This window comes from Molothrus aeneus, chromosome 28 (genome assembly GCF_037042795.1).
Source record: "Molothrus aeneus isolate 106 chromosome 28, BPBGC_Maene_1.0, whole genome shotgun sequence".
NCBI lineage: Eukaryota > Metazoa > Chordata > Aves > Passeriformes > Icteridae > Molothrus > Molothrus aeneus.
Window position 1 is genome coordinate 3112435 of NC_089673.1, and position 137044 is coordinate 3249478.

A 137044-nucleotide genomic window follows, 5' to 3' on the forward strand; every position below is an offset into this window, starting at 1 on the left:
ACCTCTTAAAATTGCCTCCCAAGCTCTTTTTTGTGTTTGTTTCTGAAGTGATTTGAGGTTTTTGAGCTTCTAAAACAGAACTGTGCTTTTTTTTTTTTTTTAATAGTAAAAATGAGGAAGGTGAAAGTCTTTTATACTGTTTGAATACTCTAATAGAAGTGCTCCACTCCAGCGTCACAGGACAAGGACTGTGCATCATTGATAAAGCTGAAGGCACAGCCCAAGGCTGCAGCCCAGGTACTCACCCCCGTCCATGGTGTGGTTCCAGCAGGATCCAGTCACAGAGGTAACGAGAGCATCACCCACTGCAGCACAGCCTCCCCTGCTCCTGCCAGGGACCCTCCTCGGGGAACTCTGCTTTTATACTTCCTGCACCCCTGTGAGGAGCTCACAGGCACCTGATGTCACTGGCATTCAGTGGGCCCTCCTCCTCCTCCTCCTCCTCCTCCTCCTCCTCCTCATGTGCTCAGAGCTGTGCTGAGCTCTGGGGTGCTCAGGTGCTGCCTCGGCGTGCTCTGCACGCCCAGAGCTGTCACTGACACTTGGGGAAATGAAGAGGGCTCTGCTTTTGGGCTGACACATGAGGAATGGTCTGTGGTGAAGGAAACAGGGGAACGAGGCTCTTTCTTACCTCCCCACTCCAGCAAATCCTGCTTCATCTGTGGAGCCCTCAGTGCTGGAGGAAACAGGGGATCCCATCCCATCCCATCCCACCCCATCCCATCCCATCCCATCCCATCCCATCCCATCCCATCCCATCCCATCCCATCCCATCCCATCCCATCCCATCCCACCCCACCCCACCTACCAGACCTGTTTTAGGCAGGCTGTTCAGGATGAAAATCTCTGTGCACAGGACTGCCCATGAGCAACAGCCCTTTGTCCTCCCTCCCTACACTGTCAGCAGCTCAGTGACTTCCCCCCTTTCTTTTTCTGGGTATTTTTGTCTTCCCCAAAAGGCTCTGCACTTTGTCAGTATCATGCCTTCCCCCAGAGCAAACCAGTGGCTTTTGTTTGGTGTTTGCTTTTTTTTGGATATACCTGTCCAACCCACTTTTGTTTGGTTGGGTATCAAAGAGGGCTCTGCTCTTGAACAGAGCCCCTCAGATAGAGGGGTTGTTTCTCAGACAGAAATGTCTCCAGCTCCTCACAAACTCACTCTTTTTCCCGAGCCAGGCTCCTCTAGAAGTGATGCCTTTGGCATCTTGTCCTTTCTGTCTTATGCCATGTCAGTGCTGTTACTGCAGCCAGGTGGAAAAACAGGGCACCACAGGATGGAATCCCAGCCTAAATTAAATATAGCTGAAGCTCAGGGTAGTTTGAGGGTTCTGTGGGTTGTTTTAGGTCTTTTTTGAAGACTCAGATCCAGTTTCAGACCCTCCCTCGATACGGTCCCAGCCCGACTCCAAACCCTTCCCAGTGCTGGTGTGGTTCTGAACCCATTCTGGGGTGCTGAGGGAACGGTCTGCTGGGCTACTCAGGGTGGGGATTTTGGGGTTTCTGGGGGCAGGAGAGCTGTGACAGTTTTCCTCTGCTCACACAAGGTGACCCTCCCTCGCCTCGGCGCTCTCTGAGTGCGCGGCACCGACTCCTCCGCGCCTCACCCCGCACTTATCTCAGGCAGCAGGTGCTGCTCTCATCTCTGCAGCTATTTATTGCTCTGTGTGCCTTTGCTCACCAGGTATGCAGGCAGGTACCCTGCCTCGAGAGCTTTATCTCATAACCACTTCCTCCAAGGAGGACCTGAGATGAAAGACTTCCCTTGGGTACCGGCAGAATACCCGGAATCCAGGGGTGTAACAGAGGCTTCACACGAGGTCACAGCTCTGCCTGGGATGTGCGGGGCCTCTCGGGGTGCTCTGTGCTCACCCTGCTCCAGGGAGAGGCAGCAGGCAGAGTTCTGGTGGACCCATCCCCACGTCCATGCTGGCTGAAGCCAAAGGTGAGAGAGGCAGGTGGTTTGCAGCTTGGTTTCTGCGCATGGTCCCAAGATTCAGCTTCAAAGTTTTGGTACGTGCCAAATTCTGTGGTGTTAGAGCCCATTCAAGCAAAATGTTTTTCTTAAAAAGAATGGGAATAATTAAAATGGGAATATTTAACATGGGAATATTTAAAATAAACAATTTGTCTGTGTATGACACCAAACTTCTTGTACAGTCACATTTTATACCCAGGGAGTTCTCAGAACATTTATTAAATCTCTGCTTAATTTGATTTGGTATATTTGCAGCCTGTTGCCTGAGTGATTCCATCTCTTGGACACATTGCCTGAACTTGGGTGCCCCATGAGCTGCTTTTCACAAAACTGGGATCCTGTGTGAGCAGACAGACCAAACTCAGACAGTGCCAGGCCTGAGCTGTGCCCATGAAAGCCATTGCACTGTGATACTAGAACCTATTTTTTATTCCAAAGTTAATTAACTGCATAAAAGGAATCAAATGACCAGGTATTCCAGTCTCTGGATGCCTCTGCTCCCCTCCAGCACCCAGGAGAGTGGAAGTCAGTGATTTAAACCTGCTTGCCCAGGCTGCAGCAGGAGCTGGGTGCCAGCTTTCATCCAGAAACTTCTCAAAGAAAATGCAGCCTCTGATAAATTCCACAATTGCTCAGAGAGATTTTGGTTCAGTTCTCATTGGTTCCACTTGAACTGAAATATTGAGTTGAACTGAATTGAACTGTGTAATCCTGAATTGTCCTCACGTTAAATTGCAACTCACTCAGCAATGGAACATCACAAGGAAGTTAGCTCTGGTTTCCCATCCCTGGTCTGTGTGTAAAACTGGAATTCCTGTGGCATGTCCAGGAATTCAACACAGTCTCACAGACATCCTGAGGTGGGAAATATCCCAGAGCTCCAGGAGAGTGTCCCCAGGTGCCACGTTGGGGGACATTGGAAATCAGAACTCAGGGCTTTGCCTAAGGAGATGCAATTCTGTCTGAGAGAAGCACAGCACAGGATGCTCTTACATCCTGGATTCAAAACTTTTTCATATTTTCCACCAGTTTTACTTTAGGTAATTTGAGATGGAAACACCAGCTCTGTCCCCCTGTTGCACCCTTTGGCTGACATGAGCCATGGGAGGGTTTGTCCCCGTGGCTGGAGGAAGCCAGGGGTGCCCAGACAGAAGCGTTGGTGAGTTCAGGGTGGCCCTTTCCCAGCTGTACTTCCCAGTGACATCCTTGCAGTGACATCAGGGGGGGACCCTGACATCTGTCCTGCTGCTCCCTCTGCCTGGCAATGCCAACCTGAGGTGCCTGGGATCTCCCAGCTCTGGCCTTGTCCCTGCCCAGGCCCCTCCTCTGACGTTCTGGGGACATCCAGGGGGGTTTGTGGTGGAAGTCAGCAGGGTCGTTCCGGGGGGGTGCTGACGTTGTTGTTCCTCAGGCAAATATAAAATTGCAGAAGTGAAATCATGAGTAAATTCCTGACCTTAAGAGTGGCACCAAGCTGGGATTCTTCACCCAGCAGAGCTCTTTGAGCAGGTGCAGAAACGTCTCATGATTGTGATCTCACCACCAGGTTATTAACAGATCCTTATCTCCCAGAGGGAGGAAGCAATCTGTGCAGCACCAGGCTCAGATTGGGATGCACAGCTGCCCATGGTGTCAGCCACAGCAGAGAAAGGCACACCCAATGTCACCAGGAATTCACCTGCTTTGTGCTCACATCATGTCCTAGGTGATGGCCTGGCTCTCCAGTTCTTCTTTCGAGGAAAAAGAAAAGATTTACCAAATTGGCATCTGCCCTGCACAAAACAGTTGGACTTTAGCAAGAATTTCTTCATGGGCAGGGTGGTCAGGCTTGGAAGGGGCTGCCCAGGGGGGTGCTGGAGTTCCCATCCCTGGAAGTGTTCAGGGAATGACTGGATGTGGCATTCAGTGCTCTGGTCTGGTTGGGAAGGTGGGGATGGGTCACAGGTTGGGCTTGGTGGCCTTGGAGGTCTTTTCCAACCTAAATGACTCTGTGATTCTCTTCCATGAGAGCAGCTCCCTCATCCTGGAGCCCAGAAATTGAGACGTGGGGAGGGAAACACACCTGGAGACACCACTGGGGAGGGGTCAGGCTGGCAGGGACAGTGACACTCCCCTTTCCAACCCCAGGGAGGGAGAATCAGCCACTGACCATGTGCACTGCTGGCCCCTGTGTCCCTCAGGGCAGGGCTGGGCAGTTTCCCATGGCATCTGCTCACAGTGCCTGAGCTGTATGCAGAGGGACTGTGATGAACAAACAGATCCTTTCTGGCCTGAATATGAAGGAGACAGTGGTCATCTCAAAAGGATGGGTGGGAAAGGAGAGGTGATTGAAAATGGGAAGAACAGCTCCTGGAATGTTACAGAAACTATGCCGGGGGGGCATATGAGCACCAGCTGTGTCTAGAGATGGTTTGTGCAAAGTGCTGGGCAAGGATATCAAACACTAGTGAGCAGTGAATCATTTAGAGACATAACAAGATATGGTTTAGGGAGATAAAGGGATATTGATTAAAGAGATAAAGCAGTATGACCCTTAAAAATAATTGAGAGTTGAAGTGTCCCTGAGCATCCAGCAAACATCACTCCTGTGAAGTGTGTTCCACTGTTCAAAAGGTGGAAGGTTTAACACCAATCTGCTGCTGCCTTTGGATGAAAACTGGATCTAGAAACTGGAAATAATCCCTTCAGTGTTTGCTCCAAGAAGAGCTCATCCAGCCTTCTCTGTTACAGACCTGGCATTTCTTATCCCTGGGGTTAAAAAGATTGTAATAACCCATGATAATGTGATTTTTTCACTTGGTTTCTGTTGTTGTTACTGTCATTCTTTCTGGTTTGGCTTTCCCCACCCTGAAACTGGTGCCAGAATTAAAATGGCTTTTTCTTGACTCTTTAACAGAATCGGGTGATAAAAGCAAATTCAAAGTGGTTGTTGACAGAAATTACTGACTTCTGGAGTGACAAGTGAAGCTTTACGTGATGACTTACAACAAAATAAGGCATCAGTGTGAAACGCGCGAAACCACTTCAAAAAACCCCTCGAAGATTGTGGAAAAAAATGTCAAAGTGAAAGAAGGGAACTGAGAGCACAAACAGCAAGGCTGATCTGAAGGAGGATCTGGGCTTTCAGATTCGACTGTCTGATCCCACTTGGTCATCAGGTCCTGCTGGGAGAAGTTTGCCAGTCACTGTCAGTAACACTCTGCATGCACGGGGGATTTCAAACCCAGGGATCCAAACCCTGGGTTCAAAGTCTTGAGCAGGTGCTGCAACTCCTTGGAGGCACAAACAGTCTTGGCTGTAACAGTCCAGGATGAAACTGAAACTTGCTGGGTGCCTGCCTGGGAGAACACGTGGAAATCCAGCCTCTCTGAGTACCTGGCATGATCAACCCCCTCTCCTGCAGTGCAGCACCTGCAGTTCATATCCAGGAGCCTGAAAGCTGCAGGTGAGTGACCTGCGAGCATCTCACCCTGGTTTGGCAAATTGCTACAAATGCCTCACACTGTGAGTTGGCACAACTGCATCTCACTCTGAGCTGGTACAACCAGCAGCTCTCAGGGTGGGGGGAGTTAAACCCTCTTATTTTGTTGTAAATCATCATGTAAAGCTTCACTTGGGACTCCAGAAGTCAGTAATTTCTGTCAAGCCCTGAGCATGAGCTGCCACTGCTGCTGCTGCTGGCTGGCACTGAGGATCCTGTACAAGAAAAGCACTGCTCACCTTCATGGCCAAGGCCAGGGCTGTGTGTCCTTCGGGCAGGTTGATGGGGACTCCTGGTGGCAGCGCCTGCTGCAGCTCACACACCTCTGCCAGCACTTAACCTGCCCCAATTCCATCTCCAGTTGGCCATGAGGGGTTTTCCCCCAGGATTCCAGCTCTTGGGACTGCTGGGAACACTTGTCAGTTAAGGGGATGAAGGGAGGTCACACAGGAGCAAGGAAACCACAGCAGTGTTTTGATGGTGTGGGGGTTTGGTTTGGTGGCTGAGTAGCTTTTGATAAATTGAGGAAAAAAATAAAAAATGGCTTTTAAAAAAAAATACTGAACAGCAAAGCCTGCCTGGCTTTAAGTTCAGGGCAAAACCTGGGGCAAGACAAGGAGAAATAAACCATCACTGGCTCCACGGACAGGGCAGGCACAGAGGCTGCACTTGGAGCTGGTGGGAAATGGAAAAACAACCTGGCATAGAGAAGGGACCTCAGCAAAGGCCTGAGCAGAGCAAGGGTCTGACCCTGCTCCCTGTGTGCTGCCCACCCACACCTCCTCTTCTCAGGACCTCCTCACCCTCAGATTGTCACCAAGCACACAGGTGTGGATGTGGGCTCCCCAGCAGGGGCTCTGGACCTGCTCCCCCCAAGCCTCCTGAGGTCAGGGTCAGGCTCTCTGCTCCTGCAGCACAAGGCTCTGAACAGGTTCTGCTTCCCTGACACACACGAGCTGCCCCTTTGTGCCAGGGCTTGGATTTGCTTTGATATTTTATTTCCGTAAAGCTCCTTTAATCTGTTTTATTTCTTTCTGTCACCAGCATAATCCTCTCTTGTGAGCAGTGTCTGCAGCTCGTTTGGCTCCAGGCAGAGCAACTTGGCAAGACTTGTCCAGGTTATACACAGGTGATTTCTTACAATTTTTAAAAAAAAACACCCAACCTTGTTTGTTTCTCTGTCAGTCTTTTTTTTCTTCTCTGAAAGTTCAGCTACTGCACAAACATGAGGCTTGTTTCTTTCTGGGAAGCCGAGCTCAGTCCTGTGTGTAGGTGAGGGGTTTGGAAGGGGTTTGGGTGCACGAAGATCTTGGAGGCCTGGGCTCTGGGTTCACTTTACCAGGTGAATCATTTCTGAACAACCTCACAAGGTGCCTGGTTCATATTTTAACATCTAAATCCCTTTCAAAACTTACCCTTTGGGCCTGCTTTTTGCTGTGTACCCGTCACTGTACCAGCTTTGTAGGTTAGAAGGTTTTTGGGGTGATAAAATCTAATAATTACATAAATGCAAAAAAAAAAACCCAACAAACCCCCAAACCAACAAAAAAACCTTTGAGATCAGTTCTTTTTTTAACCCAAGCTTCTTAATAACTTTTACTGAGTGTGTTTTTGTGGTGAGATAAAAGCATATTTTTGACAACAACCCAACACAGACGAGAACCTTTGCCTGCAGAGCAAACCAGAAGCAGCACCATGGTGATGTCAGAGGTCACAATGCCTGAGTCAGACTTGAAAACCCCTGGTTTTTTCTTGAAGAGAAAAACAGACCAAAGAAAACAACTCCCTTGCATGATGCAAGGCTTGGATTTGCCTTTTTGCTTCGGTCCCCTGGGGGTGTGAGGGACTCACCAGCTCTCAGCATCCCGTGGGGGATGGCTGAGACCCCCAGTCTGCACCCAGCTGCTGCCAGACAGGGCACCCAGGAAACAGAGCAGCTCCAGCAGCAAAGCAAGAGGGCTCTTCCTCATGGGAGGAAGGGTTCCTGGCCCTGCTGGGGACCTGCAGGTGGCCACAGGTTCCACCAAGAACATCCCACTGAGGACCTGTAGAACACAGGGCCCACCAGGAGCTCCAGGTCGCTCTGAGGAAGGGCTGCTGCAGGAGCCAGGTTTCTCCTGAGGCCTGTCCCTCTCCTTTGCTGGTCCCTGATGCTCCTGAACCTTGCAGGCACCTCTGCCAGGCCCCATGGGGCTGGTCAGTGCTCCAACGCTGCCCATGGGCATTCCTTCACGTTCTCATGTGCTTGGACAAGTTATTTCACTCGTGAAGACAACACCCACTCCTTCACGTACACACCCTGAGCTGCACACACCCGTCTTTGCCAATAATTAGTTATTTACATACACCTTGAGAATTTGGAGCAGATGAAAAGCATCCCCGGCCTACAGAAGCCAGGCCTGCCGCAGATAAAAGCTGTTGCACAACAAGGGTTTGCAGCAGCTCAGGTGTGGAACCCCACCTGGGCCCCACAGGGCTGGGGGAGGGAGGGGGGCTCCAGTCCAGCCAGCAGCTGTAAGAAATAAAAGCCTGTGTGCTTATTTTCCTCTGGCTTGAGATGGAGAAAGTTCTGAACCAAACACTGGCACTACCTTAAAAGACAAGGACAGACGACTGTGAGTTTAAAAAAAACCAAACATGTTGGATTTTATTATTTTTAGACCATTAAAAAAAAAGGGATTTAAAAAACACCATCTGATAGACCCACTGCTCTGCAAATACACATCAGTTCACTGAAACATTATGTGTTCCCTCAGTTGGTTAAGTCAAGAAGTGGCCCGTGGCTGTGGCCACAATTCAATGTATTTATTTGTGGGGTTTTGCTTCTATAGGGCAAATTATGGCCTTTTCAGTACATTTGTAGAGTCTCCAGAGGTTCTGAAAGCTCATGACAAGTAAAACTACTATTTTTTACCATTTGTGCCATATCAGTGACTGTCTGCTCAGAGAACATGTGCGTGTCTAAACGCCCTCCTGCTCTGTTCTGTGCCAGGTCTCTGGCTGAGGCCACACCAGGGTATCTTGGTAGCAAATAAAAGAAGTTAATTGGGAAAGCAAAGGCTTGTTGAAAAGAATTCTGCACCACAGAAAAAAAATCCCTCATGATGTGTCATTTCCTGCAAGACTACACTGAGCCCTTTGGAACTGGATCTCCTGACATGCCACACACAGACCATGAACAAGTTTCCACCACAGCAGAGCAGCTACTCTAGAAAAACAAGTTACACCAAAAACCCCCAAAATCCCAGACTTTCAGACTCACTCTGGAGCTGCTCCTGAGGACTGAGAGCTTTCTTTAAAAGCATGGACTGGGGAGGCTGCAGCAGAAATTGCCCTTGTTGACAGGCAGCGCAGTAGCTGTGGGACACAGGAGACTTTTGGAGTTGTTAGGGAAGGAGAGGCTCCAGGGGACACCCTGGGGAGACATAAAGTCTTTGCTCCATAGTAAGAAGAGGTCTGAATCCTTCAGCCACATTCCAGCCTCTCCAGAAAGCCAGTGCCCCTGCCAGGAGCAGGTCCCTCATGCAGTCAGGCCAGGACTGCAGCACAGGTTACACACCTGTGCCACAAAGGGGCAGGAAGGGCCTTTGGGGAAAAGTGCCAGAGTGTCCATGGCACCAGAAGAAAGGGAAAAGGCCTGATTTCTCATCTAGAAACCAAAACCAGTGGTTTCTAGTCTTTCTAGGGAAGAAATACAAGTGATATAAGCACCCCTCCAGACTGTAACAGCTGTGTTTAGACACATGAGGTTCCTTTTCTGCCTGCTGCAGGACACCCTGTACCTCTCCAGGCCCCTTCACCTTGCTACGCTGATAACCTGGCGTGTCACTAAGCCCTGGCATCCTCTGGAGACAAGTGACAGAGGCAGGGAAGGTACAACAGGCGCAGAGCACGCTCTGAAATCAAACAGTACTTCATTACAGAGACACAGGAACTGAGTCAGTGATTATTCTTTCTTCTCGCCCTCCTCAGCGATGGGGTCTGCGGGCGGCTCCTCCACGGTGGCGCTGTTGCTCTCTGAGCCGGTGTTGCTGTCGCTGGTTCCCTCCTCAGCTGTGCTGTCCACCCCTTCCTGCCCACTCTCCTTGTCCTCTGGGGTGGAGGTTCCTTCTTCACCGTTCTGCTGGTTGTCTGTGCTCTCTTCTGGGTGAGGCTCTTCTGGAAAAATGTATTTCTAAGTGTCATTTACATGTCAATATTTATTTAGATTGTGCAATTAGGACTTAGGAAGAAACAGAAGCTATAATAAATCCGAGTATTCCATAGCAGTCACCTAGAACATGCAGGGACAGGCACAACTCAGGGATCTTTCACTGCTGAGGACATATATGGTCCTGCCACAGCATCCTGACTTCAGAATTCCAGCCATAAGAAAGCCATGCTCCTTGTTAAAGCAGAAGCACTGGAATTCAAACTCCTTGGCCCCTCTTTCCTTATGCTCCTGCTGTTGCAGCAGTGACTCACTGATGCACTAGTCATTGGGACTCCTGAATCCAGCAGCATTTCTTATTGCCACTGTCCAGAGCATAAAGCAGCTGGAAAATTTGCCTGAGAGCTGCATAGGAAGCATTGCTGTTGCATCATCCTGGCTGGACACTGACACTGGGACAAGGAAACACTCCCAGCTGCTCCCAGTTAAGCAGTCTAACTTCAGGTTTACTATTTTTTCCCCTGGGTACATCACACACAAAGCATGACATGGGGCTCTGTGGGATCTTATCTTCTCCTCTTTTAAAAACGAGTAATTTAATGAGAAGCAAGTAAATGCCTGTGTTCACCAAGATGCAGTGAACTGCTCTCCTCAGAGACCCTCTAATGCTGATCCTTGGAGAATTCTGCAATGTTCAGATGCAGTTACCTGTCTCCATTGGAGTGCTCTCCTCTTCTTTCTTCTCCTCCCCCTTGCTGGCTGCCTGCTCCTCCTCAGCTGCCAGGCTGTTCTGACTGCGCTCAGCTTGCTCAGCTGCTTCCTTTTCCCTTTCCTCCTGTCTCTTGCGAGCCTGTTCCTCAGCTTGAGCAATTTCAGCTGCAATTTTTTCCATATCCACTTCCACCTTCAAACTGCATAACTAGCAATTAAAAACAAAGCAAAACAAAGGAAAACTTTAGCTCTTTTACTACTACAGTTACCCTGAGAAATAAATAATCAGTAAACCCCAGTGATGACTTCATTATTTCTACACACTGCACTTTGATTTTACAAAGTTTATACTGGAAGTAACTAGGGAGGGAGATACAGGCATATTGAGAAAAAAAAGGGGAGAGGGAATAAATAAACAACCTAAAACTTGTTATTTGAGTGCAGCCAAGGAGAGCAGTGTGCCCTCCACAGTGGCTTCAGTCCACCTTCCTCCAGCTGCTCTGAGTGAATTCACCCAGCCCAGCCTGGAGGCACTTCTAAACTGTACTGGCCCTAAAAGTCACTAAAGGAGCAGGAAATCATCCTGTGCTTCTTACCACCCACACCAGGGCACTGCCCCAGCAGCTGGGCAATTGCTCAGAACTGAACAGAGAACTGAAGCACTTGTGTCACTGTGGAACCAGCAGCTTCCTCAGAGTAAGTGAGAAAAATGAGCTGTACCCTTTTAAGCTCGTTGTTGAAAGAGTCTGTGCTTTCCAAAAACTTCCTCTTCTTTTCCTGGTGACGCTCCTCAATTTGCAGCAGCTCAGCTTCGAGCTTACGCTGGAAGGGAAACAAACAGCAAGAACCTCACTGTGCAGTCACCTAAAAACTGGGCAACAGTACAGCTAAGCATACAAATTTTCATATGGGTTTATTTTTAAATACTGGTCTAATATGTAAACATCCTTCTGCCTGCCTCTGATACCCACTAGCTCAGAAGTTCATACTGAAAAGCAGGAACAGTATGTGGGTCTGTGCAGCAGCTCAAGCATATTGTAAATGAAGCATTGTGTATCAGAGGTGAAGCTTCCAGCATCAAATTTGCACATTTTCTTTCCTATTCTGCACCCCCAGATCTGTGTATACACATCCCACAGGTCTGTATATACACAGCTCATAGGTATAGACACACTCTCCACATCAATTGCAGTCTCTAACACAGAAAGACCACAATTCATAGGAAAGATGGACAACCACCCCCTCCACCCTCTAAATCTTCTGTAATTAAAAAAACTCCAACAAATCCCTGCCTAATTCTGGTCTTGCTTCACCCCTACACACACTGACCATGCTGAAAGGGTTCTTCTGGTAACACGAGTGTTTGGAAAACACAGGCATGTGCTCAAAGCTGGGTCAAACATGCAGGTGTGACTTCACCATATATTTTGTATAAATTTAACTTTCAGTGAAAAATGTTAGAACAGGGGCAAATTACTTCAAAAAAAGAATCATTACAAACAAGATGAGTTGTCAGCTACCCAAAATCACAACACTACCAGTACTTATTAACCAGCAGACTTTAAAAACTGCATATAGGGGGTTGTGTGTAATAATGAAGAACTATGGAATTAACACTTAAGACAAAACACAAAGAACAAAACAGCACAGAAGGTGAAGTCTCATGTTCTGCAGCTCCCACGAAATGCCAGGGATTAGCACCTGGAGCACACAGAACATTGACACCCAGCAAGAACAGTCATGTAGGCGATCCAATGATCCAAAGAATTGGAGTCCAGCCCAACCCCACCACATTTTAGCTGCATCTGCATCCTTTCTTTTTACCTGATGAACCATCAAGGACTGAACCTGGCGTTTCAGGACTTGCATTCTGGCTGTGGTGACCACGGAGCGGACGTCGGGCACCACGCTCTCGCTCAGGATCTCGCTGATGAGCCGGTGGTTCCTCTGGAAGCGAGCCGTGGCCGTGTGCTTCATGGAGAACCCATCGTCGTAATCTGCAACAGCGGTTGGAGGGGTAACTGCTTGGATCCCACAAAATGAGAGCTGAGTCTGATGTACCCACATTATCCACTCTGTACCCACATTACCACTCACAAAAACCAAAATACGAGCCCTAACAGCAGTAGTTGTCATGTCACAAAGTTCACAGTAACACACACAGAGCACAAGGGAATTTCAAAATGAGACAAAGTGTGGCCAGGGCAGCATTCACCTGGCATAGCTCTAACAGCTGATTTCACATGCATTTCCCACAGCTGAAATTGGGACTGACCTAGTTATTCACTCTGTTGCTTTCCACACTTCCACAGTAGGAGGGACTATTAATACACCAAATAAAAGACCCATTCCTGATTAATCATGTTTCCAGAACAAAATGCCACCAGGATAGTGACTCCTCTATAAATAACCTTTGTAGCACAGATCAAAACCACTTATTTTTTAAAATACTGAGGACTGAAAGCATGAAGCAGTGAGACACATTTACTCATCACTTAAAATTCACAGTCATGTATTAAAAGAATTTGATTATTTATTAGTAAGTGCATTTCTCTAAAGAGAAACCAGTTAATCAACAAGTATGAATTATCTCCCAGAACAATGCCACGTAGAAAAGTCCAGAGCTCTAATTTTGTTTTACATTAAGTATTCCTACTGGAGATAACTATCCCAGCTATTCACAGAAATCTTAAGAAGCTGAAGACCATGCCAGGAGATACCACCAAAGAAGAGAACCAGTTAAATGAAAGTTTATTTCCAAGTGTATATTGTACCTCATTTAGGTATCTGATTAAACAAAGCAAAAAAAGAGGTAATGGCTGGTTCTGTCCAAGCCTACTTTGCACTGGTAGCACAGAACAGAATCTCAAGTCCCCAGGTTCCAGTTATTCCGACATGAAACATATTTACATAAATGTTGCAATTACCTCACACGGGGGAAAGTGCTGTTTGCTATGAGATTTATCTCAGGGGTGTGCTTTCACAAGGGGGAAGGAAAAAAAAGGGTGTAACTGAGCACATTTTTCACCCTCAGGTTCCAACAAGTATTTGGTGATGCATTTAAAAGCAGCCATGAGGTGTGTGAGGCTGACTTTTCCCACTGGGTGGGGTGCATTTCCTTGCAGTCAAATAAACGTTCAGAATTTTCTCATCAACTTGTCAGCAGCAAGGGCACCTCACTCGCCAAACAATCTCAAATGACAGTTGTTGAACACATTCAAAGTTCAGGTGCTCTTAATCACACCAGAACTCTGCCTGTCAGATTTATGTGCTTCTGGTAATAAAGCACAACATTCCATCCAAGCCGGATTAAATCAGGCATCTAAGCCTTTGCTAAAGCATGTGCTAAAGCCATTATGGAGCAGTAAGCAGACTGATCTGGTTTGAACTATTGAGCATTACTTCACACTTAATTAAGAAGGGTTGGAATAACTTTTGCCACGGGTGCCACCTTACTTTTGGGAACAAAGTCAGCTACACGGCATAAAAAGCGGTAATGAAAATTGGCATGAAAGCACCAAAGCAGAAACGAAGCCACGTGAAGCGCTGCAGAAAGTGCACCCAGGTGGTTTTCTGTATCTCCATGGCCTGTCCTGCCATGAGTGTCCCACTGGGCGTGCACACCAGCTCCTTACCATCGGGATCCTCCGCGGGCTGGATGCTCATGTAGGGCTCCCCCTTCTCCATGCGCGACTGCCGCTGCCGGCTCTCCTCTTCCAGTGCCGCCTCGGCGCGGCTCTTGGCGTTGATGTAGGCCAGGTAGGCAGGGGAGTTGTGGTAGGCCTTCATGGACTCGTTGTACTCGATCTGCAAGGTGACCAACACGGTTTGATTGCACCACTGGGTGATTCCCACCCGGCCACAACTGCGCTCTGTGTAACGCACAGCGCGGTTACACAGACAAAGCTGAAGCTGCATCGTCTGGCTGAGACACAATTGATCAGATTCTCTCAGTCTTTCTTTTTTACAAATTAGACCTTCTATAATCATTTGTGTTTTAAAAACACAGCTGGTTCTTAGGTCCTTTTAGTTTTATGATAGCTTTGTTTTCTGAGATTTCAAATTCAAACACCTCAGAACATTTAAGATGAAGTTCTGGTAAGATGAAATTAGCAAACACAAAATATTCTCAGTAATTCTCTGGAGTTCTAACTAAATCTGTGGTTCTGATTTCTTCTCTTTCCTTATGCCAGTATGTAATGAACCACTTTCCAAAATCATGTATCTGTCCTCTCTTTGACCCATCCCTGCTCTGGGATGGCACAGAAAGCTGCAGCCAGACTCCTGTCTCCTCCTGGCAGCAGGACAGCAGCACTATTTTCACTTTCTTTGAAATACCTTTTCTCTTTGAATTGCTTTCTTTAATCTCATTTTTAAGATTTTGTACAGTGATTTGAGATACTTCTAATCAAAAAATGGATATCATCTATGATATTGATAAAGGTACCTAAAACGCTTGTAAATGATCAGGACCAGGATCCTTCTGCCTTGGCACAACAGAAACCAGCTGGCCCCTGCCCCAAGGAGCTTACAATCTAAACATCATTACCAAGGTAAAAATAGAATTCCTGGATTATTTTTTTTCTCAGCTAAGAGCACTGAGTTTTGCAGTACTTCTCTATTGCCTTGGAATACAACCAGCTGAGATTTGACCAGGTAGCCAGAGCCTCAGGTGCCTGCCAGGTGTCAGCACAATTCATCAGCTGGACAATTCTCCCTTTGTACCTGAGAATCACAAGAACAGTCTTGTACAGGTGCTCAACACTTACCAACCTAGACACGAGGCAGCTGTCATCTCTTCTCATTAAGATCAATAAAACCAAAACAAAAGCACAAGAAAACCCTAGAAGTGGTAGCATTTTCTATTAAGAAACAAAACATTAATGCCACAGCGTGGAGTTCCATCAGGAAAACCAAACCCCACGTGACTGGAAGTCTCTTAGGAACATGTTCATGACAACAGCAGTAGTTGCAGAGCACCAGTTTTGAAAGAGGATTTTGGTGTTGAGACAATCTTTTCAATACTGATGTTGTACAATCAAATCCATTCATTACACAGTTAAAATCGACACTCAATTATAAATACTTCATTTTGAATTAGGTCTAAAAACTGACCAGTCACAGTTGATGCACAGTTATTTAAAAAAATCTAAGAGACGTGTCAGGACAAACTTCCATTTAAGTTACATACAGGGCTCTCGTGAATGCCTCAAACACCCCTGCATGGGGAAGATGAATTTTTCTTCTCAGACCAGTTCCTAGAAGAATCAGCTGTAATAAACATCCCAGATTTCTTCCATTTACCTTTTCAGCTTCATATTCATTCAAATACTCTTGCTTCTCTTCATCAGTGAGATCTCGCCACATTCCTCCAATAATCTTGCCAATTTCCCATAACTTCAAATCAGGATTGGACGCCTTCACTTGGTCCCAGACCTTAACAGAAACAGCTGGAGCTTTACTAATGATATCTAAATACTTCCAAATTAAACATTTTATATTGTCATCTCAGTGTTCTTTCTGGAATCACCATGAAAAACAGGATAAAGCTAGGAATGAGTCTGGCTAAGCTATCTGGATTATTTTCTGGGGCAGGAAGTCAGTAGGAAGCCAGCTACTGAACCAGGCAATTGCTGAGTGGCTTTGGTCTCATGGGAATATTGCCTTTAACCCTCTCAATTCTCTTCTTAAATGAACATCGCTGCATCTCGGGGAAAAAAATGCTACTGAGTAAACACATCCAGCAGTAGATTATGACAAAGAGACTGAGCTTTTCAGATCAGAATGTAACATTTCACAATATTTCAGTCTTGCTGATCAATCTGAGTTCCAACAAGTTCTGACTCCACCAAAAAGGTTCCTAACTTTATAGGGCAAAAAAAGGAGAGCTGCCAGTGTAATTTCTTGCTGCGCCACTTGACTTTTTTTTTTTTTTGTGTGTGTGTTGATGTTTTTTGGCCTAAGACAGATATGCTGGTAAAGATACTTTACCAGAAGTGGAAGAAATTCCTTCTGGCTCACCTGCTTCAGCCAGGCTGCCATGCCCTCCCCATGCCCCATCAGATTCCAGACTCCACAAGAGTCTCTCTCCTACTTTCTGTCAAACAGTTCACAGAATAGCGAAGCAAACGTTGCCACGGGCTAGGGTGGTGAAGGAGAACATGCAAAGTCCACTCATTGCTACTCTTCAGTCCAGCTACAGCACTGCACCAAGCCCAGAAAACGCAAGGAATACTTCCTTTATATAAAAAAGTTCTGTCAGTAAGTCACAGGAACTTCTGAATGTGGCGGGGTGGATCCTTGTCAGCAGACAGTGGTAGGAATTAGCATTTTAGCAATTTTCCCCCCAGAAATTGGCAACTGTGTGACCAGACTACTGCTGCCTTTGTTCTGCAGGGCAGACTCTGTACTTTACATCCCCTTAAGAGAGCGCAGGCTGTTAGGAGTCAACGTTTAGAAGCTGAAACTAAGATCATAGCAATTAATTGTTAGCACAAACGAACACTGACTTTATTACTGATGGACACTGTAATACCCACCTTCCGGCTGTACCTCATGTAGGGCATCAGGGGCTTGTCTGGGGGTTTGGGGGGCTTTGGAATGGTAATACCAGAGGAAGCCTATAAAAGAACCGGATAAATCCATTCGTTAATGGGATCGCTGAACAGTTTCTACACGCACTCGTTTTGGAAAACACTTGTGCATTCACACACCCCCACCAAGAGAAGCAAACATCACCAGAAAAATTACCCAGTCTGTAAGTGAACAAGCACTAGCTAGAGTTGATCCTCAGAGGAATAATTTCCAATGTAAGTTTGTCCTTTTCTCTGGAAGTTTACAGAGAAGTAACTAGATAAATCCTCAAAAGGGCTCCATGTTCTCAAAACTGAACTACATAGCTTAGGAACTGACAAGGAAACACTAATCCCATCAGGTTGTCTTTTCTCACTTCTGATGACTAATTTATTTTATCTGTTTTGACAAATTTAATGTGGCTATTGTACAGGTTTAAAAAGATATGAAGAAAGCTTAAAACCATTAATTTAGAGACATTATCAAATAATTTTAGTAATTATTTTTCTGTAAAATTTGTCAGTGGTAATGTGGAGCCAGTTAACAGACTCTTTATGAAAAGAAAACAATTCTATGCAGCTAAAAGGTAAATATGTGCTCTACTTGCAGCCAAGCTCTAATGAATTGTCCCAATTAGCCTGGAACATGCTCCTGTGCTCTGTCTTCCTTTGGCTTTATGCTGCCAGACACAGTGCTGGCACCACACAAAAGGCTACTGAGCTTTAATGCTGCTGCTGGAAAGCTGCTGGGTCTCCCTGCATCCTTTCAACCCACAGAACATCTGACAGGGCTTGCTCCTGAAGCAGTGCAATGACATCACAGCCCCTGTCAACTGCAGGGCCTGAAACCCTCCTTTCTTCCAGCACTTCCACATGCTAGGAGTTCTATTAAATGGGAGTATTTACATGAAAATATAAAGCAGGTTCAAGATCTTTCAGGGCTGTGGCCTGTAGATCAATACTTGGGTTTAGCCCAGAAGGCTCACGTTCAATACTGTTTTCCTCCTGATAGTTTCTTTTTTTTTTTTTTTTTCTTTGTTTGCTGAATTTATGGAGCTCTATGAACAATGCATACAGAACTGTGTATAAATAATGTGCATGAGGTATATGCATTACCAAAATGTATACATAGATACACATACAGATGGGTTGGAAAAACATTAACGGAAACTGTTTAATGCTTTTAAATTAAGAGGGGTTTAAAGACACCATCCATATACTGGGATATGCATGGCAGAGCAGGCTGTGTATGCTTGTGACATACAGAAACAATGGAAGTTCTCAGACAAAACCTGACTTAGTCTTGTATAAAGAAAGTATCCATTTGAACAGTCAATTCCAGCTTGTAGGGGAAGATCCTTGCTGTAAAGGGCTTTAACAAACTGGATGAACTTCATTTGAAAGAAGGTGTATATGAGAGGCATAAAAAAGACTACACTTTCAAAAAGCACCATGAATTTGGTCCTTGAGAAATCTTTGTATCACCTTCCAAACTGATCAGAAGTTTTGAGGTACAAAGTTCTACATGGAAAAACCTTAAAGTTGTAAGATATTTAAGAAAGTATCAGGGATTTACTCTGTTTCTGTTGTGTTAACAGTGTTATATTTCCACTGTCTATTTTTGTTTCCTAACTGCATACAATGCTAGGACTTGATTCATGTTTGAAAGAAGCTGTCACCTCCCTCATCACTTGTCTCCATCTCACTTTGTTTACTCCATGAAAAATGAATGTAACATCCATTTCCCACACACTGACACATATACGAGCTGAAGGGATTCTATTTTATTATCAACATCACACTTTTGTTGAAAAAATAATGACTGAACTTGGGACTGTGCAGTAATTACCAGACTAAGACTAGAAAGAAAAATAAAGGGCTGTACCTCTTGCATGGCTCAACAGGATGATGCAACGACTATCAACGATCTCCAGCTTGCAAAATGTTCTTCCTTATTTTTGTACCAATGAACCTTAGCAAAAAGAGCAGTTCCCTCCCTCCAAAAATTCATACCCAGCTACAGAAGCTTTTCCTATGCATGCAGTGGTCACTGAAGACCAAAGTCTGTCTTTTTGGATGTCTGCATCATATACCATTACCAGTTTTCCCTGTTGAGTAAAAACCCATTCTCCTGCAAAAGGTTTCAGAGTGAAGGGGAAGGGGGGGAAGGTGAGGAATAAGAATCAGAAGTTGGTTTTGGTTTTTTTATAAAGAAGTGGCAGCAGCCAAGACTCCGAAGAACCTAACCCTAAAGCCATTTCTGGTCAGCTCCTGGTGTCTGCTGGAGGATGTAATAGTTGATTCTCCTACCGTGACCCGGCTGTTGGTGCCCGGGTTCCCTCCCAGCCTGTAGTTGTTGTAGGCCAGATGGCTGTATGGATTGTATCCCACAAACCCTGGGGTGCTGGGCATTTGCTGATGGAAACAAATGAGACAAAAACACGAATGAGAAATGAGCTCAAACGAGGAGAACACAGAAATGAAAATGAACTGCAATATGGCATGCAAAAGCAACCAGAATTCAAACAAGCAATGAGGTGTAGCAGTTGGTGTCTTCCCAACACACACAACTTACTCCAGTATAAACCTAGTAAGGAAACAGGACTTTTAAGCAAATGTGTCACTACAAATTTCTGTCTGAAAATTGGTGATTTTATTTCTGTTAACTGTGTAACTCATTTAAACAAGTACTCTGTAAATTCAGGTCATGGCTAATAGAGTTTTCCAACATATGCCACCAAGGAATTCAGAAGACTCTTGTCTCCCAAGGGTGAAAGTTGGGCAACACAGCACCCAGCGATGGGGCAGAAATCCCCGGTACCCACATTTACTACACCAATGAAAATCCCTGCCTGCTTTTCTTCCCAGAATTCTGCCTTCCCAACAAATAGAGCAGGGGAGGAAATCTCTCAAAGCACCATTTGTGCTCCACTGCCAGTGGCTGAAGATAATTCCCAGAGACATCCCTCTATTATAAGGCAGGCTGTAGATTGCAGAGCTGAGGAACTCTACATCTGCAGTAAGACCTGTAAGTTAAAAACTTTAAACCAGTCTGAACAGATCACCAAATCCAAGATAATTCAGAAGTTAATCAATACATCTTCATTCATTCATGAAAGTGGACTGATTTGTTCTCACCTCAGTCACGCAGAAAAAAAAAAAATCTTGTTTCTTTGCATTCCCTTCTCACTTAGCAATGGACATTCAAGTTTCATCAGGTTACCTGTATTCCCCATCTCAAATAAATTTCTTTTTTCCATTATCCCCCCCTTTCCCAGTCAGATTTTGTTGGAAAAAAAGATCAACTACTTAATGGGAATTGTGATTAAGTCCTGACTGTGGTGGTTCTATGGTTCCATGAGAATTCACAAGAGCCTGGAGTGTTTCTGGACATTTAAATATCATTCCCACAGTGTCCCACTCTCCAGCAGCCCTAATAAACATTCCAAGAAGCCTTTCAGGGATTCACTGACTGGACTTGTTCCAGATTACAGTTATACAAATTTGACAAGTAGGTTCAGGACTCTAAGAACCAAAGTATGACACGTACAAACACTGAACAGAAGTGTTTTAGGAGCTGACTAAAGTAACTAGGAAAGTTTCAAGTCAATGCAGACACACTGCAGGAGTTTATTTCTAAATACACAAGTGCAGAGGAAAATTATCCATTAACAGTCAGTCTTCAGCAGAGATTTTATTGCCAAGCTTTTTAACTCAGTCCCAGCAGCTGATGTGCTCATCTGTATGCCTTGGCTCATGACATACACATTCACTACTTCATAAGGCACTGGTTTAGTACATTTTTTTGTATTACCATAACAACGGGCTTTGTATTTGCTGAACTACACCTCTTCAATAAAACCAGGTGACAATTGTAATCTCCGTCTGCTTAATTCTTTATTTCTGCAAGACAGGATTTAAATGTTACCAGGAACTACCTTGCATCACATGGAGAATTTTTATTTCGGATACAGTACTGCAGTTTTGAGAATTACTGGGATTTTGTTGACTGCAGCACCTGGAACTGGCTGTGGAAGAACAAGCAAGATTATTTGGCTACTTTGTGACTTGCATTAACAGAGCCCAGACCATCCCGTGAAGGACTGTATAAAATATAATACAAAATAAAAGATGCTTGTAAAACAGGCAATGCATGGCACTGGTTGCAGTCCTGGCATGTGCTTCATGTATCCTTCTGAAGGACTGTACCACATCAATATGAACCATTAAACATCTGTATCCATGCTATATCCCAAAGGAATCACATGTGTATGCACAGCTCTCGATGCAGGAATCCAGGGGTCAGAGTGGATCCATCATGTTCCTTCTAACAGATCTATTTTGCTGTGTGCAAAAGGAAAACTCTGAGCAAACTATGAAAATCAAGTTTTATTTATGTAAACTTATAAAAACATAGCTTGTATTTATGTATTATATATTTATCAAGCCTCTTCCTGTAAAGCACGGCACAAAAAATTGGAAGGATCACATTCCTTTTAACTCCCATACTGCAGAGATCAAGGACACACTACTGGGTAAGTCTTCCAATTCACTTTGGTAAAATGAATTCACTATAGCATCTTTGCTCAATCTTCTGTACGAAGGATTTGTCCTAAAACCCAAACTATCCATAAATGTGACCAAAGATGTGCATTTACTTTCAAACAGCTCCTGCCCACAGCACACTGGTACTGCAGCACCTTTGTTCATCCAGGAATGTCACTGGGCAGGATTCAAAGCTCCTGTTCATGTTTTCCTCAGTGTCAGGGCATGCCACTTTACTAGAAAGTAAAATATTTCCCAAGCCCTAGACTCCAAAATACCAGTGATTTCAAGGAATGCAAAACTGGCATCAGGAGCGTTTCATTATTCTGACCCAATATAACAGGAAGTTTCATAATCCTGCATTCCACTCAAATGCAAGAAAAAAGAGCAGCTCAGTGCAACTGTAACGTGGAAAAATGCACTGTCTGCCGTGATTTGGGCACAGGCTGAGCAGGACATTTAAAAATCAAATGTATCAGTTGATTCTTAACTATTCCAGTACTGCTGCAACCCACTGTGAGTCATTTGAGACAAGTGACTGCTCACACAAAATTCAGTGTCTGCGAGATCCAGCCTTAAAGGCAAAATAAGTTTATTCAGCTTTTCTTTCCCAAACTTCCCCAAAAAGAATTATATTAATTTTAACAATTCATATGACATTAATATTGTGTTTCCCATATAGGAAGGTGATGCAACTCCGTAATTATTGTTCTGGGAAGTTCTAAAGGCTCTGTGTTAATGAGAAAAATCACTATACTTACGGTTGCAGGAGCTGGGGTGGGAGGTGGGGCATAGGATGGCCTTTCTGTTAAGATAGAAATGTAAGCAAATTTTTTTTTTCTTGAAAATCTGAATGAATTCTTAAGGCATCTGCTATGGCCAATATTTTAAAATGATTTTACAAAAACAAGAGACCTCTACTCTGAAAGACTTTGCGTTTTGCCACTGAACAGCAAAAAGCAACACTAGAAAAAGAAAAGAAAGAAAAATTGAAATCCCCCCATTACTCTTGTCCCAGGCTTTTATTCAAGCACAAGACTGAAGAATATAAAATTCATTTATATGCACACAAACTACATGGAGGGAAAGCAAAAATGCAGTCCAACAGGATTCAGAAGCTGTGATATCTGAATTTCCTACAAAAACAATATGCCAGGAATCAGCCACAGCAGGATTTAAGGCCAAGAGTTTAGTCACTACACTTGCTAATTTCTTTTAATTCCAAGAATAATGGCATCATCTCACAAAAAACAGATTCTGTGGAACCAGATCTGTAAAACATCTAAGTTAAAGAAAGAAAAATCTTTAAAAAAAACTTACTTGACATTTTGATAGTCAAATTTTCAGCCACCTGACATTATATTTGTACTTCTGCAAGACAAAAGAAGATCGTGCTATTAAGTGTTGTGCCTTTCCCCCCACCAGATGTTGAAGCTTCGATTGTTAATGATACTAATGATTATCAAAGTTTGTAAATTCTGGAACACAGACAAAAGCATTTTCAGAAACCAAGGCGTTATCTCTTTGAAAAATTAATGGATTTTCCAAGGAATCTGGCCTTAAATAGCTGTGCAAGAGCACACAGGTTTAGGTCACGTTCATATGAAAGGGTCTAAATAAATATATTTTATCCTGTAAGGAATAAAAAGAACATATCCCATTATTTTACACGCATTGTTTCAGAAATCTGATACTAATACATAAATGACCAAATGATGTACTTCCCTTACAGGGTACATAAAACAACCACCGAGCCCCGCAGCTGCGGTCTGACAGGCAAGGCTTAACCTTTTAGCACCGAACCCGGCAGCGCGTCACACAGCGCTGTAACAAAGTGGTTTTTTTCGGCATTTTTCTTCAAATCACGCCACGGCAGCTGCAACCTCCTTCAGAATCCCCACTAACGCCGTGCTCCGGGCTCGCACACGGGGCTGGCCCGGGGAGATCGAGCGGAGCCTGAGCGGGCCCAAGGCGGCCACCGGGGGTTCCCTCGGCCCCACCGCTCCCTCCCCGGGACCGAGGGCCCTCCCGAGCCCCACAGCGCTGCCGGAGAGGGGCCGGGGCCGTCCCGAGCCCCCCGGTCAGCCCCACCAGGCCCCCCGCACTCACCCGCTCGGCACGGCCGCGCTCCCTTTGTTCCCACGGGCCGGGGCGGCGGCAACGGCGCCTGCGCACTCCGTTCCGCACTTTCGACACGCCGGCCCCGGCCCGCCGGTGACTACCTACTCACGATGGGGGGGTGTGTTCGGCTGCCCCGCGCCCCACCGAGGAGCCAGGGCGGTTCCTGCACTCTCCGGGACGGTGGGGATTCCAGGGGCCGTGGCGAATCTGCGGGATGCAACCCGAGCGCCGCGCGAAGGGCGGCCCCGCCCGCCATTAGCGGCACGGAGGCGCTGCCTCACGGGGTGTCCCAGGGGCTCCCGCGGCGCCCCAGACCCGCAGTGCCCAATACCCCGCTCGTCCTTTTCCCCCGCGCCGGGAACCCCGGTCACGGTGCCTCGAGTGCTGGCTGCCGGTGGCGAATCTGCGGCGTAGAACGGGCGCGCAGGGAGGGCCTGCGGATGCTTCGTGCCCGCTGCGCTTTAGCGCCTTTCCACCCTCACGGGCTGCGCGCGGCCCCTCAGGGGCGTTTGGCGCCTTTTTCCCCTCACGGGTAGTGGGCGGTCCCTGAAGCGCCCCGATCCCCGGGCTGCTGTGAGGCCACGGAAAACGCTGCGGGGTCGTGTCCGAGCCCGAATAATATCCCATAAAAAGCAGCGATGGAGTCAGGTGAACCGTCCGTCAGTGCTGCGGGGTCCTGTTCTGTGCAGAGTGTGGTGCCGAAAGGGCTCTTTGGGATGGCAGCGCTTCCAGAGGTGATTGAGTGGAGCAGGATGAGCTCTGAGGGCAGCGGGAAGGTGCCGGTGTGTGGGAGAATGTCAGAGGAAGGGGATGGCGTTAGAGACGGCTGTGAAGGCAGCGAGATGGACCCCGGGTAATAAATATGATAATATATGATAATTGTTAACTGAATCCGCCTGACCATCTCAAAACACTCTGCTGCTGAATCAGACAGGATTATAAATTACCCAGTAGTCTGGGAGCAGTGGAATTGTCCACAATTCCTTGCAGAAATCAGCAAAGTTATCACACATAGGTAAAACCCTCACAAATATCAAACAAGGTGAAGGGTGTGGCTCTGAGGGTGTGAGGAGGATGGAGAGTTCCAGACCTCAGTATTCAGCTTTAAGAGCCTTTTACACTGCAGATTATCAAGATGACTGAATTAAATATCAAAACTTTGTCAGTGAAACTTGAAATAGAAAGTTTCATGCTGAGTATTTTACGTTGAAATTGAATGTTTGGCATTGAAATGCTCTCCCGTGGCCAATAGGATGTATTTCTAGAAATTCATGAGGGAGAATATGAGTGGATCTGAAGGAAAGCCAAGGGGAATGGTACCTGCCTAATTCAAAAGGATGGTAGAAGGTGAAAAGAGGAAAAAGTAACTTAACATGGGTTGCTGCAAGTTGGGTCCATTTTTCTTAATGCCTGCAGTTCCACTGGCTCAGTTTGTTTTCATGCTTAAATACACTTGTTTTTATGAACAAATAAAGAGTCAAGAGCTCTGCCCTCATCTGCTTAGATTCTGCTGACTGTACCCACAATGGACATTTGTTGCCATGCAGCAGAATAATCTGTGACTTCAATTTGATATTAAAGCAAGAGTTGAAGAGATTCCTCAGCCAGCAAAATACATCACACTAGTTCACCAGCTTCACTGGGGCAGGAAAAGGTAAAGAAAAGGGGAGAAAATGCTTCTAAGAGGTGAAAAATAACCTGGTTTCCCCCCTGCTTTTGACTAGGCTCCTCTACTTTCATACATTCACTTCTAGTTTATTAATAACATGGTTTTGTTGATAGTGTAAATTGCATTTAATGTTAAATTAAAAATTGAAATTTTGAATTATTTATTAATTGTTTTTAAATTTAACTTTAATTTTAAAATTTGAATTATTTCAAAGGTTTTTTTTTTTTTAAACGGAATTGTTTATTGTGGTGTTCAAGTACATTTATGGAAACTCACATTCCATGCTAATAGTTCTAAATCATTATGTGTTTTCAAAGCCATCAGTGTATTTCCTGCTTTGTTTTATTCCCCTTTTTTGCTCTTTGCCTTAATTCCATCTTGTGATAGTGAAAGATTTCGCCAGCGTAGACTTTTTAATATCCTGTACAACATATGAGTAGTTTTACTGATTTAATGGAATTGTTTATACTGCACCATGCTCACCAGGGGGGATGTAAAAACTAATTCTTACCCAACTGTTTTAATTACCAGCAGTTTCATAAGCTTTGGAATGAGGACAGACATTCACTGGGAAGTAGATTGAGACAATAAAACTCGTTTTTACATCAGCCGTTTGCAGGTGCTGGTTGGCAGAGGCTCAGCTGGTCTGGATTTAATTAGAACCACAGAAATGAAGCATTCTCTGCCACAGTATTAAGCTTCAGTGTTAATTTTTTTTTTAAATTCAGCTTTAAAGTGACCTAAAAATGAGGGTGAGATGTTATTATTTTGATGCCCATGTGGAGTTCACGCTGACACTTGTGGAATTTCACTGCTACGTGAACAAAAGAGAGTTCTTTACATTTTGAGAGATGAAATTTGTGAATAATGCAAAAATAGATACTTCCTGAAAGAGGTGAAAATCTGAGTTAAAACCAGAATGCCCACTTGAACCAGGCCTAGAGTAGGAGAAGCTACTGAAGTCAGTCTCAGGAAGTCGCACGTGAAGAAAATAGCCAGGGTGACTGGATTTACCAGGACAAAAGAGTAAGTTTTATAGCAGAAAGACACTCACATGTTATGGTAAAGATTCTGAGGGAATTTGTGTCTTTCTAATTGCAGAGAGGATCTTAGAGAACACTTGTTACAGTGCTACAGATTTTCCTATCTGTAACTTTTTTGCATTTTTCTTTTACTCCTTTCCACTTAAGGAGAAGACATTGACACACACACAAAATATGCATGGACGAACTCCGTTTTAATACTTTTTTATTGTAGTACTATAATTTACTTTGGTAAATTCATATCCCTGTTTAAAGTGCCTTAAAGCAATTAAAACTTAGTTTAAATTCAAGTATTGTAAAATGTACAGAGTCTAAGCACAAAAAAAAAGCTGCATAGTGAAAATACTGGAGCAGGCTGATACATTCAGGATGCCAAGTACTCAAGTGGTAACAACAGCAGCTCATGATTCAGGTTAAGGATAATTAGCAAGTTTGATACAGTACAGACAGGACAGGGCAATATCAATGCATTGTTCTTACCATGAACAAAGGATGGAAGCATAAATTAACTCTGGAAGAATCTGCAGTACCAGTTTTGTACACATGCCATAAGTAATAAGGCAGATACTGACACTGAAATCAATCCTGTACATGCTGCTGTAATCCAGCAAACCCTGTGTGTGGATTCTCCAGACTCTGAGCCCCAGCAATCCTGGGTTCCAGTGGGACCTGTGGCATCCATCCTCTTCAGAATCCTCACAAACAATCATTGTCAGCTTCATACAGTCTTTTTTGAGTCTTTGTTTGAAATTTGTCCTGTAAGGTTTTAGAGAAGGATGGCTGTTCCTCTGTGTACCGGTGCAGGGTTTCTCTTGGGGTTTGTGTTTGCCCACAGCTACTTTGGGTAGGAGTGGGGGGTTCTTGAGGGGTCTGCTTGAATTGTACACTGAATTTGTAGCCCTTACATTGCCCAGTTAATTTGAAGTAGTAACAGTTGTACCCTGGTGTAACAGTGACTTGTCACATGGACTAGATCAACAGCATCACTTACCTGTAGTGTTTGTCAGAAGAGGAATTTGTTGAAGATATTTTAATGCACATTGTTATTATAAACAAAATGAATGGAATACCAGCATTCAAGTGGTTGTTTGGCTCCTCCCTTTTGAACAATTAGAGAGTAATTTCATTTGCCTCGGCTAAGAGACTTGTAGTACAAGGGTGAGTTTGGACACATAAGAAAATGGTTGATTTTTCAGGGGAAATTACTGCTTCAAAATCAGTTGAACAATATGGCTAAAATGTTACTGCATTGTAACAATGCTTTTAAAATGGATGTGTATGGATGTAAAGACATTTTTGCTCAGTTGTTGCCTGAAAAAAAGGAATTTAAAAATACTAGCCACTTTTGAAAGAAAACTTTGTTAATAGTTCATGTATTTTAAGAGTATTTTCATATGTAATTTTTGCTGTTAGAAAGAATTATTTTAAAATATATTGATGACAGCTGTGATATAAATTATTGCAAGGATTCACCAGTCATTATATGAATGGAATATTGAATAGTTAAGAGAAGCAAATAGGCATTTCTCATTTTTGGAAAGAGAAAAGAAGTTCTCTTTTACAAAGGTAGAATATGTCAAACTATAAAGTTCTAGTTTAATTTTTGTAATATTTGGTGAAATTCTACAAAACAACAACAATGAGAATATGAAAGGGCTGCACCCAGAGTATAAAACCAGTAGAAGTTGGGTTTCTTGGAATTGGAACCCCCTTTCTTTTAAAGGACTTAAATGGTTTTCTTGTATTGATCCAAGTGCTGGGTGAGATGTTGTGGTTGTAGCAGACAGCAGCCGTGGGAGTCCATCCCCTGCTCATTTCCAGAGCCCCTTGTGGATGCACTTTGAGGGAATTGCCTGAGGTTAAGGTTTGATGGATGGGATGCTGCAGGATCTCCTCATCACCAGCCTGACTTCGATGTCGGGGAGGCTTTTCTGTTTTGTGTGCAAACACCCTTCCTCTGTGGCTGCCAGGTGGAGATCGAAGCGCAAGGAAACGGACTTTTTCCTTAAGCGAGGGTTGTCCTTAAAGAAAGAACCTTCCCATTCCTTAATCACTTCATCCACTTTTTCTGTCCTGAAACAATAAAGAAAATGTATTTATGATTTTTTTAGGCTATACTGGTTACCTATCTTCAGAACTGCTTTTGAAACAGAGAGAGAAATGGCATCATCAAGAGTCGAGTTAATTTATATGGGACTGAGATAGCAGTGGTGTCTTTTTTTTCCAGGTTCATTCTCCAGAGAAGCTAAATAAAGGGTGAGGGTTCATTATGTTCTTGTTTTTGTACTTTTAGGTAGACATGGCTACAAAACCACTGCTCCAAATACTTTAGGCAGTTTGTTTCCAAGGAGAAAGTTTGGAATCCAAGCTCCAAAATTTTGCAAGAAACCTCAGTACTGTAGTGGGCAGGACAGAATTCCTGCATCTGAAAACCTTCAGACTAGGGAGGAGAAAATCTAGTTTAGACTCAAACCTCAGAATGTGGAGCTATATTACATTAAAGAGAAAAAAGGGCAAAAGTAAAATAGGGAGAATTGAAAAGCCAGCTGATCCAGGAATATTGAGGCACCCAAATCCTGTTGATTCAATTCTCTGTGTGTGTGTGTCAGAATTCAGATCTGAAAGTCAGGCTCTGGGGCCTCACCCAGCTGAGTACACTGCACCCAGCAGAGTAGCTCTGTGCAGATCTGAGTGTGTGATGAACAAAGCTCCTGCCCAAAAATAAACGTCACCTACGGAGTGTGTCTGCTGGACCTTATGATGACATTAATTTTTTTCAGCAGCTGATTATGGTTCAGTGCTAGGAATAGCCCACTAGAGTGTGTTTAAAGGTAACATTAAATTACTCTACAAAAAAAGCTTAAAGAGCAGGAGGGAAAAAAAAAAATTGAGGCAATCCAATACTATTAAAGTAATTTCAGTGAATAACACATCCTCACAAACTTTCACATGCCTGCTTGGGAGCCAGGCTCTCCCTCCCCTGTTTGGGGAAACGTAGGAGTTTCCAAGGAGCAAGTTGGAGCAGCTGAGCCTGAATTTATGTGCATAAATATGCCCCAGAGGGACTTCCCAAATGTGGTCTGGGCTCTTTGCTTTCAGCCTTAGCGAGATGAATTATTCATAGTTTCATTCTTAACAGAAATAGAAATTACAAATCAGAAGCACCAGCAGGGTATTGTTTGCTTATGAAGCTAATACTAATAAAAAGAACTTTTAAATGTAATGTATTGTTAAACCCTGCCATTCAGTGCACCTTCAGGAGCTCTCACTGTGCTTCTGAAGCTCCTGGGCTATGTGGGCACCTAACAGATACCAAATAACGGAAAATTCAAAGCTGCTGAGACGTAACCTCCACCCTTTCCTTCCAATTGTTATTTTGTGAAATTCCTGTTTATCTTACTGTACAGTGCCATGAGCTTCAGCACTTTCCTTCATGATGTTTCCATCTAGGATTGCTTGTTTTGTCATCAGTTCCACCTTCTTTGGTTTGTGCTTCTTTACATCCTCTGTAAAAGAATATGCAGGTGTACAGTGAGCAAGGGCAGTACACAGGACCTGGAGGTATTTCCCATGCATTGGAAAAGGTCCTTTTTTAATATTCAGGAATTTGTCAGTAGTTGTGAACACTTAAGGCCAGAATCCCTTAAGGAGAAGGTGCCTGAAACTCACCTGAAGGCAGCATAAAGGTGATCTTGCTAGTGCTGGGTTTTTTGTCATCCTTCTGGGCAGGTATTGAGCAACAGAACCTGCAAAAAAAAAAAAAAAGATTAGAGGCATCTAGTACTATTGAATTACTTTAATTCCTAACTTGTCATATGAACAGCTGTGAGAAATTTAAAAGTGTGAGAATCACAAGAAGTTCTGTTTGATCATGGTAACTATTTGTTGGGATTTCTTGTTCTGAGCCCAGAACTGGAGGAAGTGTCTGACAATATCTGTGCAGTTTCCTGCAGGGGTCTGTGCTGGTCTGAGACAGGGACTCCCTGGCCAGCACTTCATGTGTGTGGACTGGCCCCATGTGCTGTGACACCTGAGGGGACACAGGATCCCAGTGACCCTCACTGAGGGAGGCTGCAGTGCCTGAGCTGCTCTCTGCACTGTGTGTGAGACACTGAGCACCAGAAACTCTCCACTCAGTGAAGCTACCTTATAATGAAACCTTTTCTAAGACTTTATACTGTAATTTTTAATGTTTAGTTCATGTATTTTACAATTCTGATTATGTGAGACCTTCAGAAACGGAAGACAAATGTGAGATCTTTTTCTCTCAGCAGCGAGTACCTGCTCTCCTCTTGCTCCAGCAGACTGCGATATGTCGCTATCTCCTCCTCCAGCTTCATCCTCGTGTTCAGGAGAATTTCATGCTCTCGAAGCTGTTTCTCAATTCCTCTTCTCACTTCCAACAACTCTTTCTCCAAGCATTCAATCTCACCTTCCAAATTTTGTAGCTGCATGTGGTACTGCTGCTCCGTGGCCCGCAGTGAACGTTCCAAACCCTTTTCCTGTGAAATTTAAGTCATATTTTAAGATTTGGAAAGTTTGTGTGCAAAGATGTTACAGACACACATGGTTTCATTAACAAACTGTATTTTTACATAAGTTCTTGTAAGATTATTCTTTAAGAACAGGAGTCAAAGTATTTCAAGGTAATACTTTGGCTGAGAAGTTTTCTAGTAAAATCTGTGGTTATTTAAAATCAGATGAAAGTGTAGCCATGTCTTGCACAGCAACCCACTGCCTTGAGTTTACAGATCTCTGATTTTACAGTTAAACAATGTCCAGCTCAGTGCTGTATGAAGTGTCTGTGTGCTCTTGGAGCTTTTCTGTACTGCTGAATTGAGCAAAAAGCTGACATTTTATTACAAATGAATTGATAAATCTGGTCCACACATTAAAAAAAGGTCATAAACATGCTGTGAATTGGTAAGGCAGAATGACCAGGAGCTTGCTGAGGGATTATCATGCAAATATATGCTTGAGAGCTGTGAAAACAGAACACCACACGTGTCTGGAGAGGCAGATCCTGCTCCAGAACACGCGCTGGGTCAGTGTGTGTGAGCAAGGGCTCTGTGAGGAGCTGGAGCCCCCCAGATGAGGGATTTCTGCAGTATGGTGGCTGTGACTGTCACAGAAATCAACTGTGGGATAGTTTCCATCAAGGACAAGACTTCTGTTTTCCATGAGATTTCAAGTTTCATTTCTGACTCTTACCACAGCATGGAGAGACTCGATTTCCACCTGCATGTGGTGCCACTGCCGTCGGGCTTCACACAGTTCTGCTCTGGCTGCCTTTAGTGCTTCTGCATCTTTGTCCATTCTTTTACTTGTACCTTCTTCTAACTACAGGGGACATACAAAAGACAGCAATATCAAAAATATTCAAATAACAATAATAAATTGGCACGTAGTCTGGTTGGAATTTTTGTTAGAGTTGTATAAATGTGTGAAAGCTCACAGTGAGGAGTTAATATTTTCTGTACTGTGTAGAGGGAAAGTCCTTATCCCACTGTGTTCGATGGGAAGTGGTTGGCCACATCTCTATCCCTGGCACCTTTGTCCTAGAGGAATTCTCATACAAATTACCCAATTGTATTGAGACCTTACTCACTTCCTGGCTTAGAGGAAGTGCAGATGGTTCAAGCTTCCAATTTTGAATAAGGTGCTTTGATTTTAATGTGTGTTTGATTTCAGGGTTTTGGGTTTTTTTCCTTTTATCCTGTTAAAGGTAGCTTTTTAAAACCACTCCTGATCATGTGTGAGGTCATTTTAGATTGAGACTTCTCTTTATTTTCGATAGTATGTTCCTGCAGGTAACTTCCAGAATGATTGCTTGGCTTACAGAAGTTATTTTTCTTTTTTGATTCTGAGTTTCCCTGTAAGTGGTGAAGATGCCCTAAGCCTTTGAAACAGCACTTGCTCTTTTGCATATTTTACTGCTTTATGCAGGTTCTTATGATGACATTGACTTTAAGAAAATAATCTCTTTAATTCAAGTCTTATGAACTAAGGAAAATAAGGCTTTTGTTGCCCTGTACCTACTGGCCTATTGCAACTTTACCAGATGGTCATTTTGGTGAAAATCTAGGTTTGTCTCATCCACAAGTGAGCCCTCAATGTTCTTTGCTTCCCCTTTCATGCCTGGGTACTGCAGAATTTATGTGACACGACCAAACCAGTGTGCATTGGCTGCTTTGTGCCAACCCAAAGATAAACTTGGCTTCCCTGTGGGGTGTGCAGCTGCCGTGTGTCTGGCACTGTGCTGGATCAGCCAGGCTGCAGCAGCGCCTGGCCTGTCCTTAAAACAAACCTCTGGGATTCCTGCAATACCTGCTACAAGGTGACAGAATACCTGATTCCCCCCTGAATCTCTTGACATTTGGTGGCTCAAAATTGTTTTGCCATTTGATTTCAGCTGGGTTTAGAGCTGTTTGTATGTAAATCCCTAACAGCAGCATTGTGTGTTGGTAACATTTAATCGAGCTGTATGACAGAACGACTGATATTTGCTGAAAAGCAAAACATAGTTTTTACTGTGAGCAATAGAAAATAGTTCCTGCAAAGGAACAGTGTACTTTACTAGAGGGCTAAAAATGGCAAAGATTGCTGTATATAAAAGGATTCTCTTCAGGATTCTTTTTTCCTCTGAGATAAGTACATGGAGCTAGAGGTTACCCTGTTACAGCCTATGTCATCATCCCTTAAATCCCAGCAATAGCCCGGCTGCAGGGACAGAAAAGCATCCTGATGAATTACACAGCATTCGTTCAGTATGAATCCATACCCCTGACAAAATCTATTTCCGATTCTTCTAGTTCACATCTTACTGCGGTAAAATCCACGTCCCTTCCCCGAAAATCTGCTGCATTGAATGAATTACTGTACCTCATAGAGGCTGCGGGAGGAACTGTACGGCCAGGGAATGGCTCCGTACTCTGCAAGGTGTGTGGCTGTGAGGAGGCATTACCTGCGTCCTTGCTGAGCTGACGGTCTTTATCTGATTTCGGGTGATGAGCGATTCATACTTTGCCCTGATCTCTCGGCGGAGCCGAGCCGGCTCCATCCTCCTCCTCCTCCTCCTCCCATCCTCCCCGGCTCCCGGCTCCGCTGCCGGCGGCGCGGGGCTGCGGCCGCGGGGCCGTTAAAGCGGCAGCGGCCCAATTTGGGGAGCGCGGGCGGCTCAGAGCCTGGCAGCCCGTCCTGGCACAAAGGATAGCACTGAAATAACTATTCCTAAATCATACGCCGAAATTATTATATCAAAGTCTTAATGGTTTTTGTGACGCTGTAACTGTAGGGTTTTATAACTTCAGAAATGTGAGGGTAAGAGAGAGAAAGCGAAGCATAAAGGTGCAGCTGCCCAGCATGAGGTGCTCTGGCAAGAGGACATGGAAAGACAGAGCTTTCCAGCAGCATAGCTGGGTTGCTGGCAGTGTCACTGGCAGGTGTCTCCACCATTGTTAGGGATGTCACAGCATTTTCATCCCTGAAGACATTTGAGACTCAGTGAGATGAAGCCTCGAGTGTCTGACCTGACCCACTGCTGAGGAGTGCCCCATCTCAGAAATGAGCTGGGCTCCGGGGCATCCTCTTTTATGGGCAGAAACACAACAAGGAGGGAGAGCAACCAGCACTTCTGGTGGTGAGTAGTGCTGGTTCAACTTTTGGGAAGGCCTTTGGCTCCTCTTCTGCAGAGGACAAAGTTCTGGTGAATGTACACTTCAGACACATCACTGCTGTCAGGAGAAGGGTCTGGGTTGTCTCTGATGGTGTTTCAGAACCTGTGCCAGGTGTTGGTGTGCTCAATGCACACAACACACGAAGTATGTGGGGTTCTTCCCCCTTTCCTGACAGCTCCCAGGCAGGTCCAGCACAGGTTGTCTGGTGTGCTGTGCTTCTTCATTTCCTGCTCACTGGAGCACTGTGTGATCCCAATGATCTTGTCTGCTAAGAGTGGCTCCTACCTACTTCCTTTTACCTCTTGTTCATTTAATTTTTTTTTCAGTAGTGCACAATACCAGATATGCAGTAAAAAAATTTCCAATTTCAATAGAAATTTAAAATTTAGCAAAGAGAGAAATGTGTTTTTGGCTCTAAATGAGAATATACAATAAAACAGGCAGTAAACTTTCATAAGACACACATCTTTTTAGAAGTCAAAGTATTGTACCACTTAAAAGTCTCCTGCTGTAAAAAGGCTTCCCTGTTCTTGGCTGTGTCTGTTGGCACATGTGAAAGGATCCTGTGTTTGGATTTTCTTTTCCTTAGCTGACTGTCTTCCAGTTATTGTCCACTCTCTTTTCTAAAAGTGTCTTAATTATCCTTATTCTGTGTAGTTCTAAACCCAAAATATTGTCAGTGTTTGTCATTGATGGGATGAGAACAGTTACATAAGAAAACATTAGGAATCCATCAGACAAACACAAGGTATTGCACTTGGGATGGTATAATCTAATGCTTTCTATCTTTTTTTTCAGGTGTAAAGGGAACACCTGGCTATGAGATTCATGAAGGCTAAAGGTAGGCAGGTGTAAGCAATTGCATTTTTCCTAGGACTTATGGAACTTGGAATTCTAGCTGCTTTCAATGTTCATATTTTATTGCTGGCTCACCACACAGCTGCAGGGGGTCATGGAGAATAAAAGGACACTAATACATTAAAGCTTGTAGAGTACTTTTTATTTGGGATGAAAACTGAAAAATGAGATTAGAACAGCAAAATTATTTTATCTATTGGTTACTAAAGATTATAGAAAGGCAAATCTGATTAAATGTGTGCTTCATATTTCTGGTTATTGAACAGAGATTTGATGATATTTTTAAAGAACACCATGGAAATCATACAGGTAAGGCTGATAGAGTGAAGCAGGAAATGTATGTCTGCAAGGAATGAAAGTGCCAACTTTGTCTTATCTAAAAGATTCTGAGTACAAAGCCAAATGTTTTATCACTTCATACAAAAGAATAAAGTTATTTATCCATTTTGGCTTGGAGCAAGTGGATCCTTTGCCACATCAGATTGTGCCTCATATCTTCTCTTCAACTTCCTTAACGTGGGATGCAACAACTTTTCCATCTACCACTTCTTCGACAATTGTCTTGATCTTTCTAGTTTTGGTTGGATCTAAACATCATGAACAAAACAAAGAATATTTATCAATGTGTAAAAATGATAAACCAAAGCAGCACATGACCAGGTACCCCCTTTTCCTTCCCAACTGGCTTAATGAACTCTCTGATGTAGTTAAACAGGATAACATGTATTATTTGATTTGTAAGAATGACTTTAGAAACAAAATTTTATTCAATCAAGTTCTACCTACCTTGAGAAGAGTCCAGTGATTGTGTTTGAGATTTGGACCCTGTCAGGGATGAGCTTTCAAGTGTAACTGCCTGTCCAGTGCCCCTAAAAGGGAATCAGAGACATCACTATTGCAGGATGTGTGATAGGATCAGGATAAATTCCCTTTTCATGGTGACATTGATAGGTTATTTAAGTAGTGAGCAGAATGGCTCACTCTCCTCAGTCACAGTGATATTTCAGATCCCTGTATGTGCCTTTTTGTCACTTGGAGAATGTTCCACTTATTTCACCTCTTTTTTTCCTGGAAAGGATTTTGCTACAGAAAATAAACGCAAGGAGATATTTTGTGTCAACCAGTTCCTTACACAAACTCTCCATCCAGCAGGCGCCGGTAGGTTTCAATCTCCATTTCCAGACGAGTCTTGATGTCTAGGAGCTGCTGGTACTCCGCGTTCTGGCGCTCCATGTCAGCCCTGACCTGGAAAAGCTGGGACTCCAGGTTCCCAATCTGCATTTGGATTTGTGACAGCTGAGCGCAGTAACCACCTTCCGTTTCTGCTAAAGTGTCTTCCAGGGACTTTTTCTGTGTAAAGATATTAAATAATCTCTGGGTAAGGAAAAAAATCTCTTAACAAAACCAACTGAAGTAGTTTAAGGGAGTGAGCACAGCTGCATTACTCAGAGGGTTTTATTTTCTTTTTGAAAACAGTGGTTTGAAAACTTTCCCTTGTCACTTCCCTAAATGTGATGTAAAAACTCATCGGCTTTGTGACATGCTCTTTGCAATCCAGTTAGATATATTACTGCTATTTAGAAACTAAAAGAATATAGGATTTAATTGGAAAGAAATGCAAATCCTCAATTCTATGGAATAGGATTAGGTCTAAAAAGACTTTTGAAGTTGCCGAATTGGCTCTGAGCAGTCAGCAGCTTCCCAGAACATACCATGGCAAGCTGAGACTGCAGCTCTATTTCCAAGCTCTGGAGAGTCCTTTTCAAATCTGTGATCTCGCTCTTTCCTGACTGGAGCTGCTCAGTGTGAGTGGAGATTTCCCTTTTCAGCTCCCCGCTCTGAAATGACAAGGAAGAATGGGGTGTAATTTTACTGTTCCAAGTATTGAACTGATTTTCCCATGCATTTCGCTGAGTTTGCTCTCTCTGGTTGTTACTTTTTCATTGAACCACGCTTCGGCCTCTTTACGGTTTTGCTCGGCAATGACTTCGTATTGTCCTCTCATATCATTCAGAAGCTTGGTCAGATCAGTCCCTGGGGCAGCGTCCATCTCCACACTGACTTGGCCAAATTCACTGCTTTGGATGCCCTGAAGCTCCTGGAGACATTGAAAATAAAGAGACGGTTCTGTTAATAAAAGACAAAATAGTTATACCAAAATATATGTAAAGAAATAGATATGGTACAAATTCTGTTTCAACAAGGATCTGTAAATTGTTTGTCGTACTCTTTCAGCAAACTCAAAAATTAACAGCAAACAGAACCTATAATGAAACCCAGGAACTCCCCCTGGCTTAAATAAGGGAGTAATTTGATGTTTCACAATTTCATGTATCTTGTTTTGAATTCACAAAGGAAAAAAATTACCTCTTCATGATTCTTCTTGAGATAAGCCAGTTCTTCATTCAGGCTTTCAATCTGCATCTCCAGATCTGCCCTGGTCATGGTCAGCTCATCCAGGACTCTGCGCAGACCATTGATGTCAGCCTCCACACTCTGCCGAAGAGCCACTTCATTCTCATATCTATGCATAAAGGGATTAATTATTATTTTTCACATGGCCAGTGAGGTCAAATGCAGACTATTAATGTGGTTTATTTTAGCTTTAATTTGAAAACTTAATACACATAATTATTATAATACTGCTTAATAATTATACTACAAGTATTCTACAAGGAAAGAGATTTTTAGTACAAAAGAATTTTTTCCTTAAGGAGTTTTTATAACATTAAGATATCCTTACTTCAGTCTGAAGTCATCAGCAGCCAGTCTGGCATTATCGACCTGCAGAATGATCCTCGCGTTGTCGATGGTTGCATTGATGATCTAGAATACAAACAGTGTTCAGAGAATGATGTTACAGCCCAAAGGCTTCATGGCTTTGTAATGGCTTTAAACTTTGTGTTCTACAAGGGTTTGTAGAATTGCATTCCATCGCTGCCTTCTCCTTTATTCAGATTAGACAAATCACTGTGTGACACAGCTACAGAACTGCTTTAAGGTACAGGAAAAATTCACCACATGTCACCAGTGCAAGGTGACAGAGGTCACTGCAAATGTCAGTACCAAGGGATAAAATGTGCTCTTGGTTTCTGAAAGAAATTTGCTGCTTTCATTAATACTATTAAGTATTTAATTAATACTATCGAGTTACAACTATAAAGATACATTAAATACATTGCTTTGCTACCTTGTTTCGAAGATCTTCAATGAGAGGATAGAATTTACTGTAGTCATTCCCAGATCCAGGGGTGCCAGTGCCAGGGCCATTTTTCTCATACCATTCACGGATTTTGCGCTCCAGCTCGGTGTTGGCATCCTCCAGAGACCTCACTTTGTCCAGATATGCAGCCAGACGGTCGTTGAGGTTCTGCATAGTCTCTTTTTTAGAGCCAGAAAGAATGCCACCATCTCCGGCACCAGCAGGGCTAAACCCACCTCCAAAACCAGTCCCTAAGCCACCACCAAAGCCACTTCCAAAAGCAGCACCTGAACTGCTGCCAAAACCACTTCCCGAGCCTCCCCCAAACCCACTGCCTAAGCCACTTCCATAGCTACCACCCAAACCACCTCCAAAGCTTCCCCCAAAGCCACTGCTTAAGCTGCTCCCAAGTCCTGCACCTGAACTGCCCCCAAAGCCCCCACCAAAGCCAGAGCTTGAACCCAACAGAGAAGCTGCACCAAAGCCTCCACCAGACCCCCCACCAAAGCCAAGCCCACTGCCACCAAAGCCTCCTCCACCACTGGAACTGGACATCCTCAGAGATCCCCCTCCAATTCCGCTCCGAGAGGAGAACTGGCGGGGCCCGCCGCTCGTGCGCACGGAAAGGGCCATGGTGCTCGAGGTGCCTGGATCTGCCCCGTGGAGGATACAGCAGAGAGCAGGGCAGAGCAGGAGCAGGGTCAGCTTTATAGGGACAGCAGTGGGTGTTTCAGGAGGAGTCCCCACCTCCTGGGGAGAGCTTTCACTCTCTGTCTCCCTCCTCTTTCGGGGGGATGTCAGTTTAGTATGTTCTGACCAACCGAAATGATATGTGCCAACCAAAATTGCCAATGGGAGTGGAAATCTGGTGCCCTCCAGGGATTTGTATGAGGGGAAATGGGTGGAGTGGAGCTGAGACATCATGATTGTGTTCTGCCACGTGCAATGGAGCATAAAAAGTTCTTTTCGCATTTAAATCCCTCCTAAATAATTGTTTTGTCATTGCAGATGCAGCGCTTCCTGCATTTGGGGCTGTTCTTACAGGAGTTTGCTAAGTCAGCAGAGTGATCCCTTTGATCCCTGCTTCTCAGCCTGTGTGGCAGGAATGTCTTTCTTTTCATAATGCTCTTCAGCCAGGAGCCTTTGCTGGATTAGTGCTCCTGGATGCTTAAGAAGTAAGAAAAGTAACCATCAGGTGTCCAAGGGCACATGGATGTTCAGTGAGCTGCAGGGTGATCATTAATATGAAAAGATATAAATATAGCAAATAGGATTTGGAATTGGGTTTATGCCCTAACCCTTTCATCACTGAAGTACCTCAGAGTGATATGCTTATAGTCTATAGCATATAGAGTTTGTACTTTGGAGCTGGGAACTGACCATTCTCTCTGCTAAATAGTTTGTTGTTATCTCAAAATAAGAAATCTGATTTCTGTATTTGGTGCTTTCTGTAATACAAATCTGAAGATCAAATGTGGCGCTTCTGGGTGCAGGTTTGGGCATGGGAACCCTCCCAAGGCAGTATATTTTTCTTTTGAAGTCATTTTGATAAATGTAAAATCGTTTTTCCTTTGTCCTGGCTTAATTATATCATTGGATTTGTCAACTGAAATGTGTTAATTTTTGATTTATCTGCACTCAGGAGCATGGGCTGCTTTTGGGGCAGAAAAGAGCGGAAGATCAAAGGTGTAAGTGAAGCATTTGTGTGGAAATGAGCTGATAGCCTGGTCTCAGTGACTGGGGGCAGTGAAAGCAGAGGATTAGTTCTTTGGCAGCTGCTTATGTACAGTACATAGCTCTGAACAGGTGAGGTTTCATAGGGAAGAGCTTTGTGTGTTTATGTTCTCAAGAGGAAAATGTAAACTCCTGGGACTGAGAATCCAGGTGTGGCACAGGGGCCTCCCATGGGACACAGAACATTATTGGCACAGAAGGGTTTGAGAGAGAGGGAGATAATTTCAAATATATTTTTATCCATAAAATATCTTGGCTTGCCATAGTCCCTGGTGACATAATCATTCACAGAATGTGAAAAATATCAAACAGGCTTCTTCAATTTATTTTTTCATGTTAATATATTATGAAAAGCAAATTCACACTTCTTATGTATTTGAAAATGTATTTCTTGAAATACATTTTCAAATACATAAGTACATTGAAAATGTACTTCTTATGTATTGAAAATCAGGTTTTAATGAAGTGAAGTGCTTTGTGTTTGAGTGGGAGTTCACATTCAGAAGAGGTGTGCTGAACTGATGCCTTAATGCATTTTAAATACCTAATACTTCCATTTTTATCTGTGTTGGAAGCAATTATACATTCATACCAGGCTGATTTGATTTTTTTCCATCAAGGTACTTAGTCACTATAGAAGTAAACCTAAAGTCTTCTATGTTGTGACTTACAGATTTTTATTAATGCTCCCCCACAAAAACAACAACAACAACAACAACAGATTTGAGATTTTGGCATTTTTTAATCCTTCTGGGGTTTAGGGTGAATTATAGATCAGATTCTTTATAACCCTTTTCATTTTGGCATCAGCACCACGGAATTCAGAGGCATCTTTTCTGCTGGTGTCATTTACATCTTCTCTTCAACCTCTCTGACCTCAGAGGATACAATCTTGCCATCAACCACCTCCTCAACTATTGTCTTGATCTTCTTAAACTTACTTGATTCTGTTAAGGAAATTGAAAAGAGAAGTAATTTAATGCAATGTACACTGACAGAGTAATATTGCTGCTACATCAGGAAATATCAAAAAGCATCTTCAATCTCCAGGTCCTTGAGGTAAACTTTTTGCAGTGTATGAGGTGTGGCTTCTCTTTTGGATACTGAGTATGTTGTCCATAGACTGCAGTTACTCTCTAGCACTCTTGATAGTTTTGCTTCAGTTTAGGACAGACTTGTAGACCTAAAACCTTGGAGTAGACTTACAGCAAACTGGAAATTTTTGCTATGAAACTGGATATGTCACTTGGATGTCTCAGTCTCCCTGTGCAGCTGGCAGGGAGAAGCAGATGCTTCTGCCGTTCTCCAGAGGGGAATTCAGTAATTCTCTGTTGTTCTCTTGGGTCTCTGAGGACTCACAGAATGACAGAATGGGTAAAGTGAGTCTGTGATTTTATACTAGGCACCTGAATTTAATGTATAAACCCAGGTTTATCTGTCCTCACAGGGTAACCAAACAGTTGATTGCTTTCTTGATGTGAGATTCCACTGGCTGATTATTTGCTCTGAAGCTGTTATTTTACATCAGGCTACTTCATTCCATAACATTTCAACAGGCCACCATCAAAACAGAAAGAAGTTGGTGGGACATACCTTTTTCAGTCACCTCTACTGTTGGCATCTCTTCTAAATACCTGTTCAAATTGTAAATTAGAAAATGTAAATATATGGCAACTCATGTATTGAACATCCTTGTGCATTTTCTATGTGTTTGATCAGGACACCTAATCCCCTTTCATCAAGACATTGAATCAGAAGATAACTCAGTAAAACAAGTTCTCTCAGTTGCAGTGAAACTTGCTAAGCATAAGCTGTAGGTACAGTTAATCTGCAGACTGATCTCTGCAATGCCAGGACTTCAGGTCACACAGGTACACCCGATCTAGTTCCTGAGCCAGAACAGCTGAACAGGTAGAATCTGGGAGGAAGTTCCACTTTCTGCTTAACCCACACAGACAAGTTGATCAAAAACTGCATTACAGGTGTTCCTGGCATGTGAACATCTACCCAACTCCCCAGCTCACAGTGACAGTCTGTAGGCTGGGAGAGCCACCTCAGAATTCCTCAGCAGCTTCAGTAGCCCAGCCTGAATGGCAGCCTGCTCTCATTCTCTGGCCAAGAACTGGACAATGGGCTTCCCCACCCCAAAACAGTTGGAGAGAGGCAGATTTGACACAAAACACAAACCAACACACAAAGCCATGTGTGTGCTCACCCAGTCTCCTCTCCCTCCAGCAGCCTGCGGTACGTGGCGATCTCCATCTCCAAGCGAGTCTTGACATCCAGCAGGATGCTGTACTCAGTGTTCTGAGCCTCCATGTCAGCTCGGACCTGCCTCAGCTGAGCCTCCAGACTGGAAATTGCTCCCTGTATCTGGTCAAGCTGGTGACTGTACCGTGCTTCCGTTTCAGCCAGAGAGGCTTCCAGGGTCTGTTTCTATCGTGCGTGGCAAGAACAGTGACATATTATTCAGAGGATACATTTTTCAAAATAACATTTTGATTGTAAAGCCCCTCATTCCTCTATTTATCTTTTTATCCTCTATTTATTACACCTCTGTGTTACTCTCTGCTATTCACAGTCCTTATTTTGCTTTTTTGTTATTTACCATGGTCAGCAGGGACTGTAATTCCAGCTCCAGGTTCTGGCAGACCTGTCTCCGTTCTGTAATCTCTTTCCTTTGGACCTCCAGCCTCTCAACATTGAGGGCAACTTCCTGGTTCAGTTCTGCTGTCTGGAATGGAGAATGGAGGGACTGTGAACTGCAGCCAGGCACGACTGAGATTCTTGCTGGTGTTTAAGCAGTTGACTTTACCTGCTTTTCAAAATGTTCTTTGGCTTCTTGGCGGTTCTTTTCTGCCATTTCTTCGTATTGCTTTCTCATGTTTTCCATAATAGCTGCGAGGTCAATGCCGGGAGCAGCATCCACCGCCACGCTGACAGAGCCACTCGCCTCTTTGCGCAGCCTGTCACGGTCCTGCAGCAACGGGAGCTGGGTTAGCACCAGCTGCAGGGAGCTGCCGCTCCTGGTCATGGGACACAAACTCAACATCTACACACATAGCACTAATCCTCAATAGTACCTTGGGGCAAGACGACTTAATCACCTTGTAAATACTGTTTAGTGCACCTCATCTTAGAACAGTTCACCTACTTGATAGCAATAAATGTTATTTCATAGATAAATGTATCATAAAACGATTTCCTCAGAACCGGATCTGTGGAATGAGGGCAGAAGTCATGGCTCCTATTTGGGTACTTTTTGGGTTAGCAATTCCTGAACCATACGTTTTTCTTAGAGAAAACCTTTACTCCTTCATTCCTGGAATGGAGGAGTGTTCAGCCTTTGATCCCTGATAGCTTGAATGTCCCTTAGGGTCACACATGGTTATGCTGCTTCCAGGAAAGATAGAAATGCTTCCTAGTGAGGTTGTTTGCCACTCAAAACCCCTCTCCCTGGCAGTGGTCAGCTGTTCTCACCTCCTCATGGTTCTTCCTAAGGAAAACAAGTTCCTCAGTTATGTTCTCAATCTGGGACTCCAGGTCAGCTTGGGTCAGGGTCAGGTCGTCACGGACACGGAGCAGTCCAGTGATGTCGCTCTCCACACTCTGCCTGAGCAGGTGTTCATTCTCAAACCTGTACAATACAGTGCCTTTTGTCATCATTGGAATGCAACAGTTTGGAGTAAATGTTAGAATCAGTAACTACTGCAGTCATTGTGAAATTTTCATTAAAGTTGGAAAATGTTCACTTCTTGGCACCGATTCCAGTAAGTGGAAGCTTTCCTAAATAAGAGGAGCATGAAAGAGAATTGATATAAAATCGTGGGACTTACTTCAGCCTAAAGTCATCAGCAGCCAGCTTGGCATTGTCGATCTGCAGGACAAGTCTGGAGTTTTCCATCTGAGCAGCAGAAATCTAAAGGGAATGGCAGACAAGCAATGAAACTTTGCACAGAAATTCACACTTGATCCTTTCCTGGGAATGAATAGTATGAGTGGGCTTCATCCTCCTTCACTTCAGCTGTCTGTTGGTTGGCTGGCTTTAAGCTAAGTTCCATCTGAAGTGCATGAAGGGAATTAGGGATGTCCAAAAGACAAATTGTCCTGCCATAAAATAAGTGTATCAAATAGTTAGGATGAACTGTTCTCTGAAGGGATCTGCTTTTAAATGTTAGGAAGTAGAACTGATAAAAAATAAAAAAGAAAGGACTGAAGGAAGTTCTGGAAACATGATTTGACAAACCTGTCAGTTGATTGTTGGGAATATTTCATTGTTTCCAGTGGTAATTTACTATTTTAAGTAGTGGTCTTTAATTTTTTTCTGAGTGTTTGCCCTTCTTTTCTAATAAACCCCTTTGAAATAGACTGTTGCTAAACTATATTTAAATATGTAGATTACCATTTTTCACTAATTAAAGCCACCTATGGCAAATATAGAACTAGTTAGAGTCACAGATTTTTCAGGTATGAGATTACTCACAACTGCAGGCATATATCTGGTATTACAAATGATTGAAAATCTGTCACTAGTAGCTCATCAAAAATGAAGTTTTTCTTCCCAGCTAGGCCAATTACAATTTGGAAAAGTACATTTTCTACAACAGATTGTTCTCTATCTCACTGATAACTGCAATTCTTATGTTTATGGAGGGCTCTATGATCTCTTACCTTATTTCGGAGTTCATCAATTGTTTTGAAGTAGGAGCTGTAGTCCTGCCCTACACTTACGGTGTTCTTTTCATACCATTCCCTGATCTGCCTCTCAAGCAGGGAGTTTGACTTCTCCAGTGAGCGCACCCTCTCCAGGTAGGCAGCCAAGCGATCGTTCAGGTTCTGCATCGTGGATTTCTCGTTGCCAGCGAGCAGCACATCGCTCCCAGTGATGCTGAGCTGGAGGCCCCCTCCGAGGCCTTGGCCAGAGCTGGTGCTCGTTGATATGCGGGTGCCATAGCCCCCAGCCCCTCCATAGACACTGGGTGCCTGGATCTTCTGGATGGACATTTTCCTGGAGGTCAGACTGCTGACACTGGGTGCAGAGGACTGGACACGGCTGCTCGTACTCCACTGGGTGCTGCGGGTGGAGAATGCCATTTCTGCTCTTTGTCTTCTGGGCTGAAGCAGGGAAATCAGCACAGATAGAGACGCCAGTGAGGAGCTGAGTGTGCACTGTGCACCTTTATACCTTTGTACAGGTCCAGGAGGAAGCACAGTGGCTGGAAACCCCACCTATGTTGACGCAGAGTGTCGCTGGTGTCGGCACAAAGAGCACACAGGATATTGCCCCCCCTCCCCATAATTTGAAGGGGTTCTCGTCTGTTCGTCTGTGTTTGAGGAACACTCCCTGGGTAGTTTGCTTGCTTTGTTATTTTGTATAACAGATAAACAAAAAATGATCTGTTGAATCATTTATAACCATGTACCTGCAGTCAAACCTCTCTGTAGCCCTTTAGAACAAATGAGTAGGTTCTTAGCCCCCTCCCTGTGCAGCTCATGAATTTAAAATGAGAGTTGCCTATATGTGACAAGAGACTTAAAATATTTATATTTCTCTTGAGTAAGAATAACTTGGGCCTCAGGACAGTCTAGAACAGTGTATAAATAATTAGAAAGGAGGCAGCTGTACTACCATGTGAATTCATTTCATAGTAAGCACAAACCAACATCTGCACTGCCAGTGAAGAGGCTGTTGCCATCAGCTTGGATTGAATATGCATTCATCTGGTATTAGAAAATCCTTGCAAGTGGAATTTGAGCTTTCAGTACATCTGAGATTGAGTGGAAAGGGTATTTCTTTGTCTTTAAGTAAGAAAGGAGGAGTGAGAATATTGGAAACCTTCACAGCCCTCTGTGTTTCACATGTGAGATGCTGAGATCCATAGAGTGGCAGGAAGCGTTGAGTTCCAGCTTCCAGCAGAACGAGCCTCCAGCCCTCCAGTGTGGCTGAAGTTGAAGCAAAACAAGTTTCCCTCCTTGTGGCCTCATCAGAGACCACCAGCTAACAAGTGCCATACTGGGGAGGTCTGTCCCCAGCCCAATGGTCATTAACAGAAACCAGCTGCCTTTCCAAGGCATGAAGAGACTCAACCATCCTACTGCTGATCATGTGGAGAAGGCTCCTGGGCTGACTGTGCTGTACACTTGATACAGAAAGTGCACGGAGAATTTGTAAAGCGAAGGAAGAACCTGATTGCTGAGGGGCTGTCAGTGCTGCAGGAGAGTGGGTGGCAGGTGTGTGTTGGGACAGTGTGGAGGTGCAGCTCCTGGGGCATTGCACTGACACTGCTTCTGTGTGTTACTGGTGTTGTCAGGTAGAACAATGAGCAGTACATACTGCAGCTGCTGTATGTACTGATCTCCCAGCTTGGGGCAAGGAAATTGGTGAGGCATGGAGCTTTGGAGGCATTGAACTGTGTATTGGAGGCACCTTCAGCTTTCTGAGAGCACCCAACCCAGAATAGTTGGGTACTAGGGATTACCTAAGATATTAAGGGATCAGTACTGCCAAGTTTTTAAGTTACTGTGCTAGGGATTATTCTAACTGGTCTTGGCTCAAGGCAGAGAGTTAAACTCTTGTACTTGACTGTTCTGGAAACACAGCTTCCAAACCAAAGCCATCAGTGTGCAGGACAGGATTTTTCTTTCTAAGAGGATGCTGTGGAGTGTCTTTGGACCTTGAACTTCTTTGGGTGTAGCTTGTAATAAAAAAGCCTTTATGAGATGTAAAACCAAAGTACCCTGGCCATGACATTTGGTGTGTCATTACAGAGACTCAGGGTGGGTTGTCTTTTGTCCAATGAAATTATTCAGGCTGAGTAAGAATTGCTCATTTTAGGAGCAGAGTCTACACCTTTAGACTCTAAGAGGAGTACAGTCCTGCTGGTCTTACATCCCTTGGCTCTGTATCTCACTGCCTAGATCTCTGCAGAATTGTGTGGCAGTCTGTTTAAGAGCAAACATTCTGCTTTGTCTTCTCAGTATTAAAATTAGTTTTCATGTTAACCTGGGTGATATTTTTTCTAAACATCATTTGGGGGTTCTATTTTTTTTTTTTATTGAGTGAGCAAATGAAAAAAGAAGTCAGTGATTTGAATTAAGGTGAGCATCAGGCTTAGGTCAGACATTTGCCTTGTGTTATGGCTCTGCTGCTTTTGTTCAAGCTGAACCTCCAGCAATTATTTTCCTCTAGACTGCTCAGCAGAAGCATCCAAGATGTGTGCAAGAGGAAGCAAGGAGCAATGGCATCATGCAAACCTGATGTGAAAAGACACAAGGCTGAATTTTCTTAGTGTTCTTTTTATTCTCATCCCTCATTTGTTTGCTGACAATTTCTCTGGTCTTATCATTTTATATATGCTTCTGTTCTCCCCAAAAAGCTAGAAAATTTGCAAGAATACTTCCTAAGATCAGGATAGAGTCACATCAGAGGTGGGGTTTGCTCCTGGTTTTGGTTCAGTACACTTTTTTCCATGTGACATATCTTGACTGGTTGTATCAATCAGTGGAAACTGCCAGAAGGAGCCCTGAAGCTGCAGCCATGGCAGTGAGGGGAGGGTGAGCCGGGCTAGAGGGCAAGGGGCTCCTCAAGGCACCAGCTGGGAGTGGCCTCAGTGTCCTCCACCTCTTGACTAAGCCCAGGAATTATCTGCAAGAACATGGGCTGCCTCTTTTTTTTTTTAATTTTTTTTTTTATTGCTTGTAAGAGTAAGTTACCTAAATAGATGTTGGGCAACCTAAAAATCCATTGTCCAGTACTGCAGTTTTGGTCAGCATTGAAGAAGTGCCGTAACAGTTTGCTGGTGCTTAGCTCAGCAGAGCAGTTTCAGCTCCAGGCTCAGCTGTGGGAGCTGTAGAGGACAGTCTGGGGGTTCACAGGTAGCACTTCCCTTCAGTGACATGCTTGCTCAGAGTGGATTGCCTACAGACACAATAAAACATTTATAGCCACACTAATGATTTGTTTGATTTCATGAAGAAATGTCACCTGTGTGACAGAAGTTTAATGTGCATTAGAGGGCCATGGAGATAAGTTCTGCAGGGCTCTGATAATGTGGATGCCATTCCATCTGACTCACCTGTGCCAACCAGCCATGGGCAACCAGTCTGGAGAGTTCAAGGAAAAAAGACACACCCAGCTGTGGGTCTGAGTTTTTGCTGCCTTTAGGTGGAACAGATGCTTTTCTTTTGGCTGACATAGACACTGAAATAAGACAAAGTCTTCTAGTTCAATCTGTAGAGATGATCCATTCTAGGAGTGAAATCCAACACCCTTTTGTTGGTCCCTGTTGGTCCCTGTGTTTGGGTTTAGTATTATAAGAGTTTGATTCTGAAAGATCTGCACTACAGTCCTGAAAGGACATTGCTGTGCAAAGTGCATTTCAAGAGAGATGCATTCCATTTTCAGTGTTCCAGCCTTATTCCAGTATTCACTATTTCTGGGTCTGAGATATTCCCCTCCTTCTTTTCTTAATTACCTTTGCATCTCCTGTTAATGCCAATGCCTGTGAAGCCTGCTCTCTCCAAAGAGCAAAGCAAGGTATTTTGTGCTTTGCTGAATGGGATCAGCAGAGAGAAAGTTCTGGATGATGTCACCAACTCAGCTGGATTTACCTAAGCCCTGAGCATTTGCAGCTCAAGATCTTACACTGTCTGCCTCACGTATTTTTTCCCCTCATTTCCCTCTCCTTTTTATCTTTTGTCCAATGAAAATATCTCAATCATCAAACCACTGCATCTTATTTCTTTCTGCTTGGAGCTTTGACCAGAGGGGTAAGTTAAAACATTACATATTTATGGTACTTAGAGGGCTGTTCCAGCTCCTGGAGTGGTGCAGGAGGCAGCGTGCGGGTTCCATCCCTCCCCAGCCACAGGTGGAAAATGAAAGTCAGGAGCTGCCTTTCCTGTCTCAGCTGCTCTCCTCGAACAGAATGAGATCTCAGTGCCAACAAAAACAGCTCCAGGCCACACAAACGAACCTTCTCTTTTTTCTTCCCCAAAAGTGCCATTAAGATCAGCTCCAACACAGGACTGCTGGCAGATCTCTCTCCGTTGGAAAAACCCCGTGCAACTGAAGTGTCAAGGGAATGAGAAAACCAGTGAACTGGAGAGAATTTCAGCCTACTGACTCTCTCAGTTCCATAATGCTGGAGTAGTTCAGTACCCATGCAAAATGTTGCATATTTCTGTGATTCAGGATGCAAATACGATTTTCACGGCCCTGTGCAAATATAGGTGCACACGGATTGTACACTGCAAAATATACATACAAATACACTATACTGCATATCTGTGTAGACATTTTTGCTAACTTAAAATTCTTATGGTTCTGGGGATCTTACTTCTGTCACACCTGGAGCCCCCAAATCAGAAGGAAAACTCAATTTTTTCCCCAGGGTAAAATTGCACCCATAATGCCAGGGAGGTGCCTGGGCAGAGGCACAGCTGCAGCTTCTTGTTTGGGGACTGCTCTGGTATATCCTTTCAGTGCATCCCAGCAACACCACAGCATCCCCAATCCCGGGGTTTGTACAACCAGGAGCAAGCTATGGGGTGCTTGGAACACAAAATACCCTCCCAGCATCAAGATCTGTGTCAGGAAAGCAGATACCAAAAAACCAAAATAAATCAAACAGGCCGAAAATCCCTCTCCATACTCCCCTGGAGGAAGTCTGGCACTGTTCGTAACGTTCCTTGCACAAATACTGCAGCAGAAATTCCCAGGGAGTTGTTCCCCAGCCGCAGGAGCTCGGAGGAGCGGCAGGAGCAGGGACAGGCACCGGGCTCCGTGCGGATCTGCCTGGTTGTCACTAGAGGCCACCACCGGCCTTCGGAACGGAGCTGCCTCCAGCCCTCCCCGTGCTGAGCACCGCGGGAGAATCCGTGCGGAACTTGAACGAGAGAATAAAATTTACGGATTACATAAGGAGATTTCTCATATTATCCACTTTCCTGGCCCTATATCCACAGGAAATTTAGTGGCGGGCGTCGTTCTTGTGGCCAAACGTTTAGGGGAATATTTTTTTTCAGAGCCACCAGACATAATTATGGAGTTCAGTGCTGTGTGTGGAGTGGGTTTGGAAGCAGTGGCAAGAAGAATGGACTATCTTTCTAAATTCTGACATGGGAGTCTTTGAGGACAGGGAGTGTTCATTATCCTTTTGAGTTACACCCTTTTTTATGACTGATGCTTGAGTATCTCAATTTTTAAGCAGTGATAGGCCGTAGACATTAAAGAAAAGGTTTCTTTGGTTGTGTTTTTAAGGTTTTTGTTCTCTACAGTATCGCAGGATACATTCTCAGAATGTCTTGAAACTGTCTCTTGTGAGATTAACCTGGAAGCAGAGCCTGGGTGCTGGAATGGCTTTCAAAAATTACACATTTTTTACATTAATAGGACATAGGAATGTGTTCTCTTTCCTGCACAGGTAACTTTATGATTACAATTTCTGTCTGCTTGCAGCAACATTACAGATTTCCTGCTTTGAAATTGTTCTGGCAAGAGTCACTCCCAGTTTTTTGTTTGATGAATTTGATCTTTTATTTTCTCCTACGTTGTTTCGGAGGTGCAGAGCTGAGCCAAAGCTGGTACTTCTCTAAAGGCAGCACACGTTTAACATCTGTTCTAAGGAAGAGCTGTAGTTTGTAGCTACTTCAGCCTGTTTGTTTCTCCATTTCCCTGCCTGCTCCAGCTAATTATGCCTCTTAATTGAAACACATTTTTCCAAATTATATTCCTCATTTTTGTTGCTTTCTATAGACCCTAATTACAGCCCGTCACATTGACTCTTGGACTTGTCCTTAGGACATCGGAAAGCCAAAAAATTTACCCCCGAAGTCTATATAGTTATTGAAAGTGTCTTTACCACAGCTGGTGTTATGATTTTATGCCTTTAAGCTTCTGATGCATATTCAGACATTCAAAAAGCAAATTAACATGTCCAGAAGAAGCAGCCCTGCACCTGCCTCACCATTAGATCATGTCTCACACTGGGAGCTCCTGCCATAGGGACATTCCACATGTCCAACATTGGCACTTCTGTTTCATGGAATATTTTTGCAGACAATTGGTTTGTGGCAGTCCTAGGCCAGGGACTCAAGTAGGTCATTTCCATATAGCCACACAATTAGGGATATCATAAAAGTACAGCTTGAGAAGAATAAAAATTTTTACACAGAGAAGAAAGGTGAGGAAACAAGAGACAGTAAAACTTGGGATTTCACCAAGACAAACGTTCAGGTAGAGTCAATAATTAACATGCTTTTGTGGGTTAATGCAGGACATGGGGGGACAGGGGGTGCAGCCTCTCCAGCATTATTCTTTCCTTACTTCCCTGTTTATAGATTCGTCCTTTTTCTAAATGATTCATACACAGGAACAGGCATCTCCTAGCAAAACTTTAGAACCTTTATAGGTCAGGGTGTGGACATTGTGAAATGTTTTACCGGCTCTTCTACCTATTCTCTCTGCTTCAATAATCCATAGAACCCGTGAGTTTAGCAGTGCTACAAAGGCGAGATTTCTTTTCTTCTCTTTCTGAAATGACTTTGTTAATTTTGCATCTGTGTTAACCAGGAAGGCAGAAAGCAAAAATTTTCATTGTACAGATGTGGCTATTGATAAATAAGGCTGAACCCCAGCAGTGTGGGGCCAGCTCCCCAAAAGAATGTGTGATTAATAGCACAAACCATGACTGCATTACCTCATCGCACACTTCTTCCAGGGGATCAACACTTCACTTACCAAAGCTGCCTATTGTAATACACCTTAATAAGTTTTAACATTTCTACAAGTGAAATGAGCTGTGACTCATGCCCAGGCTGGAGTGCAGTCAAGGCTCTTGGAAATCATGCTGAGGATTATTCCGTGCAGGACTGCCTTAAATGGCAGGTGAAACTGCAAGGAGCCAGCTGTGAACGCTGATGGTTTCAGCCTCCTTTTATAGGCTGAGTTCCTGTATCTTGTTGGTTTGCAGAAGTATTGTTGCATCATTCACCTCGACTGAGAAATGCTGTTCTCTCCTGCTCATGTTTCTTTGCTATCCTTTTCCATTTATGGGAAATAGAATTTATTCACTTGGAGAGTGTTGTTTTTAATAATACTTCATATTTTTCAAATTGCACTTTCTTTGTGCCTGGGTCTGTCACTTTCTTGGTGTAGAAATGGCACTTCTTTGTGTATGGGATACTGAAGGAGAACAAATACAAGCTGGCAGAGTTCAATCAGTTTCAATACAATGAATTAACAAAGTCCTTTTTCAAGCCATACATCATCACAGTCCTGAATATTTCCTTCCCTTCAAGCCACTGCTCTGAAATCAGAAGCAGCACTACCTGTGCTCTTAAAGTCTCCCAAATACTACAAAGCTGCCAGAGCTGCCAGCACAGGGTTCTGTGCAGGACTCATTTCAGTCAGGCTGTTGGCACAGGTACATTGAAGAACATCATCAGAGTTTGTGCAGGGTCCTGACCAGCCATAAACACTTGGAATGAATGAAGGGATTATCTCTTCCGAGCCATCAGACACTGACAGGATTGCTGTGAGTGGGGAATGGCTCTTCAGGAAGTTGTATTATCTAATAGCTGGGCTAAGTAGAAGCTGTGAAGTGATGGATTCTAATTTAGTGGCTCTCAGTGACTTTCTTTGCAGCCTTGAGCAAGCTGTGTCATCTCTTTTTCCAATTTCTCAGGCAATAAAATGGGAATGATAATGCTGCCCCCATTCATTATCTCCCTGACTTCATCTCTCAGCGTGGTGTGAGAATGTGATGTTAACAGTGCATGCAAGTGGTAAATATTAGCATCATTATTTATTATTTAGGGTGCAGACCCACCCTAAATACATTTAGGAATGCATAGCTTATCTACCAGAGCACAAATTCAGAGGTAATGAGTAACCACCAGATGCAGGGCACACGTCTGGTGACACAGTGTCACAAGCTGTTCAACAGAAAGGAGATCTGCAGTTCTACAGAGCATTCTGAAGCTGTGGAAGATTCTCCAGAAATCAGCAATTTTTTCCAGAAACAAACAGAATGTGGTGTAATGCCTATTTGTATGATTAAAAACTAATGGGTTTACTCAACACTTAGTAAAGGACACTTGAATGGCTGTGTTGGAGCCATCAGTGCACGATGGTGTTAAAACCAGAGTGAGCTGTGAGGATGGTGCTGTGAGCTGTACTGCTCTGACCTGTACAGAGTGCAGCAGCACAGGTGTGAGAGAAGGTTAAAATCATCCGAGTGGTGGAGTGGTGTGGGAATTCTGCTGCCTCTCAGCAGAGGAGAACAGGAATTCTGCTGCCTCTTCTCCAACAACTCTCAGACCACAGCTGAGTGTGACACAGGGCATGGGGAGCACATCTCACCTTTGCATGAGGGGACACCAGGGCAGAGGAAAGCCAGAGCATTCCTAAGAAATGTGAAATAAAGACAGGCATGTTCCATAAGGCACTTCAATTATTTGCTTTTCCTTCTTCTTTCTTTCTTTCTTGTAGTTCAGCACAATAACCCAGCACAAAGCACATGCTTTCCTTTGATGTAGAACTAAGGGGCTACTTAGAAGTTTTTATAATTATTTGTGTCACAGCGATGTGGCCCTGCTATGTAAATCTGATAAATGAACATATCTTTAAATAACACAGACAATTGTTCAAGAAGACCTGGGCACATTTTGTCCAGATGCTGCAAACACCAGGTCTGGTTTGTTAGATCTGGTAAGCCATAAGGAAGGACACTCTTAATTAGGCAGGAGTTACTAATCCTGTATTACAAGTTTTACCCAGTTTAAAGAAACCATTAGGTAATCCATCCAATGCTTTGGGGATCTCTTTGTGCAACAAGGGTGGAGAGTTGGGGTGCGGGGGGCAAAGGGGGATCAGGATCTGGTTGGAACATGCCAGCAGAACATCGTACCACAGAAGTAGACTTTGTTCAGTTTAATCTGCTTTTCCTTTGAGATTTCCCCTTTCCTTTGTGAGCTCTGTTTCAAAGGAAGGCAGGTAACAGGAGCCCTTTTGTGAGAGTCCATGACGGGACATGATGACAATGTCGCTGATGAATGCGAGACTGCCCTGGACACGCAGACTTTGGAATGCAAATCCCTGACACACTCATTATGTTCCATTTGGTCTCTCTTCCTTCTGCCTTACACTCTTCCTCATTTAAACATCCTAATGATATTTCTCTTTTCCTTGCCCAGATTTTGTCTTTGTATAGCTCTGTTGCTGTCAGGGTCTGCTGCTGACCTGGGCATTGGGCTGAGCTGAGAAAGGGAGGAAGCCTGAGTTTGGCTAAGGCCAAGAGCTCTCCCTGATGGTAACATGCACTTTAAACACCAGTCTGGCCTGACTGCAGAACCCTTCCACAGAGACAGTGAACATTAATTTGAGACCAAATAACTGAAATGGTTTTTTGAATTACCTGGGTCATCAAGAGTGAGTGAGTGTCTGGAAAAGTACCTATAAGGCTCCGAGGGAAAGTGTGTAAAGGCAGTGCTAGAAAATTTCTCTCAAATTGAAGAATAAGGAAATGTTTCTGGGGGACTCTTTTTAGTAAAGTGACTTTGCAACACTCCTACTCATAATGCTGTTTCAAATGGTGACATCATAAGTTGTGTATAGGGAAGCTGAGTAGTTTTGCTCATGTAAATGTCACCTGTAACTTGTATCTCCTCTTTTCTTTTTTGTGTTCTTCCTGTATTGTCCCTCCTGAAACAATGAGGCTTTGGCTGTCCTGAGGCATGTCAGTGACACTGCCACAGTGGGCTGGACATGTGTAAGGGAAAACAAAATCAGATATTCCAAGGTTCAGAACAAATAATGCATAAAAATTTATTGGCTGCAGTGAGGTATATGATGAGAGGCATAAGACCAGGAAAAAAGTTGAGAGATTATTCCCCTTAAATTACAGCTAATTTGCAGAGCGATAACTGAATCCCAGATGGATATTCCTGCCCTGGGGAGATGTGCACAATACATCTGCCACTAGCTCAGCCAGTCACTTTAATTCAACAGCTTTTTTCCAGCATTTTGGTGACTAAAAGCTCCTTAAACTACCAAAGTCAGCTTTACCCAGTTCTGTGTGGCACTTTGCAGTGTTAGGCTGCAGATCATTTGAGAAGCATGTTCACTACAGGACCCCAGTTTGACACAGGGGACCAGCCCCACAGCACAGTGTTCCAGAGGGTCTGTGGGAGCTGGGAAAGCTGCTGGTGGGCAGAGCTTTCCTTCAGGCTTGTGGGGGGAGCTCGTTGATGGTGGAGGACACCACCTCCCCGTTCACGCTGTCGTGGACAATCGCTTTGAGCTTTCGGTTGCTCAGCCCAGAGTGTTCTGAAAGAAAGGAGAGTTGAATTAGCCAAGGAGCAATGCTGAGACAAGGTGATGCAGGGAAAGCCTTATTTACAGTCATTTGCCTGCTGCCTCCTCAACAAAGTTTTCTCTACATGTTTTCCTTAAAGTCAATATTTGTTACTGCTCTGTGTGAAATGTGCTGCCAGAAAGTCACCCTGGGTCTGGTCCAGGTCAGGGCAAATGAATAACACAGGGAGAGCCCAGCCAATGCAAATCCAGCAGATTATCCTGGATGTCTGCAGGTCATTGCCCATGCCAGCATACAAGTTTCCAGACATGCAGATTTTCGGTTTGCTCTCAAGCCCTAATGCTGTTTTAGTCACCCAGCGGAGTCTCCTTGCCATATCCCAGGAAAGCTTTAGTCTGGAGCCTGAGCTGTGGCCACTGTGTGACTGACAGGGCTGGGGCTCAGGCAGCCCATGGGCAAGCACAGCCCAGTGGGCTCTGCAGTGAGCCCTTCACAGCAGCCAGGAACTGCTGAAAGGCTTCTCAAAGGCCTGCTATGCACACCTTCCACACTTCACTCAGGTGTGGTTAAAATTGCTCTGAGTAAAATTTGATTGGAAATGACAGTAATTAAGAGTCACTACAGAGAACAAAGTAAGGAACTTTTACCTTTAGTTTCAGATTTTCTTGCTGTCCTGTGAAGATAATGAAATAGAAAATAATGTTACAGTAATTTCAAAAAGTTATTTGTCCCCTTCTCACTGTTTCTAAGGAGACCTAATCCCACTATAAGATAAAATTTTTTAAAAAGATGGAAAAAGAATTATGCTTCTATATCATGGGAGCTTTCCCTTTGGTAGATACTCTCACTGGAAACATCCCTGGGCACATTCACTACTGCTCCCAGGGACAAGTGCATTGGTTCTTGTGTTATTTGGAGTTGTTTAGGTTAATTCCAATTTGGTTTCTGACAAATACCCTCACACTTGGGGCCCCTCTGTCCTGCCTGTCTGAGAGTCGCAGTTCTAAAGTCTGCTGATCTGCCTTTTTTGACTTCATACAAATCAGATGAGAGAATAAAAACGAGGCCAGCATTCTCCTATGCTGAGATGGCCATGCTGTGGGAGTGGAGAATTTTATTCTTTCTTAAATAAAAAGTTATATTAATTTAGGTAATCCAAATTACATGGGTACCAGTGTCTCTGTACTCTAAGTAGCTCCGGCTTTTTATTACGATCCGTCACATTAAAATACCAACCCTTGATGTAGTATGGGACTCACAAGCTTTGATTAAGCATAAACAAACAAACAAATAAATAATCCAAATATGAGGACTCTTCATCTGTTCCAGTCGGGGCAGCTCTGCCTTACCCGTCAGCATTCCCTTCTAGCAGCAGGCGGTATGTGGAAATTTCCTTTTCCAGGCGTGTTTTGATCCCAAGAAGAACTTTATATTGGTTATTTTGCTGCTTCATGTCGTGACGAACCTGGCTCAGCTCCTCCTCACACCTGGAGATGATCTGCTGCATGTTTTGAAGTGCAGCAGCATAATAATTCCGAGTGTCAGCCAAGGTGTCTTCCAGCATGTGTTTCTGATGGGGCAGATAATACCAAGACCATGATTATTATTTATGTGGTAGATACAACACAGAAATACCAGCAAATTTGGTCTCTAGCTAGAAGATTGCAAAATTAAGGCTGTGGTAATTTAAACACTTATGCATTTGCATAACTATTCTTGTGAAGGTAGCAGAACCACAAAGCTGTGCCGTGTGTGCATGAAAGGCAAAACTGAGTCATTTATCCCTGCCATATCCGTTCTGCTCAAAGCTCTGCTCCTGACACTGCTGTCTGTCCTGTCCATTCTGCATGAACTGTCCAGAATTGCTCCAAATTCTCCAGGTCTCTGGGATGTGAGCTTTAACCTGTGTAAGGCTATGTAATATTTGTGAAAGCTCCCCACCAATATTTTTAACACTTTGTGTAATTCATGCCTGATAACAGGGTTTGTAAATATTAACTTTGCATTCTTTGTGTTACTGTCTGTCTTCTGGACACATTTTCTTTCTAGACCTGGAGTCAGCTATCCCTTCTTCTTCTCCTCATATTTTGTTGTAAGAAGAGACATACATTTTTCACTTCCTGATGAGGGTTGCTGAATCTATTTTGCATATTTTGGCAAAGCCGAGCATGATCTGAATTCCACTTTCCCTCATACTTTAACAACTGCAACATAGTTATGCTAGGCTGTGGATTTAAATGGAGAATAGGTCCATGACAACTTCTGAGAACACATGGAGTGAGTGAGCAGCCCAAGATGTCTGCAGCAGATACCTTACTAATCTGTGCCTGCAGCTCGATGTCCAGGGATTGCAGAGTTCTCCTTAGCTCCTTGATCTCATTCTCGTTGCGCTGGATCTGCTCGGGATTAGGGGTTGCTGCCAGGGACATTGCTGCACTCTGTGGAGCAGAAGCAAGAGAAAAGCTCAGACTCTGGTCAGGCAGGTGCAGCCACAGGGGGCTTGGAAATGAGCAGGGACTAGCTGTTACCTGTTCTTTGTACCAGTTGTCCAGGCTTTGACGATTCTTTTCAATTATGGCCTCATAATCTTCTCTTATTTCTGCCAGAATCTTGCCTAAGTCTGCAGGAGGGGCTGCGTTTACTTTTACATTGACTTTGAAGTCTTGTGAGGAGCGATTGGCTTCCATATCCTGTTCATGTGTCAGAGGGAACAAGCAAACTCGTTGATGGAAATAGAAAGTTTTCAGAGGGGCACAAATTCCCAGAGACGTTTAGGGGGTAATTGTTATATATACATTAAGTTAACATTATTTGAAAAACTTTTTTGAAAAATTTATATATTGATAATACTCTGATGTGACTTAAACCAGTGACATAGTTGCTTCTGTGGCAGAATTCAATAAAAAACATGCAAGAAGATCTTTTCTTAGAATGTTTCTGGAAGAAATGGACTCAATGAAGAAGCACTGGCATTTTTTATTTATTTATCCATTAGAAACCTAAAACCTTGATGAAAATCTAACAGTAATTTCATCTTTCTTACCCTTTATGTTAATATTTATGGAACTATAACTAAGTTTACAGGAGAGTAATGTAAAAGTTCTATGTAATTGTTAAAGGAATAATTGGATTAAAGCATATAATTACTGTGTAAACAACATAATTATAGGACCAGTTGGGCAGGTAGGGTAACATTCCTTTCAGTGTAGCACAACCTTCTGTGCTTGGTACCATTTTCAGAGCGCCCAGGCAAAGAAGCGTTTTGGGGTATGACATCATGGAATGCAGATCAGCTGGACACAGGGATGGCTCTGCTGGTCCCCTGTGTCCAAGAACTCTCCTGGGCTGAAAGGGGGTCAGCCAAAGGCAGCTGCACCCACCACTGTGCACCCCCTGTGTTTTAATCTCTGCTTTAAAACCCACAGACACTGAGCAAGATGTTTGGTCCGGTGTTGGGTAATAACTGCAAACAACACCAGATCAAGCGAAACCAGCGTGTTTCAAGCATGGAATTATAAATGTGGGAATAACAGAGAGCACTGAGTATAGCTTTGGAGAATTCAGAGTAGTGTGGCTTTTGAGAATTATCTAATTACTGTGTTTAGGATTATGCAAGAATGAGTAATTTTGCCTGACTTCACCAACCATTCTTTTTAATTTTGATCCTTCAAGAATTTGAGATCTGTTTTGCTCAGGTCAGCCTGTTCTAGGTGACCCTGCTTGAGTTTAGAGGGGTGGAAAGGGGCCCTAAAGAGATCCCTTCCAACCTTCAACCCCTCCATGCTTCTGTGAGTATGGGAAATGATATATTCAGAACTGAGGAAAAAGTCTGTGATGACTAAAACCTGACAGCACTCTGTGTATTTATATCTAAGTCTTTCTGAGAACATTTCTGTCCAATATGTCAGTTATTATTAGCTGTGTATGACAGATGGGTGGGAGAGACTCCAGCAATCTGTTCTTTCTGAAACCCCAGTGTAATTGGTAAAGCAGACACAGGCTTTTTGCTTCACCTGACTCTCATTGGTGCCTCAGAAACAGGATCAGGTCCTGAATCATCAATCCCACTTACAGATTGTGGGTCTTACTCAGTTAATTACACAGTAGTAAAGATTTGTGCAATAGGATTTTACCAAGTGGAACTTTTTCTACCTCCTCATGGTCTTTCCTCCTGAGGATGTGCTCTTCCCTCAAGCCTTCAATTTCCATTTCCAGATCTGTGGTAATAATGGTCATGCCGTCGAGCTCCTTCCGCAGGTTCTCCACATCCAGCTGCACCCCCTGCCTGCGACACTTCTCGGCTTCGTATCTTTGTGAGGAAAGAGAGGACACAACGTGCGTGTTGAGAACTGCCCAACTCTTGTATAGGGAGAAATAGACTTGCTCAGTCCATGTAGGGAACCAAAGAAACCAATTCTGTTTCTAACATATGTTATTTAAATATTTTTGGATATTATTAACAATAAATATTTATTAGTTTGGTATTCCACTTTCCTCTCTCTCTCGTAACTTCTCATCTATGGTAGGAAATAAAATTCTTTTCTTTTCACTTCCATTTTTGCATGTTAGCATTCACCCAGTTGTGGGAGCTTTGAGAATACAATTCTCTGAAAACACTATCAGCAAGCACTGATTGCTTTAGTTTTTCCAAAATGGTAACGTCTGAGTCCTTCAGAAAAACAAGAAAAATGTGATGGAAGCCAGTTACTAACATTCCTCTCTGACCTCTTGCAGTGTCTGTAGTGAGCCAAAGGAAGGGAGATGCTGCTGTGTCTTCCCTTGGGCATGGGAAGCAATTTCACACCTCAGCATCTCTCCCTTTACTCTGTGTTTTGTGGGCTCTGTTGGTGCTTCTCCATTCACCCAATGAACTCAGTCTGAGTCCCATCCCTCAAAGTAGTTCCACTGGTTCCTTTTGTGATACCACTGACTGATAATGAAAGGCTGGCAGTGCTCAGGGTATTTGAGTTTGTCACAATATTACCAAAAGCTGAGATATTTTTTATAGCTGATCACCAACTGCTAGAAATAAGAAAAATCTTCCTGATTCCTAAGAAGTCTTACTTACAGAAGTGTCAAATCCTTTCCAGTGGAAAGACCCGCCTGAAAGTGTTCTGTACAAACATTTTGTCTTTTTAGTTGATCTGAGAACTCTCTCTCAATGTACTGAAAATCAGACTGTGCTGGGAGCCAGTGATGCACCAGCTCAGTTACTCAACTCACGGGACTCCAAAGCAGAAGCCACACGAGGACAGGTGTTCCCTGCAGAGCTGGACAGAAGAGGTGATAAGTCCAGGAAATAGATTTGGGCTGGACTGGGAAGTGCAGTGCTTAGAGGGGATAATTTGTAATCCCAGATGACAGTTTTAAGTGCCTTTTGTCACAAGTATCAAGTGCCTGCTGTCAAACCTGCTCGTCAGGACCTGCACTAAGTATCATAAACAGGGTGACTCAAGGTTCTTCAGCAATCATTTGTGGGTTTTACATGCTTTTGGGTTTTTTCCCCCTGTTCTACATTGTTTCTATTCATCCAGTATCAACAGAAAACCTCAGTAAAATAGCTTCCCTATTGGATTAGCAAGAAGTAGTAATGTTTAGTTTAATCCTCTTTCAAATCTAATGAGGAAACCAAAGAAGAGCTTACTTGAGCCTGAAGTCTTCAGTTGCCATGTTAGCGTTATCAATTTGTAAAAGGATGCTGGCATTGGTGATCTTGCTATCCTCAATCTGGAAAACAGAGAATCCAACAGGAGGGTTGGGGTTGCCATGGGATGACAGTAAATAATCTGTGCTGGTTTAGCCTCTTTGCTGCTCAAAGGAAGCATCTAAATAGTGGAATTCCCATGCTAAGGAGACCATAGGAATAAAAGCATTTCAGTTTCCTTATTCACCTAGGTGTTTTGCAATTTTTCTCTGTAATCTTACTTTACTCTTTTTCTTACTTTTTTTGAGGGAATGAACCAGGAGGCATCATCTTATTCCTTCCCAGGTAGAGGATATGAATTTCATTGCACAAACTTCATGGTCTATTACAGAGTAACAGTCACTGCCTTCCTCTGGTTTTGAGACCGGATTCTGCTCCTGTTCAGCATTGCTGACAAAGCTGCCTTGGGCATCTTTAGGGCAAATTTCAGTAAGAACCATTAAGCTGTGTCTGAGTACAATCAAAATACTGGAGTTAATGTTATGCTGAAAAGTAGCTGGTGCATGAACACCCTGCTGAGCTGATAATGGTGGCAGCCACTCACTGGCAGGACCCACAACTCACCACAGGCTTCAGCCTGGAGTTGCATGCACAATACCACTGGCATCTGGTTGGTGTGCTCCATTAAGTTGTGCACCTATAGCTGCCCTGAATCGACCAGCAGCATGCAGTGATTGATTCAGGTGTCTGATTTTGCTTTGGGATTTGAAAATTGCCCTAAAAGGTGCAGGATGAAGCATGATCTCATTTCTTTGATGCACTCAGCACTCACTGGAAAGGCTCATGTGTCCCTGATAACATGGAATAGCTTTTAACTATAGATCCTAATGTGAAAAGTTCAGTATTCTGTGCCAAATCTTTGAAAGAACTCCAGCAGGAACTCACACATAATTATCAGGAAATCATAAATGCAGGGCATTGTGTCCTTTTCTAACAGAGAGGAAAGAGAAGTGTGGTTGCCATCGCACCAATTACCTTCCCTCAGCATCCACAGAGCAAACCAAGGGGCACTGTGGCCGTACAGAAGTCATTTACAGAGCTCTCAACACCTTGGAGTAAATTTCCCACACCTCAATGAATCACAAAGAAACGAGGAAATGACAAAATTCTCCTTAAGTGTCAAAGGTTCACCTCTCTCGTGAAGAAGAAGGTGCTGTGGAATGTTTAACTAATCTGCTCACAGACTGCATTGCTGCGCAATTATCGCACCTCGCGTACGGCCCTGGGACACCACCAGGGCCAGCTCAAGAACTATAACAATGCCCTGCATGCGTGGCTGCCTGGAATTTGGTGACAAAGAAGAGGCAGTTCTTGAATCCAGCCTTGAAAACAACATGAGTTCTTCAGCTTTGTGCTGTGTACAGAATTGCTGTGTGACTGTGCAATCTGAGCACTGGTCAGTGCTTTGCCCACTTCTGTGTGGCCCCAGTGCCTCTGCAGCCAGCAGGAGATCTCACATGTACCAATTATCTCTTAGCAGTCACATGGAATTCCTTACTGCATCCATCAGGAACATTTGCAGACTCTAGTACCAGTCTGCAAACTGTCAGCTTCATTAAGAACTCTCACATTATTATTGTATAGGAAATACACTCCAATTCCTTCTCAAAATGGATTTCCCAAGAAGGATTCCTGCACTGACTTTACCTCTCATGTCTCCTGTCCTTTGTCCCATCTCCTGAACTGCTCTGTAGATCACTTTGCTTGTTTAGCAGCACAAGGTGTTTGAATGAGACAGTTACTTGAAGAACAGGTGCTATTTCATTGTGTATCTGGGCTAGGATGGAGCCTGGCTGGAGCAAGGCTTTTCCCAAAACTTGTTGCTCCATCAGGCATTAATCCTGAATTCAGGTATCCAGGAGAGTGTGGTTAAAATTGTAGAACCCAAGTGATTATATGCCTCCAAGTTCAGACAGGCAGCATATCATAGACATTCTGGATTATTGGATATAGTACCCTAAATTTAGTCTAAATTTTATTTTAGGTGCTAAATTGGTTTCACCCTTTAAATTAACATTTAATTAATTTAATTATGGTTAATAATTAGATGCTATATTTTCACTCGTTTTACTGGCAGACTTGCTGCTAATTGCAATATTTTATAGAGAAAGTAAAAATTCTGGGTTCAATCTCTGAATTGTCACCTGTAAATGATCCTTTCCTGGCCTTTCATTCCACATCCAGGACAGCCACCAACCTCCAGGTGTCTGTGGCCAGGGACAGCTGTTTAAGGGGTGACTGTTAAAAATAAATGGTTTGGGTACAACCTACTCAAAAGTGAGGGCTTCACCCCAATCAACATCATGGTTTTACGCTTACTGTCTTCTTAAATCTTTCTGATTCACTAATTCCAAATCAACCTGAACACATATATGTTCTTGATGAACAAGTTTTTATTTCTCTTTCTGTTAAAAAGGAAAGTGCCCAAGTGCCAGCTCTGGGGATGGTGACTTTTCTTTATCCTTAAAACAGAAATGGGTGATGACAGTTCTGGCTCTCCATACACAGGCTGTGGTCCGAGCACCTCACCTACTGCCTGGAGGCAACACTTTTAGCTGTGAGCATGGAGTTTGATTAAGTCCTTGGCCCCAGTCAGCAAAGATGTGAATTAATACAATTTCCAAGCCTTTTTTAAAAGAATTTCTCAGGATCTTGAGAATGCCAAGTAATTGTGTTATAAAAAGTGGAGGGCAAACGACAACATTGCTTTTAGAAGAGCTTTGGGTTTTGCCCCATATGGGTATGTAAAGTTAATTACACTGATTAGTCACACAGATGGTTACAGTGCTAAGGATGTTCATTATGAATACAGATTAATATTATGCTTAAATTTGAAGACACGTGAGTTTGGGAGATTGAAAGAGTTACTGTTGAACATTAATATTAACTACTGGCAGGAACCAGAAATTCTCCTTTTAATTATAGTGAAAACATCCACAAGGAATTTGTCACTGCTATTTTCTTAATTACAATGAAGTATTTTTCCATCTGATTACATAAGCTCATTGGTCCCAAAACTCCTGTAGTTTCATTGTCTGCTACCGCAGGAATCAAAGAGTTGGAATGCCCCAGTCTGTCTGGAGACAGCAGCAGGAGAGGGGCAGGCTCTGCACTCCTGCTTTGTAATTTGCTCAAGACCTGTGCAGTCAAAAAGACCAAGTTCTGCCAGCAGCAGTTACTCAAACCCCAGTTTCAGTACAGAAAGGAACACTTGGCAGCACAGCCAGTCTCTGCAGAATCCCCCTCGACCCCTTCCAGCCTTTCTTGTGCCCATTTTCCTCCTTGTGAACACAAAGAATGTTTATGCCCAAGTCCTGGAACTGCCTTCCTGAGGATTTCTAACATTTCAAAGGTTTTATTTAACTTGGTTAAAGGAAAGCCATCAGCATAAAGGAGAACCCCGATTCCTTAGAAGAGCACAGAATGACACAGTCCCAGCTCTGACTTACCTGTCTTTGCATGTCAGTGACGTTTTGCTCGTACTGGTTGAAGTCATGCCTCTTTCCATGAGACTTTGTCCTGTGCCACTCTAGGATGCAGCTCTCCAGCTGAGCGTTGGCTGCTTCTAATGCACGGACCTTGTCCAGGTAGGCAGCCAAGCGCTCATTCAGGTTCTGCATTGTCTGTTTCTCATTCCCACCCAGGAAGATGCTTTCCCCATAGTGCTCGCCGAAGCCTCCCCAGGATGCCCCTCCTGCAGCCAGCCAGAAGGGTCTGGCAGAGGAGAAGGAGGGATGTGTGCTGCTGGCACCACCATCTGCACTTGATGCTCTGTAAGAAGTTCCTTGCTGGGCCAAACCACACCCTGTACTACCCCTCAGGGACCCAGAAAAAAACTGGAAAGGGCCTTGGCTGGTGCTCATGCTTAGCTCTGTGTGAATCGAACCCCAGGTTTGGCTGCCTAGCACTGAGCAGCCTCTTCGCCTTCCCTGAGCAGCTTTATGCCTTTTCCTGTGGGAGTTTCCCTTCGATGAATGACTACAGCAACAAGATTGTGTCATCACGAAACGTGCTTCCTCTTGGTCAATTCTGAAGCATTTATGAGCCTGCACGCTGTTGTTGTTTGGAATCAGCTACATACCGGGTTGCTTTCCTTTCGCTTGTTTGGGTTTTTTTTTCTTTTTCTTTTCATATGATAATAGTGAGGTGTGGCCAAAATCTGTAGGTGTGGAACAGGATCAGCTCTGCCTCAGACTTCTCTCTAACCCTGTAGTTAGTATGTTATGTTTTCCTGCTCATGAAGAGAACAAATGGGAAGCTGGGGCAGGGATGGGGCTATGTGGATACTTTCTGTGGTAATTCTCAGGCTGTAGAATTAGCAGCCCTTGGATCCTCAAGTGCAGTGTGTCCTATCAGCTGTCAAACAGCTTAGTGACCAAACAGCTTCAACCTGTGGGAGATGTGAGGCTTTCATGAAGTCATCCAGCTTCTAAACCGAAAAAACCTCCAGTCCAGAGTCAGTAATGCCCAGCTGTTCCCTTCAGCTGCCCATTTCCAGGGGAAATACATGAGAATTAGATACTTAATACTGATTTTCTCATGATTTGAGGTACAGTCCTGTTTCAGAGGTCTTGTCTCAATAGGCAGCAGTGCAAAGGTTTCTTGCTGTTCCCAGCATTAATATTATTAAGATATTTATCTTAGCTTTAGAACATATTTACACATGAGTTTATAACAGCACTCAAAAGATTCAAATGATTATTTAAAGCTACCAGCCCTAAAAACTGACCTGGCAATCATTCAGGAATAATCTTTCTCAAAAGTTTCAGTAACTTTTTGCTAAACTGTATCATCCAACAGGGAAAGGTGCAGTGTGGCTGTTGCAGATTGTCCTACTGCTCATGCTGGTCAGGGGCACAGATTGGGGAGTGGTCCTGTGGCAGCTGCTGGGTGTAGTGGGTTTGCCTTGTCTTGTTCTAGTCCGTGACTGAGGGATGAGATCGGGGAGGAAGATTTGGGAAGAGGCATGAAGCTGAGTGGGCACAGGCTCTCACAGAAATGCTGCAGCTATTTCCTTACCTAGGTGAAGGCTAAACCCCTTCCCCAGGGTCTGCCCTGCCCTGCTGCTCATCCTGACTGCTGAGGTCAGGGAGACCGCATGGAGCAGAGTTAAACTGTCCTGGGACAAACAGGAGGGGATGTATTTTTCCCTGCTTGTTTCACTTGGAAGGCTGCAGCAATAAGGAATTGTTGCACTCCAGCTTCCCAGGTACCTCCGGCCTCATTCCTGTCGGAGCAGGATTCGGGCTCCTCCTTGTGGCTCGGGCTTGGCTCTGCTCAGCACCTGCTCCTTTCCTTTTCCCCAACCCCCTGTACATTGAGCACACGCTCCTCTTCCTCAGACACTTCCTTCTGTAGAAATCCTGTCATTTCTAGCTATTCGGGGAAAGAATTCCCTGAAGATCTGGTTTTCCAGTGAGCACAAGGTTTGGCTCTCCCCAGATACTCTGGTTACAGCCACATAGCTGCAGTCTGGGATCAGCCTGGCTGCTTGGGAGGGGAATGAGCTTGAAGCATCAGACAAAAACTGAGGCCCTAACTTGAAATAAACCTCACATTTAAATAGCACTGACCACATCCTGCAGCTCTCACCCGAGATCAATTTCAGATTGAATTTTCAGTTTAGCAAGCTGATGTCTGTGACCTATCACACCGAAATGGAATTACACAGGGATGTACAGAATAGAATGTGAAATAAAATGAATCCTCTGTTTCACCAGAAATTACTCCATGGCATTCCCACCCTGCCTGGCAGTGAGGCTGTGGGAGACCACAGAGCCTCAGTCCTGAGAATATAATGGAATTAGCACATCATGAAAACCAGATTTGTATTTTCTCTTGCAATTAATCCAAAGTACAGGTGATCTGGGACTGGGAAGTGCTTCCCCTGAGGCTCAGCCTTTCCAAACTGGAAAAGATGCCACACAGTTTTGATCCACACATGCTGAGGATCGATGAAACAGACCAAACAACTTACTTCAAAATCTGACATGACTCTTTGTCAGGCTGCAGTGTTGAATTTGGGTTTAGTCACCTCTTTAATCCAGAACAGAGAATGGAAGTGACACCCGGAGTAAGGAAATAAACTTGTCAGCAGGTGGCACCCTTGGATGGGGACTGCTCTGCTCCCTGGGAGACGGTGCTGCTCTGCAGTCCTGGCTTGCTTCACCTGGGAATTGTGGGTGTTTTACTGAATTGGAGCATGGGAAGCAAACTGAGCTGAATTTCGAGGCTCCAGGTTAAATACAGGCAGAATATTTTGACAAGTATATTGTACAGGTCAATGTTCTGCAACAATCACTGATTGATTCAACTCCTCCATCTGGAATACAAATGGTTGGAGAGCTGCCTGAGGCTGTAGGAATTCCCTCTCTTGCTGTGTGAGTGATACAAGCAATAGTCACCTCGGTTTTGGATCAGGAAAAAACATCATTTATACCCTTTGGTTTTCCTCTCTAGTGGATTGTGATGTGACTTTGCTGCAGTTTGCCAGAATCTCTTCTGAACTCCTTCCAGTGGGAATGCCAGCAGGATGTGCATTTCTTACCAGCAGCACCCATGATCTCATGGCCTAACTGGTGATGCCAGCACTGTATATTTCTTTTTCTTAAATGTCAGAAAATAGAAGACACAAAAATAATGTCTCTAAGGAGCTTGGAAGGAAAATAAAATATGTAATTCTAGAAATTACATCATTTTTGCAGGTACTGTAATGTGGATTGAATGTCCAGTGATGGGGCTAAGGATGCCTTTTTCAAACATGTTTATGTGAGCAAAGTACAGCACTTAGGTAACTGCTTTGTGTGCTTCTGGGGTTCACCAGGCTCTTAAAGTTTTATCAGCATCTCTTCAGTTCCACTGGTGGGGGATTTGTAGCTGGGAGAAGGTGGTGTGGCTAAAACCACAGGCACAGCAGTGACATGGGTGGAGGATGTTCTTTCTGATGGATGAAAACCAAAACAGTTGCAGCAAACTCTGAGCAATTTGTTTCACCTGGACTGTGCCTGCTGCTTCCTTAGGAGCTGAGGGAATTTGCCTTGGTGCTGCAGGCAGTGCAGGAACACAAATGTATGCAGTTTTTTCAGAGATGCATTTTATTTGTGCATAAATTGTAGCCCTAATGTGCCCTTGGAATTGAGAACAAAGATCTTAAGGATTTTTTATGCTATCTTCTCTGTTTTTAACTGACACCAGCTCCAGATGGCTGGCAGAATCTAGTGACACTTTATCTGTCTGTTCATCACCATCTTTATTATTATTTTTAAGGTTATTATTGTTATTGCTGTTGTTATTCCCCGAGTATCCCCTGGCTGGCTTCCAGCAGCCCATGCTGGGAGGGCCTGTGGGCTGTGTGTGGCACAATGGCTTCAAAAAACACCATTAGACTGGATTCATTTGCAGAAGCAGAACAGAAACTTTATTGTTAGGACACAATAGGGCACCAGCAGAAAACAGGCTTTGGTATCTCTGACCCAGTGAGCCAATGCTCGTGTACAAAGGCAGAGCAAATCTAAGGAAAGACATTCTTGGATACATTCTTGTGCTTTGGGGAAGTGAAAGGTTCTTTATCTCAGCATTAGCCAGTGTGAGGCTGCACTGGGTCCACGTGGAGATTTGGTATTTCTTTATGGGTATCTCCTGTCACGGGTAGAAATGGGTTTTCCATCATCATCTGTGCCAGAGCGACGTCTTGCACCGCTCCCAAATGCTGTTGTAGGGGGAATAAAAAAATTAAATAGGGAACAAAAAAGCCACTAAGGCACTGCCAACACCCTGAGGAGCTGAACCATGAGGTTGTGTTTGTTTGTTTCCTCACAAGATCTTTCACATATCAAAGGCAGAACTGCCTTTACATCTTATTTACTTTCCCTCCTGGTCCTCATCCAGAAAACCTTAGGAGTGCATGTCAGATATGGATTTGGAAGCATCTTGAATGTTATGTGAATCAGCAGAGGAATGAATCTTTGGGAGATCTGAGTATTTTAGAATCCCATGAGCAGTTCATGGAATCATTTTGGAAATCTACTGGTTTCAAAAATGCACATAAAATAAAGTATTATATTTTTGTCTCTACATGATACAGAACATGCTCATTGTAGGGAGAATGGAATCTGTGGGTAGTAAGAAGAAATCCGAGGCTAAAAGGTTTATTTAATCCTATCTTGCCTGTTCATTTCAGCCCCTCATTAAATGAAAATGTTTCTTACCGTCCTTGGGGTTCAGTCCTGACAACCTGTAGAAAAGAAATATTTGATTAATGACCATTTCTGACCTTGTCCCCTGAAACCATTGAACCATTTAGGAATTGGTGTGGATAGCCAGGATTTCACAGAGCTGCTCTCAATGGCTGGTTCTGAGGTGTGTTGTTACTGGAGGTGGTGTTAAGGTGCTTTCAGCTTTGAAATCCACCCCTATGTACTTGAAAGGGAATGGGAACAGTGGTCAGACCAGTTCCTTGTCCTGAGGTGTCTCCTTATACTGCTCCTGTCCTCAAAATGCCTCTTCTAGAAACTATGTAAGGAGCCGATTCCTCCTCAGAAATCAAAAGTAATTCCATGTATAGATCAGATATGAGAAATGAACATGAAAATGCAGATTTTACTGAAGTAAGCTGGAGTCTGTTCCAGGCTCTTTTCTTGCTGGGGATACTGGTGTGTGAGGATGAGTATTTATTTTCACCTCTGTGCACAAATTGAGACAACCAAGAGCTAAAGAAATACTGGGAGCAGGTTTTTATAGGTTGTCTCAGCCTGAAGGCTCTAATTCCAGTGCAACCAGAGGATTAAGTGAGACATATCTATGGGGCCTGGTGCCTTCTGTAATTCATCATGATCAAAACGGTGGCATTTATATTTTCAAATCCTCCACACCACCGATGTGCAGACTGAGCTTGAGTTCTGGCAGTACCAGGGACTTTGCCAGGGCTCCAAAGGCTGCGTGTGCAGGGAGCGTGACCGAGCACTCCAGAGTCAGCCTGGCAGCCCCAGCTCCGGCTGCACAGCGCGTGTTGTTACCCTTATCTGCTCATCAGGACCGGGACAGAGTGACATACTGTGCGTCCTGGCCCTCCAGCAGATGGCGGTACGTGGCGATCTCCTGCTCCAGGCGACTCTTGATGTCCATGAGCATTTTGTACTCCTGGTTCTGGCGCTCCATGTCGCAGCGCAGCTCGCTCAGCTGCTCCTCCACGCTGGTGATGAGCGCCTGGATCTGAGCCAGCTGCGCGCAGTATCGGCCTTCCGTGTCCCGCAGGTTGGCCTCCAGCCCGGCTTTCTAAAGTGCAGCAATGGCAGAACAGGTTAGAAGGAAGTTTGTCCCACGGAGGGGCAGTCGAGGAGAGGGAGGAAGGGGACAGTGTGAGGCAGTGCCTCCTGGTGTCAGGGCAGCTCCGTACCATGCTGAGCTGCGACTGGAGCTCGATCTCCAGGCTCTGCAGGTTGCGGCGCAGTTCCGTGATCTCTGACTTGCTGGTCTGTATCTGCTGGGTGTGGGTGGCAACTTCACGGTTCAGCTCCTCAGTCTGAAAGGAAAAATAATGTAAAATCTCATATAAATGTATTAAAAAAATCAATCATTTTGAGAAAGGGAGGTAGGGACCTGCCAGGGCAGTAATGCTGAGGCAGTGCACTGCTGTGCTGTTTATTGGTGTGACCATACCTGAGTGAAGAACCAGGCCTCAGCGTCCTTGCGGTTCTTCTCAGCCAGAGCTTCATACTGCTCCCTCATCTCAGCAAGAACTCTGGTCAGGTCAATGCCAGGAGCTGCATCCATCTCCACATTGACTGTTCCACTCAGCTGGTTCGAGTACTCTTTCATTTCCTGCATGGGCAGCAGACAGAGGGCACAAAAAGATCAGGCTCTCTCCTCTCACACTGCTCCTGCCCCCAGCAATCCCTGCTGTGATAAACAGTACCTGTGCTATCAAGTACCACAGATGGAACACACATAAAACATTTATCACATTTTCTTTCTCATTGCAGCAGCTTCTCTGTCTCTGTGTACTCACACAGGACACACGTATCTACATGTAATTTACATGTATGTTTCATTTACAAGAGAAAAATTCCAAAGGGGAGTGATCTCCCTGCATTTCCAGGACTCTCACCTCTTCATGGTTCTTCTTCAGATAAGCCAGCTCCTCTTTCAGTGTCTCAATCTGCATCTCCAGGTCAGCTCTGGACAGGGTCAGCTCGTCCAGGACCCGGCGCAGGCCGTTGATGTCGGACTCCACGCTCTGGCGCAGGAACAGCTCGTTCTCATACCTGCAGTTCAGAAAAGAAACAAGCACTGGAACATGTCCGAGTTTGTATTCAGTAGAGCTATAAAATGATCACATATGGGAGGAACAGTGGACTGTAGATGAAAACAGATTTAGAAGTGTGAAAGCAATAAAGACATTTTTTCCCAATATCCAGCTATGGCATAAGGAAGCACAGACAATGCCGTATGATTTTGTTCCTGAGGAGGACATGACATTTCACCTTGCAGAACCTAATACTGATTATCAGCATCATTAGAAACATTGTCACATAGGACAGAGGTTTTGCAGTGTCCTCCCAGATTTGCGTAGGAAAGCACAGGTGGGGCAGGGCTGCCTGGGATACAGGAGAGAAAATAGAAACCTGCAGGTGCATTGCTGCAGGGAAGGCAGCTGCACATGGACCTTTACCATCTGATGTACTGCTGAGCCTGAGAGCTGGAAAAACCCCAGCTTACTCTAAATTTCACACTCCAGCAGAGAAATGTTGAAGCCCCACAGCAATCTTTTCCTGCCATTTTCCTTCTAAGTGAAAATCCCACCTATTCCTGCCTTCTTTCCCCTGTGATTCAGGCTACTAAGAATATTTGAGTATCACAAAAAAATGAAGACATGGGCTGTAACTGATCATGCAAACAGCTCAGTGATCTGAATGCTGTGTTCTGTCAGGCTTATACTCTGAATTGATCCTTCATCAATGGATTCTGCTTGCCAGGATGTTTTGTATCTGAAGTTACTAAAGAAAAAACTGCTTTGAGAGAGTGAAGACAAGTAGAGTGAAGACAAATGAGCTCCAGGTGAACTTACTTCAGTCTGAAGTCATCAGCAGCCAGTCTGGCATTGTCAATCTCCAAAATGACCCGGGAATTATCAATGGTAGCAGCAAGGATCTGCAATTAAGAAACATGGAGAAAAGTTGCTGTGAATAATGGTAAAATATCTGGTCCACATTCCATGAGCAAACCAGAGGGCTGTGATACTCTGTGCAACACAGATTAGAACCATAACAGGGAAATGTGTTTGTACAACACCTGATCTTATCTGTAGCCAGGTGAATTATCTTTCCAGCCTTTGAGGCCTACCTGTCACATTCTTTACTATTTGATTCCTGAAAAAATGTATTGATAATTCTAAACACATTTTGCTAACTTTTACTGTAATCATTTTAATTTCAACAAACATCACATTGTCAGGATAAGATATTTGGTGTTTAAATTGAGAAGAGGCTACTCTATTCTGCTAGAATGCTCAGGACCTCAATGTATCTACTTCTTTTGTAATTATTTTAAAGACATGGAACATGCAGTTCCATAATTCTCTTACCTTCTGATAACTCATCTACATATGAATGTCATACCTTGTCTCGGAGATCTTCAATTATCTTGTAATAGTTGCTGTAGTCACGGGCAGGGCTGGTGGGAGCTTGTTTCTGATACCAGTCTCGAATTTTCACTTCTAAATCAGAATTGGCCTCTTCCAGGGCTCGTACTTTGTCCAGGTACGAAGCCAGCCGGTCATTCAGGTTCTGCATGGTTATCTTCTCATTGCCAGACAGGAGGCCATCGCCGCCACCAAAGCCACCACCAAGGTCAAATCCTCCACCAAAGCCAGCGCCGCCTCCAAAGCCGGAGCCCCCTCCAAAACCACAGGCTGCCCCCCCTCCAAAGCCTCCTCCATAGCCTCCCCCAAAGCCGTAGCCTCCTCCTGAAGAGGAGACGTACCTGGCTGAGGAGATGGAGACGCCGCGGCCGCCGGAGCCGCCGTGGATGCTCGGGGCCCGGCAGGCGCCCCCAGCACGCACCGAGGACAGGCGGCAGCTGCTGCCCCCAGCACCACCAAAGCCACCCCCGTAGGTGGAGGAAGAGCTCATGTAGGAAGTGGCCATGGCTGAAGAAAGAGAAAGAGCAAAGGTCAGTTCTGCAGCCTTGCAAGAGAAGACAGCTTGTGCCTTCGCTGCCCTGGTGCCTCTTTTATATCCTCATGATTGGGTGTTGGGAGACAAACCCCACTGCAGCCCTCCCTCCAAAATTCCTCCTCCCTAGAGGTGAGGCCAACTGTGATGACATTCCTGACAAGCAGTGCTGGCAGCACATCGCAGGGGCTTGGGCTTGGGGTTTCTTTTTTTAATTAAACAAAAGGCATGAATCAGATGATGTTTTTTCTTCAGGCTATAGTTCTGAAACTTGGAGTTTACTTCTCTGACATTTAAGAATGGAAAAACAAAGTGAGTTCAGCCCCACCCACTTGCCTATTTACAATGCTCACCATGGCTACCTTCAGAAAATCAACTTTTTCTTAAAATGAGGCTTAAGCAAAATTCTCCTTTCATTGAAAAATGTACAATCGTCTCTTCATCTCACTGTTATTCCTTCTTTTCTATCTGCATCTTTTTCCCTTTAAAATTTCGGAATTGAATTAGAAATGTTCTTATTCTTGATTTTTTCTTGGAACTAATATTTGGATTTTGGAGTCTGAATTTTTATTACAAAAAGCATCTATTCAAGGCACTGTGTGAGGAACAATCATCATCCATCAGTGTGCAAGGGAGAGTGGAAACAGTAAATTTATTAATCACTTTGAAATAAACCAGAAAGGTAACACAGATTGAAACAACTCAGTTAAAAGAGTAAATGTGGGAGGACTAAGATCCTGTTACTTTGGAAAATGTAAAGAGAAAGGGTTTAAGATAACACAGTTCTGATAGCAATACCTGTGTTTAATGCCAGTGTGCACGAGGAAATGGAATAGCATTGAAAATAAGGCTTGAGAAACACTCAGAAGAGGCACTTTAACCCTTCATTTAAAGCAGGAGTCTGAAACAGAAATACATTACTGAGCTAATGAATTGCCAGTGAAATTCAGGAATTCAGTCCTGCAGCCCTGCAGGGAAGGCAGATTTGGGCAGAGTGTGAGGAAGCAGGAGCTGCCCCTGTGCCCTGCTGGGGTCAGGCTGTGGGCAGTGTGGAGTTTGCAGGGCACCCAGTTCTCTGCACAGCACAGAGACCTCAAATAAAGCTTAAAGAAGAAAATGTATACCTTTGCTAAAAACATCATAAGAAGAGCATTGTTTTTAGCAGGCAGTACAGAAACTGAGCTTAGAACTCAGGATGGGGATTTTGGATAAGCCAAGGCTCACAGGAGTTGTTGGAATAAACCAAGGGAGTTTCTGACATTTCCAGCTGAGATGTTAATGCAGGCACAGGGAATACACAGAATTTTCACTCGGAGATGCACACTTAGGAGGGAAGAAATGGCAGAGTCCACCTGTGATGTGCCCCCACAGGCTGGCTCAGGGCACGGCCACTCGTTCCAGGCTGAGCAGAGCACAGGGGTGGGTGTTCACCGCTCTGGAAACATGTTTCAAACGGAACCTGGCCCGTTGCCACAGCCCTTCAGTTTTGCTGCTGGGCAGATTAATGGTCTGTGTACCTTGCCAGATCCCTGTGTCTCCAAGGGTTGGTGGCTCATGAAACAAGTTCAGTCAAGCCCTCCCGAAGATAAAAAATTGTCCTTAAGACTCCTATAATCAATGCCCTGAAGTGTGTGCACTGCCAGGGGCTGTTCAACCGAGAGAGCCCACAATAAGCAAATCATATTCTATTAAAAAGACCCAAGCAACAAAACACTGCCAAATTTAGTAGGAAACTTTGGGGACTTTTCATTGAGTCTTCTTTCACTCAGGTGTGATAACTCCTTTGGAAGGTCAATGGTGAAACACACTTTGCTGCTTTCTAACATGCCCCAGGTGTCATGCTGGATCAGTATCAGATGAATGCTTACAAAAATCAGGTAGCAGATAAAAGCTGTTCCCTTCTGTTGAATATTTGCCATTGGGAAACAAAATAAATCAAGCAGTCAGTACAGATCATGCCCCATAACATAATTTAGGCAACAATTTCTACAGCATTTTCTCCTTACAGGCTGTACGGGGAAATAGAAGCCAATCACTTGCTGAAATTAAAAAAAAAGAATAAAAAAAAAGAAAGGCTCTTTCAAGCTTATGCCCTTATTCTGGTCTCACTACCTTTGCTCAGAGATTCCTTATCCAATGTCTTGACACATGGACTCATCCTTTGCACAGTCTCAGAATTGTACCTGTGGTACCTGAACTCCTTGGTTTGTCATCTTCCACAGGGATTTCCTGGAAGACATTCCCTGACATGTCTGTGCTGCACAAACTCTTTTGTTGCCTCTGCTGTGGGATTAATGGGGCTGACACACTCCAGCCCCTCCTCTCAGGACAGCAAGTTCCAGTCAAGCAGCAGCTTGTTTGTCATCTCAGTGATCACTCTATGAGTGATAAAACCATCACTCAGAGGAGACATGACATGCCTTCAGAAAACACTTTTTTTCCCTCAACTAGACGCTAAAATTATAGTGCCTGAGTGATTTATATCTAACATTTTACCAGAAATCCTTCACTGCCTTAGAGATAGAGGAAAAAAATTAATAGAATTATAAAATAAAATTAGAACTAAGCCATAGAAACAAGAATTTAGGATTTTTATAGCTTGCATTCTTGGAGCATGAGAATTTCTTGTCAGACTTGCACATTTGCAGCTGGACAATACCAGAAATCTGCAACAGTGAGCTCCCACCCTGACTGGTTTTGTCACAAGAAATTGCTCTCAGGGAATGGGACTTGTTAAGATTAAAAAACAAACCTGAAGCTGTTTGTTCTTTCATATAGGGAGGTTTCCAGGTCTCGGTGTTGTAGGGAATAAGTTTGGTACAAGCCATGTATTAATGTGTCTGCACTCAGCAACTGCCTGTACTGAATGCACGAGTTCTGCTTCTCCTGGCTCTTCCAGAAGTGAACCCCACAAAAATGGGTGAACTTCTGAAGGATCCCTGGACCCCATGTGCCTCTTGGGCCATTGTTCCCTTTGATTCTGCCCATCTTTCCCCCTCTTCTCCCCATCTTGTCCCTTTCTCTGTGTATTTTTGATTGTTCTTCTCTCCTGTCACCGTTTTCCTGTGTCAAAGTGAAGCCACTGCTAAATGCCACCATGCTTCATTCCAGAGGCTGAGCTGGGATTGTCGGTGTCAGTAGTGACAGATAATGTTGACAGGTCACCTGAGTCACTGCTCAACCAAACCCAAGCGCCAGCACCTTTGGATTGAGGAGGATTGCCCCACCTTGAGAGAGGAGGTCCAGAGCTTGGGTGCTCTGAGCCATGCGTACACTCCATTAATCTGCTGTGAACAAGGGATCATGGACGTTCCTCAGGACCAAGAAGAGAAGTGCTGAAAGATTTTATGATGTCTCCCTGAATTACAGACTGCAAACTGATCCACTCTGGGGGAGAGCAGTGTTGGGACACTTTCAGTCTGGGTATATCCCTGTTTTCAATCCCCCCAGCTGTGGAGCAAACTGTGCCTCTGGTAACAGCAGGAGCTGGGAAGGGGCTGGTTGGGCTGGAGCCGTGGTTTGCTTTTAGCACAATCCCTGAAGTTTCCTTGGCTGTCAGTTTGGTAGCAAATAAAATCAGTGATTTCTGGGTGTTGGAACTAATAGTGATTGCACTTGGAATTTCAGCTAGGATAATATCCTTTCAATGGCATGGGAAGTAAGTAGGCTGAAATTGGTGCTAATGCTTTGTAAGCCCTGTGTGAACAGAGAATGTAAGTGAAGAATTCTCCCAACTGCAGCTCACCCCATGTGCTCCTGCAGGAATTATCTACGAGCCAATATTTTACTTTGTATTTTACTCTATGAAACATCTCCCAGCTCCTGTTGCTCTCCAGAACCACTTCCCATACCACTGCCCCTGCTCTGCAGAGTGCACAGCATCACAGTGAGAAACCCAGGTCACTCTTGTGTCCCCCTCCAAGGGCTGGGGATGCCACTGCCTCTGTATTCCAAGCTTCTGCCAGCAAGAGGAGCCAGCAGAATCAGGATGGAGCCCGAGCTCCCCGCACTGTGAGCACTCTCAGGGAGGCTGGCTGGCTAATTCCTGCCTGAGTAAAGCCAAACTCCAGTGAAATATCACAATAACTCCAAAGAAGCAAAGATTGCAAGAATATCATCTTTATTTGAGTAGATGCAGCAATTCAATACATGCAAAACCTAGAAATAATTGCAAAGCTGACCCAATATGCATCTTAATCATCGCTAAGTGAATGAATCTGCCTAAACTTTGTGTGGCCAAGAACCTTCTGTGCTTCAAGAGTCATTTCCAGCAGTTCAGAGTAATTTCTCCATCTCAATCCACATGTGTTGTCTGCTTTTTCTCAGTTTGCAGATGACCTTTGAAAGACCTTCAGTGCTTGTCTCTTTTGTCTGCAGTAACATGGAGAGAAAGAACAGCAATAATTTAAGCCCAGCTCACACAGACCACTCTGTGGTGGGCGCTGAGCTTGGCTGGGGCCTCATCTGTCATTCCCTTCTCTCAGAATTTTCCTCTCCATCACCTGGATTTGACTCATCCCTTTTATGACACTGCTGACCTCTAACAGCTCAAGGCAGGTTTTACTGGCATGTTCCTGCAATTCCCCCGAGCTGGCCAAGCTTCAATTCCCGTGTCCTTTTATCTGGGGAAATGATTAAGTGTTTTGTGCTTTGCTTCAGCAGAGTCTGAGATGTTTTTCTGATGTCTGACATATTTTAATTGCTGAAATTTGTTCCAATCTAACCAGAGACATAATTTTTTTTTCTGACAAATTATGTAGACCCCAGTCTCTAGAACAGACACAACTACCAGTTATGTGGCTTTAGAAAATAAAACTTCTTCTGAAAGAAAGGAATTCTTACCAGCAGTTCCCGAAAGGGAGCCAAACATCCTGTGGAACAAAGAGAACAATTGGAAGGAGAGTTAATACATCAAATTCTGCATGAGATGAGAATTGATGAAAGCAAATTATCTATCAGGTACATTTTGTGCAGTCAGGAAAGAGATGCTCATCTCCCTGCCCTCCTTCTCAGCAAAGGACAGGGAATTGTGGTAGGAAATACATTTTTAAACTGCACTGGGAAAAGACATTATGGAAAAGAAGTAACAGAGCAAACCAAAACCTTTCAACCCCTGCCTCATTTTTTTCCTCCTTGAGGCTGTGTGAGATGAGATTGAGCTGTGGTGCCGTGTGGGAGTCACTCAGTGACTGCCTTCACTTCTCTTCCCAGTATTTCCTCCCACACTGATTCCTATTGGGTAAGAGTTCTCTACCTGGTAATAGGGAGTTTATGGGAATTTGGTATTAATTTTTATATTTTGTAAAACATTATTAACTGCACTTTTCCTGACTGTGATGCAGCTGATCACTTCAACTGTTAGTTGCAATAATCTACTGTGCTGCTTGTCAGTTCCCCTTCCTGTTTAGAAACTATTTGGGGTCTCACTTCATGTAAATGAAAACTGTAACATTTCTAGCTCCAGAAAAATTAGTTTGTTAAAAAGTGTAGAACCCCAGGAGTACTGTGGCAAATGAGCACCATGACATGACATGGTCAGACTGAGCAAAAGGTTCTTACTGGGACTCCTGGCCTTCCAGGAGCTGTCGGTACGTAGCGATCTCTTGCTCCAGCCGAGTCTTGATATCCATGAGGATCTTGTACTCGGTGTTCTGGCGCTCCATGTCAGCTCTGAGCTCAGCCAGCTGTGCCTCGATGCTGCCAACCAGCCCCTGGATCTGTGCCAGCTGTGCCCCATAACGCGCTTCTGTGTCGGCCAAGGTGCCCTCCAGCGCCGCTTTCTGTCAGGGCAAACCACAGGCAGGAGAGGTTGCTGCCAGTGCAGGACTTGGTGTGGGGAGGGAAATATGGGCCCTTTTCAGTGGGGGGTTGTCAGGCAGTGCCAGTTCTGACGTACCATGCTGAGCTGGGACTGCAGCTCGATCTCCAGCCCCTGCAGGGTGCGTCTCAGGTCAGTGACCTCAGACTTGCTGCTCTGTAGTTGTTCGGTGTTAACGGCGACCTCACGGTTCAGCTCTTCAGTCTGAGACAGGGAAAACACTAGGTGAGAAATGTGGGGGGCATAAAGCTGTCACAGCATTTTTCTGTGTGTTTTAACAGTTGTTTCTTTCATGGATTTTTTTGGTTGGTGTTTGTACAATATGGAGGGGTTTTACCTTGCTGTGGAACCAGGCCTCAGCATCCTTCCTGTTCTTCTCAGCCATCTGTTCATACTGGTCCCTCATATCTGCCAGGATCTTGGACAGGTCAATGCCTGGAGCAGAGTCCAGCTCAACGCTGACTTGACCGGCTACTTGTCCTCTCAGGGCACTGAGCTCCTGTGGGGAATGGCAGAGGAGACAAAAGAGGGCACAATTGTAAACTGAAAACATTATGAACCTTCTGTCGTTTCTTCAAGGGCTAAGGCTTGAGATACTGGCGGGAGGGATCCCAGTCTACACAGGAATCTTTCCCTCACTGAGCCCAAGGCAATCCTGAGGGACTCCACATCTCCACAGGCTGTTTTTCTAGTGCCACTTTCAAACGTGTTTCTTGGGGTTTACCTCCTCGTGGTTTTTCTTTAGGTAGGCCAGTTCCTCCTTTAATCCCTCAATCTGCAGCTCCAGGTCGGCTCTGGACAGGGTCAGCTCATCCAGGACCCGGCGCAGGCCGTTGATGTCGGCCTCCACGCCCATGCGCAGACCTTGCTCAGTCTCAAACCTTAAAAAAGCAAAGCAAACCCATCCAGGTTCACTGATCACCCAGCCCACAAGAAACACAGTATGAATGTATCTGGGTTTGTAGGATTTATGGTGTAGCAAATGTCATCAAGCATTAAACCTTTCTCCACATATTCCACATTATGCAAAATTTTTAGTTGTGCTTTTAGCAAAGACATGAAGGTTGAACTGCATGCACAGGATCAAACCAATATTCATATAGGGGTTTTAGGGGCATTCCATTCCAGTTTCACTGCCCTTTGGCTCAACAAGGATTTTTGCCTACTCATGAAATCTTTTCCCTCTCAGAAATTACTCACTTAGTTTTGAAGTCATCAGCAGCCAGCCTGGCATTGTCAATCTGCAGCACAATCCTGGCGTTATCAATGGTGGCATCAAGGATCTGCAAACAATGAGAGCTCATTACTGAGGCTGAAACAACTGTTATCAGCTTCCCTGCTGTGCAGATAAGAGTGAAGAGTCTATTTCACCTGTAGCTACAGCAAATAGAGATGTAGGGAAGGATCCATGATCTACAGCAAACATGTCACACAGATTTATCACATACTTCTGCTAGGATTCTGTTTTGGACACATCCTCATGTCCAGTGTATGAAGTGAAAGCCAATTTAGGTAGAAGTTCCACAGTGAGACAAAAATACATGGTGGCTGAGGGGGAGAGGACTTTGAGAGACCATCTTTGATCACATTTTTATTTCCTAGAATACCAGGATGGTGTTTATTGATTATTTTAATGCATCATGAAAGCCTCTGAAGGAAATTTTATTGAAAGGAATCTCTGTTCAGTTTTACCTGGAAAGCATGTATTCTATGCCTGCTGCTTCAAAACCTCAAAAGTTCATCCACAAGCCAGCTGTATGGTTTCCCACCCCTAACTATGGAGAGCAAAACAAAGGAGGAAGACTATACTAACAGGAGGAAATCCCATTGCCAGTTCTGCCATCAGCAGAGCTCAGATTTTAAATCAGGAGTGAATGTGGATGGGTTGAAGCAAGGAGAAGCAACCTGCATGGGAGCGGTCATGAACTCCAGGCTGAACTCAGAAAACTAAACCTCAAGTTTTCTTTCTTTTATTTACATAGTTAATCAGCTACTCCCTGTGTTATGCAGGGTGTGTATCACCTCAGCAATCTGTTATCAGGTACCCATAGGCTCTTGGGGCAAATCCTGCATTTATATATGGGATTGATTACTTCATGTCTGCAGTTTCCTTTTTTCCTATGCCAGATCTTTCAGCTCACTTAATTCCAAGGTTGAGTATGGGAAATGTGAAAAGTAAATTACTCTGAAGCCGTTTTTATTTTCATTGTTAAAGCAGTGTGTCTGGGCCTCTGAGGGTTTTCAAGCTCTATGGCAGGTGAGAGGTTGCAGAGACAGGCAGGTAGCTATCACAGCTTGGCTCTCATTATATATCAGTTTCTATATGGTCATACATACATTAACTGGTTATATGTGTGTGCATGACCAGCATGTGTATAAACATATGCTTTGTTAAAAGCCAACATTATCAGACTTCAGTACTTGGGCATACCCCACTGACTGGTTTGTACCTCCTCTTGGCTAGCATTTCAAAAAGTAGATAATTCCATATTGACATTGATTTTAACCCCCCCACCCAGTCCTTGCATTTACATCTCACCTCCCTCTCCCTCCCCTGCAATGCTTTCTAGGGGTTCCCTAAGGGTATTTTTGGCTTTTCATGCTTCCTTTGTAAGTGGAAATCTAAGATGACTTTTGATAAATATTAACACCTACCTTGTCTCGGAGGTCCTCAATAGTCTTGAAATAAGGACTGTAGTCCCGAGCTGGGCTTGGTCCTTGTTTTTGGTACCAGTTTCGGATTTTGGTTTCGAGGTCAGAGTTTGCCTCCTCGAGCGCTCGCACTTTCTCCAGGTAGGAGGCCAGGCGATCGTTCAGGCTTTGCATGGTCGCCTTTTCATTTCCCGACAGGAGCCCATCACCCCCATAGCTAAAGCTGCTGCTGAAGCTCCCTCCGCCATAGCCACCCCCCAGGCTGCTTCCCAGGCCAGAGGAGACAAACCTGGCCGAGGACACGGACACACCTCTGCCACCAGATCCCCCGTGGATGCTGGGGGCCCTGAAGCTGCCACCGAAGCGGAGGGAGGAGGCGCCGGGTCCCCCCACCACGGAGGAGCTGGTTTGCCTGAAGCTGTAACTGGCCATGGCGAGGAAGAGCAAGGACCCGACCTAAGCTGCACCTCAGCGATTCGCGATCCCGAAGCAGGAGAGTGCCCCGCTCCCCCACCGCACCGCTTTTATGCCGGTGACAATGGGAGTTGTCTGCAGAATGTGTTATCTGAGACCCATGGAATTTATCAGCCCTAAGCCTTCTGCCAACACGGCGGTTCCCCTTATTGGTCAGTGGCTGTGGAGTGGGCTGTTTCCTCCCCCAGTACCTCCACACGCGGGAGGGATCCCCTCCCCCGGACCTCTGCAGCTTGAAGCTAAAGGTGGGATTTGGAGGAGGCGTCTCCCTCCCGAGGGGAGCGTTCCTAAACCTGGTTAGAGTTTACCTACGAGGGAACAAAGGGCTTAGGAGCGCACCCACTGCGGCCAACGCCGCGGTCAGAGCGGAGTCACACAAAGCCTTGTTTTAACAAAGTGATTCAGCCTGATAACAGAGCTTGTAAGGAGCCCAAATGGTGAACAATGCGTGTGGACCTTCACGTTCCCACCCCTCTGTTTCCCTCATTCCCCTTGAGACAATTTCTTCTTTCAGAAAGGAAGTTTTCGCTCTTTCTGTCTTTACTCTTGGTTCCGTTTGGGCTAACAGAGGATGTGCTGTGTCTGAGAGTGGTTTTCTGCAGACACAAGTATCCTCCTGAAGCAGCCATGGCTGTACTTGTAGCAGAGAAAAGCAGTGACATCCCCGAGTACCTGGGGAGTGAGCAGAAACAAGTGTCTGATTACACACTGAGTCCTTTGATTGCTACTGAAAGAGAGAAGCAAAGAGAAGAAACAGAATCACTCAGTCTTCTGGTCTTTGAGAGTTATGAAAATGTTATTTCTAAAATTTTCAGGTCCTCTATTATCCAAAATGGATTTTCAAAAACTTTTGTTACTTCCTTCCTCCAAAACACTTCTGAGGAGTTCCACAGAATTTGGAGGGAATGAGAAAGAAAGAGAATGGAAGGAAAGCTCTGGCCTGGCAGCACTTGCAGCTCTTGGGAGCAGCCAGGCCTTTCTATACCCATGAAAAATGCTCCTCCAGGTGTTCCAGGCTACGCAATGAGCTGCACTCCCTGTGTACAGAGGTGTCAAACTGCAGGGCAAATTCAGGGAGGGAAAGAGCAAACAGCAAATGGGAGGCCAGCCAAGGCACCTGTATCACCAGGTAATGAGGAGGCCGTATCAGGAGGAATTCTGCAGTGACTCAGGTGTGGAATATATCACTGGATACACACAGGATGTGTACCACACTTCAGCCCCAGGACACCACAGCAGAGCTCTTTGCTCTCTGTGCAGATTTTGCCTCCCACAGCTCTCCATCCTGCACTGCAATGCTGTGCAGCCTTTCCTCAGAGGCCCAGCGATGCTCCTGCTGCCAGAGACACACCAGTTCCTTCTGGAGACCTGAATGTCCTGTTCAGCCCTGGGTGGGACAAACCTGCCCAGCCAGTAACTGCTCCAAGGGCTGGGAGCAGATGAAATATTGGTGTCAGGAGGTGACTGAGAGAAAACAACTGGGAAACAGTTATTTTTTTGTTAAATATTAAAGTCCATAATTAGAGTGTAAAGAGCACCCAGTGCATGTGCTTTTCTTCACTGAACAGAAAAGCAAGAAGCTGAAAGGACAATAAGTGTTCTTTTTGAGATCTATGACCTGGAGCAAGGAGAGATGAACATTTGTCCCTCCAGGTATTCCTTCAGCATTCCCTGGACTCCCATATCAGGACCTCAATGCAGTGTATTTTTGGGTTTTGCAAAATGAAAAGCTCATCTGTGATGCTGCCTAATATTTTATGATCCAGCTCATGAAAATTGCCATCTGGATGGCTTCTGGATGCCCTCTGCAATATCTTGAGTAAAAGCAGCAATCCCCATATATTGCACTGGCAGAATATTGATCAGGTACTGCAGGCAGGTTGGGTTTGCAGCAGCTCACAGGGAAGAATCTCCCAAAGAATGAGCTGCAATTCTTAGTGGCAATTTGGAAGTAGAGGTGAAGTGTCAGTAAGAAGAAAGGATTGGGACACACAGTCAAATGGATTCATCTGATTTATAACACCAAATACAGCATAAGCCTCTAGTACTAAATCAGTCCCTCACACAGCATTTTTGCTAAAACTTAATTCTAAATCTTTTGACTTTCAATTTCTGTTTCACCTTAACGGGTGCAGTGTTTGTTTTGGTAAGAGCTCCCTTAGGGTGAGAATGTGTATTTAAATGCTTGGAAAAGCCTTCAGTACAGCAAGCTGAAGAAGGTGCTGTTAGCATTCAGTGTAAGTATCTTTTTCTGCCAGTACTATAAACCTAATTTATGGTATGGTCAGCTTTTTTCCCAATAAGGAATGGTCAGCACAGGGAATTTCCCTTATCTGCACCTTATCAGAGGGGAAGGGAGACACATTTTTTCAAGCAGAGTCATCCAGACACACCCAAGCTCCTGGCTAAGACCTGGTTCTGCCTTACCTTTTATCTTCTCTGCCTTGCCAGTAACTGCTGCTTTATAAAAGCATTCCTGTTGTTTCAGGGTAGCTTTATTAATTGTCCTGTAAACCCTTTTTTCTTGCCCTTGAGGACACTGGTATATTCTTCTCTCTTTTCACATTCTGCTGAATTTGCTTCCAGGGATAGATAATGAATTACACTTTAATGAACTTACTGAACATTTTAACCAACTTTGTTGGTGCCTGCAGTTCCATGGATACATCTATGAATGAATGAGCAAAGCCAATTTATTATTCTGGATTTATCTTTTCAATTTTTAACTGTTTGTCCCTTCTGGTAATTTTTCATTTCTGCCTTTGCTTCCATCAATGAAAATATGCTGCTTTTTCACATGCACATTTTGAGTCTCCATCTCTTCTCTTGCTCACATGAACTTTTTCCACCCTCCCCACTGATCATGTCACAGGCCCTCTTAAGATCACAGCTTGGGATGTTTTTCTCCCCTTTTAAAGATCAGAGGAATGAAGTATTTGCAGCTTTTTAATTCAAGCACAAAATTTTCTATTTTTTCTTTTAAACTTCCTTGTAGGAAGAACCAGGGACAACAAGCTCTGATCTGCAGCTGGTACCAAGGTAACTGCAGTTGGTTTACCCAAGATACAATTCTTGGCTGTCTGACTTTTACAGCCCATCATAAATCTTTTTTTTTTTTTTTTAATGCTCAAAACCTGGCATTGCTATGTATTCTGTGAATGTGCCAATAGATTGTGAGACAAGAATGCTGCTGTGCTGAAGGGGCAGGTCCCAGCACATGCACACACAGCTGTGAGTGGCTTGAGAAGAGGATTGGGAAGAGCAGAGCAACACTGGGAATTTGCTGAAAATGATTATTTTTGTGAAGTAGAGGGATTGTAGTGAAGGGAATGCATAATTTCTGCACTGAAAGAGGTGAGAAACAAGGTTGTGTAAGGGTTCTGTGTTAACAGAAATTGGGAGAGTAAGGCACAGGACATTTCTGTCAGGGCTCTGGTTTGTTCATGGCAGGACAGAAATGATGGATCAATGATTTGAGCTGACCTGGAATGATTCCTGCCCAAGCTGCTGCAGTGCTATTGGGGCACAGAATTTTATGTCTCAATGACTGCCATTTATAGAACATTTAAACAGATTGGTATGAGGAAAATAAATAGAAGATTCTCCTGAAGAGCTCAAGCTCTTTAACTGGGAGCAGTGTAAATATTTCACAAATCCTTGAAACTGGCTGTGGTGTGGAAATGCTTCATTATTGTCCCTGTTTCCCTAGAAACATAACTAACTTTAAACTCCTGACTCCTCCATCATTCCAGAACTCTAATGATAAAGCAAATCATGGAGTGAAGTACCTGAGACAGGAAAATAAACCAAATTTTCTTATCGTGTGATTAAAGATTGTGTGGGAAGGAAGGCTCAGTTGGGGCACCAAGCCCTGGGGAGTGCAAGTCAGCTCACTGATGTGCTTTCACACTTCCTTTAACCTGTTATCTGGCTGGTAAATCTCAGCAAGGTATGATTGGGCTGGAAACTATTATTTGAGAGTCAAACACCCAACTGACAGGAGGATGTGTTCCAAAAGTCAGGTTTCTGCAGGCAGCAGCAAAGGCTGCGCAGGGGCCTCTGCCAGAGCCCAAGGGACTGAAGCTGTCCCAGGCTGGGGAGCTGAGGCTGTTGGACTCCTGCCATGGCCTCTGGTGCTGCACTCAGGGAGGAGCCCTGGGGCCATCCACAGGGATCTTCCCATACACCACATGGAAAATTCCTGCTCAAAAATAAATCCTAGACCTGGGAGGGACACAGAGTAGGATGGGGCTCATAGCCCAGAGCTGAGCTGTTTTATTCTGTTCCCATCAGTAAAGCATTTGTGTGTCTATTATTTATATCTCTGTGCTCATATATTTACATGCATATACTTGTATTTATAGACTTATATATTATTATTTCTCTTGTTAATTTTGTAAGAATATATTCTGATCACAGGAGTAAGCCATAGCTTCCAGTAAAGGCAGAGATTTGACTGTGCAAGCCTTAAACATTAGTTTAAACATTAGTTCTGGGTCTAATTAGAAAACAAGGAGCTCTCTTAGTACCCTCCTGGTGGATCCTTGGTTTAATTAGAAAACAAGGAGCTCTCTTAGTACCCTCCTGGTGGATCCTTGGTTTAATTAGAAAACAAGGAGCTCTCTTAGTACCCTCCTGGTGGATCCTTGGTTTAATTAGAAAACAAGGAACTCTCTTAGTACCCTTCTGGTGGATCCTTGTATTTGGGCTTTCCTGATCCTACTGGTGGTTTCATGCTCAGTTTTTCTTGACAGGAATTCTCAGAGCCTGAAGATCTCTGGCTGGGCTCAGTGAGAAAATCCAACTGTAGCTCTCTCTATGAGGACAAGTCCTGCAGCCTCTGCTTTGTGGAGCTGCTGCCAGGGAGGTGCTTTTAACACTTGGTCCTCATGGCAGCTCTCAGCCCATGGAAACCCCTTTGGAGCCCTGCTCCTGCCTGCCCTGGCTGGTCACACAGCTTTATGGGAACAAAAGGGGATTTCTCAGTACTTTTGACAGTTTATGCTTCTTTATAAAGGACTGTGTTACTCATGTTTGTGTGTACCAGGAAAGTCCCTTCCTGGGCAGTCCTGGCTGCCACCTTAACTAAGAGCCCTGGTTTTCCACCAGACTCTGACACCCATATTCAGCTTTAAGTCTTCCTTTAATTAAAAACTGGGGTTTGTGGCAACTGCCTTTTGTTTTGGGCATCCCACCGCCAGCAAAGCAAGTGACCAAAGTGCTTTCTGAGTGCTTTTTCATGCTTTCCTAATGGATTCAGCTTATTTAATAACTGAGAAAAATCTGGTGACATGATTTCTAACAGCATTTCTGACAGAAAGGAGTTGTTGGAATTTATTTAAAATCTTTCTGTGTGTGTGAGTGCTGTGAACTTTTGGGTACAGCTGTGATTTTCAATAGTCTGACATCAGGCTGTGGGAAAGCACTGGACTAAGATTGGGAATGTTGTCAGAAAATGCTGATTGCTGAGGCTGTGGTAGCTTTGATGCCAGCCCTGCATGGGTTGGGAATGCAGGTGTGTGCAGGGAAAGGTGTTCCCTGGAGCCAGGCTTGGCAGAGCCACGGGAGCGTGGGCTCCCAGCTGCTCCATTAGGAGTAATTGCAGCGTGCAGAAACCTCTCTTTAGGCACTGCTAAAACAGCTCTGAGAGTCAGCTCCACTGGCATTTTTGGGGTTCCCCGTGGCAGGAAGGAAATGATGACTCTGACTCCATGTTTTAAAAGGCTAATTTATTATTTTATGATATTTTATTATATAAAAGAATACTATACTAAAGAATAGAGAAAGGGTACTTGCAGAAGGCTTAACAAGAATGATAATGAACACTTGTGACTCCTTCCAGAGTCCAGCCTGACCATGATTGGTCATTAAGTCAAAACAATTCACATGTTGGATAAACAATCTCCAACTCCAACACAGGAGAAGCAAATCAGATAATTATTTTATTTTTTCTCTGAGGCTTCTCAGCTTCCTAGGAGAAGAATCTTGGGCAAAGAGGATTTTTTCAGAAAATATGATAGTGACAAGCTGTGCTGTGCCTGAGACTACGTGTTTGCTGTCACTTGTCCTTTATCATGGAATCATGGAATGCTTTGGGTGGGAAGGGACCTCAGAGCTCATCCAGTCCCACCCTCTGCCACAGGCAGGGACACCTTCCACTAGAACAGGTTGATGCAGGCCATGAACACCTCCAGGGATACAGCAGCCACAATGTGGAAACACTTAAAGAAATTCCAAGGTTTGTTTGGATTAGCACTCCAAAGTGTTATATGTGATGTGCAACCTAACAGAAATTGTTAAGAAAGGATTTTCCTGCATGAATTCTCATACTTATTTAACTTGGCTGCTGCTATTTTTCATGGTTATGGTGAGCTGGTAAATGTTAGAAATATCACAGGAGCAGCTTCCTTTGCTCCTGCTGTTTGTTACAGGCACAGTGAGTCAGAGTTTCTTTTCTCATTCCTTGAGTCGGTGGTGGGCCGAGAGGGAACTCTGCCTTGTCACCTCTGTGGTTCCATTTCCTTGTAGCCAGGAGTGCCAGAGCCTGGCAGGACTGTGCACAAAGGCACCAGGAGTAGCAGTGGGCAGCTGTACCTGTCCATACCTGACAGCTGCCCCAGCAAATGGAAGCATTGCTGTGGGTCTCAATTCTGTGTGTCAGAATCCTGATCCGGAATGAAGCCCCTTGGAGAACCCAGTCCACTCAGTTCTGGTTCTTTTCTTGAATTTCTGCCCATACAGCCATTTCACCCTTTGATCTTCACGAAACCTCCTGAAAATGTTGGATTTTCCACCTGGAGATGATTCATTCCCAGAATTGAGTCACCAACCCTGGGATTTGGGGCCTGGGAAGCGGCAGCGGCACAGAGCGCCCCCTGCAGGCCTGGCTGTTAAGCACAGCTACCGAATCCAAGGGGTGAAATCAAAATAAAACCGTGCCGATTTTCCTCTTAATGAATCTGTGCTTTCCTTGTACGAACCGTGTCCCAGGCCTGAGGCTTTAATTTAATTTTGGGAGTGTTTTCGAGCAGTTTGTGTCACAAAACCTACTTGTTGTTTCCTTAACTGCCGTCAGAGGATGCCAGGGAGCCGACCCAAATGGACGGACACTCTGTCACCCACAGATAAATCCTGTCCCTGGTACGGGGCTGTGGGACACGCCACTGGAGCAGGATAAGGCTCAATAACAGCATTCCCTCATGCTGCCACTGCAAACGTGTCCCACCTCAAAGAGAGCAGAAGGGAAGCAGGAGACTCAGGAATGTTCCCAACAGGCAGCCTAGAGCACAAATGGCTCCTTTCTGGGATTACAGAAATTCTTCCTAGTTAAACTGTGCCTAAAAACGTATTTGATCCCAAAGTCCATTATAGCTGGCTAGTGCTGGGGGAGTTTGGGATAGTCAGCATTGGTTGATAAGAGAGAGGAGTAAAAGGGATCATAAGGCAGAAGAATCTCTGTTACTTGTGCAGAGCAGAAGAGTCCTGTTGTGACTCCAAGGAGTGGCAGATCTGCTTTGACATTACAAACCTTTGTTTCCCATGGAAATATTTTCTCTGACTCATCCCTTTCCTGCTGAGCTGAGAATCCAGCCCGGATTGTAACATGGAACAGTTTGATATATTTTAAAATAATACCTTGTTGTCCAAAATGATGATGTTTTACCTGTCCTGACTCTTTGCAAACCAAAGTGTAAGTGTAAAGCTGCGTGACAGGATAAGAAATGTCGATGATTTAGGAGGTGTTCAGGGAACAATGGAGCCTCTGAGACCCACCCAGGGTCTGGGGCAGGGCGGCAGTGGAGTCACTCCCTGCTATGTGGCTGACCCTGTTCAGCAGCTTCCTTAGCCCTGCAAATCAAACACTGAAATGCAGATTTCTCTGTTTGAAATGACTGAGATATTTCACCCGTTTTATTCCTCTGTTGAGCCCAAATAAGCTGAGTGTGGAACACGAAGTGGGGCAGGTTTAGTGACAAAGCTTGAACCTTGCCTGCACCGTTGCCGTTCTCCACCCAGAGTTCCACCCAGCACAGATCTGGGAATGACCCTATGGGATATAGGAACACACTCCTCCATCTGGAACTTCCAGATAAAAGACTTGAGCTCAGATTTTCCAACATGTCAGGAGGAATAATCCCAACAACTAAATGTTGGGTTAGTAGAACTTTTATACTCCTCACTCATTTCCTGATCTAACCCTTTGCTTAATTGATAAAGATTAGACAGAGCTCTCACCCAGAAGCTGGGAAAGGGCTGCCTAAATAGGACTTCTTGTTCTTGTTCAGTGACTAAGGAAAAGTGGTTTTGATTTGACAAAATTTTCATGAAATTTTGAGGTTAATTAGTCCTGATTTTTCACTTCAGCTGCTGAATTGGCAAATCAACTACTTGCACACCCCTTGCAACATATTCTATGAAGAAGGGGTTCCCTCACCCCTTTCTGTTCCCCATAGGTGTCACCCTTGAGTTTAATGTGGATGTGTTTCTTCATCTCCAGGATTTTATCCAGTCATCATATGATTTAGAATTCACATATTTCTTTGGAGCCACATTACACAATTCACGCAACCTTAATTTCTTTGTGTGCCTGACTTGTTACACCTAAGTGTAAATAGAATATTAATATACCAAATAGACTGCTGGACACAGAGTTTTCTTTGCATTGCAGAAAGATAAAGCTTTATTCAAGGAATTGTTGTTCAGTAGAGAACCAAGTGCACTGCAGAAACCTGTGTGTGAGCACACTGATCACAATGCTGGACAGGATCTAAAGGGAGGGGTAGATAGTTTTAGGAAAAGCCTAGTAATTATGAAATTTGATTTAATGAATAGCATTTGGAGAGCAGTCTGTGCATGGCGTAGGTCACACCACGCTGAGGGCCGGCTGCTCCCACGGCACCGACTGGATCAAGGAAGCCCAACAGGTCACTGGTATCTTAACACACTCTTGACTGTCCTGTGGAAAGAAAGAAGAAACCATTGCTCTGATAGGGAAACCAAGAGTCTCTCTGCAGCACTGACATTTCAGATCCATCCACCATTTACATATTTGTTAGCAAAAGCATGGGAAAGGAGCTTAGCCTGTCTCTGGAATTGGAGCCAAACCACTTTGAAATGAAGAGCTTTGATTGTGAATGGTTTAATCCCTGCTGCAATTGCAGATGTGGAAACCATAGCACAAGGTTGGTATTAACAGGAAAAGGGATGAAACACAAAATGTGGAAGCCATAAGTTTGGATGCTCTTTGAAAGATGTTTCGTACCTGCCTTGTCACTAGATTGACCATGACAGTAAGAACTAGAAGAGTGGGAGGACATACCTCCTCCTTGGAGAGCTCCTTGACATGATCTGTAAAAGGAAAGGAGTTTTAATTAAGGGAGCAATAAATACATACTGACATCATGTGCAGTGAATGTAACAACTCAGCTTTTCCTGGATCTTGCAAATGTATTTTTATATATATATTTTCATTTCATTCAATTCAGCTGTATTTTCCTAGAAAATTGTAAAAGCAGAGACAGCAAGAGACTGCTGCAGTAAAATTCTTGTACTCTCACAGTCCAACTGTGCTTATTTGTCTGCTGAAAGAAGGAACTTCATTACAATTTGGTTTGGCACAGTGATTCCTCTCATTGAATTCACTCTGTGCAAACAGGTCAAGAGGAACTGATTAACTCAAAACCTGGCAGTAACAATCTGCTCTGTGTTTCCCTTGATGTTTGATCTGATGATGAGGTTTTTGATAGACGCATTTCAATGCCGATGCTGTGAATAAAAGTTGCTGAACTTAGATTTCAGCTAGAGACAAGTAAAATATTCTACTCTATCTTCTGTAAGTGCCAAGAGAGAAAAGCTTGTGATAAAATTGGTGCCCTTATTTGCGAACAGAGAACATACACAAGATCCTGCTGCCCCTCCTGCAGCAGCGACCGGTACTGCTGGATCTCCTGCTCCAGGCGCATCTTGATGCCCAGGAGCATCTTGTACTCCTGGCTCTGACCCTCGATCTCACAGCGGATGCTGCCCAGCTCCTCCTCCACGGAGCAGACCTGCGCCTGGATTTGTTGGAGCATGCGGCCGTAGCGAGACTCGGTTTCTGCCAGGGAGTTTTCCAGAGAGCTTTTCTGGAAAGGCAAACACAGGAGGTGAGGAGCAGAGTTCTACAGCTGCCTGCCCGTGCCAGGGAGGGAAGGGCCTGCAGATGCTGCCTGTGTACCGTGCTGAGCTGTGCCTGCAGTTCGATCTCCAGGTTCTGCATCTCGCGCCTCAGCTCGCTCAGCTGGTGGCTGCTGGTCTGGATGTCCTGACTGCTGGAAGTGACCTGCTGATTGACTTCTTGGATCTGCAGAGTCAAACCCCAGAGACACTTGCTGAGCCACAAGGGAGCAGATTTGCTGAATGAGAGCTCACACCTGCAGGGAGCCTCTCCCTTTCAGTCATTCCCGGTACCAGGGTGTCTGGGCTGTGCCACCAAAGGAGACTCCACTCTGGACATTGCTACATACCTTGACTTCATACCACTGCTCCACTTCCTTGCGGTTCCTTGCAATGATCTGCTCATATTCATCTCTCAGGTCGTTCAGGATCTTTGTCAAGTCTTGTCCAGGGGCAGCATTGACCTCCACGCTCACGTCGCCACCAGTTTGGGACTGGAGCTGCCTCATTTCCTGCAGGGAGTGCAGAGAGAGAGACAAGAGCACACACAGGTCAATTGTTCTGCTAGGGCAAAGCACTACAAAGGGACAAAGGAACAACAATCTCATGGCATAAGGTGAAAATCACTTGATATGTGATGGTGGGGGCCATGAAGAATCAATGGATTGTGTCTTTGGCTGTGCTGTTTATCATTGGATCGTACCTCCTCATGGTTTCTCTTGAGAGCAGTCAGCTCATCCTTCAAGGACTCCAGCTCACATTCCAGGGAAGACCGAGTGCTAGTGAGACCATCCAGGATGTTTCTCAGGCCATTGATGTCAGCCTCCACGGTCTGACGGATGACCAGCTCATTCTCATACCTGTACCAAAGGAAAGCAAAGTATTGCACACTCATTTCATTTCGATGTGTAGGCTTGGTCACACCACTTTAGACAGGGCTTCATCCACCTGCATTCATGAGTCTCATAAAATTTGTGACACAAAAGAGGCAAGGTTCACGGGGAGGTACTCACTTCATTCTGAAGTCATCAGCAGTCATCTTGCTGTTGTCAATGTCCAGAATCATCCTGTTGTTGTCCACAGTGGCAGAAATAATCTGCAAAAGGGGAAGGTGGACAGTTGTCTTTCTGTGTTCTAGATTTCCAGAATCTAGAACAGGTAGAACACTCTACCAAAGAACACTTTGATAAAAACTAAGTGAAAAGCAGAAAAAGACACAAAGCTCTGGTAGAGCGTTAATGATTGTTTTATAGAGTAGTGCAGGGGCCTCAGAAAGTTCCTCAGTTGCCATGCCATACAGACTGGTGTGTGCAAGGTTTTGGCTTCCCAAAGATTTTGATGAAAGAGTATATTGATGGGGGGAAAGAACAGAAGAACATTTATTTTGGGAGATGGCCAAGCCCCCATGGGGTTCTGCACTCTGGGTGTAGGAGGCAGCGTGGGCTTTGCCCGATGCTGTAAGTGATCTCATTGTGAAAACAGTTGATTGTAAGGGAAGAACTCAGTTCTTCACCTATCTGCAGGAGGGTGAAGGGACAAAGGGAGCTCAGATCCTTCCATCCAGGTGCTTTGGCTTTGCACTCCATCCAGCTAATGTGGCTGGGAGCAGAGGGAAGCACTGCAAACCACACATGGCTGGTTTGGAGGCACCTGCACAACGTGGGATGTTCATGGCATGAGCCAGCGTGTCTGTGGCTGCTGGAGCTGCTGGTGCCTCGGGCTGTGCCCTGCTGCCTTTGGGCTGCTCTGAGGGTTTGCTCAGCCAGGGGATGGATGGGAGGTGCAGCTCAACAGGTTTGTGCCTGAGGTACCACCAGCACGGCCATCCTACAGGTGGTAGAGCCCAGTGCTGGGGATGGAGGGAGGAGGAAGAAGCAAAGAGGAAGGAGGAAGGCCTTAGAGGAGAGAGGAGCATGTGGGAGATGCACCCACGTGCATTGGGATGATCTCACCTGATTCTGGAGTTGTTCGATGGTCTGGTAGTAGGAGCTGTAGTCCTTGGAAACGCTGGGAGCTTGTTTCCTGTACCACTCGCGGATGTGGTGCTCAAGCTGAGCGTTCTCTTCCTCCAGCATGCGCACCTTGTCCAGGTAAGAGGCCAGGCGGTCGTTGAGGTTCTGCATGGTGACCTTCTCATTGCCGCCGAGCAGCAGGTCCCCCCCGGGGCCGCAGCTCCCCGCAAAGCCCCCGCCGAAGCCCCCGCCGAAGCCCCCGGCCATGCTGCCCATGCTGAGGCCGCCGCCGTAGCTGCCCCCGCCGATGACGGAGGAGGCGTAGCGCCGGCAGGACACGGAGGAGCTGCGGCCGCTGCTGCCCCCGCAGGCACCGCCACCTCCTCCTCCGCTCCTGTACGAGGTGCTGGACGTTCTCTTGATGCTGCAGCTCATGGTGAAAGGAGCAGATGTTCAGCTCCAGGTGCGAAGCTGTGCACAGCGAGATTCAGGAAATCAAAGTGCAGCGGGCTGTCCTTGCTGGTGGCTCTTTATACCTGCCCAGGTGGGTGTCACCTGCCAGGCAGTCCAGCTTCCCATGAGGTTTGCCAGCCATAGTGCTCATGCAGAAAGTGATGTGCTAAGGGGAATTTCTTTTGGGGCTTGGGACAGCCCTCCCCCCAGGTACTGGGTTTGCATGCTGATTCACCCCAAGCCTGCACTGCAATTTCGGGTGGGTGGCTGTGAGTTAGATTTTGTTGGAGATAGCTCGTTGCTGGCTACTTAGTGAGTGAGACTCATTTTAATAGTTGTTCTTTGTTCTTTGGAGTAATTTTCTTTTGTCCTCAAAACAGGTGGTGAAAGCACCACCTAATCACTCTGCTTTAATTTCAGATTTGGAGAAGTATGAACTCAAACACCCTTCGTGTGAGGCTGGTTCAAATTCACCTCAGAACTGCCACTTCTGGAAAGAGAATCTCTTAAGAAGTTCTGTTTTAGGTCAGGATCTAGAGTTCAGGTTTTTTTTCCCTAGAAAAGAAAGCTCACAGAGGGCACTGTCTCTCAGAGTACTTAGTGGTAAATCACAGTAGAATGAGCTTAACAGCAGCTGTGTTATTTCTGTTCTCACCAAACTCTGGTGGTATCAGTTACAGGAAATTCTCCTGTCTCATGCTCTGGTATGCATGCAGTACTGCCATTTTAAAGTTGTGAGTTTTTAAACATTTTTGTGCATATTTCCAATCACTCAGAGGTTATCTTAAACTGAAATATGTACATGAAGTCTCTATGGCTGCATTGTCTGTATCCTTGGAAAGAAGAGGACTTGGCTTGGCCAGTTAGAGGCTGAGATTGTTATCAGCTGGTTCTTGAGGAAGGAGGAACCAGGGCTCTTTGAAATACAGAACAACCTATTGTCCATGTAGGAAAGGGCACAGTCTGGATTTGAGTGTGTTTGGGCTAGAAACTAAGGGGAAATTTTTAACTTTGAGAGGCGGAAGGGTCTTGAAGAGTTTCCATTGCAGGAGCTGTGGATGGAAGAGAGAGTTTCAAATCTGATCTAGTCAATTGATGTTGGGGGTTTTATCCTTGTATAACAGAGTCAGCTGTGATGACCTTCTAGATCCCCCTTACCTTCAGTCTTTTGTCCCTTTGTGCTGCACCACTGCACCATGTTGGTAAGGGGGCAGATTGTGGTAAGCCCTTCTTTGGAAAGGAAATTTTGCCTTTAAATAACTTTTGGAAAATGTAAATTTTAAGCCTGAATGACAAGGGGTCTCATTATGTGAGGGTTGAACTTTGATGGAAATCCATCTCTACTTGGAAGTTATAATTTACTCATTTTTTTGTTGTCGGTTTCTCCATTTATGCTGTTACTTACACACACCCTGCAGTTGTGGCTCAAGCAGGATTTTTTTTTTCTTAGCCACAGTGATTATTAGATCCATAAAGTTACTAATGTGTTATGGCTGACTGAAGGATCATGGAAAACCATTCACCCTCTTTCTTGACACACCACCACCCCCATATCACAGAGCCTTTGATCTACATAATTATGATTGTTGTTTTATTGGTAGCTCTCTAATTATCCACACGTCAGAACCAGGTGCTTTGCATATGTTATTGAGACTGAGTCATCTTTATTAAAAAATAAAAATTATTTTCTCACAGGGTGTGATTCCTTAGTCATATTTTCCTCATTAGATTGTTGAAATGCACTTTTATTCTCCCCTATGAGAAGTTTATTGCTGATTGGTGTTAGTGCCAGAGGTGTTGATTTTATATCTCCTTCTCAGCATTGTTGCATCACAAAACCCGGCCCAACAATTTCTGACATTTCCCAATGCTGTAATTTCATACTGTCACCAGGTGCCTTTTCTCTGTCTTTCTGTTCCTCTCCTCTTTTTTGAATAGGTGCTCTAACCATCCTTACTGCCATAACTGCATCCCAAACATTTAATCTCTAGACTGTTCTGTAATTTGGGGGTATTTCCTTGTCTCCATGTGCATTTCTGGCCACTGTCCTGTGGCTCTTGGCCTGAGTTGGCTGTTGTGAGTGAGTTTGGACCTGCTGATTTACCTCACAAGCCAGGAGAGCCAATACTGTTCAGGAGCCAAAAGAGCCAAGACTGTTCAGGAGCCATTACTTTTCACGATGGACAAGCAGGTCAGACATGTTCTACTGTAGATGTTGAGGCTCCTCAGCCATTCAAAGGCACTGTAAGAGCTTTGAAATCACATTTTCCTCTGGCAGACCTTTTGCTCATAGTATGCCCCATGGACCTCTGCACGTCAGAAGTTTGTTTGAAGTAGGAGTGCTGTGAATCCTTTCCCAGTGCTGTTTACTCACTGGTGAAGTTGGATGTTCCAAATTGGCAGAGGAACCAAAAGCAGCCTGTGGTTTCCACAGAGACTGTGATGCCATTACTGGATGTATGTCTTCAGTCAAACTACAGGGAGAGAACAATCCTAGATACAATTACTGGTAATTAATTGTTTTACAGTAAATGAGTCAAACGTGGTCTTGGTAAGAAGAGTGCAACTCCCAAGAGTTTCATCAGGAACTCTGTTTGTGCATTCCTCATCCATTGTCCTGCAGCATCACTCAACCTGAGCATTTGCTCAGTTCATTCAGAGCTATAGGATTTCATTTCACTCAACCTGAGCATTTGCTCAGTTCATCCAGAGCTATAGGATTTCATTTCACTCAACCTGAGCATTTGCTCAGTTCATCCAGAGCTATAGGATTTCCACAACCCGTCATTCTGGGCTCATCTTCCTCTTATGTCACTCCATGCAGTGGGCTCATAAACTTGTGTATGTATAGACCTACAGAAAATCCTATTAAGTGTGAGCTATTTTAATTCCACGGCTGATCTAAATCATTATTCATAGTCCTTCCTACCACTGAAAAAGGACAAATTTAGAGATGCTTCCCAAGGGAAATTAAGCTGTTCCAGCAGAAGGATCCTTTCCTGTTCCAATTTCTCTCTTCCTGCTTCCATGCGCTCCTGTTTATTGATGATGGCAACTAATTGAATTCTAAATTCCTCAGTTATAGACATTTTCTGTAGTTTAAGGTTCAATAATCTGGCTTTAAAAGATGTCTCCTTCAGCTGCTTTGGGTACAGTAAACACAGCTGAGACCTGAGTGAGCTCTGGCAGCCTCTAGAGACAAAAGTCATGTTTGCATTTGCTTTACATCACTTTCTATACAGTTAAAATCTGAAATGAGCTTTTTATTAATTGTAGACAGGCTTTTATTCACACAAATTCCTGATGCTGGACTGATAAAAGTCATTTTTTCAACAGAAGTAGAAAATGTATACTTTTTGGGCACACTGCAGGCTGCAGTCAGGGTGCTGTGCTGGCAGAGGCATGTGGTTACTGAGAGAACACCTAAACAAAATCAAACTCTTCTATGTTGGTTGTGATGAGAAAATGTTTCATTGCATTACCCTAACAGATCTATCCTTTGGTGTGAAATGAAATGGGAAATACCAGAAACCAGGTTTAATCAGTGGGAAGGGACAAACAGGCACCTGTAAGTGATACATGGTTGATTTCATGTATCTGGAGCACAACAGTCAGGGACTGAAAGGGGCTTCACTGTGATCTTGAGAAAGCAAAATACATCTAAAGGAGCTGCCCTAATTTAGTATTGCTGTCTCATCTCTAATTTTGTTGCATATTTTATGTTCTTAAGCAGTAAAATATAGAAAATACCTTCAGTGAAAGGAATGTGTCTCATTTCTCTTAAGGCAGAATATCAGCCAGCTCTGTGTACTAACAGAAATTGGGTTCTTGGTATTAGATCAGTATTTAAATAGAAATTTCTATCATAAACACTGGAATGTTTTTGGTGCATGACACTGAAGGGAACAGATCCATTGTCTTGCTGTGTGTTTCTCCCAACAGAAGTCAGCAATACGTCATTCTCTGTGCAACAGAAGGTGTAGAAATACTTGTGAGGAAGCCCCTTCATACTGGAAGAACCTCTCCTGAGTCACACCTTCCTTCCCACAGTACTCTGGCTGTGATGAGATCAATGGACTCAGATAACTCACAGTAGTACCATTGGGCACAGTTTAGTAAATTAACAGTTAATCTCCTGATAGTTACCCATCATTTGTATTTTCTTTCTCCTTTCACTCACATAATTCATTCTCTTTAGTACAAGTGGCAAGGCAAGGGGCCAGAAAGCAACCCCTTAGTGACCATTAAGAAACAAAATTGTAAATGTTTTTTAACATCTCAGGAAGGAGAAAAATTGTGGCAAGAACTGACAACTAGATTTCTCTTTGCAGCCTTATACCTCTTGCTTGTGAAGAGAGAGTTCTGCCAGCCTCACCCAGCAGTTCCCCTCAGCAGAGGCTGGCTGTTGTCTCACCCCATGCAGCCATGGTCACAATTCCTGATATTTCCTTTCACTCAGTGGTTCTATCCCAGCACTGTGTCCATTTTCCTAGTGCAGAATGGACTGTTGTGAGATCATGTACCCAGTACAACTCCACAGCCTGTATTTACTGGATGATCTGGATAAGTACCCCCACGAGGTTGGTTACATTTATTTTCTCAGACATGTTGTGATTTGAATTGCAGACATAAAGATTTATTAAAGCAGAGTTACCAGCAGAGTGTGAACCCTTTAACAAAGAATGAGTTGCCAAAGACAAGTTGAGTAAGCCAAGCATTGCAGGGAGAAGGAGGGGGTGCTGGGGCAGGTGACCAGGCTCTTCCAAACCCTTCCCTCGGCCGAGCTGCAGAAACTCTCGGGTGTCTCTCGCCGCCCATGGTCGGAGCATTGCAGCCGGGCGGTGCCAGGGTCTCTCCTGCTGCTCTAGCACACTCTTGACTGCCCTGTGTGAGCACAGAGCAAATCACTGCCTTCAGGGGAAGTCTGAGCATTCCTGCTGAGTGGAATTCTTACGCCTGACAGTGTTAGCAGCAGAGGTGCAGAGGCTCCATGCCCAGCAGCACCCTGGGTGCTTTGTCAGAACTGTATTTTTTTATTATTCCAGTAAGTATTTCCCATCCCATAAAGTTTATAAACTGTATTTTATATTTAGGCAGAGGGAAGAGCAGCACTTGCTGTATTTCAACCCCTGATTCTGCTGCAGCAGAGTAATGAGGTTTCTCACTCCCAGGCTAATGGACCTCGGAATCTTTCCCACCCAAACTACAAACCTTTTTCTGACCAAATACATTGTAGCTATTGGGGCAGATGTAACCCACTAATAATGACCTGCTTACAAAGTATTGACTTACCTGACATTTCTCCACACTGGGAATGAGAGAAGGAAGCAGAATATGACTGGGAGGATTTTCCACCTCCTTGGAAAGCTCCTTGGGAAGTACTGTTAAAAAAAAAAAAAGCCAACAGAGAATTCATCAAAACCTACTAACATTGGATATTCAATTGAAAGATACGTTGATGTAGCTTCAAAGACAAAAAGTCTCTATTGGCAAATAAGTACATGAGGATTTCTTTTGACTCCCTTGCTATAACATGAAATACATACACAAGATCCTGCTGCCCCTCATTCAGCAGTGCCCGGTACTGCTGGATCTCCTGCTCCAGGCGGGTTTTTATCCCCAGGAGCATCTTGTACTCCTGGCTCTGAGCCTCCATCTCACAGCGGATGCTGGCCAGCTCCTCCTCCACGGAGTTGACCTGCACCTGGATTTGTTGCATCAAGAATCCGTAGCGAGACTCGGTTTCTGCCAGGGAGTTTTCCAGAGAGCTTTTCTGGAAAGGCAAACACAGGAGGTGAGGAGCAGAGTTCTACAGCTGCCTGCCCGTGCCAGGGAGGGAAGGGCCTGCAGATGCTGCCTGTGTACCGTGCTGAGCTGTGCCTGCAGTTCGATCTCCAGGTTCTGCATCTCGCGCCTCAGCTCGCTCAGCTGGTGGCTGCTGGTCTGGATGTCCTGGCTGCTGGAAGTGACCTGCTGATTGACTTCTTGGATCTGCAGAGTCAAACCCCAGAGACACTTGCTGAGCCACAAGGGAGCAGATTTGCTGAATGAGAGCTCACACCTGCAGGGAGTCTCTCCCTTTCAATCATTCCCGGTACCAGGGTGTCTGGGCTGTGCCACCAAAGGAGACTCCACTCTGGACATTGCTACATACCTTGACTTCATACCACTGCTCCACCTCCCTGCGGTTCTTCTCAATGATCTGCTCATATTCATCTCTCAGGTCATTCAGGATCTTTGTCAAGTCTTGTCCAGGGGCAGCATTGACCTCCACGCTCACGTCGCCACCAGTTTGGGACTGGAGCTGCCTCATTTCCTGCAGGGAGTGCAAAGAGAGAGACAAGAGCACACACAGGTCAATTGTTCTGCTAGGGCAAAGCACTAACAAGATACAAAGGATTGACAATCCCCTGACATAAGGCAAAATGGACTTGATATGTGATGGTGGGGGCCATGAAGAATCAATGGATTGTGTCTTTGGCTGTGCTATTTATCATTGGATCGTACCTCCTCATGGTTTCTCTTGAGAGCAATCAGCTCATCCTTCAAGGACTCCAGCTCAGATTCCAGGGAAGATCTAACCAGAGTCAGGTCATCCATGAGATTTCTCAGGCCATTGATGTCAGCCTCCACGGTCTGACGGATGACCAGCTCATTCTCATACCTGTGTCACACACAGAGACAGAGGAATGGGGAAATGAAATACTGACAGTCAATAGCACATATCTTTCTAAGATCAGTATTCCAGTAAAACAGGATGACTCAGTAATACCACCCAGGGCAGTCCTCCCTTGTCTTCCTAGATGATGATAAGAGGGATTTGACAGACAGGCAAGGTTCACAGGGAGCTACTCACTTCATTCTGAAGTCTTCAGCAGTCATCTTGCTGTTATCAATGTCCAGAAGCATTCTGTTATTGTCCACAGTGGCAGAAATAATCTGCAAAAGGGGAAGGTGGAGAGGAGTCTTTCTGTGTTCTCTGTTTCCAGGACAAGCAGAAAGAAGGCTCTAAGTTTTGGTAGGGTATTAATGAGTGTCTTAAAATTATTTCTTGCAGTAGTGCAGGGGGCATATGGAAGGGTAACGATCCAGATTTACTTTTCAGTGAAGCTTGTGCTACCACAGACCATCCTGCCAAATCCATGCTCTTCCTTTTCTCATGAATCCCAAAGAGTTTGCAGCGCTTTCTATATACAGTGCTTCTTCACAGTATCTGTTTAATCTGTTTTTTTGGTACTGTGTGATGGAGGAACTCAGTCCTGTCTGCAGGAGGGTGAAGGGACAAAGAGAGCTCAGACCCTACTTTGGCTTTGCACTCCATCCAGCTGATGTGGCTGGGAGCAGAGGGAAGCACTGCAAACCACACATGGCTGGTTTGGAGGCACCTGCACAACGTGGGATGTTCATGGCATGAGCCAGCGTGTCTGTGGCTGCTGGAGCTGCTGGTGCCTCGGGCTGTGCCCTGCTGCCTGTGGGCTGCTCTGAGGGTTTGCTCAGCCAGGGGATGGATGGGAGGTGAAGATCAGCAGGTTTGTGCCTGAGGTACCACCAGCACGGCCATCCTACAGGTGGTAGAGCCAGTGTTGAGGACAGAGAGAGGAGGAAGAAGCAAAGAGGAAGGAGGAAGGCCTTAGAGGAGAGAGGAGCATGTGGGAGATGGAGCCAGGATGATCCTACCTGATTCTGGAGTTGTTCGATGGTCTGGTAGTAGGAGCTGTAGTCCTTGGAAACGCTGGGAGCTTGTTTCCTGTACCACTCGCGGATGTGGTGCTCAAGCTGAGCGTTCTCTTCCTCCAGCATGCGCACCTTGTCCAGGTAAGAGGCCAGGCGGTCGTTGAGGTTCTGCATGGTGACCTTCTCATTGCCGCCGAGCAGCAGGTCCCCCCCGGGGCCGCAGCTCCCCGCAAAGCCCCCGCCGAAGCCCCCGCCGAAGCCCCCGGCCATGCTGCCCATGCTGAGGCCGCCGCCGTAGCTGCCCCCGCCGATGACGGAGGAGGCGTAGCGCCGGCAGGACACGGAGGAGCTGCGGCCGCTGCTGCCCCCGCAGGCACCGCCACCTCCTCCTCCGCTCCTGTACGAGGTGCTGGACGTTCTCTTGATGCTGCAGCTCATGGTGAAAGGAGCAGATGTTCAGCTCCAGGTGCGAAGCTGTGCACAGCGAGATTCAGGAAATCAAAGTGCAGCGGGCTGTCCTTGCTGGTGGCTCTTTATACCTGCCCAGGTGGGTGTCACCTGCCAGGCAGTCCAGCTTCCCATGGGGCTTGCCAGCCATAGTGCTCATGCCAAAAATGATGTGCTAAGAGGAATTTTGTCTGAGGTAAGTAAAAGGCATTACCATTCAGTGCAAATATGTCTTAGTTGATTCACATCGAGCTGCACTATAATTTAATGTGGGTGGCTCCTTGTTGGATACTTTGTTGAACAATGTCGTATGTCTGAGTTTCTGTTAATCTGGCAATATCGCGCTGGTAACGGCAGCTAATGAAGCTTCTGCTTCATTGTCTGTGGTCATTACTTTTTATGCTTTGAAACTCAGTAGCTCAGTTTTAGTCTTCCACCTGAGATCACAGACATGATTCATAACACCAGCAGCCTCCAAGGGACTCTTCATTCATTGATTTATTTCAAATTTCATCAGCTTTATAGGGATCTACTTTAATGCACCAAAATTAGAATTTTGAAGACTGCATTCCCATGTCTGTTACAGAAGAAGACTTCAAATTTTTCACTCTGTGTTGAATAAGATCCTGCTGGCATTCAGCTTTCTTTGAACATACAGCATGTGGATCACAGTCTTTTTTCTTCTTGAAGAAAACTCTGTGTAACAGCCACGAAAGTAACATTGTGCAAGGAAAAAGATATTAAATCTTTTCCTCTCAAAGAGCTCCTAATTTTATTGTAATGGTTTTAAATGGACTCAGAGGAAATTGAGAGAAGAAATATTGTACTTAGCATATTTTCACACTGTATTTAAATAGTAATTTCTCAGAATACGTCCTTGAATTATATAATACAATGAAAAAATAAGTTTGATTAAAACAGCCAAAGATTAGATCTGAGAAAATATCATCATTACCTGAGCTCATTACAGTGAAGGGTGTTTTGCAACCACGACAGAATACCTTGCACCACCCAACAGAGAGTCAGAAATCCTTGTGTACTTTTTTCCACTGCCCATGCAATAGGGAATGGCAGTGAGCTGCTTTTTCCATCTTTACTAATCAGGCTTCTGTGAAACTGAAAAAAACCTTGAAGAGAAACAAATTTTCAGATTTCCAGCTGTGCATTAAATATCAGCATTGCAGTTCTACAGAAGAGTCACTGGGCTGTTCAAAGGAAGCACAAGGAGCTGGTGGGACCTGCTGTGAATTGCCACATCAAAATCAGCTTATCCACAGAGAAGGAGGATGGATTCAACCTAGAGGTGTTTCAGGAAGAGGTTCCATATTACAGAAGAAGAAATAAGCCCACTCCTCTCTCTGGCTGCAGCTGTGCAGGTTTGTTCACCCTTGGTAGCTCTGTTACCCCGAGGTGCTGCCACCGTCACTGAGGGGCCCTGCCCTGGCTGGCACCGGGGCTGTCCTGGGCTGGCACTGCCTCCATTGAGCATGGGGGGAGCTTCTGGCAGCTTCTCACCAGATTTCTTCTCAGAAATCCCCCTGTATCCCCTGCTACCCAAACCTTGCCACACAAACCCAAAACTGTGCCTTATGGATGTAAAATGATCTTGGAAATCCTTCCCTCCGCCGGGGTCTCTCAGTAGCTATTGTTTGCATTCTGTTTTAACCCCTTCTGGACTTCACTGGATGGTGTGTAGCACTTAGTGCCTGTGGGGCAGCAAAGTAATGAGGAGTTAGGGAAATAAATACTCTTCCAAGGTTAGTTTAGAGCGTGGACTGGCATCAGTGGAGGTCCCTGTCCCTCTCCCTGCACCTGTAGGAGGTGACAATGCAATTCCCTCCCTTAGAGGGCTCTGGAATACCCACAATTCTTAATCCTCAGACCATCTATCATGAACACCATGGCTCTTTATGGCTGGTGTGTGTAGTCCAAGTTTCTAAACCAAAGAAAGAGAAAAAAGCATTACTAGAATCTCACTGTTCCTGTTGTGTGTCCTTGGCAGCATTTATGCAGCACAAACTCTGTTAACAAGCCTGCAAAGGCTCGTTCCTGCCAGCACAATGCCAGCACACTTTGGCTTGGTGTAAGTCAAGAGTTTCTGTTTCCCTGAATGGTTTCCAAGTGCTGAGATGGCAGTGTGACGTGTATTTCTGGAAATCAGTTTTGTGTCTGTTCTCTCAATCCATACTTACATGCATCTGTTGTGTTACTCAGCAGTGCTGCTCCTCTTCTGTGGAACTCACATTTTGTTTCACTCTCAGCTCAACCCCAGAGGCCTCTCCTTTGTGTGCAGCCCTGCACCTGCAGCTCAGCCTGCAAGGTTGTGTGCAGGTGAGATGCACCCTCCCCTTGGGCAGCCTCACTGGAATTTTGGCCCCTCAGTTGCTGGGATACACTGATAGCTGTATACAGAGGTGAATATTCCAGGCCCTTTTACATGTACTAAATTTCTCAGAGGTCAAAGGCAATTGCTGTCAATATTAACATTTTATGGAAATGAACTTTGTGAAGTTCCTGTAAATTATATTTCCCTTTCACTTCCTATCATTTCAAAACAAGATCCCTTATCTGTGCATTTCCAGGTTAAACCAAGGAGCACCCATCAAGGTTTTGTGAATTGAAACATTGGTTTCATTTTACAACCACATCTCTGTAATCATTCGTGTTCCTTTGTGGACACTCATGTGCTACCAGCACCATTAGACTCATTGAGCACTGAGGTTCTGCAGCCCCTTTCAGGTTGATATTCATCTGCTGTGTCTCAGAACTCAGCTCCCAGGAGTATCTGACACGTTATTAGAAAACAAAGGCGCAACCCAAGAAGATTCTGATCTGCCCCTACTGCTCAGAAATTGTGTTTTAACTCTAAATTTTGTTATCAACTACTGGAGTGTATAATCAGCCTCTCTATCTGGAGGTGTGTCTTGGCATGACTTTGTGTTTTCTAAGTGTTTACACCTGCAGAAGGAAAGAAAAACCCCATACAGGATTCTGGTTGCATAGACAGAAATTAAATTTTATTAGAGACATTTCCCTGATTCAGAGCAACCTGAGTACCAAACAGGTTGGATCTGTAAAGCAGCAGTTTGAGTGCCAAGGACCAAAGCTGCAGAGCTTTGTGGGCAGAAGCAGCACAGAGCATGCAGGGCAGGGGGAGAGGTGGCATCTGCACCTCCCAGGAACTGTTCAGAGCATCATCTTTCCTTGGGAGCGTGGGGAATGCAGCGGATTTGGGTCAGTTTCTTTTTGAAAGGTCTTGTGCTGGAGGATCCTTGATGTAAATTCTTAGTCAAAAGATTTTCTTCCATATCCTGTTTAGAGACAAAACAAGTATGAACTTCATCAGTCCTGGCACTGAATGTCCAAGATACCAGCATCCCCCAGACATTAGGATTATGTGGGAGTGGCCATAAGCATTCCAAAAGCAAAAAGGAAAACTCCAGCATGGCACAAAGGCTGCAGGATTTATGAGATTCTGCAAAGAATGAGACAGATGGGAAAAAACAGCTGAGGTTAAACTACAAGATCAGCTGATATCACCTACAAAGTGCAATAGAAATGGACTGTGTGCTCTGGAAGTGGAGTTTTGCACACAAAGAGGAAAGAATTGTTAGTAACAATAAATCTAATACTTCTCAGAAATTTTAGTTTACCCTCAGTACTGTTTGCCTCTGGAAGAGTATGTTGGTATAAATTAGTGCATAAATTAGTCAGGATGTGACTGAGAGAACACTATGCCCATACCAGAGTCCTCACCTTGGCTTTCGCCGCCACTCCTGCAGGACTGGGACTGGGAAGATGAAGAGTAGGAGTGGGAACTGCTGATGCCTCCTGAGGTTCTTCCTCCTCCTCCTCCTCCAATGCATCCACCGCTGCTTCCACCTCCCATTCCTCCACTTCCTCCTCCCATTCCTCCACTTCCTCCTCCCATTCCTCCTCCACCACTTCCTCCTCCCATTCCTCCTCCACAACTTCCTCCTCCTATTCCTCCTCCCATTCCGCTGCCACCACCTCCATATCCACCACTCATGGCACCACCTCCTCCTCTTCCTCCTCCAGAATAGCCACCTCCAATTCTACCACCTCCCATGCCTCCTCCCATGCCTCCTCCCATGCCTCCTGCTGGGATTCTGCAAAGAGAGAAAAAGAAGGGGAAAAAAAAATTAATCAACAGCACTTTGCCATCCAAAAGCCATTGAATACATCTGCTGCCCAGGAGCCAGCACCTCTCTGGGCCATGCTACTGGTTAGAGCCCAGCACTGCACAGCAAAACAACTGAAGCAGTGCCAAAAATTATCCCCTCTGTCAACTTCAACTTGAAAAGCAAGAGCTTTTGCTTTTCCCACATTCTGCCTAGGGATTCCTTGCAATATTTAGCACATATATCAATGTATGGCTCAAAATCAGAATGAAGAGACTGAAACTTCTGCTGCTGTTTCAGGCACCATTTCCAAGAATAAGCTGGAACACTGCATAAGTGAGGCTGAAGTAGCTTGAACTTCCAGAAATTTTTATAAAGGTTTGGAAAACTTTGGTTGGTTTGGGTTAGGTTTTGTTTTGCTTACAGTCTTTTCCTGCCTTTTCAGTTCATGGCTTTTCTGGAACCATGTAGGAAAGACATTTTTGTGCTGTTCTTGTGAGCCAGTGAAGGCTTCCTGAAGATAAGGAAAGCCCCATATGTCTCTCAAGGAAGGTACCAAAGCCATCACCATGACAATATGAAGAAAGAGAAAAAGTTACAAGATATGGACTTTAGTTGGCTCACAGAGTGATGTGGCTTCTTTTCACCTATTGAGAGTTTTGTTTCTTTTTCATTACCAATGGGCAGGGTATGTGTTTGTTAGGCAAATGTAAATATTCTGTAAAACTATAAAGGCAACATGTTGCCTTATTTACATTTGCTTAACAAACAGAACCAGGCTCTCTTACATGAGTTTCCTTGTCCAGCCCCAAACTGATAGTTCAGAATTAATGTCATGGACATATTTTAAGAAAAATTCTTTTGCTAGGATCTTTTTCTCCTGAGAAGCTGAGAGGCCTCAAAAATGAAATGTAAACAATGATTATCTGCTGCTATGGAATGCAACAGGTGCATCTTTGATTGGTCTCATGTGGTTGTTTTTAATTAATGGCCAATCACAGTCCAGCTGTCTTGGACTCTCTTGTCAGTCACAAGATTTTATTGTCATTCCATTCCTTTCCTTGCTAGCCTTCTGATGAAATCCTTTCTTCTATTCTTTTAGTATAGTCTTAGTATATAATTTTCTTTTAATATAATATATATCATAAAATAATAAATCAGCCTTCTGAAACATGGAGTCAAGATTCTCATCTCTTCCCTTGTTGGGGTTGCCTGCAATTTCTGCATTAATTTTTCTTCAGTTGAGTTAAATTCTGAACAGAATGAACTATCTCACACCTGGGAGGCCATTGGCCAAGACAGCTGCATCAGCCTCATTTCAGTACAAAATCTGCTTTGCAGATGCCCCCTGTTACATTTCCTGACCAGCAGTTGGGTGTTCTATCAGTACGTACACAAGATCTTGCTGTCCCTCCTCCAGCAGTGCCCTGTACTGCTGGATCTCCTGCTCCAGGCGGGTCTTGATGCCCAGGAGCATCTTGTACTCCTCGTTCTGGCTCTCCATCTCACAGCGGATGCTGGCCAGCTCCTCCTCCAGGGGCCCGATCATGCCCTGGATCTGCTGCAGCTGCATGTTGTAACGACGTTCTGTGTCATCCAGGTTGGACTGCAGAGAGTCTATCTGCAAAGGGAAAACAAAATGCAGGGGTTATGGGAATGGGGTGGTTTTAATTTATTTATGTGGGTAAACAGATCTTCACAAATCCTCAGAAAAAAGGGTATCATTGAAGGTAAGTAATCCAATATCCCATTCTCCTTGGGTGGATTACTTGCTGGCTGTAGCTCTTCTCACATACAGACTGTGTCACAGGTAAAGCAAATGCCTTTCCTTACCATGCTGATCTGTGACTGCAGCTCAATTTCCAGACTCTGATATTCACGCCTCAGCTCAGAGATCTGCTGGTTGCTTGATTGTATCTCCTGGCCACTGGAGTGGACTTGCTGATTAACTTCTTCCATCTGAAAAATTGACATCCAAAATTGAGGCCTTTTTTATAATTAGAAAACATTGTGGGGTTATCATAAAAACATCAGGAAATCAATTAATAATAATAAAGATTCCATGCAGACTGTTTATTTCCCACAAGCCACTCTGCCAATACCCTGGTAATTCACTGGCTGCTGGAACACAGAGGCTCCACTTGTTTTACCACATAACTGATGTTCCAGGACTGACCTGTTGTAAGAAACTGCCTAAAGTAATTGAAAGTTATTGTCCCTTAAATAACACATGATAAGTTGCCTTTTACCAGCTGTAAATAGGTCCAGTACTTTGTGAAGGATTTAATTACCAAAGCCTGCCTGTGCTTTACCTTGGTTTCATACCAGCTTTCCACCTCCTTCCTGTTGTTCTCAATGAGCCTCTCGTACTCGCAGCGCATTTCATTCAATTTTTCCATTAAGTTAATGCCAGGAGTAGCATTGACCTCCACATTGACATCTCCACCAGTCTGGCCTTGCAGTCCTCTCATTTCCTGGAAAAAAATCACAAAAACCCCATGAGGTTCTCAAAGGGTGAAGGTAAGGAGGGATGGCATCAGTTCAAATAAAGGGAAGGAAAAGGACATGGATCCTCGCACAGCTCCTGAATCCAGCAAAAGGGCTTTGCCTGCCCTTGCCATGGAACAATTCTTACATTCCCAAGGCTCTGGTGCTCACAGCCAGGCACTGCATGCATGGTAACCGTGGCACTGCCTCCACAGGGTTGTAAGGAATTCTATGCAGTGTACACTTTGTGGGAATCTTTTCTTCTCAGTGGGAAATCTCATTGAAGAGAGTAAAATGCTTTCTTTTGACTCCTCCATATAGTCTATCCAATTTTCCTTCCATGAGTTCAGCAAGCAAACTGTAGTTTGTACTGAAAGCCATTCATGCCCCTGGTTTCATGTGTTGACCTGGTCTCTCATGACACCAGCTGTGGGCAGCTATGCTCTCTGCACACTCCTCAACATCAAAGCTGGCTTGTGTCAAGTTGGGTGATCAAAACCAGTGGCCAAAACCTGGTTGTTGCTGGTGGAAAAAGCAAGGGGAAATTCATTGAGTTGCCTTTAATTATTGAAGTGTGAAGAAACTTACCTCTTCATGGTTCTTCTTCAGGAAGATCAGTTCCTCCTTCAGGGACTCAAACTGTGTCTCCAAGTCAGATCTGGACAGAGTCAGTTGATCCAAAAGTGGGCGTAATCCATTGATATCACTTGCCACACTCTGGTGGAGGGTGTATTCAGTCTCATACCTGAATGACAGACAAGAAAGAGAGTAAAAGCGCTGCCAGACCTCTTTGTTTGGTATCTCAGTTATGGACAGTTCCCATCTTACATCTCTGGTCAATTCCTAGAAGAAAGGACCCCATTCCCTTTCTATCTCCAGTAGCTGTGTTTGATTTCAGTCCAGTTTCTCTCTGTGAGATTTATACCATGAGGATTGTGCTTATAAATCTGCATACAAGGATGGAGAAACTTAGAATGGAGTCCCTTAAATGTGTCTCTTCAAGAACTTGTCTGGAGAAGAATAATAAGGAAAACCCAAAGCAATCCTTCTCAGAATGCTTTTCCCAACAATTCTCTATCCTGTGATTGTAGCCAAAAGTCTCCAGCTTCTACAAAGATTAATTGACAATGCAAACTCATGGAGATAAAGGGAGGCAAAGTGGATGGAACCAGAAAGGGAGTGACTCACTTCAGTCTGAAGTCATCCACAGTCATTCTGGTGTTGTCCATGTCAAGAAGCATCCTGTTAAGGTCCACATTGGCACCAACAATCTGAAATGGAGAGGGCAGGTGTTATTCAGTCGGTTGTCTTTTCAGTCTGATGTCAGAGACAAGAAACACCTGTACACAAACACCTTGCAGAAGGGATTTATGGCAATGTCAAGCCTTCAAGCCTGACTAGAGCTGCAGGAGCTATTGAGAGAGATGAGTTTGTTGCTTCCAGATTAAAAAAAGTGCCCTTACTGTTAAATATCCATTAAAAATACCTTGTTGGAAAGAATAACTAAATTAACTCCTCATATTCAATAAAGCAAAAACAAACAAAAAACCCCAACCCAACCAACAAAAAACAGCGAGACAGCAGAATTTCCATTACTTTTGAGAACAGCCATGTTCACACAAGAGATACATGACTGTTAAATGGCTGAGTGCTGGAATGAGACTAACTGCATATGCTGGCTCTCCTGTATATTCATAAAAACATCCAATTAATATGGCAATAATAGCACGACACAAGCAAGGCTGAAGTCTGCTGTTAAGAGTGAAGAACGAGCGAGCAGCAGCCCAGCACTGAAGGGAGCATGGCACGGGAGATGTGATGGGGCACTGGTGCTGATCTGCCACTGCACCCAGCAATGCTCCCTGCACCAAATACACGTGTGGTAGAACACACAGACTGGTGTGTTCTACCACACGTGTATTTGGTGGTCCCCACACCACTCTGCTTCCTGACTAAAGCCCAGGAAGGGGAATATCACCCCCAACGGGGGCCTTGTGCTGCATGAGGAAAGCGCTGTTCCAATAAGAACCTGTTCTAAGTTAATCAAAGTACATCATACCTGGTTTTGCAGCTCTTCAATTGTCCTGTAATATTGGCTGTAATCCTTGCTCTGAGAGGGAGCTTGGCTTTTGTACCACTCCCTGATCAGCTGCTCAAGTTGGGAGTTTTCCTCCTCCAAGCGTCGCACTTTATCCATGTAGGACGCCAGGCGATCGTTGAGGTTCTGCATGGTCAGCTTCTCATTTGTGGAGAGCAAGCCAGAATCCTCCCCAAAGCCCATGCCACCAAAACTGCCTCCTCCATAGCTGCCACCACCACCAAAGCCACCACTACCCCCAAAGCCACTAAATCCACCTCCACTGTATCCACCACCTCCATAACCACCTCCCATTCCCCCAAAACCACCCCCTCCTGATCCAAGTCCTCCTCCCATGCTTCCACAGCTCATTCCTCCTCCATAACTACCACCACTCATCCTTCCCCCATAGCTACTGCGGCTGATCCTGCCACAGCTGCCACTGCTAAAGCCCCCCCCATAGCTGCTCCTGGAGCCTCCTCCACCAAAGCTTCTCCCAGAAAAGCCCCCGCTGCCTCCAGAAGAGGTGTATTTTCTTGAGGACATCGAGGAGTATCCACCAGACCTACCCCCTCCACCACCTCCACCACTGCATCTTCCACCACCACCACCACCTCCTCCTCCTCCACTGCTAATTCTGATGGTACTGCTCGAAGATTTGGTGCCACAGCTCATGGTGACAGCAGGCAAGAGTAAAACCGCAACCCCAAATTTAGCCGCAGAACCTGATAAGCTTCAGGACTGCAAATGTTCATCCCCAGCTCTCTGTATTTATACATTTGACACTGGGTGTCACCATCAGGGTGTTTCCTTCTCCCAGGGCATTTACCAAACTTCTTGTTTGTGCCAAGAATAATTTGCTGAACAGTATTTTTGTGCAGCTATCTCAGGCGATCCAGCCCACAGCTGGGCTTCTGAGGCTTGGTTAAGGTTGAACATCTCACTTCTTTTGGGTGACATTCTTTTCATTTAATGGTTTCTGGAATAGGTACTTCCTCTGCTAAGGTTCTGTAGCTGCTATTGCTAAAGATTGTTGTTTGTTCTCTTTTGTTCTTTCCAACTTTGTGCATTTCAGATTTTCTACACAGCTGATGTTCCATTTCTCACCATACGTGGTAGTGCAAGAGTTTTATTAATAGGATTGTGTGACTTGTCTGTGAAGATTGTACTCGTGTATCCCTGCCAGCACTTAGAGAACATCTTATTTAATATGAACAGGCTATTTCAAACAATGCACAGGGATTCTTGTTTAAAAATCAAAATCCCTCCTTTGTGAAGAAAGCGCTAGGGCAGCTCACAACCAGCCAAGTCCTGGAATTCAAAAAGAAAAATAATACTGAACTCTTTTCATCAAAGCACTGTTGATCTAAAATGAATGAAGATCAAGGAGGTGTTAATTGTATTATAAAGTCAATTGTATCTCAATTAGAAGCTGTTTTATTTCAGACAATGATTTAAAAACTAGTGTGTGGGAAGACTTTTTATCATTTAATATAAAGCAGCTCACTCTATTGTTAATGTGTCATATATTGTAGGTGATAAAGTAATTATATCTACTGTTCTTAAAGCAAAGATCCTTGAGATTAAAATAGCATCCTGAGAGAAAAGCTGAAAGACTTTTTACACAAACCAGTAGAAATCAGACTGTTGAGACCACAAAAGAAACAACCCCACACTTCATTGTTGCCCAGAAGCTCACCCTGTATGGAAGGATTTCCATCCTCACTAGGTAGGTTGGATGCCAAAGCTGAGTGTCTGCAGGCAGATGTGCAAATAACAGCACAACACCAGCATTTGTGTCTTGCCACAGATGGACCCAAACTGTCCCCAGTTTGCCCGGGAGAACGTGCACAGTTTCCCAGTGACAGTTCTGTTCTGTCTGAAAGGTCTTCATCGCCTGCCCTCCTCTCTGTGGGGTCATGGAGCCTTTAATGACCCTAGGGAGTTATGAAATGTAACAATCTCCCTAAACCTCGGGTGCAGGAGCAGAGGGCTCTCCCAAGGAACTGCCATTTGTGCTCTGCTCTCCTTCTCCCAGCCAAGACCTCTTGGAGATCACAATGCAGCACAGTCCAGCAAAGGCTGCCTTGGTGGGATGTTGATTGTAAATTCAGGATTGTTTAACATTTCCTGACCACATCCTTTGTCCTGCCATGTCTGTGCCAGCATTGCTCTATTGCTGCTTATGCAATTGCTTTCAAAACCTCCTGATTTTATCTTGCTATTTGATCTCTCAATGGCTGAAGGATGATGAAAGATTCCGAGCACATTGGTGATGGAATAATTTCTCCTGATTCTCAGCTGTAGGCTGGTAGTGACACCTCAGCAGCATAAACAGTTTCTGGGCTTTAGCACAGTCTGTTATTGGTGCAGAAAGAGGGAGTTTGCTACAGGCAAAATGGTTTTTCTTTTTTTGTGCTGTTTTGCCTCTGGGTCTGGGTAATGCTGCTTTGCTCAGTGGGACCCTTTGTCACAAACTCTGCTGTGGTGAGTAAAATTGACTATCATGGTCAAATTCCCATCAGTGATTCCAGGGATATTCCTTAGACATGCTTTTCACAGCCAAGATAGAAGATCTGTGGGTTTGTTAGTGATAGCAAATGCCAAATTCCCCATAATGTTTAAAGAAGGAGTAAAAAAATTGCCAAAATTATATCTTAATCTGTTTATTTATCTTCTGACAACCCACGTTATTTCCTATTTTATTTATTGGTATCTTTTTCCATATATAACTATTCACAGCAGGGATTTGTACATACAGAAGAGTTCTTCTGATAAGGGCAAGTTATATTTCAGGCTTGGAAAATACTTTAAAAAATAACAACAATGAAAGGAAATAAATACTCAAACCACTAAGGGTAGAGAACTTCCACTCACCTTGAGATTTCATTTTAGCTTTGTGTCGTTACCACTCTTTGTATATAAATCACAGATTTTGAGTATAGATCTAAGGTAACTTAGAATATAGGATGTTCCTGTTTTGTCTTTAGCATTGCTGCTATTTCATTTTTGTTTGTAGTTCCACCTTGGTGGGGAACACCTCGATTTACAGGAACCCTGCTGGCCATGAGGTTGGGCTATATTCCTGTGTATTCCTGGAGCTGAGAACTGTCCTTGGCATGTTTGGTTTCTGTCACAGTCACTGTGTGTCTCTCTGGAGCAGGACACTGAAGTGCCTGAAAAACACAGGTGAACTATGAATACTTCATCCTCCTGTAAAGTTGCACACACTGAATTCCCTCCTGGCTGTTTTAATTTTTTTTTTTATTTGACTGTGCAAATACTTGTAAAGCAAAGAAGATCTGTTCTGTGGACAGAGTGAATTTTTCATTTCTGAGCTCATTAGAAGAGCCTTTAAAGATTTTTGTTCTCTGATGCTTTTCACTAATATATTATATGGATGATGTAAATTTATGGAATTATCCAAAATTGAACCATCAGGTTTAGGACCATCTCTCATCTCTTTCCCCTGTGTGATGCACAGTGGAATGTTCTGAGTGTGCAGAATCTGCTCAGGCTCAGCCCAGCCATGTTCCTTCACTCTCACTCTGTTATTGTTCTCCTTTTAATCAGGTCTCTGTGATCCATATCAAAGTGACTTCCAATCACCAGAGTGATGACAAACCCTGGGAGCAGCCCATGCTGCAGAGCTGGGACCCTCCAGCCCAGGCTGGAGCTGCTGCGTTCCAAACAGCCCTGGAGAAAATGTGTTCTCCCTTTTATACCTGTGTGCTGAGAAATGGAAACATTTCCCCTTAATTCAATGTCATTCTTCTGCCTCAGGCAACTACCAGAGTTTCTTTTCATCTATTTAATGACCTCTTCCCATCATTCTTACCAGAAATTTTTATAAGAAGAGAGGGTCTGTTTTCACCTCAGAGATGGCGCTCACTCCTCATTCCTGCTTCAGCTCAGAATGTTCAAGTGAAATCACTAGATTGTCATTTCTGAAGAAATTTAAATTAGACCCAGCAAAGCAAACAAGAACCCCTAAGGCAGCAGTGGGCTTGTTTGTGAAATTTAAAACTTCCAGCACTCTCCCAGCACATCCTTTTGTGCAGGATAACCTGGACCCTCCATGCAAGGAGGCTGATGGGAAGAACAGCTGTTCCTCAGATCCTAAAATTGCACATGTGGGCTTTGCCACGTAGCTGTGAGAGCTGTGGGTCAGGGGGTGTGTGCCCCACAGCTGGGGACACTTTGCAGGCTGCTAATTCCCTCCTGTCAGCTCTCAGTGTTTCTAGCAGTTTCTGAGCCACAGTCAGCGTGGTCCCACTGTCGTTTCCCCAGTCCCCTACAGGGTGAAGGCAATTAGACTGGAATAATTCCTTTTGCTGGTACCAAAACAGAACAGCTGGAGGGCATGGTCAGAACACCTGCTGAGGTTCCTGCCTCTCTCTGAGGTTCAGGTACCTCAGTCCATTTGGGCTGTGCAGCCTCAGAGCCCCTCAGAGCTGTGGGCACCCACACCTGGCTGGCTCTGCTCAGTGCAGGGTCCTGTGAGATGGCACATGGAGGGTGGCACTGCTGTGGCACTTTCTGCTCATGCTGGGTGGGGAAGGAGCTCATCCATGGCATCTGCTGTCCTTGCAGCATAGCAAGGGAGGAAGGTCCTGCTGGGCTGAGCTCTGCAGAGGATTTACACACTCAGGGACAGCCCAGGTGGGCTCTGCCTTCCCCCACAGCCCTGTGACACGATGCACATGCTGTACTCATTCTGCAGCCCATGAAGATGGCCTGGGGAGCTTTTGGCAACTAACAGGGCTGACAGTGAATGCTCAACAAAAGAGACATCAGCACAATATACACACAGGCAATTTGGAAATGACATCTGTGCTTTCAAATGGACACATGGATTGCTTGGGAGCTCTGAAGCCAAACACAGGAGTGCGTGCACATTGCTTTTTGCCTGAGGTTGCTCTGAAGATCTTGTCCCAACACGTACCACAATTATCTTCTCAGAGCACTAATAGGAGCACCAGATAAGTATCCGAATTGCAACACTTTGTGCTCATAAAATTAAAGCTTATTATGCTGATTAATGACTAATGAGATGCATGCAAATAAAAAGTGCAAAGTTCTCCTCACTCCTCAGTATTGCTGCTGCCCCACTTTGAGCCTGCCCTAAGCTTTGACACCTGACACTACAATGTTTGTATTTTTTCCTCCTGCTTTGCAATGGTTTGAGTTTTCTAGCTCTGTTCCTCCATGTAAACCTGTTTTCTCAGTAAGCAAGTGCCAGTGATAACCCAGGTGCAGATTTTGTAATCCAAAATGTAAAAAGGAAAGAATCTTAAAATTGGCTTTTTCTTCTGGGGTCTGGTAAGAAACCATCTCATTTTAGTCTCCTTTTTTGTCTGTAATTAGTGCTAAAGCCATGATTAAGTAGGGAGTTTTGTCAGTTTATTGGTGGTTTGTATTTATTTTGTCACATACCATAGCATGCAATAAACCATATTATGAAGCTGATTTACACTGTCGAAGATGCAAACTCATTAAATGCAAAAACATTATAAAAACATCTTGTTAAGAAAGCCACAGATTTTAGATAAGGAAAAGACAGTACAATCAATGCTGAGTAGCAAAAGTAGTAGTAGTAGTACTGTATTATTTATCCTTATGGCTCAGAAATTGTTACTGATTATAACATATCAAAGTAAGCATTTAAATCAGCAGCAGAAGTGCACTGAGTATTGCAACATGCTGCACCCTGGTACGTGTCTGTGCTCAGCACTGGGCTCTCAGCCCCTGAGCTGCTTCACTGCCCTTCCCACGCTCCAAATCCCAGTTTCTGCTTTGCTCCCCCAGGGGTCAGTTCAGGAGAATTTCTTCTGCAGGGGTAAATGCAGAGGTGCCTGATAACCAGCAGTAAAATACTGAAAGTAAGTTCTGTTTTTGGAAAGAAGGACAGGAGCAAGAGGTGTCAGTGGTACCACAGTGGCAGAGAGCAGTGAAGTCCAGCATGGACAGGCTGCTCCTCTGAGTAAATCATATCCAAGCACCCCAACAGCCTCCTGGGTGTCACTGTGAAGCCAGAGAACTGTAAATCACCATGGGACAGCCAGGAAGCAGGCCCTGAGCAGCAACATTTTTGAGATTAACTTGGCAGGCTCCTAGGGGAGGTATGAGAAGCAGGGCTCCTGGATTGGGAATATTCCTTAATTTGGGTTGTAAATTGAGTACCCTGAACAGACAGGTCTGAGAAGCAGCTGTCACCACCTGCCAGAGGTGGAAAACAAGCAGAGCAATTGGACAAAGTAGGCTCAGGGGACAGGCAGCAAAACAGAGACAAGTGTGATGTGATGCTGCAAGGAGTTAGAAATGAAGAAGGTGATTTTGCAACAGCTGGGAGTTGAGGGTATCCTGACAAACAATCCCCACCATCACTGTGGTGTCAGGCCAGGTGCATCAGCACATGCTTGTGTGTGCAGGAGTCCTTCATGCAGGGTTCCTCTAGCCCCCAGAGGGACACTGGTCAGGAAAAAAAAAATCAGATTTTTTTTTGTTTTCCAATAGTAATTCATGGCTGAGAGCCCAGCATAAGGCAATGCTGTGAATCACTGGCACAGATCTGCCTGGAACTCAGGAGTTTGGGATTCCTGTTCCCACGGTCTCCCACTCAGTCTGGGTTTCCCAACATTCTCCCATGAGTGATGCCTTCCTCAGAGGGAAAAAACAAACCTCATGGTTGTAAAACGGAGAGAGAAAGACTTGTAGAGTGATGGATCTGTTTGGGCTTAAGCAGGTGAGGTGAGGTGTGCAGGAGAAAGGATGTATCTGTGAGCAGGTGTTGTGTAAAATACAACGTAATATACAAATATCCATAGTATACTAATAACCCTCTGGGTTATTTTCAAGTGTAATTCCCAACAGAGCTCATATTTTCAAGAGGTTTTATAGGGAATAATCAGTTCCTTAAACCCACCCTCTTGTCCCTGATAGAAGTCAACAGCAGAAGGGTTTTGACTGAGTTTTCCCTCAACAGAGCATTGTTCCTGGCAGTGCAGACTGCAAAGTTTTGCCCAGTGAGTGTGAAGTGGTGAATATGTCACTGAAAACTTTGGGTCTTATGGATAATCTGATACATCATTGTGTATTCCACAGGTAGAGCTTGATCTTTATAACTGATTCAAACAAAAATCTCTGCTAAAGAAACTTGGACTGGACACAGATTTCTGGTTGCATCAGAGAGAAGCAAAGATTTATTAGCATTTATTCCACAGGAGCACCAATCACAGTAGAGATTAACTCAGGTAACAGTGATTTGGAGCAGAAACAGAGATGGAAGAAGCAGACAGGACATGCAGAGAGCTCTGAAGAGCCCCTGGAGTGAGCAGAGTGGAGTAAGTTGGACAAGTGTTCACTCCTGCTCGTGGCAGGGGATGTTCAGCCTTGCTCAGTAGAGTCTTGCTTGGTCCAAAGGCCTCACTGGGAGGTTGTGCAGTGGAAGATGCTGGTCTTGCTCATCACTCCTCAACCTTTCTAAAACTCCCTGTTGAAAGATGGAGGGAAGCAAGAATTTTTTTTTAAGAATTCAGCATTTTTAACCTTATGTTAATTTTTAAGTATCACCCTTGCAGTCCTTAGTGCACCAGGGTTGTTCCCAGCCTTCTGGAAAGGTCCAGATAGTGCCAGACCTGAGTTTGTACAGTGTGTGTGCAGATTTAGCAATTAACTACCTGGATCTGCTTCTGTTCTGAGCCATGGCAGTGCAAATCACTTAAATTTAGTGTGGCTGCAGCACTACAAACCAAATACAGGTGAACTTAGAACCTGCATTTGTGTGTGTATGGATATTTACAGTAGATTTGTAGAAATTAAAGAGAGATGGCACATAATATCCTTTAATCTTGCCTACCAAGCATTAATATATGTTGGAGTGTTGCAGGGCAGAGGGGATGTTTGATCACAGGAATAAATTTTTGTGGAGGAGTTTGCAAAGCCTATGTAGGAATTTTTTTAAAACTACAGCTCATCTACACCAAATTTTACCAAATAATCTTCCTCATGACACAAAATCCTCCTGAAATCACTGCCTTGTTTTCTGCATCAGAAGTGTCAGTGCAGTGTTCCTGCTGTTTGCACTGATGGCTTCAGGCCCTTTGGGTGAGAGCCAGCTCTCATGTCATGACTGACTGTCAGTCTGCAATGGAAACTGTGTCTGGCACAGAGCCTGACTGAACCTGGTCATTATAAGGAGTAAATGCAAACCTCAAACAGGACCATTTTCCATCTTTTCATAGAAAATCAAAAGTGGAATTGAATCTTTCTAAAAATTACATCTTTCTGCTCATTTTCACCACTTTCAGGCTTTTGTCTGAGGTGCTGCCTGGACCTGGACCCTTACCCCGTCTCATCTGTTTTATGGCTTCAGACACTTCCTCCATGGTTGCTCCTCTCTCCAATGTTTTATTTCCTTCCAGGCAGAGCTTCATGTTTTCAACACTTCCTGGAACCAGAGCCAGGAAGTCAGATATGGATCAGACCCTTTGGTCATTCTCCATCTTTTGCTGCTTCAGTATTTTGCAGCCAATGCCCCTTATATTTGAAATGTCTGGAGTATTCCAATTATTCTACCCTGCTTTAAACAACCTCTGCTTAATGCCAGTCACATTTCTAACTTCTTACTTTCCTAGTTCCTTGCATACTTTGGATTTGGCACCATTTTCCCTTTTCCCCCTCCATTTCCTCTTTTCACCCATCCTCTGACACAACTCTTCATGCCATCCTTCGTGCTGCTCATGTTGATTTGTCACTGTCTAAGAACAAATGTCAGAGTGGCCTTAAAACAAGACTGGGAAAAAACCAGCAAAAATATTTCCAGGAAGGAAGTTGTTCTATCCTTTCCTGCTATTCAGAGAGAATTGTGGATTGCAGGATGTGTTTTTAAATTCCATTTTTACCTGGGCTTTCACAAGAGTCGCCAGGCTGGGACTGGGAAGATGAAGAGCGGGAGAGGCAGGATTTACCCCCTCCTCCTCCTCCACTGCCACCTCCTCCACCTGAAGTTTTACCACAGGTTCCACCTCCTGAACTTCCTCCTCTACTCCCTCCTCCTCCGCTTTCAGAAGAGGAAGATCTTCCATAGGATCCTCCGGTTTTTCCTCCACTGCTTCCTCCACCTGAGGACCAACAGCTTCTTCCTCCACTACTTCCTCCGTGACCTCCTCCTCCTGAAGATCCACTACTTCCTCCGTGACCTCCTCCTCCTGAAGATCCACTACTTCCTCCATGACCTCCTCCTCCTGAAGATCCACCACCAGCTCCTCCCTGTGAAGTGCTGTAAGGAGGAAGGGGAAGAAATGGCAAATTACAATTCTAAACACTTTTGTACAAGTACAGCTTTGCATGCTGCCAGCTAAGATTTAGATTCCATGTGAATTCTTGTGCTTGCAGTAAATATGTTGATGATTAATCCCTTGCACCAGTTCCTACTACAAACATTACTGCTGTCCTCTTTCCCTGATGGCATTGATAGAAAGTTAATTAATTGATGTCTGTACCTAATGCCCTGCTGCCCCTCCTGCAGCAGTGCCCTGTACTGCTGGATCTCCTGCTCCAGGCGGGTCTTGATGCCCAGGAGCATCTTGTACTCCTCGTTCTGGCTCTCCATCTCACAGCGGATGCTGGCCAGCTCCTCCTCCAGGGGCCCGATCATGCCCTGGATCTGCTGCAGCTGCATGTTGTAACGACGTTCTGTGTCATCCAGGTTGGACTGCAGAGAGTCTATCTGCAAAGGGAAAACAAAATGCAGGGGTTATGGGAATGGGGCAGGATTAGATCATTCTCATGCCCAACATGAGAAAAGTCCCACATGGTGTCATATAGAATTTGCAGGCAAGCCCAGCGAGGGGAGAGAAATGATGCATCTGACTCCATCTTATCAGAAGGCTAATTAATTATTATATTTATTATATTATTATATTATTCTACACTATATTTTATAATATATCATAGAATAATATAATAGATATAATAATATAATATGTCTGTTATATTTTATAATATAATATTTAGTATATTATTATCCGTTATATTACATTACATCTAAGCTGAATCTGCCAAGCACTCACTCTGCACACACTGCACAGAAAACTCGTGGCTGTCAGTGACAGTCCTGACACACACACACACACACCTGGCCCTGACAGGCCAAGGAAACAAATCACCATCACTGTGGGTAAACAATCTCCACATTGCATTCTACTTTTGCGCAAACACAGGCACAGCAAATGATAAGAATTGTTTCTCCTTTCTCTGACGTTCAGAGAATATGAAACCCAGAAATATTCTTGGGGAGAATTGTGCCTTGCTTTTCTCTGTGAAGAGAAATGTGGCTACAGTGTCAGATGTGGCAAGGATGCTCACTGGCTCTCACAGCTGACATCCTGGCATTCCAGCACTCCTGAGTTCTTTGCTTACCAGGGGATGAGGAGCAGTTGTTACCTACCTGACTGATCTGCGACTGCAGCTCAATTTCCAGGCTCTGAAATTCACGTCTCAGCACAGAGATCTGTTGGTTGCTTGATTCTATTTCCTGGCTACTTGAGTGGACTTGTTGACTCACTTCTTCCATCTGAAAAATGAACGTAGGGAATTGCAGCTTCTGAGTTTTACTTACAATGCCAACATGGCAGTTTATCATGGCACCATCTGGAACACAACAATTTGCAGAAGGGCCACTGGTAGAATGAGGCTGTTAAACTTGCTTGTGTGGCTCTGTCAGAGCAATTCAAGCCCACTTGTGATTTCCTTCAATTTGACCAAAGGGACTCTACTGTTATTTTGTAAAACCAATGGATGTTCTGTCATTCCTTTACAGGAAGTTCTTACAAAAGCTGTCACCATTTACCTTGCTTTCATACCACTTCTCAACCTCTGCACGGTTTTTCTGAATTATAGCTTCATATTCTTGCCTCATCTCATTCAGTTTTTTCAGCAGATCCTCTCCTGGAGCAGTGTTTATCTGCACATTCACATCCCCATTGGACTGGGATTGCAGCAGTTTCATTTCCTGCAGAGAAAACCCAGGCCCAAGGACAATGAACACAAATGGAGCCTTTCAACAACATATATATATATATATATATAAAAACCAGTAATTCCTACCTAACAATTCATAATTGTTCACTTTGTAGTGAGGGTACAATGTGTTTGGAATCTTTTGTCCCCCCACTAAAACAGCTGTGGGTGCCTGGGAGCAGGAACTCCCATATATATATATGTATGTATATATGTATATGCATATATTTTATATATGTATTTTCAGGGTTTGTGTTGCAGTTATTTAGCCTTGACTTTCCAGTCCTTGCTTGTTGAGGGGGCTGAGCTCAGGGCCACTCTGGAGCAGCCTGGCTGTGCCCCTTGGTCAGTGTTGGATGTCAGCTTCCCACATCTCCAGCGTGCATTTCAAGGAGCAGGCTCTTACCTCCTCGTGGTTCTTCTTGAGGTCGATGATCTCCTCCTTCAGAGACTCAAACTGCATTTCCAGGTCGGACTTGGCCAGGGTCAGGTTGTCCAGCAGGGGCCTCAGGCTGTTGAGGTCGCCCTCCACGTTCTGCCGGAGCCCGCTCTCCATCTCGTACCTGTGCCAGGGACAGGCACGGAGGTCAGCCCTGCTCCTGGCCCCTCAGCCCTCCTCCTAACTGACATTGTTTATGGAAAATTCACCTATTCCAGAGTCAGTGGCTGCTTTTGTGTCTGTACTTTGGAGCTTGCAGCATCTCTCAGCCATCAGAATTAGGAGATCATCAGCCAATATTTAACATTTAATTTATAATACTACTTAATAATGTGAGGTTATTATTCTTTATACTAAATAAATACAAAGTTTAATATTAATATAAAACTTTAGTATTAAAATGTGTTCTGTGGTCTCTTTCATCCTCTCTTCTTACTGCAACTTTTTGCAGATTCCATCTATCTGTTTAACCTGACTTTCAGTGACAGAATATCCCAATTTTTATTTTCTTAAAAATAAAACATTTTGTAAGCTTTAACTCTGGAGCCATAGGCAAAGACCACTCTAGGAATACTGAAAAATTTGAAGTTTCACAAATTATTTCAGTTGTGCTGCCATGGAAGCAGGAGAAAGCCAAGTCCCTGTGGATTGATATTTGTTTACGGAATGAATCTATGAAACTAAGTTCAGGAAAGCAGGAGGAAGGAAGTCAATGCCTGTAAAAGAGCAATATATATTTACTTTATTCTAAAGTCTTCTGCAGTCATCTTTGTGTTATCCAGGTCCAAAAGCACCTTGTGGGTTTCCACAGCTGCAGCCACAATCTAGAAGAGACACAAAATGTTAGGAAAACATTTCCTGTGAATCTCTCAGTCTGTCAGTGCTTCAGCTTCTCTGGCAAAGAACATCCTACCTGCTTTTGAAGTTCTTCAATTTTTTCATAATAGTGGCTGTAGTCCTTTGGGCCAATAGGACCTTGCTTCTGGTACCACTCCCTGATTAACTGTTCAAGGTGAGCATTTTCCTTTTCCAAGTTCCTGACTGTCTCCATGTAGGAAGCCAGGCGTTCATTAAGGCTCTGCATGGTCAGCTTCTCATCGTAGGAGAGAATTCCCACATTCCCTCCCTGAAAGCCACCACTGCCAAAGCTGCCCCCACTGAAAGCAGCCCCACCTCCAGCAAAGCCCCCAAAGCCACTCCCAGACCTGAAGCCCGTTCCCATGCTGCTGTGGCCCATTCCCCCTCCATAGCAGGCACCCCCCAGTCTCCCTGCACAGCTGCTGCTGCTCATTCCTCCTCCATAGCTACTGCGCCTGCCATAGCCACTTCCTCCACCACAGCTGCTCCTGGAGCTTCCTCCACCAGAAAACCTGCCACCACCACTGGTGCTGGAGGTGACTGTCCTCGAGGAGGCCGAGGAATGACAGCTGCCCCCTCCGCCCCCTCCACCGCTGCTCCCCCGCAGGCAGCTCTTCAGGGGCTGCTTGGAGCCACAGCTCATTGTGGCAGCAGCAAAAAACTCAGGTCAAAAGTCAAAGCTGGTCCTACAGTTGTTCTGGAATCATAGCTCCAAGTTCCAGCCAGCCTCCTCTGCATTTATACCTGAGACAGTGGGTGTCACCGTGGAAGGGAGTACCCGCTTTCCATGTGTGGTTGCAAGCCTTAATTTGCCAAAAGGAGATGCTTGGCAGTGACAGGAAGCTTAACCCTTCCTCTAAGTGTTTGTGACCATTTGTTTATTACCACAAAACATGTAATTTCTGTTGGGTGGCTCTGAATTAGGGAGATCTCTGTTGGGATCTAGTGCACGGGCTGACAGTCACCCGAAACAAACTCATCCCACTCACCTCGTCCTGGTCACAGCCCTCTCAGCACAACAGGACACTGCCACAGTACAGGACAGCAAGGAATGTTCCCATCTCTCTTCTAATCCTCAGATATTTGTCAAGGAATTCTGGCTGATTTTTTAATAGCTAACTGAGATTTTCATAGGTTTATCATTATCCTATGCTTGTATGCTCCTTATTTGCAATCCTTTATTACCTTTGGAAAGCCCACTGCAGGATGCACGTTGTAGGTACACAGAACCACTGTGACTTATTTGTAATACCTCATAAAAACTCAGTGAATAATGGCAAATATCACATGGCAGCAATTATTTCAATCCCACCTCTATAATTGTGTTTTATAAATAACAAATTAATTATGAAAAATGGTATCATAACAACTGCAGAACTGCTCTGTGTCAGGCTAAGGGAAGGAAGTGTGGCAAGTTGTTGCAGGGAAAAACCCTTCCTTGGACCAAGTGCAGGTACAGGATGGTTGAGAGACCTGGGAAAGCTTTGAGGCTTGGAGCTGGTCTCTCCTGACATGGCTGGGAGTGTCATTGGTCATGCTCCTGAAGGGGATTCAGAATTTTATCAGGATGTTTTCCCTATGCAGCACAAATACAATATTTGGAGGAGAAAGGTAAAATTCCCGGTTTGGGCATTAAGTCAATAAATGACATCAAAACAGCATTTTTTTCCTTCAGATTTAGTTTCTATTCACAGACATAGCATGATCAAAAGTAGGAAATATTTACTGTCTTCCATTTTCTTCTTTTAAGATTGTATCTTTGCCCCATGCAGTGGACAGTTCAGCTGTACATCTGCCCTGTGAGCTCTCACAGCACTCTGAGCCTCAGACATTTCTCCCCTGGGTACCTCTCACCCCTCTCCTCCTGCCCAGGTACTTGATCCTTAGCAAATCCCAGTCTGTTACCTTGTAGGTGGAACTGTGATACACAATTTCCTCTATTGATTTGGGGTATTACTGTTTTCTCACTCAGCCTTTGTGGTGGTGCTTGTTGCTAATTAAGTTTTGTTTGTTACAGCGACTGTTTATGGAAACAGCTTTTGATAGAGGCCCCTCCCAGCACACCCTGGCCCACGCAGAGGACATGCCTGACATTCCACCTGCTGCTCCACTTCATCTCTGAAACATCTGAGGGAGCAAGGCCTCCCTGCACTGTAGGAATTTCAATGGTTCACCTCAACACTCAGTGGAGTCTGGGAGATCATTTTCTCCACTGAGAAATCCATTTCTCCCAAAGGGAATGAAATTCTCTTGTGTACTTCCAGCTGCTTTGGCTCAAGAAGCACCTGGGTTATGTTCCATGTAACTGATACAGAGACATAGGAACAAATCAAAGTTGTTCTGTATAATTCTGCAGAAAGGGTTTGTTTGTTGGTTTGGGTTTTTTTTTACCTCTATTACTTTACCTTTATTACATCTTCTGTATCAGTCATTCCTTTTAGGAAAACCAACCTTCCTGTCTTCCCTTAACAGAAATTTTTGGATGGTTTGAGTATCAGTGAGGATGCTTATGTGCAATTTCATAGCTTCATTTTTAATACATGATAGGAAGATTTCTTGCCATTTTCCCCCTAGAACTTGTGCAGGCAACGTGCTTCAAGAGTGAAACTCAGCTCCTTAAAGCTGAAGAAGCCTGACAGATCCATCATGTCTGGAAATCCTGGCCAGGATCAGAGATAGAAGTTACAGTTCCTGAAAGGAATGTTTTATTTCAGAGCTGCTGGAAGCTGGAAGCTGGTTTATGAGCTGGTAATTTTCTCTGCAGTTCTGTCTCAGAGTATTGTCTAGGCCCTTGCAACACACTGAGCTTCCTGGTGATCTTAGATAACGTTTCCAGCAAAATCCAGAAATGCTGCTGAAATGCAGCTGGAGGGTTGGGAAACCTTCATATAAAAATATAAAAATGATTGCAATAAACTTTAGGAACCTGAAGGATCCCCAGCAGTACCTGTGAAATGGGAGAGTGAAATGTTACAGAATCTGGGGCTGGTGCTGCTCACTGCAGCAGAGCCAAAAACTGGGATGGGGGGTTGGGGGATGTGGAAGAGGAGGAGGAGGAGGAGGAGGAGGCAGGTGGCTCCATAGTTATTTCAATGAGGCCTCTCCCTTTGCCTGTGATGAAACAGTTACAAGCTCTGCCCAAAGAAGAGGATGGACTATTTAAGCCTGAGTGGCTCACCCAGCACCGGCAGCAATTCTCCCGGGATGGGCAGGACTTCACTGAGCACCTCAGTGGCTGGGTTCCTCTGTGCTCTGCACAGCCCAGATTGGCTGAAGCAGAGGCTGCAGGAGAATTTTTTCCTTTGGCAGTGTGGCAGCAGGAAGGGGCTGGGGCTGTGGGTGAGCACTCCCCAGCTCCTCTCAGCCCCCAGGACCACCTTCCCCAGCTCCACACCCTCCCCACACTGTTGTATTTGGGAGAAACCACCCAGGCTGCTGAGCACATTTGTGGGGTCACAACTGGACTGTTGTCCCCCTTTCTGGTGCTTCACTGAGATCCTTTTCCACGCTTCCTGCTTCTGGTCAGGTCTTGTTAGAAAACTCAATTCTTCTATGCTGCTACACAGAGAAAAACTATGAAATATTTACCTGGGGAATATGACTCATTCTCATAATTATATGTTATAAAATAATTCCCATTATATGATCATCAGGCAGTTTTATTATCACCAGGTAATCCCATAGGATTTCTCCACAGCAGAAAAGAAAGCCAGGCTGTGCAGTGTGACTGTGTTGGAGGATGCACATCATTCTTGTTTGTACTCTGCTCTTCATTCCAGTGAGCTCCAGCTGCCTGACACTTAGCATTAAGCTGTTCTCTTCCCCATTAAAATTTAAATTATGAGAATCTTTTTCTTATCCGGACTTATAAAAACTAGATGTTTGAAAATGGAAAAATCTGATTTAGATCAGTTGTAATGCATTAGAGCTCATTCACATTTATTGTTTCATTAGTGAATTAACTGAGAGTTCTAAGCAAAAAGTAATTCCTACCCAACAATTCATAATTGTTCACTCTGTAGTGAGGGTACAATGTGTTTGGAATCTTTTGTCCCTCCACTAACACAGCTGTGGGTGCCTGGCAAGCAGTTCCATCCAGAAATATTTGAGGCTGAAAATGCTCAGTTCCAACAATTTCCCGTGAAAAGTGTGATTTTCTATAAATGTGTTTTTATAATTAGAAATAATTTTGTCAAAAGATGGTGCCTCATTCTTCTCCAGGCGTGGGGCTCCTAACCAGTGTGCTTGGGTTTGTTCCCACAACCCAGAACACACAGTATTGCTTTAGATCTCAGTGATATTCTGTGAAAGTTATCTGCAAGTGATGGCCTTGGCAGTGCTGGGTGAAGGGCTGGACTCGAGGATCTTAGAGGGATTTTCCAACCTAAATAATTCTGTGATTCCCTTATGCCAAAAACTATTTAGGCTCTTTTTAAGCGAAGGGTTTTAAAATATCTGTTTTGAAGTGAGAAAGTCCCCGCCTCTCCAGAACTATTCTGCAAGACAGGGTGTAATCTTGGTGTCCACCCACACTCCGAGGTGTGTGGTCACAGGGAATATCCCTGGAATCTGTCCTGTTGTGTCCAATGGCCCCAATGCAGCACGTTCAGCCACTGCTCAGTTAAAGCTGGGCTTGGCATGGACAGCTGACCTGCTGCCCTCTGGGAAGGGCAGTGGGGAGAGTCCAGTGCTGCAAACATCCCTCCTTTAGGAAAAGGATCGTTCCTGCCCACATTCTGCCTGATCTGTTACTCATTCACTATTGCAGAGCCGAGCAGTGATGAAATATTAAAGAGCACCTTCAAAAGCTCCACCACCCAACAGAGCGATGGTGGTTGTGATAGGAGCAGTAATTAGGTGAGTCAGAGCTGGAAGAGACTTTCAGAGCACAAACCCTTTGGTTTGGAGCTGCTTCATTGTGGGTCCAAACAACCCCTGGCCCAGCTCTCTCTCTAGAGTCTCAGCTGCAAGACCCTCAATTAGAAAAGGGTCATTACAGCACATTTACAACCCCTGAGGAGATCCTGGCTTTCACTGTGCTCCCACCTAACGACACAATGCAAAATACCGCGGTGCAGTTTGGAAAACAAACAGGTATTAGCAAACTGGTGAGCGAGTTTCAGTCTGCGCCCATCCCGCACACCCCCACACGGGAAAACACCTGGGATGTGCGGGAGGCAGGGGGACACCTGCGCCATCCCTGCAGTCACGCACAAAACCGGGTCACAGCAGCCTCGCTGAGAGTGTCACCATGAAATTCCGGCGGGGCTGGAGCCGGATGCCAGGGCTGGCAGCGCGTTCCGTGTTTGGGGCACTGGGGTGTCCCCAGCACGTCCCGCAGCCACCGCTTCACCCGCTGGGATGGACCAGCCGAGCCCTCAGCGCTGCCTCTGCCGCGGGCAGCTCGGTGAGAGCCGAGTGCCCTCTAGGGAGCACCTGCAGAGCGGGTCATTCATCCTGCATCTCCAAAAAATCCAAATATCCCGTGTGCTGACACGTACAATTGTCGGGATCTCTCGGCATGGTGGCACAGAGGGAGCGCTGCCCACCCGGGGGGCTGGACAGGGCTGAAAATGCTGCAGATGGTGGATCAATGCATTTTTATATCATTTTAATCACATATTATTGTACTTCTGTTGGGTAGGCTAACAGCGACTACTTCCACTTGGCCACAGTCGGGATTAGCTCTCGTTTAACTTAGCGTCTCTGGGCCCCTTAGGAAAGCGTAAACTCGGCTTTAAGCAGTCTCAGACCTTGCTCTCAGGTTACACAGTGTTTGCGCACCGGGGGCAGAGCAGGGACCGGACAGGCTGGGGACACCGACGGGTCAGTGTTTCCTTGGGATCTGCCAGCTGGGAACAGCTGACCCCTGATGGGGAGAGCTGGGAAGTGCCAGGATTTCCCAGGCATTTTCTCAATTTCCTTGTTTTTCGGCACAAGAAGCATTTGCAGTCAGTCAGGATTACTAATTATTCCAGTTTATTTTAATTTTTTATGTGAATTTCAATACAGAAATACAGTGTTAATGGCAAACCTCTGCTTCAGACTCGGTCCAAACTGGTCAGTTTTTGGATTGGCCAGTTTTGCCCTGTATTCCCAGGCATGCTCAGTGTCTCTGTGGAAAACAAATAAAATAAAACCAGCCCAGTATAGGTATTTTAAATTTCTCTTTCCTCTGGGAAAAACAACCAAACCCAACCCAGTGTAAATATTTCCACAGGTTCTTCAGTTTGGTATTTCATTCTGTGGTACAAGAGGGGCAGTGCCGATCGAGCAGAAGGTGAAAAGTCAGATGCCAGATTCCCAGGATTTTAGTTTCGATGAGCATCTGCCTCTCGTTCACGGAGGATCTGATTCACGCTGTTCTGTTGGGAGGAGCGAGCAGCAGCTCCGGGGCGTTGTTCAAGGGAGAAATTCGAGTTTGGGAAGAGCAGGGGGAGACCCTGGCCCGCCCCCCGAAGGTGCAGCGCTGCCGGCAGGATCCCCGGTTCCTCCCCTGTCGGGATGAGCATCTCTGGTCGGGAGCGCCTCCCGGCCGCCAGGGATCACTCTTGTCCCTTCTCCGCTTCCTCACTGCCAAATTTCCTCCCTCCCTCTGCCGCTTCTCCGCTCCCGGCTTATTGCAGCGCAGGAAGCGGCCAGAGCAGACGCAGAAATGCTCTTTGGCACGCGTGTGGCACAGTCAGGAGCGGGACTTGGGGAAATGAATTTGCCTTTATGTTTCGAATGTTTTTTAATTCCTCAACAAAGGAGTCCAAAATATTCCATACGTGTTTAGGTGTCAGAAATCTTTGTACCGTGTCACACAAGGTACAAAACCAGCTTATGGCTTCCAGGCTATTAGCTCTTTCTGTCCTGTGGGTGTCTCTGCACAGCTGTGGATGTCCAACCACCCCTTGGCTGTCTGAAGGGCAGAGGAGCAGAGGACATCTGCTGCCCTGCTGGCAGGGGCACTGTCCGGGCAGGGCCTCCTCCCTGGGCAGTGTTGGACACAGAGGAGGTGGGGCTGTTCTGCCGAGGGGCAGCCCCTGCTCGGACATGCTCACACTGCACGAGTCTGGGGACAGGCAGGGCCAGGAGACACCTGCTGAGATGTGTGTGACAGACACTGTGCTCCCCAGCACCAGCACATCTCCCTGTTGAACACCTGACACATCTGGAGAGCAGCTGGAGATGTGCACCAGAGATGGCTGCTCAGGTGGTACCTGGGTGTGGATTCACACCTGCCTGAGCCTTGGAAATTTCTGCCACTGTTCTTTCTCTGACTCCTCCTGTGCCACCCAGGAATGGGCAACATCTGCCTCAAGCTGTGACAACAGGAAGGAGCTGGACAGATCAGCAAGGCCACTCTCTCCTGCTGGCAAAGCAGCTTTGTTCCCAGTGCAGGATGATCCTGACCAGTTTAGGTGCCCCTTGCTCATGGATCAGCAGCTGGTGTTCAAAAGGAACTCAGTTTCAGACACAGGTTCTTGATTGCATTAGGCAGAAGCAAAGTTTTATTAGAAACATTTTTCACCAGCAGGTACATAAGTGACCTGACTAACTCAGGTAACTTCTAGAGGTTACAGCATTGCAGAACAGAAGAGCAGAACAGAGGAGGTGGCTCCTGACACCCCCTTTAGCTACGGGGCCAAGCATCACTGAGTTACTTCTACTTTCTCTGCACAGAGGGTGCAGTGAACAGGGACTGTTCTCTGGTTGTCTCTGGGTTTCCCTGTCACCTTCCAGTCCGTTTCTCCTTAATCACAAATTCTCCTGCAGGTCACTGGAGAGAAAACACAGCAGTGTTATTGGATTGGAACACAAGTAAAATCCTTCACATAACAGATACCAGATCCTGGTGGTGCCCTTGTTTCTGGAATGTACTGCTAAGCTGCTGCAGCTGGCAGCATCCCAGGAAGCTCCAGAAATTCCCTAAATAATTTGCTTTAATGGGAATATTCACTTGTAAAATTATAGGTTTACTCTTCTTTTCACTCTTTCCAGACTCTTTTGCTAAGCTTTAGCTGTCGTCTTCTTCACTTCTTCCAAATTTTCCCATCATGCTTTATCTCCCTGGCCTTCTCTTCTGCATTCTACTGCTCCTTTTTGTCTCCTCTTTGCTTCCTCTATCCCATGTTCAGCCCAAGCTCTCTAAACCCATTTCTCAGTGACACCACCACTGTATCAGATCCCCCCTGTAGCACAGTGACTCTGAGAGGATGCCAATGACACATCCTAGGAATGTGCTGTCTCCTGGCCTCAGTGCATGAGGAAATGAACAAAGCCAGTTTTCCTTTTGGGAAAATGCAGCCCTTACCTTGTATGTCTCCAGTCTTGCAGGGTGGGACCTGGGCCTGGCAGTGGGCAGCTGAAGTTGTTGTGTAGGTGTGGCTCGTCCTAATGACCCCTCCACCAGTTCCCATTCCTCCTCCGTGACTAGTGGGATAAATTTGGTGAGAGAAATAGGGAATTTTAGAACTTTACATGTCACTGCTGACTGACTTCCTAACGCAAAGTCTCAAACTATGGCCTTTATAGGCATACCAGTATTTTACATTACATTTTCTTTCACTTTCAGAGTTGCTTTACGTTTGTGCTCCCCCTTGGCATGGACAGTTCTCACCCATTTCACTATAAAAAAGGGACGGTCACCAATGCTGACATAATGCCAGGGGTGACAGTGTTGTCACCAGCAGTTAACAGATTTGGTGTTCTACTTTGCAGATCCCAAGGACTGACATTTAGTTCTGATTGGAATGTTCATCACAAGGAAGGTATTAATGAGGCAACTGTTTAATCTCAGAGAAGGCCTGGACTGAAGATCAGGCTGTATTCCCAATCTGTAATGCAGATCCCTGACATTTTCATTTATTCTCTAGTGGATCTGGAGAGGTACTTACATGAGGTCCTGCTGTCCTCCTTCCAACAAGCACCGGTAGGTCTGGATCTCCTGCTCCAGGCGGCACTTGACGTCCAGTAAGGTCTTGTACTCTTGGTTCTGGCACTCTATTTCTGCTCTTATTTCAGCCAACTGCTGCTCCACACACGTGATCTGGTTCTGTAGCTCACTGAGGAGAGAGTTGTACTGGCACTCCGTTTCAGCCAGAGATGATTCCAAGTTATTTCTCTGACAAGATAAGCAAAAAAACAACAATCATTTTAGTGTAACCCTCCAGTCAAAAAAATGAATAAGCCATTCTCCACCATTGTGCTGGTTGGTGGGTCTGGCTGCTCATGCTGAGAAACCCAGCAGTGACCAGTTGGAGCTGTGAGTCAGCTCATCACCCACCTGGCTGAGCTGAGCCTGGAGATCGATTTCCAGGGTTTGCAATTGGCGTCTCAGTTCAGTCACTTGGTTGTTGCACGTCTCCACCTCCTGACCACTCGTAATAACCTCCCGATTCACCTCCTCAATCTGAAATCACCAACCCAGGATAAAGAGCTTTAGGCATATCTGAGTAAGCTGGATTTGCTTTTACAGGAACAGAACACAGAGAGTGTTCAGCAAAAGGACACAGGAAGCAGGGCAGGTTCTCTGTGCACAGGGTGTTCCCTACCAGCTCCACTGCTGGTTCTTTTTACAAATCCCATTAACCTCGTGGCTATTAAATCCCTTTAATCCAAATGTGGAATATCTCTGCTCCAACAACAGACCACAAGGCCTTGTGGCAAATGCTGCTGTTCCAGATGGGACATAACAAACTGGTCAGACAGGCCTGTGGCTCCTGTGGAGCACAGGGTATAATGAGTGCTGCTCTCGGGCTTCACTGGGAAGGAAGAACTGCTTATTGTCTCCATGTCTGGTCTCTGAAAGGCTCCTGGGCCTGGAGCTGTGTGTGTCAGTCTGGTTTGCAGCACAAGTTTGGTTTGTTGCTTACCTTGCACTCATACCAATCCTCTACTTCCTTGCGGTTGCGCGCTATCAGTGTCTCATACTGGCATCTCAAATCCTCCAAGATTTGCCTGAGATCTGGTCCCGGGCAGGCATTGACCTCCACACTCACATCTCCAGTTGATTGTTTCCTCAGGCAACTCATCTCCTGGAAATAAATCCCAGATCAGATCATACTGGTTTTTGGAAGGCAGCACAGAAGAGCAAAGCTCAGTGGCCAAGAACTGCCCTCCCTGTGAGACCTTCCTCCCTGCTGTGGCTGTGAAAGGCACTGGAGGATGGTGTAAGTGTTTTCCCAAGGAATCTGTTGGCTAATGTGTTTCTTCATCAACTGGAATAAGCAGCTCTGTGGTGCTCCCAGTCTGAGCACAGCCCCAGGAGCAGCACTGCCCCTGCCAGAGCTCCCTTCCCTTCTGAAGCAGAGTGCTCTGAGCCCCAGAAGGTTTGGTGGGAAAGCTGTGGCCTGAAAGTGGATAATTTAAATTAAAAAAAAAAAGAGCTTTCTGCCAGGGCCGTGATGCAGGGCTGGGCAGGACCTACCTCCTCATGGTTCTTCTTCAGGCAGCAGAGCTCCTCCCGCAGCGACTCCAGCTGTGCCTCCAGGTCAGACCTGCACAGCGTCAGCTGGTCCAGCACCTGGCGCAGCCCGTTGATGTCGGCCTCCACGCTCTGGCGCAGCGCCAGCTCCGTCTCATACCTGGGTTGTGACATAAAGCACAGATTCAGGATGGGGATATCCCACGTGGCTTCTGTTTGTGCCAGGATCTCCTTCCCCAGCTCCATGCTTTCACCTGCATTTTGCTGGATTTCTGCATGCCTTGGATTTCTGCACCACTTCATGTCTGTTACATGAAAGCTTTTCTTCCTCATGGTTTTTTTTTTTTCCCTGCTCCTGCTCACTGTATATTTGGTGTCACTTACTCAGCTGCATTTCTGCTTTGTTGATCCCATCTGTGCTGGTCTGGGGTGAAAATGAGCCACTCCCTGAGCTGCCTGTCCCCAGCCTCAGCACAAATGCCGCCGTTGCTAAATGTTTTACCCAAGAACACTAATTAAGGGAGGGCTGGTGACCAGGAGCAAAATGCCTTTCATCATCCTGCCCTACCGAAGTGGCATGGGGAGACGTGTCTGAAGCCTCTGTAATTAGTGCTGTGAGCCTCCCAGGGAGGTGGAAAGGAGCAGGGGGGAGGCAGCAGGTTCATAGAGGGGCACTCACTTCACACGGAAGTCATCAGCAGCCATCCTGCTGTTATCAATGTCCAGGATGATCTTGTTGTTATCAATGGTTGCGCAGACAATCTGGAAAACAGCAAACCATGAGAGATGTCTCCTCTCTCCTGTTTTACTCTATAGGTTTTTCTGCCTTGCAATTAGGTAGGAACTCTTCACATTTCCCTTTTTCTGTTACCTTCTTACATAAGTAACCTTGTCCCTTAAGCATAGAAGTTGAAGGAGGTGGCTTTGCCTCCTTTACTCGCAGAAGAAAGGAGATCAACCACATAGAGCTGGGAATTAAAGAGTTGTGGGATGGGACTTCCCAGTTTCAAGATCTGAAGGCAAGTTCCAAAGATTCTTCACAAAATAAACCTAAAGAACCTTCCTTAAGAGTGTAAATCTCAACTGACATTCAAGCTGGCATGTTCTGGGCTTCAGACTTATGGACCTTCAGGGAACATGAACGGAAGGTGTCTTTAAGCCTTAGGATCAGCCATAACTTTCATTGTGGACTTATTAATAATATCAGGCTGTTTGTGTCACTGTGACAATCAGTTTCAATTCTCAGCTTTTCTCACCTAGAGATTTATAACATTTCATTTGATAAAGCATTCAGAGTGTATGTTTTTGATTGTCCCATAGTTTGCTCTGCTCTTCCTGTGGGGCAGACACCACTACATTTCTTCAGAGTACATTTGTAATATTACATTTACAATTATATAGTCACATACAATGTACCAAAGCATCCTTTTCCTCTTTCAGAGCATTCTCCCACCCATACCACCTTGCAGCACCCACACTCAGCAATGCCATAGGGGAATTTGCCAAAATTTCTGTTTGCAAAGACATTCATAAGCACCAGAGTTCCCTCCAACAACTGCAGTAAGTTCTAAACACAAACTCAGGAATAAGCTTTCAAAAGGGGAGGAACAACCCGAGGAGGGATTACCTGGTTCTGAAGATCTTCAATCTCTTTGTAGTAGCAGCTGTAGTCGCGGGGCTCGCAGGAGAGGCCCTGTGTTGCATACCACTCTCTGATCCTGCACTCCAGCTCAGCATTCTCCTTCTCCAAGCACTTCACCTTGTCCAGGTAGGAAGCCAGGCGGTCATTGAGGTTTTGCATGGTGACTTTCTCATCGCAGGATGAAAGCAAGCAGTCGCCACCAAGACCCCCAACAACCACACCACCTCCGAGGCCAAAGCCGAGGCCATTGCCATAGCAGTTGCCACCTCCATAGCTCCCACCAGCCAAGCTCCCAACACTCAGTCCCCCTCCATAATTCACTCCGCCGCAGTAGCTCCTTCCAGAAAAACCTCTGCCACTGCCTATGCCAAAGGAAGAAATCCGTGCTCCACCACCACCACCACCAATGATGCAGCTGCCACCGCTGCTCCTGCCTTTGCTAGACACAGTAATGGTCTCCTTAATGTTGCAACTCATGGCGACAGCGGTGGGAAATGCAAGCAGAAGCCCAAAGCAAGATGCACAGCTTGATACGAAATCAGACTGCGAGCTGGCCCTGGCCGCCCATCCCTATTTATACCTTCCACAGTGGGTGTCACCTCTGCTTCTTCTTCCCATAAGGCTGGCTACTCCAGCCATTGGTGCCAAGAATAATTTCTCAAAGGGAAGTTTCCTTTCAAGAAGCCTGGTAGACAAGGAAGATACTTTACATGTCTCTTGCTAATTTCAAAAATACATTAGCAATAATGTTTTATGAATCATCAGCTTTTTGTTTATGATGCAAACTTACAGCGTTAAGCCAGGAAAAACACTGTCCTAAATTACATACCAGGAAGAAATCATTAAAGGTTATTGCATCAAAGAGGTCTTTATCTCTCATTAATTTATTTTCATTTTATTTTGAGTTGAATAAGCAGTTTTCATGCAAGGTGCTGAGGTTGGAATATGTAAGATGAAAAAGAAAGAAGAAATACTAAGTTTGCTTTTCGAGTGATGTATGAAGAATGATGTAAGAACTATGGAAAGATCAGAGACATAGAGATTAACCTTTAAATCTCTCCGCTGCCAAGATGACAAATCTGTAACACTCTGCTGTGAGACAAGTGAGACCAAGGAGGGATCTCGTAATGGGCACGGATGAAAGGTTCTTCATACATGATTGTGGCTCTCCAGTAATCCACAAAGGATTTGTTTCATTATGTAGAGTGTGTAAAGGAAGGTAAAAGTGCTTTAACTATTTCCTGTTGTTCAGTGAAAGATAATTTCTGCACTTCTCCTCATTATGGATTGTAATTGTTGCTGGGAAAGGGTGGGTTTGAAACACTGGATGGGAGTGGAAACATCCTGTGGCCAATTTCTCTGTCAATACATGCTGAATTTTAATCAGAGCTTTGGGATTGCTGTCCTGGGACA

The 137044-nt window shown here is 44.8% G+C and overlaps 13 protein-coding genes and 1 long non-coding RNA gene across 23 annotated transcripts in view; 1 reads left to right on the forward strand and 13 right to left on the reverse strand.

Annotated features, from left to right (window-relative positions):
* Positions 1–255, reverse strand: part of CCR7 (C-C motif chemokine receptor 7) — a 7397-nt gene extending 7142 nt beyond the window's left edge. Inside the window, exon 1 of the mRNA XM_066566740.1 lies at positions 246–255. Coding sequence (XP_066422837.1) covers positions 246–255 — 10 coding nt within the window. The remainder of the gene's footprint in view (positions 1–245) is intronic.
* Positions 256–8076: 7821 nt separating this feature from the next.
* Positions 8077–23627, reverse strand: SMARCE1 (SWI/SNF related, matrix associated, actin dependent regulator of chromatin, subfamily e, member 1). Of its 5 annotated transcripts, none has more exons than XM_066566731.1 (11): positions 23544–23627; positions 22755–22805; positions 22196–22239; positions 19200–19304; positions 16857–16937; positions 15622–15753; positions 13953–14124; positions 12142–12314; positions 11038–11139; positions 10315–10525; positions 8077–9611 (listed from the first exon to the last, which is right to left on the reverse strand). In XM_066566731.1, exons 2-11 carry the CDS (start codon positions 22759–22761, stop codon positions 9403–9405), a joined length of 1236 nt encoding a protein of 411 aa, XP_066422828.1. In that variant the 5' UTR covers positions 22762–22805; positions 23544–23627; the 3' UTR covers positions 8077–9402. The 5 variants fall into 5 exon arrangements, with proteins under 5 accessions (XP_066422828.1, XP_066422826.1, XP_066422830.1 ...); XM_066566729.1 differs by having other exon boundaries at positions 8077–9614; XM_066566733.1 differs by lacking the exon at positions 15622–15753 and having other exon boundaries at positions 8077–9614.
* A 2828-nt stretch (positions 23628–26455) lies between these two features.
* Positions 26456–33380, reverse strand: KRT222 (keratin 222). Of its 3 annotated transcripts, none has more exons than XM_066566742.1 (6): positions 33232–33380; positions 31479–31607; positions 30549–30769; positions 29937–30013; positions 29751–29773; positions 26456–28336 (listed from the first exon to the last, which is right to left on the reverse strand). In XM_066566742.1, exons 1-6 carry the CDS (start codon positions 33325–33327, stop codon positions 28127–28129), a joined length of 756 nt encoding a protein of 251 aa, XP_066422839.1. In that variant the 5' UTR covers positions 33328–33380; the 3' UTR covers positions 26456–28126. The 3 variants fall into 3 exon arrangements, with proteins under 3 accessions (XP_066422839.1, XP_066422838.1, XP_066422840.1); XM_066566741.1 differs by having other exon boundaries at positions 26456–28340; positions 29668–29773; XM_066566743.1 differs by having other exon boundaries at positions 26456–28340; positions 29668–29773; positions 33150–33259.
* Positions 33168–88803, forward strand: LOC136567229 (uncharacterized). Its single transcript, XR_010785114.1, has 3 exons — positions 33168–33206; positions 34742–34784; positions 88614–88803. It is a non-coding gene; the product is annotated as an uncharacterized lncRNA (long non-coding RNA).
* Positions 35291–38636, reverse strand: LOC136567216 (keratin, type I cytoskeletal 12-like). Its single transcript, XM_066566725.1, has 8 exons — positions 37992–38636; positions 37545–37627; positions 37169–37325; positions 36738–36899; positions 36514–36639; positions 35934–36151; positions 35588–35670; positions 35291–35388 (listed from the first exon to the last, which is right to left on the reverse strand). The coding sequence occupies exons 1-8, from the start codon at positions 38634–38636 to the stop codon at positions 35291–35293; spliced, it is 1572 nt and encodes a 523-aa protein (XP_066422822.1).
* On the reverse strand, positions 40587–44831 carry LOC136567223 (keratin, type I cytoskeletal 20-like). Of its 3 annotated transcripts, XM_066566737.1 has the most exons (8): positions 44409–44831; positions 43574–43656; positions 43218–43374; positions 42553–42714; positions 42346–42471; positions 41953–42173; positions 41331–41371; positions 40587–40684 (listed from the first exon to the last, which is right to left on the reverse strand). In XM_066566737.1, the coding sequence occupies exons 1-8, from the start codon at positions 44829–44831 to the stop codon at positions 40587–40589; spliced, it is 1311 nt and encodes a 436-aa protein (XP_066422834.1). The 3 variants fall into 3 exon arrangements, with proteins under 3 accessions (XP_066422834.1, XP_066422836.1, XP_066422835.1); XM_066566739.1 differs by lacking the exon at positions 41331–41371 and having other exon boundaries at positions 40587–40704; positions 41959–42173; XM_066566738.1 differs by lacking the exon at positions 41331–41371 and having other exon boundaries at positions 40587–40728.
* On the reverse strand, positions 54540–64837 carry LOC136567215 (keratin, type I cytoskeletal 23-like). The gene is given in 8 exon segments (XM_066566724.1): positions 54540–55065; positions 55702–55727; positions 56404–56624; positions 57367–57492; positions 57583–57744; positions 59207–59363; positions 60699–60781; positions 64208–64837. Coding segments are annotated over 8 exon segments (1509 nt in total). The 3' UTR covers positions 54540–54961.
* LOC136567220 (keratin, type I cytoskeletal 15-like) lies at positions 68149–72925 on the reverse strand. The gene is made up of 8 exons (XM_066566728.1): positions 72374–72925; positions 71824–71906; positions 70864–71020; positions 70416–70577; positions 70153–70278; positions 69811–70031; positions 68966–68991; positions 68149–68466 (listed from the first exon to the last, which is right to left on the reverse strand). The coding sequence occupies exons 1-8, from the start codon at positions 72899–72901 to the stop codon at positions 68384–68386; spliced, it is 1386 nt and encodes a 461-aa protein (XP_066422825.1). The 5' UTR covers positions 72902–72925; the 3' UTR covers positions 68149–68383.
* Positions 77040–81830, reverse strand: LOC136567222 (keratin, type I cytoskeletal 19). Its single transcript, XM_066566736.1, has 8 exons — positions 81402–81830; positions 79947–80029; positions 79471–79627; positions 79084–79245; positions 78825–78950; positions 78488–78708; positions 77771–77799; positions 77040–77299 (listed from the first exon to the last, which is right to left on the reverse strand). Exons 1-8 carry the CDS (start codon positions 81828–81830, stop codon positions 77280–77282), a joined length of 1227 nt encoding a protein of 408 aa, XP_066422833.1. The 3' UTR covers positions 77040–77279.
* A 266-nt stretch (positions 88804–89069) lies between the features above and the next one.
* LOC136567174 (keratin, type I cytoskeletal 15-like) lies at positions 89070–94414 on the reverse strand. Its single transcript, XM_066566673.1, has 8 exons — positions 93980–94414; positions 93041–93123; positions 92731–92887; positions 92378–92539; positions 92089–92214; positions 91766–91996; positions 89941–89954; positions 89070–89097 (listed from the first exon to the last, which is right to left on the reverse strand). The coding sequence occupies exons 1-8, from the start codon at positions 94412–94414 to the stop codon at positions 89070–89072; spliced, it is 1236 nt and encodes a 411-aa protein (XP_066422770.1).
* A 5254-nt stretch (positions 94415–99668) lies between these two features.
* On the reverse strand, positions 99669–102544 carry LOC136567175 (keratin, type I cytoskeletal 15-like). The gene is made up of 7 exons (XM_066566675.1): positions 102110–102544; positions 101289–101371; positions 100940–101096; positions 100587–100748; positions 100298–100423; positions 99979–100205; positions 99669–99813 (listed from the first exon to the last, which is right to left on the reverse strand). The coding sequence occupies exons 1-7, from the start codon at positions 102542–102544 to the stop codon at positions 99669–99671; spliced, it is 1335 nt and encodes a 444-aa protein (XP_066422772.1).
* A 3294-nt stretch (positions 102545–105838) lies between these two features.
* Positions 105839–111934, reverse strand: LOC136567214 (keratin, type I cytoskeletal 10-like). 2 transcript variants are annotated; one of them, XM_066566723.1, is made up of 9 exons: positions 111242–111934; positions 110371–110453; positions 109771–109927; positions 109008–109169; positions 108529–108654; positions 108090–108316; positions 106565–106683; positions 106310–106516; positions 105839–105864 (listed from the first exon to the last, which is right to left on the reverse strand). In XM_066566723.1, the coding sequence occupies exons 1-9, from the start codon at positions 111932–111934 to the stop codon at positions 105839–105841; spliced, it is 1800 nt and encodes a 599-aa protein (XP_066422820.1). The 2 variants fall into 2 exon arrangements, with proteins under 2 accessions (XP_066422820.1, XP_066422819.1); XM_066566722.1 differs by having other exon boundaries at positions 106310–106683.
* Positions 111935–118725: 6791 nt separating this feature from the next.
* Positions 118726–124221, reverse strand: LOC136567230 (keratin, type I cytoskeletal 15-like). Its single transcript, XM_066566746.1, has 10 exons — positions 123634–124221; positions 123462–123544; positions 122688–122844; positions 122112–122273; positions 121710–121835; positions 120763–120989; positions 120496–120539; positions 120163–120423; positions 119607–119708; positions 118726–118751 (listed from the first exon to the last, which is right to left on the reverse strand). The coding sequence occupies exons 1-10, from the start codon at positions 124219–124221 to the stop codon at positions 118726–118728; spliced, it is 1776 nt and encodes a 591-aa protein (XP_066422843.1).
* A 7096-nt stretch (positions 124222–131317) lies between these two features.
* LOC136567203 (keratin, type I cytoskeletal 13-like) lies at positions 131318–136108 on the reverse strand. Its single transcript, XM_066566704.1, has 8 exons — positions 135617–136108; positions 134669–134751; positions 133993–134149; positions 133439–133600; positions 132850–132975; positions 132461–132687; positions 131878–131996; positions 131318–131343 (listed from the first exon to the last, which is right to left on the reverse strand). The coding sequence occupies exons 1-8, from the start codon at positions 136106–136108 to the stop codon at positions 131318–131320; spliced, it is 1392 nt and encodes a 463-aa protein (XP_066422801.1).
* Between the last annotated feature and the right edge of the window lie 936 nt (positions 136109–137044).

Bases quoted from the DNA above. Each gene is read 5' to 3' on its own strand.
- SMARCE1 (XM_066566729.1), bottom strand. The intron at 15,754-16,856 runs GTGGGTATTACA...GTTTCTGTTAAG, and splicing joins ACATGAGGTACAGCCGGAAG to GTCTGGGACCAAGTGAAGGC. The intron at 10,526-11,037 runs GTACAGCTCATT...TTTAATTGCTAG, and splicing joins TCAACAACGAGCTTAAAAGG to TTATGCAGTTTGAAGGTGGA.
- KRT222 (XM_066566741.1), bottom strand. From the start codon at position 33,327: ATGGAGCCGGCTCGGCTCCGCCGAGAGATCAGGGCAAAGTATGAATCG. The intron at 31,608-33,231 runs GTAATGCCTCCT...TGTCCCCTGTAG, and splicing joins TCAGCTCAGCAAGGACGCAG to TTAGAAGAAGGTACAAGTAA. The intron at 29,774-29,936 runs GTGAGTTTCAGG...ATTCTTTTACAG, and splicing joins CACCTTTATGCTGCCTTCAG to AGGATGTAAAGAAGCACAAA.
- LOC136567216 (XM_066566725.1), bottom strand. From the start codon at position 38,636: ATGGCCCTTTCCGTGCGCACGAGCGGCGGGCCCCGCCAGTTCTCCTCT. The intron at 36,900-37,168 runs GTAATTTTTTTC...CAATGTCTCCAG, and splicing joins TCAAGAAGAATCATGAAGAG to GAGCTTCAGGGCATCCAAAG. The intron at 36,152-36,513 runs GTATGTTCTGGG...ATCTTTACACAG, and splicing joins TGCAGTCTCAGCTTGCCATG to AAAAAGTCCCTGGAAGACAC.
- LOC136567223 (XM_066566738.1), bottom strand. From the start codon at position 44,831: ATGGCATTCTCCACCCGCAGCACCCAGTGGAGTACGAGCAGCCGTGTC. The intron at 42,715-43,217 runs GTGAGAACAGCT...CCGTTGCTGCAG, and splicing joins TTAGGAAGAACCATGAGGAG to GACCGTGACAGGCTGCGCAA. The intron at 40,729-41,952 runs GTGAGCACACAC...TTACTCTGTCAG, and splicing joins CTGGAGGGAGAGGAGACTGG to TGTACATTGCATTAAATTAC.
- LOC136567220 (XM_066566728.1), bottom strand. From the start codon at position 72,901: ATGGCCACTTCCTACATGAGCTCTTCCTCCACCTACGGGGGTGGCTTT. The intron at 70,032-70,152 runs GTACGGAGCTGC...GCTGCACTTTAG, and splicing joins TCCAGTCGCAGCTCAGCATG to AAAGCCGGGCTGGAGGCCAA. The intron at 68,992-69,810 runs GTATGTCACTCT...TCTTTTCTACAG, and splicing joins CTGGAGGGCCAGGACGCACA to GTTGTCAGGACTGAACCCCA.
- LOC136567222 (XM_066566736.1), bottom strand. From the start codon at position 81,830: ATGGCCAGTTACAGCTTCAGGCAAACCAGCTCCTCCGTGGTGGGGGGA. The intron at 80,030-81,401 runs GTAGGTGTTAAT...CATTGTTTGCAG, and splicing joins TTGAGGACCTCCGAGACAAG to ATCCTTGATGCCACCATTGA. The intron at 77,800-78,487 runs GTAAGAACCTTT...TTTGTTCCACAG, and splicing joins CTGGAAGGCCAGGAGTCCCA to GATGTTTGGCTCCCTTTCGG.
- LOC136567174 (XM_066566673.1), bottom strand. From the start codon at position 94,414: ATGAGCTGCAGCATCAAGAGAACGTCCAGCACCTCGTACAGGAGCGGA. The intron at 93,124-93,979 runs GTGAGATCATCC...CCCCTTTTGCAG, and splicing joins TCGAACAACTCCAGAATCAG to ATTATTTCTGCCACTGTGGA. The intron at 92,888-93,040 runs GTGAGTACCTCC...CCTTTGGTACAG, and splicing joins GCTGATGACTTCAGAATGAA to GTATGAGAATGAGCTGGTCA.
- LOC136567175 (XM_066566675.1), bottom strand. From the start codon at position 102,544: ATGAGCTGCAGCATCAAGAGAACGTCCAGCACCTCGTACAGGAGCGGA. The intron at 101,097-101,288 runs GTGAGTAGCTCC...TGTGTGACACAG, and splicing joins GCTGAAGACTTCAGAATGAA to GTATGAGAATGAGCTGGTCA. The intron at 100,206-100,297 runs GTACACAGGCAG...TTGCCTTTCCAG, and splicing joins TGCAGGCACAGCTCAGCACG to AAAAGCTCTCTGGAAAACTC.
- LOC136567214 (XM_066566722.1), bottom strand. From the start codon at position 111,934: ATGAGCTGTGGCACCAAATCTTCGAGCAGTACCATCAGAATTAGCAGT. The intron at 109,170-109,770 runs GTAAGTTTCTTC...ATTTTTTTCCAG, and splicing joins TGAAGAAGAACCATGAAGAG to GAAATGAGAGGACTGCAAGG. The intron at 108,317-108,528 runs GTAAGGAAAGGC...TTCCCTTTGCAG, and splicing joins TGCAGTCACAGATCAGCATG to ATAGACTCTCTGCAGTCCAA.
- LOC136567230 (XM_066566746.1), bottom strand. From the start codon at position 124,221: ATGAGCTGTGGCTCCAAGCAGCCCCTGAAGAGCTGCCTGCGGGGGAGC. The intron at 122,274-122,687 runs GTAAGAGCCTGC...TTTTCTCTGCAG, and splicing joins TCAAGAAGAACCACGAGGAG to GAAATGAAACTGCTGCAATC. The intron at 120,424-120,495 runs GTCATGGAGGAA...CAGGAGGAGGAG, and splicing joins TGGATCTTCAGGAGGAGGAG to GTCACGGAGGAAGTAGTGGA.
- LOC136567203 (XM_066566704.1), bottom strand. From the start codon at position 136,108: ATGAGTTGCAACATTAAGGAGACCATTACTGTGTCTAGCAAAGGCAGG. The intron at 132,976-133,438 runs GTAAGCAACAAA...TGGTGATTTCAG, and splicing joins AGGATTGGTATGAGTGCAAG to ATTGAGGAGGTGAATCGGGA. The intron at 132,688-132,849 runs GTGGGTGATGAG...TTATCTTGTCAG, and splicing joins TCCAGGCTCAGCTCAGCCAG to AGAAATAACTTGGAATCATC.